The 116374-nt window shown below is 47.3% G+C and overlaps 1 protein-coding gene across 1 annotated transcript; it reads right to left on the bottom strand.

Annotated features, from left to right (window-relative positions):
• Positions 1-27431: 27431 nt before the first annotated feature.
• cdh11 (cadherin 11, type 2, OB-cadherin (osteoblast)) lies at positions 27432-89375 on the bottom strand. The gene is made up of 16 exons (XM_040178734.2): positions 88849-89375; positions 61833-61897; positions 47501-47880; positions 46676-46815; positions 45825-46119; positions 44376-44495; positions 42447-42614; positions 39783-39970; positions 35232-35345; positions 35008-35147; positions 34358-34494; positions 32788-32909; positions 32529-32646; positions 31032-31283; positions 30087-30238; positions 27432-29923 (listed from the first exon to the last, which is right to left on the bottom strand). The coding sequence occupies exons 3-16, from the start codon at positions 47640-47642 to the stop codon at positions 29564-29566; spliced, it is 2448 nt and encodes an 815-aa protein (XP_040034668.1). The 5' UTR covers positions 47643-47880; positions 61833-61897; positions 88849-89375; the 3' UTR covers positions 27432-29563.
• Positions 89376-116374: the final 26999 nt, after the last annotated feature.

Here is a 116374-nt window from a genome sequence, read left to right as displayed (position 1 = left end):
AATTGAGACACATTTTGCTTTCCATCTTTCTTTCTTAGGTGCTGAAAAACTCAAGGAAATTTGAACTAAAGCAGAATTAGTGGACTGAGCCATCAGAGTGACCCTTCGAGGCTTTTAGTGGACCATTGGCCCCATCCACTTCTCTAAAGCAGGTTTTAATACCCCCTCTATCCACCTATATCCATCTATCACTTTAGTCCCCTTCCTCTATGACCTCATGAGTCCACCTCTACTCGTCTATTACTCCATCCCCATTCAGCCTTTGACCTCAGTCCGTTTTCCCGTCCAAACATCCACGATGGAGTGGACAAAGCTTTGAATCTTAAGGATTACCTCTATGGATGTCCTCTACTTCCTTACTTTATTTCTCTCCCTCCATGCGTCCTTTACTCAACTTTTCCTCATACCGTTTGCTGTCTCTTTCTAGCGCCAGCTCATTTCCTCTATCCATCCCTCAGTGAGTAATCCCTCGGTTCATGGGGGGATTGTACGGCTGATGGAGAAGACTCAAAGACTTTTGTTTTCTCCCGGGAAGGTAATCTCTGCTGTGATGCCGTGAGGTTTTCTGTCCCTGTCCAACAATTTAGTCTGCAGGTTTATCGAGGGAAAAAAAGGCTCATTGGAGAGGAAAGGATTGAAGAATCATAAGGAGGATGAAAGTTTGGGAAACCGTCATTACACTCGATAGCGGTTTCTTTGCAGTTTACGTTGCAATTTTTACAAATTTAACCCGTAAGAATGCTAATTAGGAAAAAAACAATCCAGTTTGGAAAAGAATTTGGAAATGTGGACAAGCAGAAACTCATGTCTCCGACAATCTGTTTTTCTCTGGGATCAAAAGAGTTGAATTGAAGTATTGGTGTCCGAGCAGATACAAAAAAACACCCATATGAATATTTTACAGTGGCCTTTGGATCAGAGTTGAGTGAGTGTTTTGTAAACCAGCTCTGTGATAGTGTTTGATTTCAAATCATACCAGATTTGTTTTTAGTTTAGAGAATCCTTTTCAATTTGTTTTTACATTTACTCAATATTATCTATCCAAAGATAAGACAATAATTATTCATGCTGTGTGTGTGTGTTTTACATCGTACACTACCATGAACAAGTGAGCAGAAACAAATCAACACAACAAGCAGTAAGAGTTCCAGAACTTCTAAAACAATCTGAAGAAATTTAATTTAGGATTTTTACAGAAAACAATTGTGACTGAAAGGAGATAAGCGTCCGTGCTGACATTCAGCCTGTTTGTACGTCGAGCATTACAGCGAACACGCTCCATTTGTTCATTTCAGACAGCCTCTCGCTGCAGCTCTTTCTGGCTCCAGGCTCTTGACATTAAATAAGTCTGGTGTTGTGGAAGTGTTGGATATTCGCCCAGGGATATAAAAAGACCAGAACTTCGACAGATGAAAATTTAGGGTTGGTTCGGCCACTGCATGGCCTTTTACTTTATTCGGAATTTACTGCCAAGCAGATATTTTAGTGGATTGTGGATTTGACATTTCATCCTTTTTGGGCGTGAGAAGCAAAGAGTTTGGTGTTTTCCTTCTACAGGCGGGATTTACAGTGTGATATCTGAGTGAAGGACAGAGCTGTCAATCACCTGCTGTACATCCTCCTCCAAATGACGTGTGCCCAAACCAATACAGTATATAAAAGGTGGAGGTGGTCATGGTGGTTTGAGGACGGTCATGTATCAAGTATCCAGCTGGGCAATTTCATCAGATGAAAAAAAGTTAACATATTTAGGATGTGGGGTCAATAAAAGTGGTCAGCGTCAATGGTGATAGGAAAGGCCTCGTAAGTCCCAGTCACAAAGCCAAACAGAGGAGAGATCACAAAGATGAATAAGGAAGGAAACCAAAGACGGTGTCTCACGCCTCGTCATGCTTCTACCCACTGGAGAGGATTTTAATACACTTCTGGATAGGCCTCACACATCAGAACCGGATGTTGCCCCCTGGTTCACACCGATAACATTCAAGCCTTTCCAGTCAGGAAACTGCTTTCTTGTTTCACTTTTAGCTGGCTGGGATAGCAAAAAAACAACAACATTAATCTAACCAGCATCTAACACAACACACAACCAGCGGTGTGAAGGCAGCACAACAACTAATGACCAACCAAACTGATCGATTTGGAAATGTGGGGGGATGCTGTTAATGGATAAATGTTGCTTCTTTCTCCCTCACTTACACTTCCCTAAGCACAAATCCTTAGAACATTCATTAACACACACACACACACACACACACACACACACACACACACACACACACACACACACACACACACACACACACACACACACGTTTGTGACGTTAATCTTGCATATGCCGCCGGTGATCGATGGAGGTACGTGCTAATGGTTATAAATGCATTAGTACCAAGACCTAATCAGCAAAAGCACATACATTTATGCACATAGTTAAGCGCGCGCACACACACACACACACACACACGCACTCCCGCGTCTTATTGTAATCTAGTTCAGAGTGGGATATTCTTCTGCTTCAATTTCCTGTTTCATTTCATGACTAAGTCATGAGCCGCCATGTTTACAGACCTCTCCGTGCCAGTGCGCCGCCGATCGTGCAAGAAGGGGACCATTTGTCAAACGGAACAAAAGCTGATTCTTGTAGGCTACTCATTAAAATTTGGTTTTGGTCACAATTCATCAGCACAAATGGGAATGCGTGGAAAAAAGAATGGATGCACTCGAAATGCAAAATGAATCCGAGCAATGTTTCCTGTTGCAGAGCGTCCGAGGTCCCTCGCAGCGGCTAATGGTGCGTTCATGAAAGGAACGGCCTTAAACTGATACATGAGCTACTCGTGCTTTCATGCTTTTACTCTCGGGAAAACAAAGGGACATATTCATGTATGTTACTGCCTACTTACTGTAACATACATGGTTCATTTATTAATGTGTTTTTTGGGGTGGTATTTGATATATTTCATATTCTATTCCAGACTGGGACGCGTGTCGCTGCACAGCCTTGACGGTACTTGCTGCGCCCAGCGAGCTACTGGGGACCCTGACTTATTTTCTACCTCCACATAAGTGATGTGTCGGCCTTGAAAAGTCTCCCGTCTTCTCGGGAGACTGACGATAGCATCTGTAACGACTTAACGCTGCGATGATGGCATCTTTTCCCCCTACAATGATGAAATATTCCACTTTACGATGGAGGCATGTAACCTTCACATCATTTGTGCCCACTTTATGTCCATAGAAATCGTCCATAAATCCCCCCCAAAACGTGCTTGTTTGAGTGATAACGTGCAGATTCCAGTGGGCTCAGCAAATGGGAGAGTGTAATTCTCTTTAACGCTGTTTTTTTACTACACGCGTCACACGATTACATCTCGGCTCATAAAGACATGACCATCATGGTCTGAAAAACATCAGACATCCCACGGTAACGGCGTCTGTTCAGAGTGTAAGCCGTGAGTCTTTAACTCACCCCAGATTTAAATGATTAGTCCAATGTTTTCAAAATGTTCAAAAATCATCCAGGCTTTGCAGAAAATGAATGGTGTTTTCCTCCGCCGCAAAGCCGCATTTTTAATATCAGGCTTTTGTTTGCATGTGTAATGCCTTCTAAGCTCATTGTGGCAAAAATTTCAGATTAATTTCTGACTTAACGGCGGGCGGAGGGAGATAAAGAGGGGGGGGAGAGCGAGGGAGACAAAGCAGACGGGCATCATCAGAGTGTTGCTGTAGCTCGTGGCCGCTCGGGCTCGCGGCTCCGACAGCTCTCGTTATTGGTGGAGCAACAAACTCGGCCCTCTGCCAAAAACAAAAGGTCACCTTATACAACTTATGGCTGAGAAGGGCGAATAAGTTCCCCCCACAAGTACTGTGAAAATGTCACGGTATCAGTACCACTTCACAGTTAGAGCCACCTTTTGGACATTGTGGAAAAGAAGTGATTAGAACTGAAAATAAGTTGTCTTTTTTTTCTGATCTAATGTTCAATCCGACGTGGATTTGGACCAGCTGCTTTCCAAATGTTATCTTAACAGATCAAACGTGTGTAGCAGTATTGAACCGTTCAGGCATTCTACACATCTACACGTGCTGCAGAAGCACAAATTAATTTGTGAATTAAAAAATCATTTTGTCAGTACTCTGAAGCTCAGCCTCTCAACCTCTCATATTTGTACAATAACTCATAAGTGGTATGAATTGATCCTGGAATCATGTGTCATTCTACCACCACTGTGTGTTTTTATCTACACAACTTGTGATGTGAGCCTGTTGGAGTCTAATTTCTATAGTATGTGCACTTAAATAAGTCCCTTTGTTGTTTTTGTGTATGTTAGTGTAAATACACAAAAGTGCATTCATGCAAAACCTGCATTTGGTGTGTGTGTGTGTGTAAGAACGCAGCTGTAATGTGTTGCTGGTGGGGAGATTTAATCCTCTACCTCAGGCATTAATCTTGTTTATTACAAAGCACTGTACATAAATCACATTTACAATTACTCAAATAGGGTTTCTGTTTTTCAGGATGCTACTTAGCAGCTAATTATGATTCCTCCAATCATAAACAAACAGGAAGTTGCAGTCAGACTGCAAAGTAAAACTGCACCGTAAACTTTTAATGGAGCAATGTTCCTAATATTTGTGCCTCACATAAATTCTTTGGGTACGATGACACGTTGATGATTTGAAGTTGCAATTATTGGCGTATTAACACGCAATAGTTGATCCGTTGGTAAAGTTTATGGAGGTGTAGAAATGAAAAGAGCGGTTTTCTTGACCTTTAGTTAAACATTTGTCAAACCAAATAAACTGGGTAAGTCAACCAACCTTCTTCTACCAAAGCCATTTACTGACCTGCGTGATAATACAAATGGCAAACCGAACACACAGGGAATGAATACATGTAGTGTGTTTACTGGTGGCCGTGCAGAGAATATTGTGTTATCGAGGAACAAGCGCCACCTTCTTGTAACATGCAACGCTTTCCATGGGAGAATCTTAATGAGATGTGTTGAACTTTTATTCATTTGTTGTTTGTATTTCAACCAACCAAACACGCTCATTGTGATTTATCCTCCGTGTCGTACTAAGCTCAGCAGCCTCTGATCCGTCCCGAGCCAAACATGTTTCCACATAATAAGCAATGATCCCGTCTCGCATAACAACAATTCCCGCAGAGTTGATGGAACGCACAGCTCTCCTGCACACTGTTTCTTTAACATAAAGCCTTAATCTGGGGAAATGAATGTGCCTGATGGTGTACTGGGGAGCGGGATGCAGCAGCCCAGCAGTGACTGATGGAGTGGAGCCTCTCCGGTTGTTCAGCGTGACAGACTCTATCGTATTGTTTCCTTTCAGGATTTACACTCTTACGGTTAATGAAGGTATTTTTCAGTGATTAACTGCCATGTGTTTCCATTCAATATTCATTCAGTTTTCCACTTTCTAGTTGGAGGTCAAATCTGTTAATATCACCGTTAGTTATTGGCATGGGGGAGGAACGTTTTTACTTATTTTGGATTTGCATTTTTCGTGCCTCTATTTCTGGGGACAGGATGGTTTGTGCTGCAGTTTCTTTTGTTGTAAAGACGGTTAAAGAACATGCTGCTTTTGTAAGTGTTTTACCTTCATCCTCACCGATCTTCTTTTGGTAGAAAGGGCAGTGTTTAGCAAAAGGAGAGTGAATTATTGCCGGTAGAATGAAATTCTTTCCAATTATTTCTGTAAAAAGGCGTCACGTTGTTGGAGAAACGTCCGTTTAGTAAAACTGTAAAAATCAGAAGATCTTTTCCAACAGATACAGGAGCCTGTGGTGTTAGTCGATAGATGTTAATCGAGTGCCTTGAGCAGCAGGTGGATTTCAGAGTCCAGCAGAATGTTTTCGGTAACGCTACACGATTCCTCATCTTCCTCAGCCAGCGTACCTCCAGGAGCCCCCCAGGCCTTTTTTCTACTTCCCATCCTGTGCTCCCTCCACACCCTCGCTGCTGCCACAGATTGTTTTCCTGCTGCCATCCCATTTTCAACAACTTAATTCGAGTCAGTAAATGTCGGACATCTCTGGCCTGAACCCGCGAGAATCAGAAATACAGCCGATATACACGATCCGTCCTGATACCTCACATACACCAGGTATTCAGCTGGTTTGTCTCATTAAAAACTAAACACTGTCGTTTCCTGCTTTTAAACATACGCCGTTTTAAGGACAGATTTCAGTATTAACTTTTGGTCCCAATACTGAAGAGTTCTGTAACATGGTTGCCAAGCTTTTTAATCTGCGTGGAGTGTAGAGTCAAACAACACGTCCGCGGACCCTCCTCAAAGTTCTCAGCACTTGACATACTCTCACTCTCTCCCAGCCGACAGACGGCAGCTCGCGGGAGGTGGCACAGTTCAAAATCAACCCGTCAACGTGGGGAGGATTTTCAAGCTGGTATTCTGACAGAACCCCCCCCGTGAACAGACAAATTATCCTTCGTCCCCCCAGAGCATCATATCAATCTGAAGTTGCACTTGAATTATGCATTCATGGGAGTCTGATGTAAGAAGGTACGAGGACCACAATTCTAAGAAAATACACACCTGCTGTCTTAAGCTCACCTGCAAAACTCCGTTTGAATCCCTTCAGTCCAAGTAAAACATGTCATTGTTTTCTTGCTAAACTTTCTCTATTCCGATTAGCGTGTTCACATCATGTGGTCTGTGTTTATTTGCCTGTGCCTAATGTTTTATTTGACGTTGTGATATACGCAACACATGCATCACTACTGACAGAGCACACGCACACACACACACACACGCGCTACAGATGTCATGATGACGAGGCCAGATGTATGTCTCTGTTTGATGTTTCCTGGTTTGTCCAGATGGGACGGTGCTGGAAATGATCAAGAGACGAGACACCACAAGAGATGGGGGGGAATAAAGATTAAAAAAACAACCCGTGTGTGTAATCAGTCAGCGATATGTGCGACATGTGAGCAACATCTGTGTGTGTGTGTGTGTGTGTGTGTGTGTGAGAAAGAGGAAAACCCATCGCTTGGATTTATCATTTTTATACTTTTTAAAATGTTTCATTACTCGTTGTCAGTACAGGAAAGTTTGAAGGAGACAGAGACGGATGACAAAAAGGTTGTGAGTCAACTTCTTATGCGGAAAAAAGACCCAAGCGCTCTTACACGGGGGGGGTCTTAGGTTGTGACCTTTTGTTCACTTATTGGTTTGACGTAGACGGCCTCCTTTATGTCTCTTTTTGGACCTGGAACCAGACCTGACTGTGTGACCGTATGTTATTAAAATGCTAATCATTTAAGTGTTGCAGTAAAGATGCTCTTATGTCAGCGGGCTGGTCAGAGACCATCAACGTTGTAGTTCTGATGAAACATTAGCATTCCAAAGCGTCTCTGCTCACCTATCTCGATGATTGGTCGTCCTCGACCTTCTGCCGTCTGTAAGTAAAAGGCCCGGCTTTTAATTAACCCCGTTACCAGTGGAGGCTTTTAAAGGGGACACCAGAGGTATGAGGCACACCAACCGATGCTAATTAGCCTCATTAACAAGGGGGACCTTTTATATAACGCTGTATTGTTGCCTTGAATGAAAACCACATTACTGCAGATTTGACCCTTTATTTTCTTTTTAAGTAAGTAAGCTGTGACTTTATTCAACTTTCTTTCTTCTGTTTCATTAAGAATGACATGCATTCCTTTATAAAAGGCAGGATGTTGTTCCCAGCTAAAAAAGGTTAAAGTCTGTGCGAAGAGACAGAGCCGCCATTAAAAAGCAACTTGTGCTGCGGTCTTCCAGTGCTGAAGGGTGAGACTAACTTCTCAGAGGTTAAGTCCTCTGGTCGGGACTCATTGCATTAAGGCTCCCTCGGGTATCTGTGGCGACGTCGAGGTATATCCGCAAAATGTTTGATTTAATGATTCGGTGAAATTCAATGGTTGCCTCTTTTATGCACACGAGGCGCCGCGCTCCCTCCGTTCTGGGGACTCGGCGTGTCTTTGAATGTTCTGAGCCGAAGCATAAACCCCCAGACTGTCTGCCGCAGCGCTGCCTGGTCTCTCTCTACGTCTTAGAGGAGGGAGGACCAGGAGCCCTGGAAAACATCCTCTTTGGTGGGGGAGACAATGGCAGAAGGGAAGCTAGTGAGGAGGTGTGAGACGGGGAAAATAGAGATGTATTGAAATAGGAAACAGAGAGGATAGAGGTGTATGACGCCATTCTTGGAGAATAATGCTGGATTCTCCACAGAAAAATCAGAGTAAACTCACTTTTCAAATGAATACATGTATATAAAAAATGTTTTTACTGAAATAAAGACATATCTTTAGCACAGGGGGTTCAAGATGTTCCATCCAAGGGCTTTCTAAATATAGACCTGCCACATTCAAAGGAGCGGTGTGAGCAGCATCACGGCTACCTGTAACTGAGAAGCTGCATGCAACTAATGAGTTTTCAGATATTTGTGTTAAAACTCCCTTTGAAAGCAGATGGAATTAAAAGGTGCATGTTTGTATTGCTACATTATTAAGTCTCTGTCAGGAGAATGTGGCCTGTGGGCCTCTGCAGCACTAAAAGTTACGTCTTCACTTGCATTATATTGTATTATATATAACACTGTATTCAAACTTAACACATAATACCTAATAAAAAGAAAACTCAAAGGTTTTTTTGATATGTTTGCATGACACTGGGGTTTACAGAATAGCTTTCATATTTTAATACTTATTTCGCTCACGTGTAAAACAAATGCATCTAATCAGAGACTCGTGCCTGCCGAGGGCGTCGGAGGCGTCTGCGCTTTGCACCAGCGTAACCGCGGTGATATTGCAATGAGCGGTTCAGATTTACAGCCCGTGATTAGCTGATGAATGGAGAGCACAGTCGCAGAACTAAAAAGCCCCTCCAGCCGACTGGAAGAGTCGAGATAATCATACACGCTCAGCCATTTGATATCAATACAGTGGATGTGAATCCCCTCATCCGGAAAAACAAACAGAAATGATGAATCGAGGACGGAATTACCATTAGAGGCGCTAAATGTAAGAATTCTCTGAATAATTCAAGGTGCTTGTTCTTGGGCTGGAGGGGTCGGGGGGGGGGGGTAGCATCTCTGTGATTGAAGCCGTCTCCCAGTACTAGACACATCGCCCATGTACACCACCCCTGCTGACGCCGTGCCAGTAAACACTGATGACCTTTTTTGACTCATTCTTACGTCCTTGCGTCTTCTGATGAGTTGTGCTGAAATCCTGAAGTCAATCATAATAAAATGTTTAGTGTTGTGTATGGCTGCAGCTAAATTAAAAAAAAAAATCAATTAATCTGTTGATTATTTCTTTGATTAATTGATGAATTGGATAAAAAACAGCATTAAAAAGCTTTAATTTCAAACCCTTTTCTAAAACAGAACTGCAAATTCACATTGCAAAGATACTTCAGAAAGTCCACAAACAGGTTGCTCCTTGAACATAATAATAATTTATAAAAAATAAATACTAAAATTTTGTTTTAACGTCAGAACTTGTTCTCTATACTACACTCACATACGCACACACTCACAATCCCTCACACTCAGAAACACACGTGTTCACTTGAAGCTCCATCCATCCATCCATCCATTGTCAAACCGCTTCTCCTGCACACAGGGTCGCGGGGGGGCTGGAGTCCATCCCAGCCAACTTCGGGCGATAGACAGGGTTCACCCTGGATTGGTCGCCAGCCAATCGCAGGGCTACACAGAGACATACAGCCATTCACACTCACATTCACACATCTACGGGCAATTTAAAGTCACCAATCAACCTGATCCCCAGAGCATGTCTTTGGACTGTGGGAGGAAGCCGGAGAACCTGGAGAGAACCCACGCAGACACGGGGAGAACATGCAGACTCCACACAGAAAGGCCACTGGCCGGAATCGAACCCAGGACCTACTTGCTGTGAGGCAACAGTGCTAACCACCACGCCACCGTGACGCCCCACTTGAAGCTCATTCATTAAATTATTAATATCATTGTAGTGAAAGTTAATGTACACACCACATCGAAGTACAGCTAAAAAAATAACCTTGAGTGTTGGTTGTGAACTGAGTCTTTGCATCCGTCTTCATCCTGTGCAGGTAAATGTCTGCAGGGTAAACGTGAGTGCAGGTGCTTCCCCACTTCATTAAATAAACGTTTGGCTTTGTTTTATTGGCCATTCTGTAATCGGCTGTAAATGATTCACCATAATTATTCATAATATATACTCTCCATTATTCACTGGTTATTTGGCCCACTATATATTGTACGTTTTGAACGTATGTATACATTTTTTTTAGTTCAACTTTTAAAAGAAATTCATAGCCAGCGGAACTCCCTGAAAACATTTACATTCAAACCAATTATTTGAGGGCAGCACTTCCCACTCTTCTGCCTCCTCACTTCAGCACGACCTTTCTTCGCTTTTCGTTTTGTATTTTTTTCAGGGAGAGAAAAAAAAGGAGGTTCAGAAGAGCCAAGAAAAGCATCACTATTCCACGAGTTCACCCACATATGAAGAACAAAGGTATATGTTTTAATTAGCCAGCAATGACGACTGAAGGTAATATGTCCTAATTAGGCAGCAATCAACACAGAGCGGTAAATGATTAAAATAGCTATTTTTGACAATTGAAGGTGCTATATGTTTTAATTAGCCAGCAATGGAAGGCTAAGGGTATATGTTTTAATTAGCACCGTCTCCTGTGGCCTTAAGGGCTCGGGGCTTAAACATGAGGTAGAATGTTAATCAAACCTGCAGAAATGAGACTAATTGTTTTCATGCAGCAGTTCTCCCGGGTGGGGCAGAATTAATCCTTTTGGTAAGCTTCAGCAGTCAGCGTCAGGTACAACTAGCGCCGGTTGGCCTACTTTCATCTGCTCCCAGGTGACCAGCAGGCTTCGGCAGGTACACACGAACAAGCCTCCCATATGACTGCAGAGCATCCTGTTATGGATTTTCCCCGGAACCGAAACGCAGATCTGATACTTTCCCAAAATATCTCGATGAGTCCTCTCTCCACGCTGTCAGATACGCTTTTATTCTGAATAACTTAGATATAAATTAGATGTGTTGTGGAAGATTTTGCACAGACAATCAGTAAATAAGAATAAGGCGTCAAATACGTCTTTCTTTGTTTATTTTCTTGCAAGGGACAAAAGGTCACAAGAGCTACGTGCTCAGACGGCCAAGAACCTCCGTCCTCCCATAACAGGGCAGTTCTTCTGCCTACAGGTGGCCTCCAAACCACTTTGTTGTGTCTCTGCAGCCAGGAGCCTGGCATCTGATCAGTGTGAGACGCAGCTCCAGTCTTCTTCATGGCCACACCATCCCAGCATTTGCAATCTATAACCTTGTTCCTTCAATGAAACATTTTCCATGACGAATGTCAGCTGCCACAAACCCAGGATCTCATGCTTTTCCTTGAGTGAATATTTTATATATATTATCTTAACTAAAGCGTTACAGAATGTCTCAATGAAAGCGACTAGGTGACTACTAACTTTCTGTTGACTCCTGCGGACACAGACGATGGTGTCTCTGATCGCCACGCACTTTATAAAACCACCTCTCATCCCACTGCAATTCAGTTTGAGCGCCGTAGTGCGACCTGCAACAGTGAAGCCAATGAAACGTCGTTCACTCACAGCCACTTCAGGAACTGTAGACTTGTGTACATTGTCATACATGTCACAGGTTTATCCCAAAGTGAGCTCGTCTGAGAAGCATTCTCTCAAAGACGTGAAAGTGTAGTTGCGTAACTATTTGGCCTTTGTCGTCGTTTATCTGGATGGCAGAAGACGATAAGACGACACTCCACATCTCTACTTTTGTGATTTCATGGTCCCTTCACCTTCGTTCATCCCACTTAGTCGGTGCAGCACAAGCTGTGATATAAGACGTGGACCCGGGCAGAATATGGAGAGAAGTTCTGTTTGTTGATGTAGTTATTATTCACCAGTATGTTTGTGTGTGCGATGCGTTATTCCTCGCCTCAGTGAAAACATCTACTGTATATGATTGAATTATTAATGAAGTTACGATTGTTGTTCACACATAGCAGCACACAATACGTGCCCCGCTCAATAAGTCTTATGTTTCCTTATTTATACCACCGCTCTGTTGAGGCTGTCGCTTCCAGAACGCTCCGATATCCCTCCCAATGTGGAGGAACTATTGAATCCCTCTCTGCAACTTTCAGCAAGTAAAAGGTACAATTTGTGTGAACATGTTAATAACGTGTAATAAGTGTCAGCGGTCTGTCAAGCTGAGCATTATTTCTCATCTTAACGGCAGCAAAAGGGCAACCATGTGGTCTGTGATGAGAAGTTTCCATGTTTTAAATGTTGTGTGTCAGTTGAAACCACTGGCTGACTAAGGAGGTGGAATTAGGATAAGTTGGCGAGAGCACGCATAAACCAGAGTTCGGTCCTTTCACCCCAAATCCACCTCCCACGTTGAGACGAGCTGCATCTTACATCTTACATGCATCTATCAGGGAACCGCTCCGCTAAGACAGGAACCCACATCCCTGCATGCATACAAGGTCTGTCCGTCTGTCCGTGTCATTTGGATCAGACACTTGAGTCTCTAGCGTTCATTTGCAGGAACACGCGTGTCCCTCCGTCTGCTCGGCTGTGTGTGTGTGTGTGTGTGTGTGTGTGTGTGTGTGTGTGTGTGTGTGTGTGTGTGTGTGTGTGAGAAGAACAGCAGTCATTCTGCTGAAAACCAAGCAGAATGACTGCTTTTTAACAGGAGCAGCTTTGGGGTTTATGGTTCCATAGTCACACACACTCTTTATCTCCAATCCAGAAGCGGGTGAGTGAATATCACCTCCACTCAGCCATGTGGTGTGCTGTGGCTGAGGGAGAGAAAGCAGCGTCCGGACCGCCTGAACAGGTGAGGAAAGACGGACGGACGGACGGACAGAGACAGGGACACATAGAGGGAGACGGACAGAGAAGCTGTGGTGGACAGAGAGAGTGATGAAGAGAGAAAAAGGGTTTAAGGAAAATAGAGAGAAGGACTGGAGTCCGGTTCGTCTCTGCCCTCCATCACAAAAAGCAAATACCTTTTCTGATTGGATTTCTTTCAGCACCAGTGGCACGTGTGTGTGTGTATGTGTGTGTGTGTGTGTGTTTCTAGAGACCTTCATCCCCAAAGCATTCATGTCCCACCGCTATCTGCCGCGGCGTCCAGCTGGATTTGTTGTGTCTACTCGGACTAATAAAAGCGAGCCAGTAGAGTTCAGCTATATGAATAATGTAAAATAAAGCAAGGGCAGCTGGTGTGTGTGTGTGTGTGTGTGTGTGATTGAATGACATTTGACTAAAACTTGAATGGGTTTTCAGAAGGAAATGGTTTGGTACAGGTGTGGTCATCCTGATCCTCGGCATAGTTGGAGCTGAGGTTTGAGCCCAACATCCCAACATCTCCGTGAGCCCAAGAATCAAGCTGACGTGTTCATTAGGCCATTTCCACTCTTGACTGATCCACTGATTCTGTTGGACTCCATTCAAACCCCGTCCACAGATTTAGTTCCGGCGCTGTAGTTCAAGGCTCACAGTGAACGTCTCCGTGAGCTGTGACCTTCAGCGCCTCTGGTGTCTGTTTCTCCTGAAGCCCGCTGTTGACATCGCGCTCCGCTCACAAAGGTTAATGAGACCGGCCTGACGTTTTGTCTGTATACGATGCTTTAAACTCACTTGTGTTTCCTTTTTTTGTGCCTGTTCTAAATGTTACCGAATCATTACAGCCCGTTAACATCAAAGCCCCCCAACACACGTTCACAGTTAATTAACATCAATGTTCCCTGAAGAAATGCCAGGCAGCCTCGGCGCTGGCTGGACAATAAGCACATTATCACCACGCTTGTAGAGGACGGGGAGACGCTGAGGTGGAGGATGGCTTGCGCCGTCCCCGACCAATTCTCCTTTTATAACCTCTGTTTGTCTTTAAGACGAGTCCAAACCACCACAGCAGCTTCAATGGAAGCGGGCGAGAGCTGCTGCCCATGAAATATCGCTGTCAAAGACAAACTCTTTAGTGTCAACAGACAGCACTGCAAAATACTCTCATGATGGGAATACCAGCGCAGCTCGGGCTAATATTTTGGATAAAAGTTTGGAACCAGATGTCCATGTGTTCATTAGCCGCGGACACGGACTCCGATTAATGAGCGTGCTTGTGGTATTATCCGTGTCAGCCGACCCTGTTGCTCTGTTCAGGCTGCAATAGCTTCTCAATTATTCATGCTGCCCCGGCGCTCTACGGAGGATGCTGTCACACAGCCACTATGTGTCTTGATCTAATTAGCTGGAGGAAGAGAGAGAGAGCGGCATAGAGGGAGAAAGGGGGGTGAAAGAAGAAAGGAAGGAAATGTACAAAGGGAAGAAGCAGAAGTGTGCAAGAGGAGTTTTGCCTAGAAGCTTTGTAAACAACTCCTCAAACGGCGGTTGTTGTGGAGTTCTTCCTGAGTCGACGGAAGCGTCTCTGCGTGACTTCTGTGTTGTGTGTGTGTGTGTGTGTGTGTGTACACAATCAGCTTCTGTCTCATAAATAGTGTCTCTGTCAAATGAATGAAAATTCATCATTGTTATAAAAGCACACTTTTGTCTCGAGAACTCTGTTTTTAACTGATTAGCTGTGTAACTATAAAAGTAATTCATTGAGACCCTTGTTATTTTTTTGTACCAGATAATCTCATGCTGTTCATGACCCACTGTTTGGTTTTTAATTAGCTGATTTCCCCCCTTTTGATTAGTAACAGCCTTCACGCTTCTTTCCGTTCCTTACTTTCCTTCAATCACAACATGCCGATCAACTCGTGTTGTTTAGAGTCCAGTTGGACCTCTGTGGCTCTTTCCTGTGACGTTCTGTAGCCCGTTTACTCCTCAGCGACCCAAAAATCAATGGCGCTAAATGACATAACTGAAGAGCCACTGAAGGGGCGGTTGGAGGTGGACGGCAGGTTTGGTGGTACTGTGGCGCCGGCTGCTCTCACCCAGCGCTCCTACTGTGGCTGTGACAAATACTGCTCTGTAGTCTGAAGGTATCCGGATGATCCATCGGATCCGCTTCATTGGAAAGAGGAAAAACACCGACTCACAGCGCTCACACGGCGCAGGTCAGAGTCGCGATTGTTTTAAGCCGAACAGCGATCTCTTTGTAAACCTAACTAAGTAGTTTTATGACTAAAGTGTCCTGGGAAGACTGCAGTTCATTTTGAAAAGACAATATGCAAGTAATGGTTACTCTCTCTTATAGGAAAACACATGTGCTGAAAATACTTTATATAAGGAGTTGACTCTGCAGTGACATTTGCTTCACTTGGTAAAATTGTCACCATTCTACCTGAGAAACGTGTAACACAACTGTTATTGTGTCATTAGCACCTGCAGCCTTCTGTAGTTGGTGTGAATTAAGCGACACTATGACCCAACATCGTCCTGACTCTGGAAGACACAAGTGACACAAAATACTGTGTCACTAATAAAAATAAGGGGCAATTAGTGTCTAGGGAGTGCTGTAAAACAAAGGGAGGCTTGAATAAAGACAAAAAGGGTTATCAAAATGCACATGAGGTATTGCAGCGGTTACACTCCAAAAACAAAGCTGTCCTTTTATTCTTTCTTTTAATTAAAATCAGTCATCAGTAGTGTTGCGATCTCTGAATTCTGCATTTATTTGTGTCTAACCAGGGCTGTAGTGGACAGCTGCATTAGGCTCACTGATTATTCCTGTTCTATTGTATTCTATCATAAGCCGAGCCCCCGGCACCCTGCTGATAAATGAAGTGGCCAGTCAGGTTATGCTAATTGATGTCTCCTCTTTTTGCTTCCTTCCTCTTTCCTCCAAAGTTCAATTACACTCATCGACGGCCATCCATCACGGGAATGGAGCTGGCTGCGGGGCTAAATTAAATGTGCCAATTTCAATTAGCCAGCGTGAGGCAGTGCTGGGGGACAGAGGTGACTGTGGTGGAAATTGGTTAGCCGGGGGGCCGGGATTAGAAAAATAAGGCCTGTGTTGGGAGGGGTGTTAGTTCAGCCCTGGGGTCTTTTGGGAAGCAGAAGCGCCCCGACAACGCGGCTGTGTCGGAATGATTGCAGCTTCGCGATTGTTTCCCTCTGAAGACCAAAGGTTACTCACAGCAGAGCGAAGGCAGCCAGCTTCGTTTGGCCTGATTTATCCTTTTAAAGGTAGAACAATGGACGGTGAATAAGAACGACGTCACCCATTGGTTTGTAGACTGAGCTCTCAAGTTCCTCATTTTCATCGCCATCTTGTCCATCTTTGTTTTCTGCAACCATTGAACGAAAGGTCCTGTACTTGGACCGCGGAGGCGTAACCTCGTGGTAGCACAAGGCGCCGTGAAGCAAACCATGTTCTCTCTTGGTCCAAAGACGCTCAGGTTAAATGATTACTATACATTGCCTTTAAGTGTGTGTGTGTGTGTGTGTGTGTGTGTGTACCCCCCCCTGTCTCGAACAGGACAGGCGGATAAAGACAATCGAGCAATTGAAGACGGCCTTAAGATAGAGATTAAGACCATAAAGTCATATCATGTAAATCAAGTGGAAAGTAAGATCGCAACATCGGCTTCACTGTAATCACAGCTCCAGAAGATGAACACTCTACATGTAATCTGATCAAAAATAACAGTTCAAACATTTGAATCCACAGAAGCAGCGCTGTCAGCACTGCAAAAGGCTCCATGCAAAGCAATGTGATGGAGATAAAGAGGAAACAAACAAATGGTAAGAAACTATTTGGAAGAAGAGGTGAAGTCCAGACGGCAGGAAACCAAGCAGAGCCGACATAATAATACATTTTTGTAGTATATTTATAGTATATAGTATAGGCAGACGACCGTTAATCGAACGTCCCAACCCTCGCTGCAGGACGACAAACAGGAAATAGCCGCCCCACAAACTTGCCTCTTCGCTAACTATAGATATTCTGCTTGCAAACTGTTGCCGGGATGATTTGAGGAAGAAAAAAAAAAAGGAATACTAATTTACTTCAGCTTGTCATTTGTGGTTTAAGCGCATTTATTTTTTATTTAGGTTATTTAAGTGATTCAATGTTTCTTTGAATCCCTTTGATTAGGTGAGGTAACACTGAACTGAAATCCAACCCGGCTTCACGCAGCGTGTTTTAATAAGCCGGAGGCGTTTCTTTGTCAGCAGCTTGTTATTAAAGCTGCAGCAGCATGACGACAACAATCACAGCAGTTTCTTTGTGTTGCTGTTCAAGCGCCTCTCACATGATAACTAGGACTCTCTGGGCATCAGACAGGAACGGCTGATAAATAATCTCCTCTTTACTGAGGACCGGCAGGCGGCAGGGTGGAGGTGAAATAATAATTTCACCCTATTTTTTACTCTTCTCAGTATCCTCAGCAACGGACCTGGTTTTAGCCACAAACGCCTCCTCCCTCCCTCAGGCTGAGACTTTACAGACAAGCGATTTCAAACTTTTAAATGGTTTCTCCGTGACTTGTATATCCTCTAATTGTTATTCATAGCTCTGTCAGGAGAGGAGGAGGAGGAGGAGAGGGAGGAAGGAGACTGGGAAAAGGAGAGGGAGAACATGTGGAGGACAGCCGGTGGAGGAAAGGATGAAAGAATGGAGAAGAGGAGAGACAGAAGTGAACAGTTTCAGGTGGCTAAAGACTGCGCGGACCAACAGGAAGTAACAGTCCTCATGTTTTGGATTGTAAGAAAAGAAACCGAGTGTCGTGTAACCTAAACTAGATTAGTATTCATTGGAGGTGTTTGAATTCCTCCACTCAGCTGGTGGGTTCCGTTGTTCTTCAGACATGCTCACCAGCGTGTGGGGAGTCTTATTTTCTATTTGTCGTTGTGAAAACTCTGGAACAGGGAAATCCAACTTTCGGTGATTTATGCCACACAAACAGTTATAAGGATGCATGAATCCGAGAGCTCTCAAGGTGTTGTGGGGAATTAAACAATGTAAGCTGATCTGCATTCCCCAAAGGCCTCACTGAAGTGTTTGTATCTTAACAGCTCTGACAGAAATTATAACTCAACCTCAAACGGGGAGAAGGGATTTTTCATACGCATTTGAAAGACTTCACAAACACTGTACTTGTTTTTCATTTTTACAATGAATAAGTCCAACAGCCGAGGATGTTTCACCCTGTACAGATTTGTGATTACCGTTAGCTTTCCATTTCATTGATTCTAATTGAGAAAAAAGGCATTTGCACTCACATGAAACGAGATGTAGATGGCCAATAAGGCGCTGTTGTCATGGAAACGTGCCTAATTGAACATCATATCAAACTGCAGTGACGGCATCGCTCCGTGAGACCGGCACTGTTTAGCAGCGATACCTCGGTGTTCCTCCAGGGGGCATCGCCCAAAGTCAGCGCCACCGGCCTCATTACTTTTTAATGTCCACGTGACAATAAATAATTTGTGCAGTTTATGTGGAAAAAAACAACTTGAGTGTCATCATTTCTACTGTGGTACCTTTTAACACCACAACTTATGTATTAATGTGTTTAATATTTGATGTGTCCCTCCTGTGATTCAGCAAATGCAAAACAGGAGTGAACTTTAGTGGAATATTTGAATAAATGGGCCGACATGTTTAAAGACAAACTTTAATGGGATGCCTCATTCTAAACCCCCGTGAACCACAAATCACGAGCAAATGATTAATAACGTGTCATGCAAAGGGCAGTCCCGTGAGTTGTTGTGCTGCACATGGTTTTTAGTCATTGTGGAGTCTCATCGATCAATTAGCTTTGTCGTAACTGGAGTGAGTGTGTGCCTGAAGCTTCAATTATGTGCCTCGGTCTCACCTGTCAAACCCTCTAGAGACATCACCATTCGCTCCATTCATCTCTCCAGCTGAAGGGACATTTTTCTATCTCTTTCACTGCGTGGACAGTGTTGATTAGAAATGAGAGAAAAGCTTTTGGTGGTGAAGTGGAGCCTCTGCCAGCTCAACATGTGACTGTAAAGGAGTTGTCGAGTGCAGCGTATGACGAATTCATCCGAAGTGATTAAAAATACGTCAGGAAATGGTATCGTTTGTGAGGAGAGACTGAGATTAGTGAATAGTGACAGAAAATGTATTTGCATAATTCATTATTAAAGAGTCATCATTCTCAGTTCCACACATATTTGCTGTAATAAAAGTAATTATTTGATTATTCGGTATTGACTCAGCAGAAGCAAATTGTTCTCTGCCGGAGTTTTAAAAACCGATCCTAATAGAATGACTGTGAAAAGGAAATAGAGTGTAATTGTGACCTAATGTTTCTATTGAATGTTCTCTGTAAAAGCTGAGCATTTTACAGGAATGAAACCAAAAGTAGATATCAGTTGGATCTGATCGGTCCGTGTTTATCGCTTCATTTCTTCATCACATCATTTCCATCATCGGTGAATCCGATAACCAAGGAGCACATTCAGGGCTGGACTGGGTCCAACACCACCCACCACGGAGCGCCGCGGTGGCCCTCAGACGATACAACTCCTCCCTAAAAATGTCGAGCACAGTCGCTGGACGCCATGGATCCCAAAGCACTTGACAGAGTCCCGATCCCGCGTCGTCCCACTGGTCTTGACAGCGTTGTCGGGTATTGGACAGTGCAGCAACAGTTGCCTCTTTTGTGTAGCTTCTTTGCCGTGCTGTTGGTGTTGTGGCGTGCTGCTGTTTCCCTGGTTTACCATAAAAGCTCCAGTAAATTGTTTTACCATCTGGATCATTGGCTTAAATTACAAGACCAAAGTACCGGTCTGCCCTGGTGATACTAATAACCCTGGAGGGCGTCAGCCTGAGTTTATGTGCAACCGTTGGGAGGGAATCAACCACATTGTCTAGAGGTTAATTCAAAGTTATGGAGGCAGGCCCAAAGAATATGTTCACTTTTAAAGCATCAAGATGGAAAAAGTACAAACTGGTCACGGTGTGGGATTCAGAACAAAGGAGCAATGCTCAAGAAAAAATGCCAAAAAGTGGAAAATGGCCAATAATGATACAATTTCTTTATCGTCTACATGACTGGCTGGCTGGCTGGCTGCTTGTCACCCTGTTCTTTAATCGGTTTTGGGTCTAATTGTGAGTAATGACGCTATTGGCTGATATGGCCTGTGGCTCAGCCAGCCCCTCAGTGCCCACACTGCATATCCAACCCATCTGTGAGACACACACACACACACACACACACACACACACCATAACAACTATCTTGCCCACAAACACACGCACAGAGGGACCCGTACACAAATCACTGCAGCAATCTCTGTCTCTCACACACACACAGACACGCACACATTACACTTCGCAGTAACCGTCAGCTTTAGCACGTTGGCTAACCAGCAAAGAGGATTCATAGCACAGCGAATTAGCTTTAGAATTGCAATGAAAGATCAGTTCATTAAAAATCCATTAAATATGAGCGGGTTCAGTTGATACTAAATGGAAGAGGGGGGGGGATTAATACACACTGTCCCCTCTTATTTTCCTTCCCCATCTTTCCTTTTTTCCTTTCTTGGCGCTCGTACCATCCCATCTGTAATAGCTGTGATATCTTCCTTTGTGTCAGAATCAGTGTGCCGTGTCACCGTGGATGTGCAGACGTTTCCTTTCAGGAAAACGCTTATTTCGGGTCCCAGTTGTCGATCGGATCGCTTTCTGGCCGCCAAGTGGTCACGCTGCAGTGTTTTGTAGTGGGTTCAATCAGATAACAGACTTTTTTTTGTTTTGTTGGTCCAATCAGAGAGTTGTGAATCGGGCTAATCAAAACCCCATCAGAGGTCCAGTTGTTCCAGCCTGATGACAGATGTTTGTTGGTATGTCTGAGATGGAGTCTGGCTCCGGCCCCGTGTTTGTCGCATTGCACTGATTCACCAGGTGACACTGGCTGCAGACACGCACTGAATACAGCGTCAACACATTCTTATCACAATGCAAACCGGAATTCGTCTCCCACGTACGCTCTGTGAGAAATCCAATAACAATATGAGCAAAAAATAAAAGTGGTTGCGGACCTGTCACCTTAATGCATGCCTATATGATGGGATGATAGGAGCCGCAATGAAAGCAGAGCAGTAACTGCAGGCTAGACAACTGGCAGTTGTTTCCAGAGGAGAAAGAAAGGCAATTTGTCTGCTGTATTATGTGAGACTGGAGGAAGCGAGACAGCTTCTCTGCACACCTATTCTTATCTTTGTTCAGGCACCCGGGGAGACAATGAGGTCATAGCTCCGTTCAAAGTCTCAAGTTAAACCTCCCGCATACTGAGACAATTATACTCGGGAACATTCACACACGTCTGACGCATGGCAGCGCAAGGAAGCTACTCCGTAAATAAAGTCATTTTGGATCCTAGGATGTTATTTAAAAAGTTTCACCAGCGTCACACCTCTTTTGTCTCGTGAGGTGTTTCAACCTGAGAAAAGGAGATGAAATGGCAGAATCTTAATCTTAAACATTTGACAACCCAATGATGACGTCCACAGGAAGTGGTCATGCTGACCGCCGTTATACGGACTTTCCACAGTAGTATTCTAGGACTGAGTGGGAAGGATTCAAGCATCCAAAGAGAAACTACTGTCAACACAGATATGCCCATCAAAACTCCTAAAGCCTATTTCTAAAAGCACACATGACAAACAAAGATCAGAAGAAACACAAACATCAGCAACAAAAACAATGGCTGACATCTTAAAACATTCAACATGGGAAGCACATTTTGCATGAACCCTGACTGTGTGAGAACACCAGACTCCTCTTGTCCAATCAGAGGCCTGCTCTCTGCCAGAGGTTTGTGGACCACGATGGATCCAGGTCTCTGAAGATGTGGACTCCAGCGTCACAACCAGCCAGGGGCATGCTGGGTAGTGGAGTAGCCTCGGGTCTTAGCTGGGTTAGCTGAGCTAGTTCTGCACCGTTTGCATGAATCTCAACGAGCAGCCTGGATTATGGATTCTGACAAAGGGAACATTCCACTATTAGACAGTTTTGATGCTGGTTACATTTTAAATGACATATTAAAGATGTATAACTCGTCTTAATGGCTGACACAAAACCCTACATCCTTTGCCAACAAGCCAAAGCAGATATTTTTTGTTCCATCGGCTGTAAAAGGGTCTAATAAACTGATTATGAGATGAAATATTGCATTCCATTTAACTGTGTTATCACCAGGGCTCTTTAATCAAAGGCATTGTGGCTAAAAGTGTCTGTACACTCCAATCAAAGTGCTCGTTGGATGGTTGAACGGCGCCCGAACCCGTCCTCCCTCAGCCGCTCCGATAGTCATACACTCACAATCACAAGAGGAACCAGGCTGCTGTCCTCTTCTTTCTCTTCACTGCAGAGTGCTATGGACGCCCTCCAGGAGACACTGTCCAAGGGGACACTGTCCAGCACTCAAAGACGACGCCCGCCCCCCCTTACTCGCGGTGTGTCTGACCCGATGACGGGGATTATGGTCCCTCTTTGGACCAACGCGGACGTGTTTCGCCGGCTTGGACCGGTGGCTCGGGGGGGATCGGGGAACGAGAGATGGTGATTATGGAAATGAGCGAGCCCTCTTTCTGAAATATTGAACAGGCCACTGATTGCTTTTGCATAACCTTCACTCACAGAGACACCGGCTCGCTCTGTGTCGGCCCACCCCCCCCTCGCTGTCACCTAAACACACGCACTCGTGTGGCATTGTTGTTATTTTGTATAATTGCGTGGACTCAGCACTTCTGCCGTGTTAAAATATCTTCTCTCTCTCACCTCATAAGTTTTGCTCAGCATCAGGAAACCTAAATTCTACCACACAGACCTGCAGTTTGACTCAGAGGTCAGAGGTCAACTCCTCCCCATCAGAGATCATCCTGTCCCTTTGGTATTAGTATACTCATCATTGTCAGTTTAAGTGTGTATCCATAAACAGGGCTCTGTATCGGAGGCTGAAGCGACAAACTGACTTCTCACAATCATTTTTTGAAATTGTTCACAGAACGCAGTCACAACATTAAGAGGTGGACACAAGTAGACGGAAGGAGACTCAGACACTGAGCGGAGTTTCAGAAGTTCAGACTGTACGTTTAATCGGAAAACCTTTCGTAGAATATCCTCTGAGACGTTGAAATATCATGCGGTAAATATAGCAGGTAATGTACTCATGTACTGATGTACCCGGTCAAACACCTGTCGAACTACACTCACCTTGTACTGTTCACTCAACACATGCAATGCATTTTTATCTCCCTGTAACCGCACTACTCGGTGAAACTTATCGCCAAAAAATCCTTCTGCCAATAAGCTGGAATACCAGTTTGTCCTCGATCAATTGGGGACCAATTAAGTCTTCCCATGATACAACGTTGAGCGCCAACCCACATTTCCACACATAATCATCCAGCTGGTGGTTTCAAACCGTGCTCAGCTTTTATCTCAACTAATTGCCAACACAACCTTCAATTTATCTCAAATTGCACAACCCCCCAACCCTCGTCCCTTGTATGTTTTTATTTTTGACGTATTTCCTCGGGACATGCAGCAGGTGCACCACACAGCCCGAGCTGGCTGCCGTCGTCCGACAGAATATGAGCGGTCCAGTCGGTTAAACTAGCGAAGAAGCCGACTGAAAGCAACGTAAAGTCTTCTGTTCCTGCGACCAGCCACCGACCCCGATGACTGACAGCCGCACAAAGGATGCAACCGGCCCGCTGACGGAATAACTCGCTCCTTTCCACCGATTCAGGCAGCCTCTGACTGACGGCCGCGGGCTCCTGATGGCTGTCCATTGGAGGACGTGGCGCTGATCCAGAAACGCCTTCCTCGTGCGTGCACCTCGCCGGCTCTGAGACGCACGGCGGACGGGGTGAATAACTGCATTACTGACTGGCTGCCTGGCTGGTTAATTACCTTCCTGTCTGTCTGTTTGTTGCGCTACCCAAGGACATCCATCCAGCTCGTACACAAACTATTTCACAGTTACACACACGTCTCTCCTCTCCGGAGTGACAGCGGGAATATTTCCCTGTTTACTCGAGTGCCACTTTGTGATTAAAAACTAATCAGGTTTCAGGCAGGCCGGGATCCCCCTACACACTGACACAGAATGAACTGTAATCATCTTAACGGGGGAGTGAGGAGCGAGAGGCCGAGGGACGGGGGGGGGGAGGAGGGAAGTAAAACGCCGAGAAGGGAAGGTGAGGAGTCGGGTGGAAAATAGACAGATAAAGCGAGAGCGGCGTCGGATCCAGAGACAACTTGGGGGGAGGGGGAGGGGGAAGGGGGAGGGCGTGGGGGTTATGTGTGATACTGTAACACAACATTAGCGCCGGTGCCAAGGCCGCTTTGTCTGGTCAAGTCACAAAAGGTGACTCTTCCTGGAACAAGTCTTCTGTTTGTGTCCTGCTCCCTGCTGAAGATCCCTCTGCTGCTTCTCCAGTGGAGGGAAGAAAGGAACCACTTCAGATGACGTTGTTTTCCCGCTGAGTCGGGTGAACAAGGGCTGCTGCATGAGGAACAAAGCTGGACTCCACACACGATTATTACTCTGGGGAAGTGATTTGTCATATTATCGATTTATGTTTTTATTACACTTAATTCAGCCAGTGCAGTTATCCGCTGAGATAAAGATTAGATTTATTTTTTGTGTGACAGCATTGTCAGATTGTCTAGGAACACGAGAGAGAGAGGACTCGTACTATTAAATCCCAACCATAAGAAGTATCATTGATTTGTTATTCACAATAAAATAGTTTGAAGAATGAATAACTAAGTGTTCTTTAACACTTTTAGTTATGAACCAAACTTTATGTCGACAAATTCAATGTGTTCCCATTCAACAGTTTGTTGGATGTCTCGCGAAAAAGCTGCTTTTATTGTTTTTATTTAAGATTTCTGTTTTTTATTTGCATATCCCGCCAGATTAATACTGTGCGAGAGCTTTCGCCTTCACTATGAACTCTGGGAGGGTAACCTGGGGGCCGATGCGTCCCGTAGTTACCCAAACTAAAGTGCAAAATCACACCAAACCAAGACCTGGAAATGAACTACTCCAAAATGTATTTATTGCCAGGCTTTGCCTTTTGGTTTTACTCAGAAAGAAAGGATTTGTTTGCACATGATATGAATTTCTCTGTGATTTGTCTGAACAACAAACACACTGCAATAGAATAAAGAAACGGGCTGATCGGTCTGCCTACGAAAAACCTAAATATGCCACCCAATTTCTTCATGTAGACATTTCTCATGCACATATTAAGTAGCCAGAAACCCAACCGACTACTTTCCTGAGAAGGATGCATGAGAAACATGTGTGAGGAGGCACTTCTCATACATGTGAGATACAAGAAGGCTTCCTTCTGCCGACTTTAGGCAAAGGTAATGGCTCTTGAAATGGTGAAAACACCATGAACATAAATTGGATGTAAAGCTTCCATCTCGGCCTTTCTGACAAACGTTTAAAGTTCCACAGCCAGCAGCTTCCTGCTGACCTCCTGCTGACTGTTTGCTCCGATAACACGCTCCAGTTCCATCACATGGGGCCCGTTAGCTGTTGAGACGGTTTCCAGCCCTGCGCTATCGTCCTTGTCCCTGCATCTGTCCCTCCGTCTCCCAGCTGGAGATGCTCAGTGTGCATAAACAGGTGCAATAGTTCACCTCCACCCTCTTCTTCCTCCTTGCTTTGTCCTCTGCCTCTCGAGTCCTCGCCTCCTCCCGAACAGCCTCTCTACACTCCCTCCCTCTCCGCCTCTCGCCGGCACACACAGCGTTTGTCCTCCTTTTTTTTCTGCTATTGATTCCCCTTCGATTTCCTTCTGTCTTTCCCCCAGTGGGACACAGAAGAGAAAAGTTCAGTCAGGTGCAGAAGTTGACCTCTCCGCCCTCCTCCTCCCTCCACAGCCCCCATTCCCAGGGGCACCGCGGTTGGCACGAGGCTCACACATTTCCTCCTCCAGCCACCTTTCTGTTTTTCATTCGCGCTGCCTGTCTTTCCGTGGCGACAACGTTTTGCTCCTCATCTCTCTCAATTTTCTCTTTCCAATCAACTAGATCCATGCTGGATCTCACAGGCACTGGTCCGTAATACGAGAACTCTCTCCTTCGTTTTCTTTCCGTCCCATCTCAGACACAACCAACGCAAAAGGATGATTGGGAAGATTCAATCAAAACACTTTATCAGCCAACTTATTGATAATGAAACTATTTATCTCACCGAGTTCTAAGAGCACACAATGCTTTAGTTCACGTCATAGGGATCAGTCTTCTCTAGTACTCACATCCTCACCGCGACAATATAGTAAAATATCTGGACCAAACTGCAGATTTAAGGTATCGTTTTACTGCCCCGTCCTCTCACTTTGTTCTATATTCCCTTGTTCCTTTCACCTCCTCCTTTGTGCCTCCCCGCCGTCTCTTTCTCTCCCAAGCTTTTGTTGTGCCTCCAAAGGGCAGCCTGACCTTTCTCTGTGTTGCTCCCCTAGGAGTGACTGAATGAGATCTGTGTGTATGTGTGTGTGTGTGTGTGTGTGTGTGTTTGTATACTTTGAATTCATGCAATTCTCACTTGACGTTTCTTTTTGATGGGATGCAAAGAGAAACGGAAACGCGGTTTCAAAGGTGGTTTCGAAAATAATTTCTGAATATTTTTGCTGCGGTATCTCCCATAAGGAAGGGGACTGCAACACTGAGATGGACAGTGCGTGTCTTTTATATAAGGAAAAAACACACAACAACCTCCACTTCTGCCCCGTAAAGTCAACACAGAGGTGTTTTGAAAGTGAAGCCAATTCTCCACATGCATTCTCTGTAGCGCCCATCGGGGGGCGACTCCTTTGATTAAATAGAGAAAAGGACTTCTATGGATTTATTCCCTCAGTAAAAAGAGTTTATGGTCTCAATCTCAATACAGTATGATGTTCATTCAGTAAATAATGCTCCTTTTAGAGTAAAATACACCATAAAGCAGTAAATGCTTTAGGGCGGGGCTTAGGGTGATAGGCAGATCAAATCCCTAACGTGTCTGTAGGTTCACCGGAGATTACCAATGACATTCTCATTTCCTCCTATACTTACAAATAAAAAGTCAGAGGTCCCCAACCACCGGTCCGCGGGCCACTCGGTACCGGGCCGGAAAGAGGTTATTTCGTCGTGTTTATTCGCCACTCCTTTTAAAACGGTCTGCAAAATATTTTCTAATATTAATCCGGTCCATGAGGCAAGAAAGGTTGGGCATCCCTGATGCGATTGGTTACCCAGGTCCACAGGTGACAGACTGGTTTGCATTTTTCACCATTCATCATCATCAAGTTTTCTTAAGGTTTATTTTACTAATGTGCACGGATCCCAGGAACAAAACCTTTAAAACCATTTCAAATGTAAACTAAACAAAGTTTCAGCCCACAAATTCAATATAATTTTATAAAAAGAGCATTTATTTCAAAGTTTTTTTTCTTTTTTTTTTTGCTTCGGAGATTGAAGCACATAGTAAAGCAACATTACAATGTTCAGAAAATATAAGTGTGATGCTGTAACATTTTTTTTAATCGTATCTTCTTAACATGTTTCTGTTGTAATACTGGAATATTCTGCATGTATACTAAAATAAGAACTTTTAAAATTGTACAAATCGGTACCATAAAACTTGACAGAATAAAAACGAGGCGTTCTTTCGCTGCAACGAGATCGTTGTCCTCTTGAACAGGGAGAAAGACCCAAGTAACGCCTAAATAATGAAAACCCAAAATAAATGAAGGAAATAGGAAATGAGAGAGCTTGTATTCACTTAGGCACAAACCAGAGCTGATGTCTAACTTTAACTTTAAAGCTCTTAAAGAAATGGAAACCAAATGTAGCCTCTCCATGTTAAAGAAGGTAAAGTTAGCACAAAGCTGAACATGAATCTTTTCCTGTTTCTCTGCAGCTAAAGAAAGGACAATTATTGTCATAATAATGCTGATAATAATAATAATAATAAAAAAGCAACAATAATAATATAATAACATTAAAAAAGAGATTGTACAAGAAGCCACACGCTTTAAAAAGGATGTTGTGGTTTCTGCCGTGTGTGTGTGTGTGTGTGTGTGTGTGTGTTGTTTTCCGGTGTGCACGTTCTATGCTCAAACAACAGCGCGTGTTGATACAACAGGCGCCACTGCCCACATAGCCGGTGCTGGGGGGTCGGAGGGGGGGTGGGGGGGTGGAGAACACAGCGCACATTTCAGCCGACTTACGTGCACCGTGCCGGCCACAAGCCGCACCTCCTGTTTCCAGGGTGCAAGTTGGACCCTGAAAGTGATACGCCACACATCCGCACATCGCTCTGTACATACCTAACACGGACCATGGTTGGCTTTCTGAATATACTTTTACTAAAAAAAAAGAGAATGCACTGCGTTGCAAGAGTGTCCGTTAAGTTTAAGGCGATTTTTTTTAGAGCTCACAGGTTATTTTTTATTTTTCTTCTCGTTGTGATTGATCTTCATTGGTGGACTCTGGGTGAGGAAGTGATCATTCATTGGTGGACGCGGTATGGGCGGTGATTGTTGACCGTGGGGGTGCGGGGGCCAGTGGAGGGCAGATTTTCTCCTCACATCATTCTCTGAAGAATGAAAACAAAGAGTCATCCACAGTGTTTTTTTCTTCTTTTCTCCATTGAATCAATGTTCAATCCGTCGGGGTTAAACAAAAATAGTGTGTCTTTGTCACAGATGCTCTGTCCTGTGTGCGTGTAGCTACTGAAGCTAGCGGTCTCTATCCTTTTGTAATGATCACCCCTGGAGTTGTTGTTTTTTTATTATAAGGCCACCATACTGTGAAGATGCTGTGAGCGTCTTCAAAGTATCAACAATCCAGAGTCTGTCACGCTTTCTGAACCACAGTACCTGTCGAATTCTGCACACACAACAACGGCATTTGAAAAAGCATTTAGGGCGTATGTTCTTCTTCATTACCTTCTTATTCCGTTGATGGATCCCACACTAACCTCTTCTTTTAATTAGCTTGTATCTCCTGCTTTGTCTCTTACATACACCACAAAAAGGGCAGCCTAGAGGAATACTGCCCCCCCACCTTCCCCCCACCCCACACGTAGGAACCTGTTCAGGGAATTCAATCCCTCCCAGGAGCCATTGAGGAAGTACGTGAATCCAGTCCACAAAAGTACATAGAACTCCGAAAAACTAAACACTTAGCTCTAAGCAAGTCATTTGGATCACAAAAGCAACGTTTTTGTTCCCAACAATACTTTCAAACTGGTGACGTAATGGATCTCTCAGGCCTCCAACACTCAGGTCCGTAGAAAGAGAAAGGGAGACGTGGGGCAGGTGGGGAGCGAGACATTTGGGGGGAAGGAACTGGAAGCAGAGTCCAAGAGTTGGCGATGTGTTCATCAGCAAATCGTCCTGGACGAGCAGGGAGGAGCTGTTTACGTCCGTCGACTCGCTGGCGGGGTGGGGGGTAGCTTGTAACATTCGGGTAGCTCATGGAATCAATAAATCAGAAATTGGCGGGGCGGGGGCTTGGCGTCCACTCTGTAAGACCACTGTTAAGAGTCGTCTTCGTCATCGCCATCGTTCATGAAGCAGTCTTTGGTCCCGTACAGATCCGCCAGCTTCTTAAACCTCGGCCCCCAGCTCTGCAGATAGTCATAATCCAAGTCGGACTCCGTTGTGACGGACTCGAGGGAACTCAGCGACCCGGCCAACGAGCCCCGCCCTTCGTATCCGTAGATCTGAATGGAGTCGTAAGGGGGGGCCGTCGGGTCGCCGTCGGCCTCGGCGATCCGAGTCTTGATGAAGTCGTCCACGTCGACGCTGTTGGCCGCGGCGGGGCCGGGCCTGATGGAAAACTGCAGCTCCGGTTTGATGTCCTTTCTTGGCAGGAAGCCGTTGGCGCCATCTGGGTTCTGAACAACGAGACAGAGGGAGAGAAAAGTTAGCCGGGAATGAGCTGAAGATGATTTGTGTTGGCATATGAGGTGCGTCATGTCGACACATCGGTGAACAACAAGGCTGCCGCTGACTACAGCAGAAGAGATGCTCTCATTCCGCTTCGCCCCTGTTGCATACCTGAAGCGTGGCGATGTCGAAGGCCTCCGTGTCCTCCTCCCCGCCTCCTTCGTCATCGTACGTGATGATGTTCTCCCTGATGTCCTCCTCCTCAAACACAATGAGGGGCTCCTTCTTCTGACGCCTCAGCGCAACAAACAACACCACGATCGCTGTCGGGAGGAAAACACACAAATTACATCACAGTCCTCACGCGTTCTCGGTGAGGAACGGCGGAAAAGCCGGCATCAGATAATTAGCGTGCACTGTGGGGGGTATTCTAATTAGATCTCGGACAGTTTAATTAATATCAATACTGTTTTGCTGCACACACACGCGCCGTTTTAATTGTCAACACGTCGGACTTGTAAAGGGATTCCAGCTGTAGAGTACGATGGGTAGTTCCGGGAACAATGTGAGTACATTTCAGTAGAAAAGAAGAACGATAGCAGCTGGAATGTGGGCAGAGGAAGCAAACGAGACGCATTTAAAGACTTTCACTGTTTTTGAAAGTGCATTTTTCATATAACGAACAGAATCTGAGAAGGGCAGATGTGATGTACAAGTGACTCAGGGGCTGAACGCAGTGCAGGTCTGACTTTTTATCAGCAGTCCAGTTCTAATATGGACATTATCCAAGGTGGTTATTCTGACTCAGTCCCCCCTTTTTTAGTAAATATAGAGCGAGCATCAAATATAAAGAGGTGGACTTTCTACCCCTTCAATGGGCCAGTGGGAATAAACATTTTTTCATTATGTGCGACAAACACATCAGAAAAAGACAACAAAGCTTAAAACTGACATACGGGTCTCGTCCCCTAATAATCATTTTGCTTTAACCAAATCCAATCAAGCACCTCGGCGACGTTTGGAAACCATGTTCGATTCATCTGAGACAAGAATTTGCGCAGATCATTCAAGGTATTCCGGCGCCGGCAAAGATCCAGATCAGTTTCATGTGCCTACCGAGCAGAATGACGATGCACGCCAGGATGGCTATCAGCGCCCCGGTGCTGAGGCCGGGGGGCAGCACGTAGGGCTCCACGTTGCAGGAGAGGATGGTGTCTCTGCTGTCACAGGAACACACCCGGATGGTCAGCGTGTTGGTGCTGGTCATGGCCGGGACGCCGTTGTCGTTTATCTTGATGGGGAGGAAGTAAACGTCCTGGGTCAGGCGGCTGAATCCTTTCCGCAGCACGTAGACGCTGGCCGTGCTGTCTGCAGGGAGGTGTGGGTAAAGGGAGGAGAACATCAGAGCCCGGAGTCATTTCACGAAGTGTAGGAAAACGTTTATTCTGAGATGAGCTTCCTTCAGGAGCTGAAACAGACTTAACATTTACATGAAGTAAATTACAAAGCAATAAAAGTAAAATGTATAAATGCAAACTGCACTCAAGACGGAGCAACGTTAGGAAGGTACCTGAAAATTGCTGCATGAGGAGCAATTTTGAGCTATTAAATAAACACTTTTGGACGGACTTTGCCGAAGCCAAACTCCACCATCACCTCCTGCGTTTAATTCTTTCCCACAAACTTGAACCTTTACTGGAGCCTGGTCCTTAAACCTGAAAGCTGTTATCACTTTTACATCGGGAACTTCCTGCACATCCAACAGCAGCCGCACTCGGCCACGTTTTATCTCTCTGGCTTTCTATTTACCAAAAGAAGTCGGCGCTCCTGGTGATTATACTGAAATCTCACTTTTCGTCTCCTTTCGAATTTCCCCCAATTCTTGGTTTAGTGAAGCAAACCAATTACACAAATCTACGCGCACACACACAGTCCTGGAAAGGCTCACTGGTTTCCTATTGGGGGGAATGATGGTTGTACCTCCCACCACATTTCCTGCTGCATGACTAAGGTTTACTGTAGACAGCCACAATATTGATCCAAGACAACATTATTACTCTTAACATCCAAAGGAAAAAAGACCCAGATGAAGATGCAGCTGCAGCTGGTGACTTGCATCGTTTTTACTTTAGAAAAAGTCATTTTGGTAAGTTGTATTAGTTATTTCTGCTATCTAAACTCTATCTCTCAATAAGGTCCCTAACCTCGTCTTCCCAATCTACGTATAGTCTCCTACCACGTGTCTCCATTAATAGTCTTCTTCTGTGTGTCCTAGAACCTCTTCTCCATCTAGTCTTCATCTCTTAGTCACTCGGTCTCTCTCTCCCAGCACTGACAAAACATAATTAAATCACGTGGCCCCTGAAGATATTTCTACAGACGGACCGAGACCCCACTGCAATTAATACAGCCCGCACAACGCGTGTGTGTGTCTGTGTGTGCGATTGAGAGCACCTGCTGCTCTCTACAACGTAACCCTCCATCTGGTTACGCTTTGATCTGATGTGAGTGAAGGAGGGAGGGAGAGAGACGGCAGGTGAAGGAACCGTAAGATCTGCATCTAAAAAGGGTCAGAAAGGGAAAGAAAGCCAGGAGATGAATGACGTGGCCCACCTCTGTTGTCTTTGAGGGAGAAGTTGTGGTTGTGTGCGACCTCCGGGGCCAGGCTGAAGGTGAAGTGTTGCCGGTGAGCCATCTCGTCCTTGTCCACCGCGCTGACGGTTTCAATAACCTGACGCCAACACGCAGAGAGACACCGGTCAGGAAGGAAAAGACACTGATGTGCAATAGTGTGCGTGTGGGGGGGGGGGGGGGGTAACTAGCGCGTTGTTTTTTTCGCCGATGTTTGCGAAACACACACTGGCGTACGTACCCTCCCCGGCATCACCGTTTCACACATGAGGACTTCGTTGTTGGTGGCGAACTCCGGAGGGTTGTCATTCACGTCTTTCACTCTGATGTCAACGCGCACTTTGGTGTCTTGGTGGTGGCCTCCTGTACGCGCACACACACAAACACACACACACACACGTAGTTTAAGTCATCCGTATTCTGCAGCGTACTCAAGTCGTTGTTGGCGTTGTGATCCACGTGCACCAAACACGCAGCCAGCTGTGAATATCTGCAATGGCCACTCAACTGTTGCTTTGCGTTTTGCAGATTTGCAGCACATTATAAACATGTAGTAGCCATGATCACATCTCATCGCCTCTCGGTCAAAATATTCATCCAGAGAATTAGCAAAGAAAGTTTTCTTTTGTTTCAACACTGCACTACCTCTTATATTTGTAATTCTAGTCGCTCCGGCTTCCCTCTCTGCCCTGTCATTACCAGGCATTTATTTAGCCATCCAGGGCCTCTTAGCGGTTTGCAAGGGTCCTCGTTTCGTGGGCGGCGAGCCCGTTTCCATCTGGCCGTCTGGCGTCTAGCACGCCACAGGGAAACCACGCGGCGCTCTGGCAGCTCCAGCCCCGACCACAGAATACCAGGGCGGGCTTCTGTGGCTTGCTAGCTGCAGATGTTTAAAAAAAAAAAGGAAGAAAGAAAAGAAAATGGTGGGGTCGGAGCCGGAAGGGAGGGGGGGGGGGGCGGCGGAGGGCCTCTGAGTCGACTGGCGTTTCCCTCCGCTCGCCCCTCGCTGCTTGTGGTGGGAATGGAAAATGTTCCAGGGTGTGCCTCAACTTTGGTTTTTCAAAGCGTCACAGCGCCGCGGCCGCCTTGTTTACTCAGTAACAGTGATGTGGAGACACGAGAGAGGAGGACGTGGGCCTTCTGCTTCTCTCTCGTGTCTCCACATCACACAACCTTGTCAGAAGTTTGAATCCAAATCTTTTTGCCACAAGCGGGACATTCACTCAATAGCCAGATGATTTGTTTTCCGGCTACGTGAAGACAACACGCGACGCCATGTCGGCAAACCTCTTACACAATGCAGCAGTTACCTGCAATACCGGGGGGTGGAGGGGGGGTAACGCCTGGTTCCAATTGACTAACGTAGCACCGCCGAGCATCTGCAGAACGCTAATCCCTCCTGGATGATTCTGAATATATAATTCGTTCCCAAGGTTTTAAGCAGTTCTTCCCTGACATTCACAGCAAAAAAAAAAAGGAAAAATGCTAACTTTAGTCTTAGCCGGGGGGGGGGAAAGAAAAATTAAGGGCAGCAGCTTGAATCCACTTAAATGTTGTACACTTAAGATGTCGTGCAGTTTCCCCGGCGCCACAGAATGACAGGTTGGGCTGCGGATGCCTTCTTTCATTTCCCTCCTTTAGTCCGTCTTTAATTTTGCCTCCATCTTAGAGCGGAATCTATCTGGTTTAGCGTTTCAGTCACACACGTGTCCGTGGATCAGCAGCCGCCTCACCTCCAAGCCGTCCTGAAGGACGCGTACGTCTTGTGTGCGTGCGCGTGTGTGCGTGCGCGTGTGTGCGTGCGTTCCTACCTATCTCTGTGGCCGACACAGAGATGTTGTGCCAGTTCTGTGCCTCTCTGTCCAGCGGCCTGGTGGTGGTGATCATGCCGTCTTCCGGGTTCACTCTGAAGAACTGCTCTATGTCGGTGTACAGAGGGATCATGTACCTACACGGGGGGGTGGAGACAAACACGTTGTTACACGAGAGTCCCTAGTGGTTTTCCTGAGCTGGCCGCTGTAAGATGAAGTGTTACGAGAGGGGAACGTGGAGCTTTCAGGTGGATTGTTGTAGAGATAATTCAGTTACCAAAAAACAACAATTTAGCAAGCATCTATTTGTAGAGGCAACATCACTGCGTTTATAGGAGATAAATAAATAAAGTGATAAATAAAGCTACTAACTCGGTGTGTTTCTTCGTTGTTTTTATAATCCTTTTTTGCGTCGCTATTCTGTTGAAACCTCTTTTATCTGTCTTCTGCATGAAAATGTGTTGTGCAACGCCAAGTTTCTTCAAGTTATATTGTTTGTTCGCTCTAGCTGAAGGAATCTATTGCAATTGTTTGTTTTTGTTTTTTGGCAATTTTCCAATTTACACTGGTTGGAAAAATGTAAATTCCTCCACTGCAGCGAGCGTGACTCAGTGAGTGTGTCTGTGCGCGCGTTTGTGTTTCCTTGTTACCTGACGGGATTGTTGGCCACATCCGTGTCCTTGGCGTGGACTCGTCCCACCGCCGTTCCTTCAGGTGCGTTCTCCTCCACCTCAAACGTGTAGCTGGCGGCTACGAACACGGGAGGCTCATCTGCATCCTCCACTGATATCTGCAGACAAACACACACACAGTTAGAAGATGCCACACGCACGCTCACACAATGAAATCTGTCTGCTTTATTACACACGTGTACCTTTATTGTTGCTTCGTCCTTATACGGACCCCATGCAATGTATTGGGGGTCAATATACGGGTTGGATCCCTCCACCTTCAAAGTGTACGACCTTTTAGTCTCAAAGTCCACATGCTGGGAGAGAAAGAGACAACGAGTCATTTAATCAGTAACAAAGCGCACGGCTCTTTCATCAAACATCAGCTGTACACACGTTGGTAGTGCGTCATCTTTGTGCGGCGTCTGATCCCCATCGATCCAAAGTCCATTCAGAAAAGCAGCGCTTTAAAAGCCGTCTGCTTGTTGTTGTCTTGCAGACAGACTTGACACCGCCATGAGTCGCACAATTGAATGTGCGGCCCGGACGATACCGCTGAGCTGTGGTAGGGGGCGCTGTTGCCTCATGAATGAAAACGCTCACATTATCCCACCACTGCTGCTACACACCAACACAGTGACCTGACTGCAGGTATGAGATGTGTCATATGAGATAGGATCGCATATGACATCAGACGTTTTGGACCAAACTAAAATATTTGGTTGTTTCTATTAACGAAAACACTAAAAGTCTGTTTTTAATGAGGCCGGATGAGGTTGTGGAGTCTGGGAAATCACATGATTCAAGGGAGTAGTAAGTGTTTGGGTGTGGGGGATGAATTTCAAAACTTCAGTTAGTTGTTATTTTATTATTTTAAGTAGTTTTATATTTCTTAAGCCGTTTATTATCATGGTAAGGCAATTGATAATACGCTATCATTAAAAGTCTCCGTAAAAAAGCCAACGTAAAACCCCGAGGTTCAATTCAATGCACTCGCTTTGAACCAAGCTCCAGGTCACTTGCTCCGTACCACTGAGTTCTAACGGCTTTGATATTAAACCGACGCCAGTGTGTGCGTTGGGGTGCGCAGCTCGACTCCCCACGTCGCCGTCCTCTCGGCCCCCCCGTCTACGCACCTTCCTCTGTCTCCTCATTTCTTCTTCTGCGCCGAGCGCTCGCGGGGAAAAGTCAACAAATGCGTTGGCAGTCATTGTATGAAATTCCTAATACCAAAGGGAGGCTGTGCGCCATGATCACGAGGACTCGTGCGCCGCCAGCAGCACTCGGCCGCTCATCCGCCGCTCCGTCGTAGCCTTAATCACTCACTCTTATGGGTGTCATTGGCGTATTATGAACCCAGATAATAACCACTTTGCTCCCCTCCGCAACACTTTTTACTTCAGCCACTGTGACTGATGTTAAGCTGGCGAAGTCCCAGGAGCAGGTTGGTCTTTTCATCTTGCCATCGCTTAATGAAACCCCAGTGGGAGCAGAGCGGCTCATGAGCCCTGTGTGAAGGGTTGCAGGTTTTACGAGTCCCGACTCCGGCGGCAACCTCTGTTTCTGAGGAGTGAGGCCAAGGCTGAACTGTCTTAAACGTTCTTGTTTCTTACGGGACGTTGTGGTGAGACACCTTTTTGTTGTGAAAAAGGAGTCTGATGAGTAATTAACTCCCCTTGATTTCCCTCAGTAATCATTGTAAACCTGCGTTTATGGTCAAGTATTCTCCAGCACAGCAGGATGTTCATTGAGTAAATTATCGTCCATTGAGACTCAAAGTATTAAAGTATGCTTTAGGGCGGGGCTTACTGTGATTGACAGCTTGCCACCAGACAGGTGTCCAACGTCTCAGGAGTCCACAACCAAACATTATGGACGGAAGCTTCCACTTGAAAAGATCTAGCATCACAGAATGTCTCATCTTGTACTTTACGCGATACAAAGTTGTGAACTAGCCGAGCAGAGAGAAGAGGGCGAACGCCAGCAAACGCCAGCAACGCGACATCGGCGTTTCCCTTTGGTGGTCCGTGATCAAAGATGGCGGCCCCGTCTCCACCGTCCCCGGCTATTGCCTCTGCAAACGGACTCGCGGCAGCTCTGTCCTCTGATCCGTTTCCCCGTGACTCCACGCTGCGGGGACGCCGCCGCCTCCTCCGTCTCGATTGTTCCATCGCGTCCGTGTTTAGCGCGTCGATGACGGGTACCGCGCTCGTCGGTTTTGTGACCCAGTTCTTTCGTTTTCTTCGTCACGCTCCGTCTCTTTGCCTCTCTCTTCCGCTTCCATCTCGTAGAACTCTGCCTTCATTCTCCCCCCCTTTCCTCAGCAGTGTGAGATAATAATATTCACAATAAAGCCCCCCTCCACCCCCCTCCATCACCAACACACACATGCACACTCGCCTCCTTAATATTCTGTGGACTGCTTTCGTCAGGACACAGTTGAAAGAGAATAGCTGATTAAAGCTCATCCCCGTGTGTGTGTGTGTGTGTGTGTGTGTGTGTGTGTGTGAGAGAGAGAATAGAGATTAGTTAGGCTACTCCACACGCTGATTTGAAAGAGTGTGACTTTAACTGTGTAAGGTACCTTGAGGGGCTAAAGGTGTTAATTTCCCCCGAGAGTAATCATGACACACACACACACACACATTGAATCAGCGTCAGCCTATTAAGCATTCGTTCCAGGAGACACGTGGATCCATGTTGACGGATTGTTGTGTGATGGCTCCTGCCGTCAGTCATGGAACAATATTTCATCCGCTGCGCTCTCAACATCCACCGCCGCTACGGTGATGTTTTACAGCCACGCTGTGTCTGTGTGTGTGTGTGTGTGTGTGTGTGTGGCACCAGACTGATTTTACAAGGACTGTCCTGTTTCCTTTCAGTTATGGAGTTGATGTTCACACATGCACTTAATTTAAAGTTTTCCGTCAAGTCGCACGCACACACACACACACACACATCGTGCCCCACTTGAGTGTAATCAGCTGCTCTCATTTCATTGATTGGGCTGTCCTGCTTTGCTCATCAGTGCATTTAGTGAACTTGTAGTTGGATCCGTCTTTGAAAACCACACATTTAAACAATTCACAATGTGTGTTTTTCCAACCTTTTATCTGTAATAACCTGGGTTCTCCCAACTCTAACCTCAGTTTTTTACTTATCTAGGGATTAGTGCCTTGCTCCAGAGTCTGCACAGTGACGTCATTGCTGTCTGGACAAAGAATCACTCTAATGCACGTGCTGTAATTACATATTTGGATGCCAAGTCTGCTTTTCTTGGTCCGGATCAAACCCAGGCGAGCCAGGCGTTGCTCACTTTGGAGCATCTTCATCAACTTTCAAAATAACGTATGGGAGAATACGGACATGGGTCTCTGGGTGAACAATACTTTTTTTCCTGGCTCAACAGCAGCATTAAGTCAGTGACGACATAAACAGCATCACAGATGAGTCTGTGCATTGGTTGAAATCCCCACACTAAACTGCTTTGTCTGGAGAAAAAGTGCCAGCTCGACTACATTTCTGTGCCGGCAAATTGAAAAAGTGGACAATGACGCACGAACGGAAGCAGCCGCCTTTTCAGCTCAAAGTGCTGTTGACCTCGTCTCTAAGAGAAGCCATCGGGAAGTCTGGACTTTCCCGTTGGCTTTTTAACATTCAAATCTTTGTCTGCGGCTTTTTGCCGAACAAATGGAACCTGACTTTGTTTCCCAGGTTGGAGCACCCTCTGCATTTTGGTCCACCCTCCAGTCAAAATAGCTACAATCAATATCTGCGAAGGCAAAGACTGAGCTGTATTGATGAACCTACAGACCCTATGGCCGGTTTCTGCCGAGCCTCGGGTTTATGGAGCTTTACACCGAGTTCCAGCTCATTGTGTGACAGCAGCGGTTCTGATTTGGTTCAAACGGACACAACAACACGGTCGTGAACTTAGTGGGGCGTTTAGCAGCTAAAGATTCCGATTTTTCCATCAAGATATGTTGGAGATGAAGAACCACAGCTGAAAGAGGGGCCGTACGAGCGATGATGCTCCTCCTTATGGTACGTTCACACCGAACGTGCCGCGACTGTGTCGCGTCACCTCAAACGCTCTAAACGCGGCGTCCATTCGTGGTCAATTCGCCAAAAACGCCTGGTGCTGCGTGGGGAATATGTCAGAGGGACGAGCGCACATAATTAGGAGAAAACCCGGTCAATTTTCAAAATAAGTAGTACCAAACGGCCCACGGATCGGTGGTTGGGGACCACTGCTTTATACTACTTAATATTTAGTATCAGTGTGTCGTTTAACAATACCATTACCCTACACTTTATTGTACTATATCCAGTGCAGTGATCGGGTGCGAGATCTTTCCCGGACCGGTCGATAGCGATAGGAATGTTTCAACTTTCGCGTTTGGGCATTTGCTACGTTTAACGCAACCTTACCCAAAATCTCGTTGACTTCGCCGTGATCTCGACACGAGAAAAGCGCTGCTCAATCACAGATCTGCGTCCCTCCGGCGTCATCGTCTCTGCATAGACTTTGTATGTAATCTTGGGGCGCAAAACGCTGGCGACGCGTTCGGTATGTACCGACGCGGTACGCGGGTAACGTACCGTTACCCGCTCAGTGCTAAAATAAGCAACCCGTGGCTGACGACGATGTCCCGCCAAGTTGTTCAAGTTAAAGTTGCGTTCGCAGCTTCCTTCTTCCTCCCAAGTGGCTAAAAACATCACCCAATACGTCGCAGCTCTTGTCCTGTCCTCACCTTCTTCAGTTTGATAACAGCCTCTCTGGTCTCTGAGTCGGTGCTCAGCTCAAACATGCTCAGTCCGTCTCCGTCTATTAGGCGGTAGGACACCATCCCGTTGTCTCCAAGGTCGGGGTCTTTGGCCTTAAGGCGGCCCACCTCCTCTCCGGGCACCTTATCCTCTGATACGGACATGGAATACACACCTGAGGAGGAAAAAGTAAAGACTATTAAACATGCTCAGGCACCGATGTCTGTCCCGTTTCATGGTATTCGACCCTCTTTTAGGGTCTCTGGGTAATTCCTGGCTGGCGGCCACTGTGTTTACTATCTGAGGCAGGGGTCAGCGTCGGAGGGCAGGGAGGCATTCACGTGAACTATGCCATCTGTGCGGTGTGGCCCGGAGGATGTTAAAAGTGTCAGGTGGGTGTGCGTCTGAGGGAGCGGACACCTGGCTTGTGGATTCAGAGCAGGAGGACCATATGTCTTCTGTTTACCCCTCGTCCCTCCTGTACTCCCTCCCCGCTTCATCTCATCGGTCTCATTTTAACTGTGAAACCCCGTCTTACTATCCAGTGGAATCATCGCTTTACCGCGTTACCATGACGTCGCAGTCCGCATCATCAAATTCATTTGGGGTCGTTTAGCTTCTAATGGGCAGAGGGAGGAGACTCGCAGGACCCGCAATCCATAAAAGCCTTCCACCCTCACCTCAAATCCCTCCTCTCCAGCCTCTCGCTCCTACTCTCACTTGCCTCTGACTCTTTTCCAGGTCACCCTTGCCAAATCCCCCCGCCGCCCCCCTTCATCCTCACCTCTCCTTACCCTCTCCTTCCTGTTGTACATCCCTCCACCTCCTTTGCTTTGCCTCTTCTGGCTAGGAGCTAATTTCATCCGTGCCCCCCCCCCCTTTTCCTCCCTCTCTCCTCCCGTCGTTCCATTCTTGCTTTTCCTAAGGAGCTTAACTTCGATGGCTCCTGGCAGCCGAGTTAAACGCTGTGAGAGGACACACAGGCCGCCTGGCGTACCTGGCTCAGGCAGGACGCGAGTATTTCCTGTTTCCTCCCTAAAACCAATGTTCTCTCTCACCAGTTAGTTTGAGTCGGCAATCAGATGCTGTCATTGTTTCTGTGTATGTGTAATGATCGCTCTCACTTGTATTAGATCCAAGGAGCAGCTCCTCAAACCGGCAAAGTTTAGACGTAAACACTATAAAACACAATAATGATTTCCCTGGACTGTAATAACGCCTTATATTACTTTTAATTTCATAATGGAGACTCTTGAGTTTAGGAAAACATACGAACTCCTCCACATAATGTGAACCATTTATAATTCTTTCTCAAAACAAGCTTTTCATGTATACATTTTTAAAACATTATTGAGAGTTGCATATGAATGTCTTTACATTTAGCTCAGATACTAAACCCATTGTTGTTCTTATTTGGTTCTGCATTAAATGGTTCTGCAAAAGCAATCCCAACACAGTGGAGGTAAATGATATGCGCAAATACAATCCTGTATTTATATCAAAGGAGAAATGATCTCTCTCAGCTCCAGACGTCTGCTATCGTTGTGCTTTGTTCTTTGTTCTCGTGTCAAAAGAAGGCCGAGAGACGTCCATATTCCACACAACCGTCTCCGTCACGTCGGCCTCATGAAGACTGAGGAGCAAATTGTTGTTTGCCTCTGTTTATTCTGCCGTGATTGATTTCTCCCTCCTGATAATGAGGTGAGTGGGAGAGGAAGTCCGTGTGAGACGGAGGGCTCGGGCCTCGCGGTTGAAGGAGAAACGGCTTCAATGGAACGCCGTCAACCGGCCCGCTTTAAACTGTCATTGTCTTCTCTCCTCTGTTTTATTTGTGTTTTTTGTTTCTTCAACTTGCTTATCTGATTCCCCCCCTCTCCCTCCCTCCCTCTCTCTCACTCAGCCCAACTACTAAATAAGTAATCGCTGTCCTCATTCACACCATCTGGGAGGCCTTTCTCGCAGGTGTTGGTACCGCTTCCACGCTTTTGTTATAGCTAAGGTAGCGACATCCTCACCATATTGCTATTTGATGTGCTGTCTTGTATCACAGATGTAAACTGCCAGCGATGCTGATATTTAGAAGTAATGCAAAGAGGCACTTTGTAAACACTTATTGCTGATAATGAGGCTATGACTCCTCCGTTATGTCCTTTTGCTATTGTTTTGTCCTGAGAACCCATTATTACCGACTCTTCTCAACACGCTCGGTTCTCCATTGTTCTGTGAGTGCATCTTTATTATTAGAACTATTATTATAAAGACTGAGGTGCTGTCTTGGAGTCACTGTGCGGCTTCGCTGTTGGCTTCAACCAGCTATCGGTTCTCCGGGCAGAAGCAGATCTCCGCCTTGCTGCATCGGGCCGGGTGTCTAAAGGGAATCTGCTCCTTGGAAGAACTGCCCCCTCTGTCCACAGGGGGCGCCAGAACCAACACTAAAGTAAATAACATTTAATGCTTCATTCCTTGGCTTGACTTCCCCAGCTTCTAGCTAGCTAGCGAGCGACATCTTTTTTGGGTCACACACACACACGCACTTCTGTTTACACACACATGGACTGACGAGGCCCACACGCATGTGCAGAGCAGAGCGAGACTAAAGAAGCTGCGGTGGGCGGAGGCGCCGGCAGACATCTCCTAAAGTCTGTACTCACTCTGCGGGAACTTTGGCGGGTTATCGTTGACGTCCGTGAGGGTGATTTTAACCTGGGTGGTTCCTGACAGCCCCCCCATGTGACCGCCCATGTCTTTGGCCTGGATGACCACGTCGTACTCCTGGCGCGCTTCCCGGTCCATGTTGGGCAGGGCAGTGCGGATGATACCTGATGGGACAGAGTTTTACCGTCAGATGACAGTTATACACAGTATAATACAGGTGCATGGCTTTTTACTGACTGCTATACTGACTGTTTGTTTGACAGTCCACTGTGTGAGTTTGCCTTCAGCATCCTGTACTAATATAATAATAGGGGTGGGAATCTCTTGGCACCTCACGATTCAATTCAGATTCAGAGGTCAACGATTCGATTCTAAACCGATTATCGATTCTAAACTGATAAAACAATTATCGATGCATCTCAATTTTCTAAATTTTCTCAAATCTGAGTTTGCTACTTTATTTGATAATTAAAGGAAATCAACAGATGAATTACCTTCTCATTTTTTATAAGAGAAAAAAAAATCTTTGTCACAAATGATTTTCTATCAACAATGCAAGAACCAATGCAGCTTGCATTTCAGCACAATATGGAAGTAGCCTACGTAAAAAAAATATTAAACAGATTCATTTTTCCTTTAAATGAAGAAAAAGCTGCTCTTAGTCTCAGACCGGTCCGTATTTGTAAAATACCGGAAAAAAGTCCAAATCTGTGAATATCTTGCCAACTTTCAATACGGATCGACTTTTTGGAAAATCAAAATAATGAGGTAAGATATGCGCAGGCTCCTCCATAGTTTGGTAAAGTTGGCAAGATATTCAGATTCAGACTGACGGACCGGTCTGCGAGCTGGACGCATTGCTCTTAATGTGCCGGTAACGATGGTAAATGATGGTTGTAGCTGGTTGTCATCTACGGTCCACTACGGTTACCGAAGCAGGGCGTTTATTTTTTGACAACGTTTGACAATGAGCGCGAGACAGACTTTTAAAAAAAAATGTATTCAGATTATTAACTATTCTGAATCGAGACCGAATCGTTCTAGAGAGAATCGAGAAAAATCGAAAAATCTACAAATAAACTTGATTTTTAAAGACCTCTTTGACATAGAAAAGTATATCATACTTTTGTATTGTACTTTTGTACTTGTACCGTCCCCTTCCGTCCCTCATTCTTCCCTGACATGCTTAACTGCAGTGTCTGGGAGTTGAAGCTTTCTACTGTCATATTAGTCTGTGTGTGTGCGTGTGTGACAGCATGCAAAGCTGATAATCTCCAAACCAATTAGAAATGTGAGCTATGGATTTGAGCCAGTCAAATACCCAACACCGGTTTGATTAGCCAGATTTTCTCCGCCCAAATCGCTCACTTTCTCGCTGTGCCTCCAGCACTCTTTCCCCTAACTGACTCTCTCTGAGCCCATTTGTCTCTCACTCGCTCTATTATATCCATTTTCACCCCGCTGACCCATCAATGCTCCACCTCTGCCCTGACCTCTCTGCTTGCAACCAATTTCTTCTATTAATGCAAGCCCAAAAATTGGCCCAGGGCTCCGGTTCACGGTTGAGGGATTCCCAACCATATCATTTTTTTATTTATATTTTTTTGTTGTTTTATCGCATTTTTGTTGCAATGACTTAATACTACGATTAGGTCACTGCACACAATTACAGCTTTAAAAAAGGAGGTGTACAATTATCAAAACCGAACAACATGAATCATTATTGGATTATGGACTGCGGCTTTTTATGACTTGCCATAACATTTTTTTGCAACCAATGAACGGAAGTGACCATATTCTGACTGCGAAAGGCTGACTTTATGGTATAAACACTATGTACTTGACTCAAAATGGACCATACTTGACTAAATGAACACCATGTTGTTCTCTGTGGACCCGGGGCAGGGTTCTGTCCTCATGCTCACCTGTCTGGGACTCCACGGAGAAGTACGGCTGCCCCTGCAGGATGCTGTACACCAGCCTGGCGCTGTTTCCATAGGTGGGGTCATCGGCATCTGTAGCGGTCACCTGCACCACCGACGTACCTTCGGGACAGACGTGACGGACAGGTCAGGAGATGTCTCTCAGACTCTGGATTTAGAAAACTTTTTTTTAAAGCCCACTTACGACTTCCTGTAAATTAATTTTCACTGGACTTTGACAATTTTTTTGACAACAATTTTTCCCCCCAAAATGTGACAACTCATGAAAGGAACTCAGCCAACAATAGTAAAGACAAATAATGAGGCAGATCAGCTACAGATGGACGTGTGTCATGGCCTCCTATAAGCAACGGAAGTAACACCACCACATGCAGGTCAAGTTTTGAATTTTGATGACATTTGTCCTAGTTCTTGGACCTGGTCCTGCCCCACGGGTCTCCACTGTGTTGGCGGCCCATCCAACCCATCTTGAAACACGGATTTTTTTCCCCTGCTGCATGATGTTTCCAAAAACCAATTCATGTTACATAACTCAATCTCAATATTTACCTAAATGTTCATTATGGGTTTTGCCTTAATAATCGAGTGTCTAACCCAGTGTTTTGTTTGTTCCCGAGACTACTTAAAGACTTTTCATTTTCACATTTGCTGTTTTGATGTCTTCAGCTGTGAGAACGTCACGATCCAACTCCATACAAAATTTATGGGGAATATAAGTGTAAGCAACTTCCACTCAACCCTGGTCTCATTGGCTACTTTAAGTGCTCTGGGTAAATGACCAGGAATGAGACTTCCTCCTGTTCTAGTTCTGACATTCCATGAGGGAACATGGACCTAGTTTGTAAATTTACAGCTTTTATTTCTGTTTCACTACCCCGGTTAGGGATGATGAGGCAATCCTCCCTGCCAGACTTCTGTATTCAAGGTTCAGCTCAACAGAAATCATTCACAATGTCCTTTTCACAAGCTCCTTATTTCGATGTCCAATCCATTGAGAGAAAGGATTTCTCCGGCTTTCAGAAAGCTCCGCTCCACTGCCGGTGTGGATCATTTAAGGTCAAACTCGAGGGGTTGAATACCCCGACCACATCCCCTTTGGAAGGAAAATCTATCGAGATGAATAGCTTGGAGTAAGGAGACTCTAAGGAGATGGCCAATGCCAACCGTGTGCTAAATATTTCCTTGCTCCTTGTGTAGTGAAAGACAAGGTTAATAAGTGAACACCCTTTTTATGGGACTTCTCCGTCACACGTACTGGGGACAGGCTACATAATAATACTAATGTATGTTAAATGCTCTTCAGCAAACACACAATGAACATGCATTTACCTCCTAAACTGCTTTTCGCTACACTATTGTTAGACCACAGTATTTGATATCTAGATTGTATGAACCTCCTGTACAAACCCCTTTTCTTGTTTTACTACTCACCAACATTGGACATCTCAGGCACCCTGGCATAGTAGGGCCCGTGTAGAAACTCTGGGGGATTGTCGTTGATGTCTTGAACTTTCACTATGAACTCTGACGGAGGCTCCAGAGGCTTGTTGGTGTCTCTGTCCACGGCCTGGGCCGTCAACGTGTACTGGGCCTGCTCCTCGCGGTCCAGGGTCTTTGTGGCGTGGATGTTGCCCGTTTTGTCGTCAATGACAAAGATTGTTCCCGCACCTTCGCCGGACAGGATGTACTTGATGTTGCCGACGCCAGAGTCGACGTCCGAGTGGAGCTGAAGTAGGGGAGGGGGAGGAGGAAGGTGAGATACAAACGGAGACATATGCAAAGGACGTGTGTCTGTGGTGCTGACAAAATCCGTATTTTAGATGTTAGATGAACTTGAAGATGGCGGGCGGGCGAGTGGATGACAGGCGATCACTAATAAGTAAGACATTTAAAACGATGTCACTCCGGAAAATAGAAGAATTACCCAGCGTTCAATTAATGTCTCGTTCTTCCTTCACAACCCTTATAGGATGAAATATGGCGCATTGTAAACATCATTTGTGGTTTGTTATGAAAGCAGTCTGAGGGATGCTGTTGTTGTGGAGGAGCACCACCAATCATCTTCACCTTGAATGTCTTTCGCTCTCCCTCTTGACGAATGGGAGAAGCAGGTTTAAATCTTAAGGGAGTTTGTGATTTGTTGTGGCCCCACCCTGATGGTGTATATGTTGGGTAATGAGGCCACAAGTTAAACAGCAATTGTTATTTAGTTATTAATCATGTTCCACTCAAGAGAGGCTGATCCAAGAACACTTTATTTACTTGTGCTTTGATTTACTCACCCTGCCCACCAGAACTGGGTCAGGCCCAGTGTACTCCTCAATGACGAAGAACTGATTCCAGACCCACCCTCGTTTGGACCTGTGGAGAACCTGCCCCTCCTTGCCAGTCCTCTGTCTGTGTCTGTGCAGCGACAAGTGACCTACAGGCACAAAAGCAACTCCATTTACCAAAGACGTTATCACCACAACTGGTTTTCTGACCGTATTGTCCATTGATTAAATACAAAGTGGGAGGACATTTGGAGTTATGGGTCATCTGATTAAAGAGCTTGTGGGTGGCTTTTGTATTTCTTTTCTCTAAGCAACACACTTAACCTCTGTTGCAGTGCAGATGCTCGGTGGCTAGCTGGAGCGGCTGTGGTTTTACCGAGCAGCTGCCATGTTTGAACATCTGTAACTGAAGGGTACCTCGAAGGAACAAATTAATCACAAACTAAGTCTTTGCTATAAGTGAAAAATTACGTGAATAAAAAAAAAAAAGAAGGAAAAATGTAAATACAAATGCAATCAAGATGCATCAAAAACGTAATTATACAAACCGTCTTGGGAGATGTTTAGAGTACAGGAAGACGTTGTTGACAAGACGATGTTAATGTTAATGTAAGGGGGAGACACATTTTAATTCACTGGAGGAATATATTTACTTCACAGCTTTGATGGTAACCTGAACAATATTAATATCTGCAGTACAAAGCGACTCATGGTCACGAGGGAGCGACCATTGTCATCTCTGCATCGACGGAGGGAAGTCTGCAGAACAGTTCCTGATGCCAGGAAGTGCGTTAAAGCCAAACAAAGCAGGAGCCGTGGGTCCCTCGGTCCTACCTGGGTGCCTGTGTCTGTGGACCCTCTGATCCAAGGACTCGCTTCCTCTCCGGGTCCCCAGTGCAACGCCACAAAGCGCCGAAATCCCCACCAACACCAGGAAGGCCCTTAGCGGCCCGAGGCCGTGCCGTTTCATCGCCATGTTGCCCGAGCAACCGTGCGCTTCACTCCGCCCCCTGCTGTGTGGTTCCTCCCAGTGGAGCTCTGCTCCCACTGATGCGATAACTGGTTTCTGCTACCGAAATGTTGTTGACGAACTTCGCTAGTTCATCAGCCGAGGAGGGGCCTGTCGATTGCGGATGCTCATCACCAACTTTTCCCGTTATTGCCTTTTTTCTTTTCACAGTTGGTTGACTCCCACACTCCTCTGATCACAGGGCCTATAAGGGACAGAAAAAACTGCTTATGAGCGATGCAAAAGAACAAATAGACATTCAGTTACATGAAGCATTTCCCAGGCGAATAGATCCATTTTTAATAAGTGATGCATTCACCACTGACTGCAGAAACAACAAACATTTTGCTGATACTCCGGTCTGTTATAAAGGCTAACGTTAATTGGCTGCAGTTGGAGATGTGACTTCATAAATAGTTGTGTTGATTAGGACATTCTGCTAATTACGCAGACAATGCTGTCTGTAAAGCCATTAGCTTTAATTCAATTAGACACTGACTGATTCGGTGTGGGAGGTGCGGCGCATGAGAAGCTCCACGTTGCTGTTTAGCTCTATTTACAGCCCCCTTCAGTAATGTCACGCAAACAGGAAAACGTATGAAAGTCATTAAAGGCAGATTTTAGTATCCTGACTATCTGTTGCACAGCCCGACTCCTCCTGACCTCTGAAGCAAGAAAACAAGTGTTCCTTACAAGAAACTACAGATTATCGTCAATGAAATGCGCAAAGTGCCATTTTGATGAAGTGTCTTGGCATATGAGCGGGTTCTAGCCGAACGGATTGAGTGATTCAGCATTTCTCCACCAGGCACGCTTAGTTCCTCCTTTGGATACGATCCTTAAAAACCATCCCATAGGAGTTTTTACACAGCAAACTTTTAACTAGCAATGTTTACTAGTAATGCAATGTCGCAGTCTAACTATGTCATGCCACGCTCACCTTGGCAATAAAAAAGTGTTTTCATAATAGGTCCGACAAAACGGTTATTCTGTTGTACCGAGGCAATTTTAGAGTGTACATGATTACACTTCATTAAGGTAATGAAGTCACTTAATTGACCCACACATATCCCACAGGTGTCTCATTTCCTGGCCCAGTGGTTCAACTATATCATTCGCACACAGAGCATCTCCAAGGAACCTCCAGTCAGACTCTGTAACCAGCTGCAGATCCTGCATGTTACATTCCCCATAGCGTCTCTCAATGAAGAGACAAGCGATGCCAACACCGCCGAAGTAGACTTCAAAACATTTGCACCACAGCCGACAGGATTCCAAACGCCTCTTGAATACGCGCGAGACGCAGACAAACAAATCCTTTTACAACGGTGACAAATTAGTTTTTCTAGCTGTAGCTGTGAGAATCTTTTCTGTACCCTGAATCGCTGCGGTTTCTGTCTCGAACATGTGAATAAGGGTTGTGTAGGCAAACGGGTGCATTTAATATTCAATAGCTCCGTAAATGAGAAAATCCCCTCAGGGCTCATTGGCTCCTGTTGACCACACGAGCAGCCAACCAGGAAGTGTTGACGGTTAATCCCTCACCAGCTCATCATCTGGCTAATTATCCTCCAGAGTTGTGATTGATGTGCGTGCGTGTGTGTTTGTGTGAGTCTAATATCTGTATGCATGAGGCTAAAAGTTGTTTGGGGCGTATGTGGTAACGGAGAGAAAGAAATGAAAGAACAATAACGAAGCAGAGGCCCTTTGAGTTGAGGACTTTTCTAACATGTTGCGTCCCCCAGCTCTGGTGTTGGTTGCTACATGTGTTTGGGTGCGTGCAGTGTGTCTTGATTACACATGAGCCACACCTGGGTTGGCGCTACAAGGGCTTCCCGGACCGCTCTCGGGGGCCACACAGATCCTTGAGAGTCTGCACAACGGTGCTTGCGGCTGCCAAGATCGCCGTCCACCCGTCCACCCGGCAGTGAAAACGCTCCGCATTTGTATTTTGTTTTAGTTTGTTGTTAAAATACCTTTAATATTTATTATTATTTATTTATTATTTATTGTTTTGACACAAGCCAGTTTGTGCGCGTCTCGCCTTTATGTTAAGTGTGGTGTCCGGCGGCTCGTCCGGCATCAATAGTTTTGAGTAAATCGGACTAAAGTGTAAAATTGCGGAACTTCTGAAAGCTACAACATTTTGGTGAGTATTCTGGTGGACAATCATGGTTGTCTGTTCGTTTGTTGAGGCGATGTTTATTTTATTTTTGGTGGATGTCTCAGGAGGGGGCAGAGTAAGCCACTGAAGATACGTAGGTATCTAGAATTTGGTTTTGTGAACAGCTAGTGAGAGTAGTTGGACAACATTCTGCCTCTTTGCATCTGCCACGTGTATTCTTGGAAGTTGTCACTCGAAGGTACAATTCATTTGTCCGTTCGAACAGACAACGTGAGAAAAATCCCCAAAACAATTATAAAGCGGGTGTGCACTGACACCTGCTCCGCTCAATCTGTTAACACGCTTAAAACTGTCAAGAGTCAAATTAAGCCACGGTTTTTATTTAACAAGTAAAAAATACTGTCTGAAATAAATTGCCTTCACTAATATCCTGAAACCCTGTCACCCGTCCTGTTACTGGTCTGAGACTGTCGCGTCAAACAACAACGGTAATGGCGCTGATTGGTTGCGGAGTGACAGCTCAGGAATACAGGCGTGACTTTAAACATATCGTGACAGGCGTGACCTGTCAAATTATAGTGGGAAGAAATAAAAAAAAGCAATTACTTTTGTTGTTTTTGATAAAATGCTGTAAATATCTCAACAGTCCAATTTCCTCCATTGTACTCAATGGAGAGTCTTGTTTAACGGAATCCAAATGTAGTTTCTGTCTCTGATATTCTTTCTTTTGCTCCTCCTTTTAAGGCGTAGCTCTACGGAAAGAGGGAGAGAGAGAAGGCAACCCAGAAACCGTGATAATGACTCCCAGGGCAGGACAGACCGTTGGCCAGACCACTTCCTCTGTCTGAATACGACTCAGGAGTCACATTAGGAGTGTGTGTGTGTGTGTGTGTGTGTGTGTGTGTGTGTGTGTGTGTCACATGTGTCAGAACAGTAGAGCTGGAAAGAAATGCAGCGCGACAAGCCCCACGGGCCGAAATATTCTCCTTAACTGACCAACCCAACCACATTCTTACATTTCTTCATGAACTATGACATTTGAGTACGTCTCTGTGTTAATGACCTACATGCAGTGTTTCCACCAAACACACAATGCTGGAAACAGACACCCAGCGTTTAGCTCACACCGCGAAACCTGAAGCTTAATGGCCTTTCACTAGTGTACACCACTACCTCTTCTACCCCTGTAAGAGGTAAGGTGACAGGAAGGACGGAGTCAGAGTTAAATGGTGACATGTGTGGATTTCGTCGGGGGAATCAGTCATTTTCTGACGTACCCTGAAGGTTTGGAAGTGGAATCAGCCCTATAATCTCCTCTGTGCTTCTCGCACTGCTTCCCTTTGAACCGAAAAGCCGTGAGAAACCAACAGCCAAACAGTCGGCCTTCTTTAACAGGATGTGTGTCTGCGGACAAGATGAATGCGTTTCTTCTCTTCGTGGCGCTCGGCCTCACGCTAAGCCTCTTCACTCGGAGGAGCTGCAATAACAGTGATTATCTCCGGAACCGAAACGAAGCGCAGAGCGCCGGCACGTCGGCGCGCCCCACGGACTGCGGATGGATGGCCATTTCTAAAGTCTCTGGTTTTAGTGCCATTTAGTTTTTTTTTTTTTTTTTGGGGGGGGGGGGGGGGTACGTGTCTGTTTCCCGAGGCTTCATTTGCACAATCAGGATTTATTTGATAGAACGTTGTGGTTTTATTTTTCCTCACTTAAAAGCTCGGATCCGTAACCCGAGCGTGTCGTGGGCAGTTAGTTTGACTTTGATAGATGCAAGTGGTTCATTAAATTGTTCAGGACAGGTGTGATCCAGCAGGCTGATGAGCTTTTCCTCAGTGGCGTTGTCTCCAGCCGAGGCGGATGAGCAGCTTGTGTCTTGGCTGAGTTAGTGTTAAAAATTTGTAATGCCGATACCAATTTAGTGTTTTGGTGCTAAACCGACGTCGTGATGGCTTTTTTCAGGCATTTCTCTGCGACGTGTCTTTTGCACACAGTTCTCACAACTACATCCTTTCAAAAATAATTTTCAGGTCAAAATGAGAGTTCAATGAACAGAATAAAACAATTTGGATTATCGTTAGAACCACTGTGGTGCCTTTGCCTCCTCCAAAGACCCTGCCTGGAGATGAACTCCGGACCAGGTGCAGAGGATCGGGTGTGGAGATGTTCGGAGTTGCCCTTTCACTCGCACAGCGCGCAGCAGGAAGTGGTCGGATGAATTCTCCCCTCCTGGACATGTCCTGTCAGTTCGTAGAGGAGCTCCATTGCCGCTTCCTAATCAGGTCATCAACAATCGAGGGTCTGGTCAGTTTGAGCGTTTGCCCTCACAGACCGAAGTCTCTCCACCTGGACATCTATCTGTGAGTCTCGTATAAATGGCCCTCTTCCATCATCCTGGGATTTTTTTCTATTTTTCTGCACCAGCTTTATAATAGAAGTTCCATCAAGACATTCAGCGAACAATGTCTGGCTCTATCCACTCATGGGCTCCACTCGACACTGAAGAGACTTTGTTCAGGGGGCCGGCACGGTGAAGTCTGTGGTTCAACTGATTTGGACATTTGCCTTTGCACATGCAGCTCCTCTGGGAATTGTTTGGGTGATTTCAGGGTGGCAGTGAATGTGTGAAAACGGCCTTTGTGGACTTTTGAACCGTTACACAACAACGAAGGCTTTCTCTCAGCTTTCTATCACCTCTAGTCTCTGAACCTTTCTATCATTTCTAGTCCACGTTGGTGGATCTGTCTGGTCTTCACCTCACTTCTGCCTTCGCTCTCAACCCCTGCATTAAAATACCTTCAGGAAAATGGCTAGAAACCAGAGAAGGTAGACGTGAAAGCTACTCCCCCTCCCCCGCCCTGAATCATTCCGTCTCTTTTTTTCTCTCCAGGGCTACGTGGTAATAAAGGTGATTGATTGATGTACGAATGTGATAGATATCTGCGATGCAGCTTCCTGCTGCTTGTCACTGCGTATGTACCTGCCTGTGTGTGTCTCTTCATGCCTCTCCTCCTCCCACCTCTCCACATATTGTGTGTTTCAGGGATGATTCCACAAACAGCCTTTGTCTGGACAATGTGCACAAGAGGATGATACATACGTTTGGGAATTAAAGGTGAAACGAGGAGAGCGACGGGTGCATTTGTTGTGAAATTCTCTCACGCAGCTTATGTCCTGTTCACATCGGACAAGGCCCGACACCAGGACGCTGTTGGTTCTCAAATACCGCGTGAATTACCGAATACTTCTTACGGCCGGTGTGACAGAAGGCGTGTATTTTGTCATCACGAGGTTAAAAGGTCATCTGTGTCGTAATCTATTCAACCAGAGCAGTTTACAGTAAATCCACCGCTGTGGGTTTAGGAGACGCAGCGAAGGACACCTAACAAACATGCAGCCAATCGGCTGTTGCCAGTGAATATAAAGCTGTAACCATCTCACACACACAAGGTCCTCCAGCCACCGGACCTTTTCCTAACCCTGAACACTATTTGAACCAGATGTTTGTGCCGGCATGAGGAAAAAGGGGGCCATGGGAGGTTTAAAATGCTGTAGAAATTCCGTCCTACCCTCCAAATACAAATCCTACAGATACTCTGCTGTAGATGCAAAGCTGTGAACTGGGAGGTGTTTTTCCTGTGGTTCTGTCAAGCAACATTTTCTGTATGGGGGAATTTAAAAAGAGCTGAACGATGGATGAAACAAGCAAGAGAATAGATGGAGGAGGAGAGAAGGACGACCAACACAAGCGAAGACTTAAGAGGCGTCATGTTTCCGTCCAACAGCTGTCAACATGATTTGACCCGAACATTTGAGACAGTAGAAGCCAATGCTTTATATTCTTCAGTGGGGGGGGATATCTTCTATATATCTCACACTACATAATTGAGGCTGAATAAGTAGCTATCTGTCGGGTTAGTTTTTGTGGGAAAACCCAGTGCAACAGATTGAGGAGCTGCAAAGACATAGAGGGACTTTATAAATATAACGACACGGGAGGACAAATGGACACAGAGAGGGAGTATTAAAGTTCACTTCGGGTGTCTCCTTTCGGTGGCCGGCTCTTTGCGGTCCGTTAAAAGCTTAAAAAAACAGAGCAATGCTGAAAACAGACACCCAGCGTTTAGCTCACACCGCGAAACCTGAGGCTTAATTGCCTTTCAATTAGAGGAACTAATAGGCGTGTGCGTGTGCGTGTGTGTGTGTGTGTGTGTGTGTGTATGGGGGGGATGAAGTGATTACGAAGAAAGCTACAAAGCTTTCTCAGCATTCGTGAAAATAGGTATTAATGAGCGGCTAGCAGCTCGACACACGCGCACACATGCACGGTTTGTGTGTCTTGGGTGCTTCATGAATTTGTGAGTGAATGTGTGAGGCTGCAGATTCCTGTTCAGCCATTAGTGAAATCCAAGTGCTAATTACCACCCACAAGACCCCACGTCTGCTGTTTTCACAAGCGCACTCACACACTCGCATGCGGGTTCTTCATGTGTTATTATCTCTAATCAACTTCACTCAAACATCATTTGTGTCTTTTTACCAAATGAAGGACTGGATGGTCCAATGGCCTGTTATTGTTCAACATTTAAAGAAAAATATGTACTTTATGTAGTTTATAATATATCATATATTATAGTAAGTTATATACAATTAAATAAAACAGCAGAGCAGTTCATAATGATTTCTCAAAACTCAAAATAATAGGTAGTACCAGTACTTAGAGAAATAATATTAACACCTCCTTGGACCTCCAACACTTGCTTGCATTGGTGTGTTTGGGGGGTCTAATTCTGTTTAAAGGACTCTGTCATAAAATAAACTGTTTACGTTTATCTACATGTTTTTAGAACATTTGTGTTTTGCTCATTTTCATTAGAGAATCACACTAATCAGTATGGAAATAATATGCAATTTTTGGGGAATTAAGTACAATCAGAACAATTCGTTCTGCTAATGAGGCAGAGATGGATTTTTTTTCAAACCGTTTGACAAATACGTCTTGTGCCTTTTTAATATTGTTGGACCAGTATTTGTTCACTGTCCCGGTCCCATCTCTAAAGACGGCTGCCTCATTATTTCACATCTTTGCAACATAAACCCACTATTTGAGCCAGCGGGTATTGACTTTGCGTGGTTAAACTATGTTTCTGGGTGAAATATTTGTCCTGATTTGTCTTTTTTTAATTCGGGAGAAAATCCCCTGAGCTGAGAACAAGTTGATGACCAAACCAATCAGCTCTTTGTTCCTCCAAACGAGCGGCCAAAATAGACCGTGAAACAACGGGCGGGTTGATGAGCCGCCGTTAAGCTGGAGGCCAAACAATGTAGCTCCAATTAGAAAGCAGACCACTTCTCATTGGCTGTCGGCTTGTGCGGGAATGCCCTCTCCCTCCACTTTAAGCCCGTGACTGCTACGCCCTTCGCTCCGGATAATTGGAACGACAAACTCAAACGTTCTCCATTAATTATGACGAGCAATCTCCATAATGCCGTGCACTAGAATTAAGCGTTTGGAAATTAAGAAATGTTGTGTGAAGGCCTCGGAATTGACTTGAATGGGAACCTTTTATAATGTGGTGTTGAAGGGTGTCCTTAATTAAGCAGCGCTTTAATTAGTCCTCTGTCCTTCCCTTTGTCCCTTTCTGTTGTTCACATTGTCGGTTTTTGCTTCCTGTCCTTCTCCTGGCTTCACAGTCCAGTCGGATCCATGTTGGCACCTATAGCTTAGCATTACAGCGTCAGAGTGACACTATATACCGGCAGAGGCGTTTGGAACAAAACTTGAGAATGGAAAAAACATGGGGGTCATCTGCTGGGTTTCAGGGTTCACCGGGGGAGGGGGGGAGGGAGGGAGATAAAGGGACGGATTGGGTTGGATGGAGGACACGCCTAGACCAACACGAGGGGGGAATCGTTTTCAAAACGAGGGGGAGGGACGCCGCTCATCATGAGAAAAGAGTGGCACACCAGTTCCTGGAAAAGAAATTGGGGGGGTGGAAAAGAAAGCAAAACCTGAGACTTTCCTTGTAGCTCATTCTCTCTCACTCCATCTCTTTGTGTGTGTGGTTTTGGTCTATAGCCCCTAAGGGAGGGCGAGAAATGGAGCGAGGGGGGCAGGAAACGGCGTCTGGAACTGTTTTTAGGCTAAAGGAAAAATAAAATACTTTGGATTCTTGAAGACTCGGGGAGCGGGGACGAACGACCACAAAGAGATGAAGAAGAGAGAGAGAGAGGCCACATAACCACGGAAAGAAAAACTCCTTCTACTCCTGCAATAAAGTGTGTGAGGTCGCTGTGAGTGCACCGCGGCCGGATCTTATGCAGACTGTTATAAAGACGGTTGTCTTTACATTCAAGTTGTGAGGATCTGCAGAATATCAGCACTAGTCAAATGCAGAAGATGTGAAACTAGAGCTGCTAGAACTGGAGTGAAGGGAAGACGTGGAGAGAAGGGGGAGAGGAGAGAGTCAGAGTGAGATTTGGCTTTAAAACCTGTTCCACACCACAGCTGTGGAACTGTTTATTCTGTGTGCAGTGCGTGAGCGTACCGCTTGGCACTGCGGTCCACACGCATGCAGGACGAGAGGAACCAACCTGAGCTGAATGCTTAACAGCAAAGCACACCCGGCTACACTGAGGGATTCATCTATTTCACAGTAGATGCTAAAAAGTAATTCTTCAGCTCAAAATGAGACCTTTGTATCCTCGGATGGGGTGCAGGTCGTCTTCACCGGGTTCCTACGGTGGCCCAGAAGGGACAAACCAAACACTGGCTCGACAGCCTTTCGCAGAGCTTAAAGCATGAAGTCTAACTTGTCTGCTCCCTCCCGCCCCCACACCGTTTCTTCTGTAAAACCACTCCGGCTGACTTCTCAAATGACACCAACTCACCCTCGTTCTGTCGTTATCTTTTATTTCCACGCGCCGGCTGTGAAAACTGTTTAATTGCTTGGCTGCGAATGCGCCATCAGCCGATCAGCGGGAAGCCTGTTCGTCGTATTAGCGTAGCTCGTTAAACCGGCCACAACAATGAGGAGGGCCGCTGCGTGTTTGTCGGATGGAGAAGACGCAGGTAAAAACGATTTGAAGTCCACTGCAATGAGGCCAAATTACGAGGAGACAAAGAGCGGTACGGCGTTGACCGAGAAGTGACAGGGAGGGATTTGTGTCCAGCTAGGTTAGCCATGTGTGTTCAAGCTTTAGCGAGCTCAGCGAGTCGGTTCCAACATGATGAATAGAGACTAAAGATATTAGAATATGGAACAGAGAGAGATATCAAAGGGGCGCTGAGAGGATAGGAGGTGGAACCCCCCCCCCTCCCATTCTTTCCCATAGAGAAATGAGAGAGTTAATCCTCGGGGGCTTACATTTGTTTCTTCTCCCCGTGTCTCTGTGGATTTCACTATCTCTGCTTTCTGACGTTCTCTCTGCTCCCTCCTGATTTTGCCCCGTTCTCCTTCTTTTCTTCTGCCGTCTGTTTACCGCCATCTTTTGCATCTCTTCATTCCGTCTCCTCCTCTTGTTGAATTCTCCCCTCCACCCCTGTGATTCCTTGCAGGCTTTATGGGTTTAGGATGCATGCTAATCTCAGCGCAAACACATTCATCTGCCCATTCTCTCTCTCTCTCTTTCCTTTTTGTTACTCGGCAGGGCTGAGAGCTGTGTGATGATGCTTATTGGATATTAACGTTTGATTTGCGCACACGGAGCGGAGCGAAACGCAAAGACAGCGGCGGGGAAAGCCGAGGAGAGCCGAGCCGCACGAGACTGAGCAGAAAATCTGAATTCGGAGCACAGCGCCGCGTATAAAGGCCAACGCACAGTGGAGCGGAATCCAAATGAAATCCATCTAAGGCCGACGCGCAGGCACCAGGGGGAAAAAGTCTCATCTGATCTTTGAGAGTCTGTGAGAAAAAGGCGAGCGAGATCAATCCACCGCTGAACCATTTAAAAGAGACTAAAGTGATTATTTTGTCTCATTATTGCAATTGCCTTACTTACTAAAAAACAAACATCAAGATGCTTTTGTTCAGCCCGAAAATATTGCATTTTCCATCCTATCCATTCATCCATCCCATTTAACCCACGCCTTATTATCTATGTTTGAAACACAGAGTGGGTCACTAATGTTCTGCCTCCACATCCAGCGCCTCACCTTCTTTTTTTTTACCGGTTTTATGAGTTCACAGAATCAAAGGACAGACGAGCTTCCCAAGGTCCCGAATTGCCTCGTGGTGTTTGCCAAACTAAGCCGGTCCGTCTGGTATCTTCATTTCTCTGACCGCAGCAAGTAGGAAAAGTTTGAGGCAGCAGCTAATCACTGCAGCAAAAAGTGGATTAATATAGATTTTTTCTTTATTACTTTAAATCATCACAAACCCACCAAGTTATTAAACAGAACGTGTTAAATGCTATGGCATTTCAACATTCCTGGCTATAGAAGTTCATATTTTTGGCTGCCATTTGAATTCTCCAATCTCTGAAGATGCAAAGGGCACAAAAAAAATAAAAACAGTCAGTGATATTCAGTTTGAGTTTAAATGCGTTGCCGGTCTGTCACAGGGACGATTTAGGACAAGTGAAACTGCAATTATTACATTTTTTCTGCGTCCGTCCACACACCAGTTGAAGCTGAAATGCTGAGTGATCCTCCAGAGGTGGTGGAGAGGTGGTGGAGGAGGATGTTTCATGGACGCCTGCCATGTAGCCCCTTGACATATTATTCTCTCCACCGCCCGTCTGCAGAGCGTAAGCCCGTTTTGTCACTCTAAAGTGGCCACACAATCGACAGGTAATAATGCAACCCTGATCAATCACTCTCCAGCGCTGCAGCTTCACAATCGATAGAGCGCGAGCACCAGGCCCCGCCTCCCGGTGTCCCAGGGAGACGCCGTCGGGTGATGGATGCCGCTCGGTTATGGAAAAAGAAGCTAAATCCAATTGATTTATGGACGGATCAATCATGACCAAGCAAATGTTTTTTTTCAAATGTTTTTTTTGTTTTTGAACTCCCGACATGTACGTTTATTAACTTCCAGCTTACCTTGAACAACCTTGAATCTGTTTTTCTCTTACGGACCACTGGTACTGTCCCAACTGGCCGTGGCAGCACTTTGTGAGTGAGACTCTGCGGTGTCCATGTGTATGTACATATCTGTACATGGGTCACTGCGGCTGGCCTGATCTCATAGTGATTGGAGTTGTGTTTATCAGCGTGATTTGAATTGGTTCGTTTTTGCTGCTGTTTTCTCCTTATTAGTACTTCAATACTTTTATTTTGAAGGAGTAGTATCGTGAAATGTTGGATCTTCATGCTAGGCTCCAGCTCCTCCTCTCCCCCGTTTGCTCCCCTCCCCACATTATTATTTAATTTTTTATATCTGGCTCTTAATCAGTCAGACCGCTGCCTAATCGATGCTGGTGGAGGGCATTGAAACTCCCTCCGTGTGTTTGTGTAAATCCCTGGAAAAGGAATCCAGCACCTTATCTGTCCTCCCAGACACCCGTCAGTGTCACATGTTTAAAGATGGATGAGCCTGATGTTAACGACTGGAGGAAGGAGGTGATGTGTCCACTTGGTGCTTTGCTGCTGACGTCTCAACAGGCTCCGTTCACGTGACCTCACACGTTCTTCTTCTAAAAAATGTATTTCAAATTAAAAAAATGTTTCACCTGGGGGGGGGGGCAGTTATAATGGGAGGGGAAACTGCATCGTTACGAATGAATACCTTTTCTAATCACATCCGCTGCCAGATTCTAGTTTTCCAAACGCACCGGCGATGAGGCACAAATGCCAAAACGAGCAATCGTGACCTGATTCCCCCGCCCCCCACACACACACACACACACACACACCGTAAATCATATAATTAGCAGATGAGAAAAACAACTTTCTTTTATTTTTGTCGGTACAAGCCTTTGGCAGAAGCCCACTGCGGTTTCAGGGGACTTCATGGAATCGTTTCGCTGCTGATAAACTCAATCTGCGACGATGCTGACGTCGGCACCGCGTTCACCGCGTGCACGTAAACACGTGCCAAGTCAGAACACGGGTCGCTTTGAACGTGCCGGATGCCGGATCTGAAAAACGAAGCCAGAGCACGCAGCCAGCGACGGGAGCGTGAACGAACTGTAACACGGAGTGTGCAGCTAAAGATGAGATGACTTCCCCCGGCCTCAGGCCTCTGGCTCAGGTAGAGAAGTCTGGAACTCAATTTGTAGGCAACACCCCCCACCCCCTCACCCCCCCCCCCCCCCCCCATATGAGGAAACTGCTACAGGCGAGAGAAAGGATGCTTGACCAGATGTCCCGTGCTGCGTGAGAGAGAGAGACTGGTATAGAAATAACTGATGCATGCACATACAGAGCAAAAGGCACCAATCTCAGAGGGGGGGTTTGACCTGAGACGGCTCCAGATAACCACTTTTGTTCTGTCTCTATCTCGTTTTGCACACACACACCTATTATGGGATGTTTGCTCAGATCCCCGGTTTGGAGGTCAAAAGGTTAAACATCCAATCAGCCCGCGGCGTCGCTAAACCCCTTTTTTGAAACCAAGATTCACAGGAAGTTACAGGCAAAATCAATAGAAGTCAACGGGGACACTTTCTATAGGAGGCCCAGAGAATAATCCTGAGGGGGGGTTTAAGTCCTTATGTGCGACTGGAAGGACAACATCTAAGCTTCTAATATTCATACTTGCCTGTTATTTAATATCTAAGTGTTACGATTGCAGCACTGATGTTGGCTGACGTGTATTTTTAAATATAATTTATAGGAATGCCAACACTTTGATCAGGCCACCAGACATGCAATATACCATACATAACATATATATATATATATATATATATATATATATATATATGCAGTGCATCCGGAAAGTATTCACAGCGCTTCACTTTTTCCACATTTTGTTAGGTTACAGCCTTATTCCAAAATGGATTAAATTCATTATGTTCCTCATCATTCTACACACAACAACCCATAACGACAATGTGAAAACTGTTTTTTGCAGATTTTTGTAAATCTGTTAAAAATAAAGAACGAAAGCATAACATTGCTTGTATTGAGTATTGATAAGTTTGATATGTATATATATATATATTTTTTTTTCCACTGATGTCTCTTGTTGTTGCTCTTTCCCACCGTGGGACTAACGAAGGATTATTTTATCTTTATCTCATCTCGTCCTTTTTATGCTACATAAAGTGTTGTACTCCTCTCCTTTCGAGGATGTTGACATTAATACGTTTCATCATAGTCTTTATTTTTACCGCTTTAAGTATTCATGGAATCAACTCTTCAGACCTAAACATTCTACAGTTTCTGTGGTTCCCGTCCAACCTACTGTCTCTTAGTCTCTGCACCTATTTGTCTTTCTCCAGCTCGCAGTTCGAGGATTAGAATATTGTGTTCTGAAATGGGCTCGTCAGCCTGCCGGCCCCCGATAACCACGTTCAGGATCGATTAGATCTGCCCTTAATCTATTCAACTCTTTCAGGGAAATAAAAAAAGAGAAAAGGGAAAATGCTGCGTACGGGAGATGTGAGGTGCGCGATACGGTGCCGGGGAACACGGACCCAGGGGGCAAACGCCTTGTAAGCCGCATTTCCAGGCACTCAAGATTGTATTAAATATGCATTTTTACAAGTCGTCTTTAACACGCCGCTGTAGGCCAATACAAGCTAAACAATTTTGTATTAAGCATGAAGGATAGAGATCATTAGAGAGAGCGAGATGCACACAAACACACACACACGATTATGTAACGAAAGAGGCGGAATGAAAGAATTGGAATAAAGCGCTCTGTGTGCTTTCACCCATCGCTCCGCCGCTGAAACAGAATGCTAAACAGGCGAGTGGAGCCCGATGCGTCGCTGCCCGTCGCAGGAGGTTTGATTCCAGCCACCAGGGGACGAGACAGAGCGCCGGTTCAACCCCCGACTGGTCCGGCCCGCAGGACGCCGAACCTCAGGCGGTTCCAACGTGGGTTTTACTCACATCGTAGGAAATACAAAGCGTGGGAACTCACCTTTAGCTCATTACTGGCGTCGGGTACGTTGAGGTTTTCTCCTCTGCACGGCGACACAGACCAGCCTGAGAGAGAAACGGATGTAAGATGAATCACATGAAAGAACAAGCATTTATCCAACGGCATTATGGGGATGATGTTCAAGTATCTCACTGTCTGGGGGCTTGTCTACGTCGTAACATTAGGGGCACAAGTGACAGTAAACAAAAACAGGGGAATAAAACGTGTTTGGCTTGTCGATGAGATTTTAAATCCATGCACAGCTGTCAGATATTCTCTACGTCGAACGTCCACGTTTATAAGGAATGTTTCTGAGCCATTAAGTGACTTCATGAACAGAGACAAACACCTCGTTGGATTCTCAACAAGTGTTGGCTTTTCCCTCTGAAATCCATCGCCTGCTGCACTGTAGTAAAGCTGACTAAAATATCTATAATTCATGTGTTGCCTGAGCCGGTGCTGTACGGGATGTACAGTAGAGCGGCCCGCGGGCCGTTCGTGCTCGTTAGGACTCGAGCCGAGTGCACGGACCGCAGGCTCCACGTTAGCGGCGCTCTGACGCCGTTGTCTCGATTCATTACAGCTTACGTCCCGCGAACAGCAGCAGAGAATCTCATTGACTGTCTTCAGAGGTGATGTCTGGTTTGGACACATGCCATGTGCACACGCTGTATGAATCCAATACGTTAGCATGTGATGGAGCGCGCAATATGAAACTAAATCCGCCAAAACTGCAAGTGTGATTTATGCCTTTGCGCAGCACTACCGGGCCATTGTAATAACAAATTATTACAGAGACAGAACTCTATGTTGAGATGAATGACAGTGTGTCTCCATCGTCCTGTATGGCAGGAACGTCACTACGTTAACTCAACGTGGGCTCCGAGCAAAGCTTCAAAAAAGGATGTCAACCTCTTTTCTTCCAGTTGTTTTATTGTCTGGCAGACTGAGAAAAGACGCCGGTCGGAATGTGGCATTCGACCTCTGCTCTCACCTCCATGGTTTTCATGTGTCAGGATACATAGCGTGTTCCTGCTGACATGGCAACACGGAGGCCCTTCAGAGCACCGGACTGTGTCTCTCCCCCCGTATGAGACCGCGCGCCGAATCTGAGCCTTAATGAAAGCGGCTGCTATTACAGCGAGTTTGCGTCGCCGCCGCGATGGCGACCCGTTGTTGTCATGCACTGCAGCTCGGTCAGGAGACGCACAGCGTCCACTCGTGTTGTGCATGCAGTCTCTCTTCACAAAACCCCCCCCAACCCAATCAACGTTTGGACCAACGACACGTCCCACCCCATACGGAGCCACTGCTTTGCGTGATTCCACTGCCGCCACAGTTCACCTGAGGTGTGCTGTGGGCGGGGGGACGAGCAGGACCTGCTCCATCAGTAACTACCAGTGAGAAGCCCTTGAGCGAGCTACTTAACCCCGCCCACGTCCCGGCGGAGCGGCCTCAGAGCCTGCGGGGGCCCGCTGAGTGGTTGCACGCAGCAGCTCCCATGCGCCGCCGAAAAGGAACGTTTCTCCATCTGTGAGAGCATTCAGCGGGTAAACGTGGGTCTGACATGGTAATGTGTCGCTAGCAGCCCCCCCCCCCCCCCCATCCTTTAATTACGTGGGTTTGATGGTGCTTGAGTGAAGAGATGAGAGGATGAAATGGATATTTCATGACGCCGTAATGCCTGAAAATCAAAAGGCCCGGAACTGCCTTCATGTGCGTGCAGCATTTCTTTTATCACACACGGACGCAGCCTGCGTTAAGGACCACCCCCCCACCCCCAACCACACACACACACACACACACTTTATAACAGCAGCCTAACATCAGAGGAGAAGAAACTCAACATTTCTCTCTTCGAAAGTGTTCAACTTTGTTACATCAACACATGTTGAACGAACGATGCCGTGTGGTTTTCATCGTGTTTTTCCTGGACGTAATGCTCGTGGATGCTCACTGTGCCGATGCACAATCAACCAGACCTTTTCACCATGCGACTGCAAACCACGGAGGGGTTACGAGAGCGTCGGCTCCGGCGTGAAATGCGAATAAAGGCGTATCGATCGGGAGCCAGCGGCTCGGCTGCGTAACTGTTTGCGCGTCCAGGAGGTGATAACATTGTGTATTGATTTGATTTTTGATGAATGGCATTCATACCCGAGGAGCGACGGATCTGGCGTTCGGTTTTTGCCGATAAATAACAATCACAATGCGAATGTTTCAGAGCTGATGTGCGTTCTGTTGTCGCTTAGTTTATCTACCCGTCATTGCAGAAGATAATCTGAAACAAACTTTCTCTCCCTCACACACAGACACACACACACATGCATACGTGCACACACCTCTCATGTGCATGTACTGTAAATAGACAGCTTGTGATGCAGCCGTTGGCGAGTGTCATTAGCTAAAAGGTCTGAAGCTGGAGTGAGACCAGAATAATTATTCTGATTAAAGTCCTCTCGCTGGGCTCAATCCAAGCACATTACACTCTCCCAGATTAAAATCTGGTGTTCAATCTAGTTTCTAAATCGAGATGCGGACTTTACCCCGTGATGGCGGCCAACTGGAAGCTGGACGAGCTGAAGAGAAGCCGGTGGCGAGCATGGTTTTTCCGGGTGTGGCTGGAGAGGATTAGTCTGGTGTCATTTATTAATCCTGTATCTCTAAACAAAGAAGCTTGTATTTGCAGTTCTGTGTGATATACTTATACGCTAAGTTAGAAGCCTTTTAAATGGTAGTAAAGTTGATTCTGTGGTATCTGAGCACCAGGGTCCCTTTAGAAAACCTCTCATTCTACGCCCCCCCCCCCCCCCCCCCCCTCCAGCACTGCGTCCTGGGTCTCCAGCAGCTCTTTGGCACTAGCCTGACCCTTTTCTAGCCGAAACCAGTTGTCCTCGGTGGAGTTATTTATTTCACACTGCTGCCGGTCATCTGACTGTTCAGCCGTGGACCTTTTCATGGGTAAAGGCCCTGAAGTCACCCTCCACCCACAGACAATCACAGAGCCATTTCGACCTCTGCAGACATTCTGATGGAAGCTTCGTTGGAGGCGCTTGTCCTTCAGGACTGTCCTGACATGTTCCTCTCCGGCACTAACGGACCGTTGCAACATTCATCCCTCCTTTGTAGGCAAAGGGCCTCCAGAAAGATGAGCTACTGACATCGAATCCATGCCGAAACACCTCTCCTATGGAATCATCTCTGAATGGGTTTGTTTTTTTGGCAGAAAGTGACGACACGTATGAACGTGAACGCGAGCCCGTAACGGCGAGCGTGTGTTCGTGGGTTTGATGCTCTCAGTACGACTTCGGTGAAATGATGCAAGCAGAATGTGATCGTGGCTTTGAGGATCAGCGCAGTGGGTGCAGCTGGCAGCCACACACACACACACACACACACACACACACACACACACACACACACACACACAGGCACACACGCATCCATGTATTGGCTGGCGGGGGCTGGTGGATCCCAGCTGTGTCAGTGTTATTCATGCGCCAGTGTGCATTCACAGGTGCACAAACGCACAAACATTTCAGTGTGCGAGTTTTTACAAGCTGCTGAAAGGTTAGCGCGCACGGGTCCCTGCACGCCGCCACGTTGGCCAGCATCGTGGGAAAAAAACAAACAGGGGCAAATCCAGCAGTGGAGTGACGGGTCAGCAGTTCTGAGACCGGTCTGCATCCGGCACCGGCGCGTTTACCTGCGCGACTCTGATCTGCTCTCTTTGAACTTATTTTTAGTGCACTGTGCCTTTCATACATTTTATCTTGAGGCAAGCGTTCTCCTCCCCCTCCTCCGCTCTGACTCATTGCCGAGTCTAAAATAAAACGCTGCTCAGGAGATGCAGGTGGAAGTGGCGGGCAGTTATTTTACCGAGGATTGGCTGGTAACAGACGCTTCTCCTGCAGCTGCTGAGTATTCTTCCACTTCCTCACCTGAAGACACAAGCCCAGCGTGTGTCAGAGCCTCTGAAACCGCGCTGTGTGCTCAGAAGGTGGTTTGAGAGATGGAAGTCCGTATGATTTGTGTTCTCCATCTCCAGTTGGGAGCAATTTCTTGTCTTGCTTGTGACTGGACTAGTTTTGTGCATACATTTTTATATTTGAGAAAGGAATCAAGTATTTTCCCTTTGGTCTGCAAAGTGCTGGTGTTGCTGACGAGTCCACTTTCTTTTGTTTAGCAGATATTCAATTTAGCGAGTGATGGGAAAGTAGAACCTCTGAATAATGTCGCGTCCGCTACGCGATCGACTGATTCTTGTGTCTTTCCGTCAGCTAAACGCCCATGAACACAAATAGGTTCATCTAAATGCACTTTGCAGCCGTGGCCACTTGAGCGGCCGGCGCCATCGCTGATTGTGCAGAATGTGTGAAGAGCTGGCGTGGGCGGGCGGGAGGTCACCGTCTGACCCGCTAATGCCTTTTAAAGCAGATTTAGATCTGATCAGCCACAGAAAGGTGGCCAGCCCCCCGGTACTCGGTTACACAGGCTCGACTATTCTAGTCCCTTTACTTCCCTTTATTGTGTTTCTAGATTAAAGAGAGGAAAAAGGCAATGCAGTGACCGACTATCCACGGCTCTTCACCAGCGAAGCGCGAGTCACAGTTGGATTGTGTGATTTCCCAGTAGGACACCACATCGTCCTCCGCTGGTTTAATGCTTGTGTAGCGATGGAGGAGGATCCCTCCCTGGCCGTGTTCAATGCACCCTGGTGGATAACGACACGGGGAGACCACCGACGGCGTGGGCGAACCCAGTGTGACAAAGTGCAACATCTGGAGCTGCGAGGCAGACGATTCTACACACACACACACACACACACACACACACACACACACACACACACACACACAACCAGGGCACACCAACTACTCATGAAGCCAACATCAAAACAGATAATGACGTGACTGAGGAAAAACCATATATTCTAGTTGACATGTTGACTTCCAGAGACGGAGAAAAACGAGCAGGAGTCGCTTATGTGTCAGGGAGGTGGGGAGGCAGGGAGGGGGGAGGCAGGGAGGGGGGAGGGGGAGCGCGAGGGGAGAGATGGATGACGGATAGAGAGAATGAAATGTGCTCTTTACATATTCAGTTCCACTCGGCTGCCCCGTGTGTGTGTGTGTGTGTGTGTGTGTGTGTGTGTGTGTGTGTGTGTGTGTGTGTGTGTGTGTGCGCGTGTGCGTGCGTGTGCGCAGACACACGCATTTATTACTCGCCGCACTTGTCAATGATTTTCATTTAGATAGTCTGTTATTGTATGACACGCTCTCTTACTCATGAAACAGCTGACACACACACACACGTATGAATAAATAATGATCTCTCGCTACGTCGACGCCAGCTCTGCAGTGTGATTTTACTCAAAGTCCGTCTGGAGCGCAGTCAGCTGAGCTGTGAGTGAAAACCCAGTCAGATCACAATGTGGCGGCGAGTGACACGCATGCCAGTGACACGCCTTCCAGTGACACGCATCCCAGTGAAACGCATGCCAGTGACACGCATGCCAGTGACACGCCTTCCAGTGACACGCATCCCAGTGAAACGCATGCCAGTGACACGCATGCCAGTGACACGCCTTCCAGTGACACGCCTTCCAGTGACACGCATCCCGGTGACACGCATGCCAGTGACACGCCTTCCAGTGACACGCATCCCAGTGAAACGCATGCCAGTGAAACGCATGCCAGTGACACGCCTTCCAGTGACACGCATGCCAGTGACACGCATCCCAGTGAAACGCATGCCAGTGAAACGCATGCCAGTGACACGCCTTCCAGTGACACGCATGCCAGTGACACGCATCCCGGTGACACGCATGCCAGTGACACGCATGCCAGTGACACGCCTTCCAGTGACACGCCTTCCAGTGACACGCCTTCCAGTGAAACGCATGCCAGTGACACGCATGCCGGTGACACGCATGCCGGTGACACGCATGCCGGTGACACGCATGCCGGTGACACGCATGCCGGTGACACGCATCCCGGTGACACGCATCCCGGTGACACGCATCCCGGTGACACGCATGCCAGTGACACGCATCCCAGTGACACGCATCCCAGTGACACGCATCCCAGTGACACGCATGCCAGTGACACGCATGCCAGTGACACGCATCCCGGTGACACGCATCCCCGTGACACGCATGCCAGTGACACGCCTGCCGGTGACACGCATCCCGGTGACACGCATCCCCGTGACACGCATGCCAGTGACACGCATGCCGGTGACACAGAGACGAGGTCCACGCGTTACATATTTAAGGGGAAATCGCTGGAATCTAAAATGTGAATCTTTGACGTTCTCCGGGTGGAGAGTCCTTCAGCTGGAGGCCGCAGCGCACTGAGACGGACACACGGCTCTAACACGCATTTGAAAGACATCAGCTTTTGGCAGCCAAGACCTGAAGTATGGGGCCATTTGCATTGGCTAGTTTCTCAAAACTCCGATGAATAATGAAAATATGAGATAAAAGCTTTATCGCATTAATATGAATCTTAAGTGTTAACGGTTCTTGTGCCGTCTTCACTCGCTGGCTGTGAGTGGAAAAGATATTTGATATCATTAATGCAACAGTTTTTAAATATTTACGCACTTGGGGTTGCTGTCTCTATTTTTTAAATGTCAAAATGTGGCAGCCGAAAAGCTGATGATTGGTGAACGATAAAAGTTCTTTCCAGGAGACGCCGATGGTTCCTGGTCGCTTCTGGATCCATTCTATAAGTTATTAAAACCCGTCCCACTGTCTATTCCCAAACCTGATCAAAGTTTAGCTGCACCCCGTCCCTCGAACAAAGGCCGGCTGTGCCGCCACTAATTAATGAGTCCAGGCGGGACGCCGCTCGCTCCGACGGATCACCGCGTCCAGCCGCTCTCGTGGTAAAAGAGCAAAAGATGATTGAAAACCCCCAAAAAGGAGGAATTCAGGAGGCTGGATGAGCGATGGTACACGTATTAGCACGGGGTGACATTTCCATCACCACCTCATCGATCACCCCGGGGACGAGTCAGGTGTGTGTGGAAATACCTCTCCAATGCACACACAAATCCTCCAGATTCTTATGAATTTTCCATTTATTTATTAAACTAGAATCTCCCCATGATTTACTTCTGATGTGCTGTTTTGTATTATTTCCTTTGCGCACTTAATTGCAGCGTTTCCACTAATGTGACGCAGACTTCCGGGAGGATGCAGCGAGACGACTGAGCAGCAGAAACGTCCCCAAACCAGCTGACTGCGCACTCTCCCCTTGACTTACATCCTCCAGAGGAGCGGCAGGTAGAGGACGCCTCTCCGGCCTCCTCTCGGTCCGTCTCTTGGTATTCCGCCGCTCTCTCGCGGCTCAGACTCTCTTATCTAAATCTCCATTCTGACGGAGAGAGAGAGAGAGAGATAATACAGGTCACTCTCCAATGACAGCCCCTAACAGGCATCTGGGGAGAAGAGGAGGAGGAGGAGGAGAGAAACAGTGTGTGGATTTGCGCTCTAAGCTGAGAGGACACACAGACTTAGACGTCTGAGAGTTACTGTACAGCGAATCATTCTCTGAGCGCCGGAGTTGTTGTCGAAATCCGCTGGAAGCCAGCAGCACGATGAATCGGCAAAAAAAAAGTGGTGGGAAGCTAAAGCCACATTAACTCTCATCGACGTGTACTTTTTGAGATCTTTTTGTCAATTTGTTGTCACACAGTCGTCCAGGCTGCAGAATAACAAACGACATTCTTTTAATAAATTGGATTCTACCTTGTTTCTGTCAGTCAGATTATAGCGCACAGCTTTCATACTTTTATCTTTATTGAGAATAAACAGAAGCCCCTGATCTGAGCTGACCGTCAACATATAACAGCAATCACAATCATAGTTTGCCTGACAATTATCTTCAATCCGGTTGCTGCTGAAAATGTGAAAGAAAACGGGCTCTAGTGTTGATTGAGATCACGACAAATGGGAGGGTTTCTGTTTACACCAAACATACACAGTCGGTCCTGTGGCTTATGCATGAGTTGTGTATCTGCACACACACACACACACACACACACACACACACACAAACGCATGGAATAGAGGCCATGCAAAGCACAGCGTTTAATATTCTGAGTCGGTAACATTCTCTGCCACCTTTAATCTCCTCTTCTGATTTTCTACTTGAAGGCAGGCTGATATAGATTGGGACTGATACTGAACCACACACACACACACACACACACACACACACACACACACACACACACACACACACACACACGGCTATTTTTGAGTTGTGTTCATCCCTAATCTGGAGCAGCAGTAGAATCGAGCCCATTAGATACGAGGATGTCTGTTTTATCGTCCAGCTCCAGCTGCAGTTTCCTGGATGTTCATTCATCTCTCGATTGCTCCCCGTCTCCTCTCGACCTCTTTACCCGTCCTCCTTCAAACCGCTTCGAGGCGTTCCTGCTTCCTCGCGCTGCTCCGGCTCCCGTGGCGCAGCGGGACAGGGGTCGCGCCGCTTCCTCCGGGACGGGACAAATCAATGAAAATGAAGAATAGAGACAGCAACCAGCCAATGGCAGCGAGTCGCCGGCGTCTACGTGAAGGTGGTAAAATGCAGCCATCAGAGGCGAAAAAGCAGACGTTCACTGTGGAACAGAACTATAAACCCGGAAGACACATGCACCACTGTTACTTTTATTAGCTCTGAATTGATCCACACTCTCCGTTTTCAGGTCTGTGAACCTGTTATATATTTAGCCCCCGTCTCTCTGCACACCTCCACATCTCTCTTCCCCCTCGTGGTGCTATCGCAGGCGCTCAGCTGGAGGCTCCCTCCCTCTCTGTGATCAGATAGCCCGCGCAGCTTCAGTCAGCGCTGCTGTCCCGGCTAAATGAGTTTTAAAAGCCTATTGAGTTTCTGTGCCCGAGCTCCTCTAGCTGTGCCTTATATACAGTAGGTAATACAATGTGGTGTGTGTGTGTGTGTAACGCGATGCAGTCTTTTTAATTTGGGAAAGGAGGCACAGTCAGCAGGTAGAGGTCGTGACCTCTGCCTGAGGACAGTGTGTAACGTGAAATTGATTTCAAGGTAAAGCGTGAGGCTGGTGGAGCTTTTGCTGCTGCTCTTGTTGTGTTGTGTGTGTTTGTGTACATGCAGCGGAAAGAAAAGGCTATTCTCCATCACGGTGCCTCCGAATATCAGCTCAGCTCGTGGGACAATCAACGGGATGCCAAACGTGGCCCTTGTTTTACCCGTTAATGCCGAGAGCTCAAGTGAAAACAGTCGGTCAGTTGGCTGTCAGAATTAGCTTTTGATTGGACTGTAAATCCAGACTGGGGGGGGGGCAACGCAACCGGATTGATTCTTTCCAGCGGTCGACTTGACTCATGGGTTGTTTTTCTTTTGAGGCCACAGACGAAGTGGCCTTCTTGTTGGCAGTAATGACTCTGAGAATCCGAGGCGGCAGTAACTGGATCAATAGAAAATAAGCCTCGGCCCCATCAATTAGACGCCTAACTGCTGGAGAATCTCCGTCGCTTCGCCACCTGGTTGCTAAACGGCCGTTGTTGTTGTTGTTGTCATACATTCTGCCGCTGGCCAGTTTTACTTTATTATTCACATGTGTGAGTGTTCCCTGTGGTTGTCGCGCTACACGTCTCCCTGCGTGGATGCCTGCGTGACTCCGCCCCCCCGCGCGGTGACACAGCAGCTCCGTGTAAATCAGGGGCCACGTTGACAATTTAAAGCCGCGCGTCTCGATCCGGCACATTAGCCGGTTGAGTGTGAAAAACGCACAGTGGTGCTTTATGTCATTAAGTCGCCGACGGGGACTTTTCTTTCTCTTTTATTGGGGACATTGATTAAGCTCATTATGCTCTTTAATGCAAAGAATAAACACGGTGGGTTTTTACTGGACAGGTCAAAATATATATATATTTGATCGTTTTTCCTCTCTTCTGTTATTTATTTTTCTCATCATTGTGTTTTCCCTGCGTCGAACTAGCCTCAACACACAATCACACACACACAAACAAGCCGGCACTCAAACACTAGGGCGGCACTATAAATGGTTTATGTCACAATCTTTGTCAAGCACTCTCACCTCACATCATAGTATCACACACACACACACACACACACACACACACACACACACACACACTCACTCCCTCAAGCATCGGCCACGGAATTGAAAAGCCACTTCTGAAAATAATAATGGCGCTGTGGCAGCCCTGCAGCATGTATGTGCATTCGTGTGTGTGTGCATGCATTGCTGCAGTCTTCGATGCAGCTTTGCATGCAGATCTCTGAATGGTTTTCATCGAAGGAATTTGACCCACTTGCAAAGGCTTCTCCGTTGTGTGTGTGTGTGTGTCTGCGACGTTGTGCGCCGTGATTTGCATCTACATGTAACTCTCTAACGAGGCCGCCAGCGGTCTCCATGTTTTCCCGTGAGGATTTCACATACGGTGAAGTTAACGTACATCTTTTAGTAATCATGGTACCCAGAAGGACGGCGGTGACCTCTGTGAGCGGCGCTCTAGTGGCCGGAGCCGCTGTGCACTCACCGCTGATGAAGCCGTGACAGTAAGTCACGTAAGACGCAGGAAGACACAGGAAAATAAAGAGGAGCTTAGAGGTGCAGTAGCTTAGGATTGTCTTTTATCTGCCATTATTCAGATGCATCATTTAGTCCAGATTTAAAGATCAAGAGAAGAGGAGGGAGGGGGGAGATGAATAACCCATCTGCCATTTCTATGTCATCTCATCGACAGCTACTACTCTGGAGGGGCGCTGGGTGCGTCTCGGCCTGCGAGGCCAGCATGACAACATGAAGCAGTTTTAAGTGTTCTGTGAAATGGAATATCAGAGGCTCTTTGGTGCCTTTGATGGACGAGACATTAGCCGACTACAGCGGTATAATCGGGGGAGGCCAGCAGGGTTTAAGAGTCGGCGGCGGCCTGCAGGATCCTCGATGGCTCGCGTGGATCCACCGCCCTTTAAACGGAGCCCGTCCAGTGATCGATCGAGGGTTGAAGTGTTGGAGGTTGATGAGAAACACGACCAGAGGTCGAACCAATCTTAGCGGGGCGCTCAAAGCTCCTTTGAGGTAAAAACGTGTTCAGGCATTTTCAAGGTGTACGGCGAGATTAGAGCTCAGATTTATTTGTGTCAGTCCTTCTAATTTAGTTTAAGACGCTTTAGTTCTACATTAATGGTCAAGAATATAATGCTTAGGAATGCATTAACTCCGTGTTCCCCCATTTTATCTGACAATCTGATCTATTGAAACAATCCACTGTTTATAGGTGACCTTTCAAAGCCCATTAATTCTCATGCTGTAAGAGTAAAGAGAAGCCAACCAAATCATTTAGTTTGGGTAAGATTTCTCCTCCTGTACACCAGTATTTTAAAGTCATCACAGTGTTTGGTTATGGTGTAATAAGCCGAACCCAAAGGAACCGCTATGAAAACTGTGATGAGTTGAATGTAAGTCAATGTGAAGTAGTTCCAGCTCTCATACGATGGACGACTGGTCTCTTGAGACCTGATGTCTCCGTCTTCTACCGACCCCACACAATTCGGTGGGGAAACCAAACCATTGGTTAAACCCCCCCCCATTATATATCAACAACACATTATATGTACCTCTGTGTGTCTGAGCTCATGATCAACCGGTTTCCCACATTGTGAAGAAGGTAGAAATAGAAATACAGAATCCGTGAGAGGAAAGAGACACAAAGGTGCTTCTCAATGACAAAGCATCAACAGATGTTCTCCTCTCAATGTGACTCCAATGTCCCAGGTTCCTCGCAGCCCCCCCGCCGCTCGCTTTGTGCTCGCTCGCACTGCGGCTGTGATTCGCTCTGAAGGCGCGTGAGGAACGAGGCTACTGTGTGTGCCGCCGCCGCCGCCGCCGCACTTCCCCGACACACAAAGACGAAGGCCCAGGCGTCGTTACCTGCGAGCACGAGCGCGTATGATGACATCCATGTGCAACAACGGCCAATCAGAACCCCGTCAGGGCTCTGTGGGTCCGCCCGCGCTGCTGCTCTAATATACGCCTGTGAAACTTGAAAACGGAGTCGTGTCTGCAGCTCAAAGTCTCTCACACTGAAATAGTGATCGGGTGTGTCAACACAATTCTTGGGTCGATTTCCATACGACTAAAAGGAACTCGGTTACACGTCAAGAGGAACATAAATTGAACTGTACTACGATGAGCGAACAAAACAAGACAAAAGCACCTGTCAGGGTTGGTCAACAAAGTGCTAAGTCAGGTTTTGTAAATGGTTCAAATGAACACAAGTGAAATGTATTTACTTGTGTTAGAGACATTGTGTCCCTTCGGCACGCGGGGTAAACAAACGCGGGATCTGAATAGGCAGAAAAGCCCCTTGGTGCTTGCACACGCGTTCCCGGGCCCTCAGAAAGCCGCCTGTCTGGCTTCCTCTCTGACATCTGGGAGGTTAAAGTTGAAAGGGTGAAAGGTTTGAGCTGCTATTCACCGCTCAACAGGAACAAACAACACACACAAAACAGTAAAGATGCCAAAAAAGAGCGTCCATTTACTTCACACCCCTTTACTGTCGTCGTGTGTGTTCCCTTACCTCCTACTGTGTCCCCCAGTGGGTCCACACACACACAGCATCACACGTCGTGTCCCTTTTACAGCCCGTGACTGGTGGGATGTAAATGAGGTGCAGGGCCTGTCTGTCCGTCTGTCTCACTCCACAGTGTCTCCTGAAATGATTGCCAACCGCAGTTTCCGTAACGATAGCCCCCCCCACCAGGACCACCCAGACGGGTCCTTGCTAACAGGATGCACACGTATGTTCAGGAGCCTCACCATCATGTTATGACACATTATCATGTCCGCGATGTTAAGTGCTTCTGTCTTCAGTTGTTTCTGTTTGGATTCACATCGTTGGTCACGTGTTAACTGCGAATGTAGTGTTGCTAAACCGACGCTTGATGCCAGAACACGTCGTGACACATTAAGCGCACAGTTTGCTCATCTCCAGAAAGCAACGACAGGCAAATAGAAATCATTTTCATCTCTGTGACTACGACGGGTGATAAAGCTGGGGGGAGTGCATAATTCAATAATGCACGGGTGATGACTTCAAACCGGTCCATTCCGTTAACTATCCAATGATGTTCTCGTCAAGTTGAACTGGAGGTTATTCGCCCACAAAGTTCCTGTGTTTACTTCAGACCTCGAAGGAGCCAATGAGCACACGGATGCCATTTGAGCCCGTCAGGCCGGATGGAGCCAGACCGCTCCTCATTAGCTCGCCTGCGCTTCTGGAAAGCTCTGGTAGCTGCATTGGAGCCTCTGGTTGGCCGAAATCCGAAATATCTGACTTCTGGCTCTGTGACCTTTCTACTGGAAACAAGGACGCTGCCCAAGTGTTTCTTTAGTACATACGCAGGCTCAGCATTTACAGGTGAGCACTTGAGACGAATGCAAATGTCAAAATGACTGAGGACTTCCGCTACGAAGGAACCAAACGCTGCTCCTTCTGCTCTCTGACTTTCAATGTCTCTTTTGGTAAAAAAGTCATGTGGTTCTTCCTTTAGCGAGGCCTCTCGCCGAGGCCCTCGCATCAGAAGCGCATCGATCGGCGAATGGAAAGGTCGCGCCGCGTTGCTGCACTTTCCCCCGAGCGCACGGGGGGTTTAGTGGAGAGGTGACATGTGGACAAAGACAAAGAGGAGGCGAGTGAGAGGAAAATAAAAGCAAGGGAACGTATGAAATCTGAGACACAGTCCTCCGGACACGGAGGCTCCGGGGCCACGGGGCCACTGCACAACTAAGAGTCCGAGGAGACGAAACAACGCGTCTGCAGCCAAAGAAAGAAAGGTGTAGACCCCCACCCAACCCCCACCCAAGTAGCGTGTGAGCCGTCGGACTAGGTTTGTCTAACAGAGCTATTCGCAGCTAGGAAAGAAGGAATGAAGCAAAAAGGAGAACAAGGAAGGGAGTTTCCATTCCTTCTTCTCCTTTTTGCTTCATTTCTTCTTTCTATTCTTTATCTTCCCCATTTTGGATCTTTCCTTCCTAATTTGGCTCCATCTTTACTCCTCTTTCCTCACTCAGTTTAACCTGCTAAATGCTGACTGATCATCAAACAAGCAGCACCAACCAAAGCTACACTATTCTGTCCTCATAATGTGTCTTCGGAGACGATCACGACTCATTCCGCTCTCCACTTGTGCCACTGATGTGTCTCATCGGGGACCAATAAAGCGCTTCACCCCCCCAACAGCACTCGTCTTATCTCTCTCTCTCCCGCTCCGTCACGTCCACGTCTTACAGCGACGTCTCTCATCTAGGAATTTTGTTACCACGTTCTGCTGCTGTAGCACACAGACGCACACAGACGCACACAGACGGTGTTGCCGGCAGGTCGGAGACTCCGCGTGGTGGATGGCGAACGGGCTGCGAGCGCCCGTCCAACCCTCACCGCCTGTTTACAGACACCCGCCTTAAAGGCAGCAGAGGGAAGCAGGTGACTGTGTGCGCGTCATTTAATGTAACGTGTGCGAGCGCGTCGAGGACACGCCAGTGACCCAAATTGTACACGACTGTCTCCCTGTCATGTCTGTCCGTCCGCTTATCCTCCTGCCGTCCCTCCGTCCGTTTGTGTCTGTGCCTCCGGGCCTCCATCTTGTATTGTTCTGGACGGATAACGAGAGAGGAGAGGCCTACTGAATCACACACACACACACACACACACACACACACACAGAGACAGACAATCAGATGGTTCTCCGGATGAAAGGGTCATTGTGGAGCACAGCTACGAATCCTGGCAGCACTCAGCACTCGACGGCTAAAACACACACACACACACACACACACACACACACACACACACCCCAAAATTCCTGTCGGACAAAACGCTCCTTGTCTTAAAACTGCGAGTCAGACCCGTCCAAACACACACACACACACATGAAGGTGGATTACCCTCATTTACAAATGTATGGCTTTGTGACCGAGACATTAGCAGAACTAGAGGAGCAACCAATGAATTATTCAGGGGCCTTAAGGGTTAAAACAGGCGGAAAATATGCTCGTTAGGATTTCAAAGAGCAGACGGAATAGCCTCTTTAGGACGAAGAGGAGGAAGTGGGGGGGGGGGGGGGGGGCAGTTGTTGGAACTTTCCATTATTCAGGTTTTAAATCTGAACGATTTCTTCATCAATCAAAGTATTCTTTTCAAAATGTGCACACGTTTAAACCGTTAAAGAGAAAGCAGAAGAAGAATATCCCCCCCCCCAATGTTTAGACAATATGTTGCTGACGAAACAACATGAATTATTCAGAGTTCTTGTTAAAAGGGCTTTTAAAAATAATAATAAAGGACAAGACTAATTAAAAAAAAAAAAACGCTTATTCTTCAATGTTATGGAAAAAGTATTGAAATAAAGTCCCATAAATAAGTCAATGGCTCATTGAGAGTATGTCTCTCAGCATCTGAGGACACTATTCACCTATCGGAGAGGAAATGAGCTGCATGCTCCGTCGCCTCCAGGAGACGGGTGGAGGAACACCACGCGCCCTCCGCATCAAAAAAAAGTGATTACATGACTCGCTGGCCTTGCAGAGCGAGGTAAATCAATCAAAAAGAAATAAATAAAGACCCCCCCCCCCCTCCCCCATCCCCTCCATCTGTCCTCCCCCATCCCCTCCATCCACCTCTCCCCGTTTAGCTTCTTTTTCTTCTTGCTCAAACCTTCGATCCCTCCTGGTGCAGCCGGCCGTAGATAAGTGAGTGTGGCTGGTTGCTGTGTCTTTGTGCATCACTGCTTTAGACTAACAACCCCCCCCCCACACACACACACACACACACAGAGAAAAACGCACAAATTGGAAAGATTAAATAATTTTTGGAGAGGCATACCAGATGTTCCAAGCTTCACATTCATCCAGCAACATCCTCTTCATTTTCCTCCCTTGTCTCCTTCCCTCCCCCGTTTCCTCACTCATCGGGCCTTTTATTCATTTTCTCCTTTCTGTAGAACCTCCTCTCTTCCCTCTTCCATCCTTTTATCAATCTGCCATTGGTGTTTTAAAACCTTCTTTCTATTTGGTCTTCATTGTGACGCTTGCATCCTCCACTTCTTCCTCCCTTTACTGTCGATGCTTTTCTATGTTCTCAAGCTCTGGAGCCCGTTGGCTAAAAACACTAGCTTTTATTTTGCTATTGAAAGCATATTCACATTCAATTATTTCTTAATAGTTGTGGGTGTGACAGATTTCGTTGCGTTTTGTGATCTCCATCCTTCCTGCTGCAGTTTCCACTCCTTCGTGTTAATACTGTTCTATATATCTATCATTCATCTTCTTTCTGGATCTAAATGACTCAACAAATCTTTTTCACATCATTTATTTCTGGCTTGCTTTGATTTCATGTCCTTTTTTATTAACCATCTGCATACCCATTCACACACCCTCCTACTCTTTTTATCTCATATCCTCTTTGTGCATCATTTCTTGCTTTCCTTTCCTTCATACAACCCCCCCCCCCCCCCCCCCCCCCCCCTGTCATTCTCTCTAGGAGTCCTATTGATTCTCTAGTGGGGCCTCTCTCAGCTGTCAGCAGGAGATGAGATCCTCAGATGTTCCCCCACCACGATAAGCAAATTATACGTCTCCCACATAACTCATGCACACAAATAAATCAATGGAAAACAGATGTGAGACAGAGAAATGATCAGGAAATGGAGAAGGAAGGGGGGGGGGGGGTTGCACATTTATTCATTTTTTTACTTCTTGGTTTTCTAAGCGGAGGTTCTGCTTTATGATGGCACCCGTCCATTACATCACCTACATTTTTCATGCCATTTAAATCCCTTCGTGGTGCTTTATGACAGTGACTTCAGCAGAAGCAATATTTTATTTATTATGTCTATTATATCAGTTCAAGTTGGAAAAATAAATAAATCGGCACTAGTTTTGTCTCATCTGATCTCACTTGGGTGTCCTTGCATTTCCAGTGCAACTCCCTCTAACCTCCAACGTTTGAATCCTCCACACTTTCTTCTTCCGTCCAGCCAAATCTGCTGCTCCATCTACCCCAGGTACCCTCCCCAAACCCCCCCCCCCCACACCCACAGCCAACCTCTGCCCATTCATCCAGGTATCGATCGAGCTGTCCATGATATGCCACGTTGATTGACAGCTGCTAATTGGCTTAATCCCACCCCCGGGGGGCATGTTGGCTGTGTGGCTGATCTGGAAACAGCTGTCCTATTGTCCCAACAGCTGACACCGTGACCCTCGGGGAGCCGGTGAGGGGGACAGAAGGAGATATTGAGACGGAGAGACGGCATCTTATTTTCAGTGGAACAACATGGACACACAGTATCAAGTTAAGTTTCCTCCTCGTTGGCGCTCCACGCGAATGCCTGAGTGCACGTTGCGGCATCAAGCTCTTGTGCAGATGTTTACTGTATTTTTGGCTGCTAAGCAGATTGGAAAGGAAGCACACGGTGCGTTTTTTTCTGGGACGTGGCGTCCGACTCGTCAAAGTAGGAGGAGGGGCTACTGAGGGGGAGACATATGTCAGAGTCCCACAGACGGAGACCTCTGCACCACCAACAGCGGGTTTTCATCAAGTGCTTTGACAGACGCATCTGGCTCTGAGGTCAGCGCCTCTTTCGCCCGCAGTATATCCGTGCATCAGCAGCCGCGCGCCCAGTCAAGAGTGTCCTTGAGCGAGACAGCGAGTCGCCGAGGTTGAGCTAGAAAGAGGGAGGACGATAGAGAGGGGGAGAAAGAGAGAGACAGACGGTCACCCAGGAGACGAAGGAAGTAGACCCAGATTAGCTTTGCTCTATTGAGGAGGCAAGGGGCAGAACACAAGGTCTGGGTGGACGCCGCTAAGCCTTTAAAGACCCCCCTTCAGCCTGGGATGTACCCCCCTCCCCCCCCTCGCCCCATCCATTTATCCAGCAAGTGACACACACCGTTTACATTCGCACACTAGCCCACGGAGACCTTACTGAACATAAAGGCAGGCCGATGAAGTCATTAAGTGGCTTTACAGCTTCATTTTAATTTAATTAGTTTTACGTATAATGATGTGCAATGATTACAAAGCAACATGTGCATTGTGCAACGCTTCATTCCTTTGAGTAAAGGACCCCTGGATTGCGCATATGTTCAATGTTGGACAGCTTGACACGGGATGAAGTGTATATTTGAGGGATTAAAACAATAAAGACAATTGACTCGTCCGTGTGCTTGTACAGAGAGCGATAGTGTGCTTGGATTAGTCCAATACACCAATACAACACACACCACCAGTAGATGCCTAAAGGGCCTCAGCATGGTATTGATCCATATATGGATCTCGCTGTGTTTAGCCTGTAAATAATATCGACGATTTTAATCAAAAGTCTTAACAACCTTTGACCTCAGCAATGAATCTCAAGAAGCAACCGTTGTTCTCGTTTTCTTTTCTCCGAGGGTTGATGACTAGTTTGGAAATGAGCTGATGAATGACTCCCGGTCAGTGGAGGGGAACAGGGGGGGGGGGGCAATTGATCAGCAATGCTGCGGATCATTACACCTCCCGTGCATGTGTAATGATCCCAGTTATCTCTCAAAATCGCCCCCCTCACCCGAAGAGCCCCAACGAGCGTTTGAGTCAATGACAGACTGGAGGACACTGGGGTCATTGTGCCGAAACATCTCATTTCCCTCCCCGCTCCACGGATACCTCATAAGAACCCCCCTCTTTCAGCCCCACTCGGTTGTTGAAGCCAGACGCCCCCCCCTCCCTCCCTCCTTCCCTTCCTTCTTCCTCCAGGTTGACACAGAGAGCCCTTTGTTGTCCCGAGCTGCAATCACATACCTCAATGAGTTCGCACTGTTGCCCCTCAAGCTTCCCTCCGACCAAGGAGCCACGTGCCAAACCTGAGGTTCATCCAGCAGCTCGTGTGGATGCACCTCCGCTTCCCCCCGAACCGATGCATGTCGGTTCACGGACGAGCACCTGGAAAAAGCCACGCGACCGCTTCTCCTCTTTTTTTTTTCTTTTTTTTTTTACATTCGATTAAACATGCTTGAAATTTGGAGGTCCGTTGGATCTGTGAGTGCCTGCAGCACGGAACGACACAATGGCATGAAATGTACACGGCGCGGTTGAGGGATAATGTATCTGGAGCCGTTCCTGCCCACTCAGTGCAAGTCGCTTGGAATAAGTGCACCAGACAAAAACAGTATCTGAAGGGTGAACGCCAATGGAAATCCTCACAAACGAGAGGCGTTTTTCTCGCCTCCAAATGTCACCGGGATGCTTCTTTGATATGTATTTCTTTTCATCTGGGGAGTGAAACCTGATGACACGCAGCTCTTATTGCTCTAATCTGCTCGTGCAGATATTTGCATTGCTTCGCTGAATAAAATATCAGCGCGCTGCGCGAATAAAACGTCACGACTGTTTTCCTGTTAGGAAAGAAAAGGTCAGAACAGCTGTCTAGAGCCGCGGCGCTGTAGGCCTGCTCTACACACACAAACGCACACCGCTTGTGCTGTGATTACAACTTTTAAGGACTGATCCACACTGTGCCCCGCTCCCCCCATCCCTCCACCCTAAACTCCACCTAAAGCTTCATGGAACTAAAGAACAGCTAAAACGTTGTCTGCTCTTTCCAGCTCTTTCTCTGGTTGTGGAAACATCTGGTTCAGATGAATATAAGCGCACAAGGCGACACGCATGCAAACACACGCACACACACACACACAGCTGCAGACCCTTGAGTGAACTCAGAGTCTCACCTTACGGCGACAGTGACACAAGCAGAAAGACGGCCTGAAGCTACCTCTGTCCGTTGCTCTGGTGATGCTCAGGTGCACATACACACATTTACGCTCGTGCACGCACACACATACGCACTACACGTCGACCTTGCATGCTCAGCTTTAGCACCAGTGTGTGAAAACACATTTGGGGGCACATTGGAGTGACACACAGACACACACACGGTGACCTTGTTTGTTCAACCTTGTCAGTAGAATATAAACAGTGTTGCAGTGTTGGTGACACTCGCTTTCATAACAGCAAAATAAAAAATAAACAGGCTGGCGACAAATTTGATGTCACTCCACATAAAACACAGAGAACACGTATGTTGTGTGAAAGTAGCTCCAAGCAGCTGCTGCTTTAGTCAATTAGCGGATTAAACGTCAACACCCTCGCTAGTCGTCACCAGAAATACGCCTCAGTTCTTAAAAGTCTTTAATGTCGCCTGGATCTCTCGGCCCTGAGCAGCGCACCAAGCCGGCTTACTAGCTAGCTGTGCTATGCTACGCTATGCTACGGACTAAAGCTAGCGATCCTGTAAATATAGTGTGGGTTGGTTATTGTCATGATAAATGATCCAACGTGCACTCTGTCACATCCCTTTATTGGACAATGAAAGAAGCTTCGTGGCATATTGGGCTTTAAAAGCAACATCTACTCGTCTCGCTGTAGAGAACCAGAGCGGCTTCATTAGGACAATAACAATTAGACCCGTTGGGCGTCTCACTGGGAAAGGTCGGCGCTTTCAACCCAACGAGACGGTGACGGCCGGAGAAAAAGGCGAGCAGGGAGGTTTAGTATTTAGGAGAGAGCCGATGATGCGTGACAAAAAGAGGGAGGCTTCTTTATGTCGTGGTCAACGTTTACAGACAAGCGCCAATAAGTGAAATGATTACTGCTCAATGGAGAGGCGGCGGGCGCATTCGATCACATTACACCAGTGAGAGTCTCACAGTCAATGAAGCACGGCCACGGAGGGAGAGCGAACAGGGGGAAGGACGCTGAGGGGGAGGAAGGACGCTGAGGGGGAGTGCGGGGGCCGGCGAGCGAGAGGAAAAGGAAAATCAAGGAACGCATACAGGGAAAGCAACGGAGGGAGGCCGCCGTTATTATGGTAAAGAGGTCAACCTTGCACTAAAGCTCGGTCATGGAGAAAGGAAAACATGGTGCGTGTGTGTGTGTGTGTGTGCGTGTGTGTGTGAGCCTTATCTCCATTTCTCTCCTGCGTGTGCACATTGGTCATTTGCCACAGAAGTGTGCACGCCTGTATGTGTGTTGAGGACAAAGACGGCGGTTACATAACAGGCGCAGTGGGAGGAGCTTATAGTAAACTATAAATATGTCCTGGGATTTTGGTTAAATTGAGAAAACGTTAAATTGAGTCACGATGCCAGAAAGCTGCGCCGGCGTGCACACACACACACACACACACACACACACACACACACACACACACACACACACACACACACACACACACACACACACACACACACACACACACACACACAGAGAAACGCGAGTGTGTGTGTTTGTGTGTAACTAAGGAGCCTCGTCTCATGTTCGATCAGGTAAATCTCATTTGCTTTAAACGCATATGAATTGTGGGTAAAAAAAAATCCCATTATCTATCTAACGCCCACAAACACAGAATGAATGGGAGCCCCCCCCCACACCCACACACTCAGAATGTCAAACCGAGCTTGCCGCCAGCAGACAGAAGTTTTTTGCCGTTTTTGTGAGATTTCTCAAAAATAACGCGACCGCCAAAATGACTTTGACGCTAAATTGGCGCAAAATGTTCTCGGCCTCCAAAAAAACACCCAAAGCCACTTAAAGAAGCCGCTGGCTGGAGACTCTGCGTCTCTCACAATGGGGAGCTAAATAAATAATGTGGTTAGACAGAAAAGCGGAGACAGTAAACAGCCATTTATTTCCAGCGCCTTACCAGCAGGCGCCAGACATTTATTATTATTATTATTTTGTAGTTTTCTGCTTCTTGTCTCCCTGGGTAACTTCACTTCCTGCCTTGTCCTGTCTTCCCCTGTGATTGTCTGATTGGTTCCACCTGTGTCCAATCACCTGCACCTCCCTGGTGTATTTAAGCCGTGTGTGTCTCCTGTCACTGGTCATTGTCGATTGTCCTGGATGTTCCTCGTTCCTGCCTCCCGTTTTTTCCCCTGGTTCCTGTGTGCGTTTTTGCCCCTTGGCCTTTTTGACTTTGGTATATTGACTATTAAAGTCTTTTTGTTTTGAAAGTCTGCGTGTGAGTCCTGCCTTCCCCGTAACCCTGACACATCTGTGTGAACCTGCTGTTATTCAGATGAGTGTGTGTGTGTGTGTCTGTGCACGTGGCAGGTTGATCAGCTTCAGTTTCTTTCATAAAATATATAATACATTATGTTCACAGGTGGTTCAGAAATCAAACACTCACGTGGAATGCACACACATAAAACACACACACACACACACTCTTGGTTGTTCGCGACTGTGCAAAAGAGTTCACCTTTACAAATGTGTTCCATCAGCAAAATTAACTGGCTATAATCAACATAACCAAGTTAAATATGGTAATCGACAACACAAGTACACACCCTAATCTGTGTGTGTGTGTGTGTGTGTGTGTGCGTTGTCCACACAGCGGCAGGCTTAGCGGAGTTAAAAGATGGAGGAAGATGGAAGGGTGGGGGTGAGAGAGGGAGAGATGGATTGGAAGAGTTGAGTTGATGTAAAATAATCATTCAAAGAGCATTTTGAGGACGTCGCTTTAAGCTCTGTGAGGTTGTGATGGATGTGCTTTGTGTTCTCTCTATACATCTCCTGCACGGAATGACTGAATGAGACATCTCATGAATCAATAATCATATAAAATGGGATGAGAGGGGGGGGGGGTGACCACATCACTGGTGGCTCACACACACACACACACACAGAGTTAATTATTATGGGGAATAATGAGAAGCACGACTCATTAAATCTCTCCTTGACCCGTGAGCAGACACCGGCCTTCTTCTTCACTGACTCTACTGAGCAACCAGAGTCTGTCGGAGCGGAAGCTTCTCCACCGTCAATTATTAATTGTTTTTAAAACAGAAGCACCTCTGAAAATCCAGCGACCGTAATTTGGAGCGATTTAACAGACGAGGAGAGGAAAGGCTCCTGAGTCTGGTACGTGAGAGGAAGTCTGACCTTCTCTCCTGCAGAACGCCGCCACAGCGCAGACAACAAGCAACAAGCTTCTCCTGCTCCCGTGTGACCGCCGTCATGAGACCAGAAAACCGTCTGACTGCCACAGGAAACACGCCACACTGGATCACGCGCGCACACGCCAGTCTACACTGCACACTGCCGTGCGCTTGTAGAAGGTAAAGGTACCGCACAGACACACACACACACACACTCACCAGCGGTGCTCAGATCAATATGGCCGTCCATCTGCTGTAATCAATTGTCATTCCGATCGGATCGACGGCGCCGCGCTCACATCATCGAGGGTCCAATCCACGGAATTGCTCGTTAGTCCTAAATTGGCATCGACCCGAGCTCCTCCTCCTCGTGGTCTCCAGGCGGCCCGCGCCGCTCCCCTCTGAGCGTGGGTATGTGTGGGGCCGGAGGTCAAAGGTCAGGCTAACCGAAGAGCAGTAAAAGAACCGGCGTTCACGTCGGCGAGCTGAGGCGTGACCCCCCCGCGGGCGGCTTCGAGATGAACGGCGAGCTGCATCGAGTCCCAGGAATGTGGAGCGCAGGCGGACTAAGTGAATCCACATGAGCCCCGAGAGAGAGAGAGTCCGCGTAAACCACAGAGGACCACCTGCGCCCCACAAGCAGCAGAAGACCCCCCTCAATCGACGCAAACAAATGAGCCACTGTCCTTCTGTCTCCCAGGTGGGCAAGTTAAGACATTAGAGGTCAGAAACCGGAACAACCGACTCCGTCATTTAATCTATCTGAGGCCGGAGATTAGAGATATAATCCCATCAGGCCGCCGTGGGATACGTAGAATCAGCGTGTCATCTACCTCTGAGCAGGAGACACGCGCACACGGACGTGAAATCAATGAGTCACAGGGAAGTTTAGGAAAAACCGGCAAGCAAGTAAGACGCGTAACGCGGACACGAGCAACAACGGCGCTAACGTGGCTTCCAGCTAGCGACGAGCTTTAAAGAGCCGTCCTCTCCCATTACACTTCATTGTGTAACACGCGTCGCGTTACATTCATTCATTGTGTTACATTCATTGTGTTACATTCATTCATGGTGTTACATTCATTCGCGAACACGGGCAGCAACGAAAGAAGAAGAAAGAACACCCCCCCCCCCCCCCCCCCAGAGGTAACAGAAGCCTCATAGTGGACATGCTTCTCCAAACAGGGTGTGTGTGTGTGTGTGTGTGTGTGTGTGTGTGTGTGTGTGTGTGTGTGTGTGTGTGTGTGTGTGTGTGTGTGTGTGTGCAGATTGAATCTTGCCTCCGTGGAAAGACTAACTACCTCTCCATCTCTCTGACAGACAGACAGAGGGATAAAAGCCAGAGAGGTGGGGGAGGTGGGGGAGGTGGGGGGGGTTTGGAAAGGATTAGAAAGCAGAAGACGGAGCAGAGCGGCTGCAGCGAAGCCCAACAGCTCCCTCTGTCGTCACCCAGAGACGGTCTGCTCCTTCTCGTCCTCTTCACCCGTCTGTCCATCCCCGTCCCTCCCCATGTCCCTCCCTCCTTTCACGGCTCCAAAGGAACAAGCCGGCGATGCCACGGTCTGTGAGAACGTAGCAGCTGGCAGCTAATTAAATCTAACGATTACAGTGTAATAAATAAATCCCTGTGTCTCGCTGGCTCCCTGCTGCGCCACGTCAGTTCCTTTAAAACTCAGCCCACTTGGCCACAGATCTTTGTTTTCACTCTTCACCAAAGTGGAGAAGTCTCCTCGGCTCGCGGGCCGGTGGGATCTAGAAAAGCGCCTCCCAACAGCCACCCTCTCGTGGTTCTGACTGTGAGGAGCAGAACCCTTTTAGAAGTTCTGAAGGCGAGCACAGCTGACCTGGAATCACCGTGTGTGTGTGTGTGTGTGTGTGTGTGTGTGTGTGTGTGTGTCCCTGGCCTGGTTGTGTCTCTTCACTTGTTTAATTGTATCCCGTCTCCTCTGCCAGCTGCTGATACCTTGGCTATTGGCTGAACATCAGTGAAATATCTGATACCCCCCCCCCCCCCCCCCGCCCCGCTTTCATCTGTCATCCAAGCCCCCCTGTAAATACCACAATGAGGTATCCGTACAAGAGGACGGCTGGATACAGGGGAAGTGAAGAAGAAGAAGAAGAGGAGGAGGAGGACTTTGACTCGGTGGCTCCCAAAGGGCGGGATGGAATACGGCGTAACCCCCCCCCCCCCCCCCCCCCCTCACCCCCCCTTCTCTCTCTCCTCCAACCGAATGACAGAAATACTGTTGCTCGGAGAACTAATTAGTGAGTCACGCAAACGTGCTGGGGAACAAATTAGTTCTTCTTTGGTGCTATTTACCAACAAAAAGAAGGAGCCCTTTGAGGGGGGAGAACATTCTCTTCTTCTGATGTGTCTTCTGAGTGGCCACTGAACCACAACGAACACTCGTACTACCAAAGGGAAGTTTATTTTCCTCTGCCATGTCTCTGCTCTGTAAGCTAATTAGCAAAATGCAGCTCAGTGCCGACAGATCAGAAACATGCAGCGTTTCACCTGAGGTTCCTACTCAGGACCTCACATTTCCTCCCCCATAACCAACCGGAGCTGCTACGTCAGCATGGTTGAAATATGTATATATTTTTAAATACACAATGGAAAAAGCAGCCCCCCCCCCCCCCTCAGTAAGAAAAACACTGTTGAATAAAATACAATAACCGCAAATTATTCACTCGGTGGCTCCCACAAGACTGAGGGGGTTTAGAGGCAGGCGTGAGGGGTGGGAGAAGGAGCAGAGAGGAGCGTGGGAGAGACATTAAATGCAGAGGAGGTGGGTGGGGGGAGTGGGGGGGGGTTCAGAGCAACAGGGTGTGAGAGACGGCGGGAGAGAGGTGAGGAGAGGGAGAGGCGGGGGAGATATTATTGCCTGCTTGAGAGCAGCAATCTTGAGTTGTGCCGTGAATACCAACAGGGTGCACAGCCCTCCAGTCAACGCCTCCCCCCTCTCCCCCCTCTCCCCGTCTCTCCCCGTCTCTCCCCCTCTGCTCCCCCGTTGAAGACTGCTCACATTTAACACCTATATATCTAACTTACTCCCCCTGTGAAAAAGAATGCCTCGGCGGCAGCGCAATAGTCCATACACCCGCATCCTGCGAAGGGACCGAGGGGAGGTGATGTGGCCCCGCAGCGGCGACGGGACCAGACGCGCGGCCCCGATTCAGCGCACAAATGCGCCGGAGCGACGTGTTCGGGGTTTTTTTTGTGCAGTTTCAGGGCTGCTGGCGCGGCTCTCCAGTCCGCTGAGGCGACGTCAAGACTGCCGAGAACAGGAGCCGCTCCTCGGAGGCGTAAAACGAGCAAACACTAAACGGGACGCGGCCGGACCGACGCAGATGCAGCCGTCGCTCCAAGAAGTAACCACTCGTGGTTTTCTGTGGAAACGTGGTCACGAAAGCGATGCTGTTATTTTGACTTGAATGCTGCGATCTGACAGAGACGCGCACACGCACGCGCACGCAGAGCCGGACGGGGATCCAAAGAAAAGTTGTGCGTCGCCGTAACGCGGAGACAACGGGAGAGGCACCGAGGCGGCGGAGGGAGGGAGGGAGGGAGAAGAGGGAGAGAAAGACCACTGAGGTTAGTCTCTACGTGGCCAGACACACGCACACGAAGGCACGCACACGCGACAAAACAAAAGATAGATAGATACTGTGCTGGAAGAAGAAAGGAAATCAGTCAAAGCTTTGTTTTTGTGACAAATGGTGAGCGGAGAAAAGTCTGCGCGGCTTCAGCCAGCAGCGCAATGATTGCGCCGCGCACCGTCTCCGTCGCCAATGCGCAAAGGCTCTGCGGGCTTCTCCTGTCTGATTACGCATTTGCAGACAAATAAGGGGGTCCGACATCCTCTCACAGTGGCCGTTTTATAGACATACGGTGTGTGTGTGTGTGTGTGTGTGTGTGTGTGTGTGAGCCCACTATCTCCCCAGCATCCCGGGAACCGGAACACTTCACTCCGGTAAAAGCCTCTGCGCCGCAGAAAGCGGAGTCCTTTAACTCGGTCCTTACCTTGGAAGTGAGACACTCCGCGCGCACTCCGCCTCTCCAAGGAAATCCCCCCGATACATGCAAGCCAGCCGAAAACGGTCACTTCTCTCAACAAGTACGGCTTCTGTCATCGGATGTCCACCATCCACCGATGGAAACCCAGCTGTGTTTCTGGTTGCTTGGAGAAGACGAGGGCACCACGAAGAAAAACCAAACCCCAAATGTTCTTTCTGGAGCGCAGGGGCAAAATAAAGAAGCAGAAGAAGAAGAAGAAAAAAAAGAAGCAGGGCTCAAAGATGATGAAAAAAGAAATGACAGCAGCGCGTCTCGATTCCGAGATTGAAGTGACGAAGAGGAGAGGGGATGGTGGTGAGAGAGCTGGTGGAGCTGGTGGAGCTGGTGGGGAAAGAGGGAAATCACCGGAGCATCCCTCCCTCCTTCGGGTATCAAAATCCGTTCCCGTCAGAGCCGTTTATCCGTCCTCTCTCCAAGAGCTTCGGGAGCGGTGTGAGGGGAACAGAACGAGCGCGCAGCAGCAACGGGAGAGGGGGAGGGATGGGGGAGGCGGAGGGAGGGACACGGAGGGACGTTGCGGCCGATGGAGGGCGTTGGAAACTACAGTAATTTATCTTCTGCCTGCATATTCCGGGCTTGTTATAGTAATAATATAACGTTTTGTCTTATGGGTGGTATTTAAATGTTGCATCCTGGGACTGTGAGGATACGGAATATGAATAATATCATGTGAAATTAGATATTTTAATAATCACTTTATTGGCAAGATTTTTTTCCTGATGGTTGTTAAAAAAAAAAAAAAAAACTTCTGCTGAGTAAGTTGTTTTTTTTATGTAATAGAGAATTTTGGTTATTTGTATTGAAGCTGTGATGCTGCTCATTGCTTCAGACCGAGAGGCTGCAGCACAACGAGCCCTGCGCGCGCGCGTGTTTTGGGGGCGGTAGTGAATGCAACAGTTGCTCTTTCGTCATTGGCTGAGAGCAGTGTCCAACCGCTGCTACAGCAGGTTTAGAATCTCACAGGCAGCCAATGAGAGGAGAGGAGGGGCCTGTGGAGGGCGGAGCAACTCGGGCATCACTCAGTGACTCTCTCCATCTCGTAATAGTGTTAAATAGTCACACTCATGGGGGCATTCGTGAAGTTATTAAAGCGTTGGCACCTTAAACTCTTCTGACTCATAATCCAATGTTTTCACGGAAAAAACCTAGAAATGTCAAAACGAGCAGTGAGCGTCAGTAATGAGCACGTTAGCACCGGTTAGCGGTTCAGCTCTACATTGTGGGGCCATGATGGAGCCAGGTGTCATGATGGGGTCTTAACAGTCTCCGCCCTCACGGAGCTGGGTCGATTGTACGTCTTTTGTCATCCGTCTGATCTTCAGCGACTTGACGGACATGCAGCAGGTCGGTGGTCCTGAGTTAGCTCCTAGCTACGATAGCTTCCTGAGTCTGCCTGTGTGTATGTGTGTGAACAATAACTGGGACCACAACAACAACAACGCAGCAGCGTCCGGTGTCTCTAAGCAGACCTTTTATTAGCGTCTGTCTTTTTGTAAAGCTGATACGGAGCTCATGAGCCAGAGATACTGCAGGCAGGAGCTTTGTTTTACACAAGACGGTAATATTACCTTGGATGCAGAATGACATTATTAGGTTAAGACAAAGGACAGCTTGTCAACAAGATCTATTTTCTGCAGCCGCCTTTTTGCTCACACGCTTTATTTCTGTGTGTCGTAAACAAGTGTACACAAATGTATTTGAAATTCTCATAACCAAACTCCTCATATCTTTTTTCTTTTACATTTTATGCCGAAGCGAGAGGCAACGACGCAACGCTGAGAAGTAAAGGAGACAATTAGTTCTGTATCTCTTCCTCTTCTTCAAAGACTCGCAGCTCCGCGGCTTGTAAAGCTCGTACGTGCTCACCTTTCCCTCAGGTGATGAACCAGGATAAAACCGCTCTAGTAAATGTTTACGTCTCCAATTCGACGACCTCGGTTATTTCTCTCCCGGCGAGGTTTTTGTGTTTGTTGCTTTTTAAGTAATGTGTCATCAGTGGAGGTCTTCGTATGTGAGGTGATAGCTGGACTATATGTGGCCCCAGTACAGCAGGGTCCGTTATGCACCGGTTCAGCTTCTGTAGTTGTACTCTTCGGTAATGTGACACACAGTTTGTCACTTTGACCCCCCCCCCCCCACCATGCGCGCGCGCACACACACACACACACACACACACACACACTATTGTATTACACTGCCTGAAGCTCCTGAACCTCTTGGACTAAATCTCTGACTTTTCACGTCTACAGTTACTGCAGAAATAATCCTGATTGTAATATTCCTGAAGAGGTTTGCCGCCTGGTGTACTGTGGGACCGGTCGTTAGAACTCCAAAAGCTGAGGCCCTCTGGCCTCCTGCACCCCAAGGCGCCTTCGCCCTGTCACGGATCATGCTCTGTAAAGTGGGTCTCTCGCAGTTTGACATGTGTTTGTGCTGACTGGCTAGTTGTCGACACGCCACAGAACGTATAGACTGAGTCCCGTGAGGTGAGCATCTCTGAGGAGACGCCCTTCACAGCATCACGTAACCGTGTGCGTGTGTGCGTGTGTGTGTGTGCGTGTGTGCTTGAGGCTGATTCAGTAAGTAACTACATGTTTTAAAGCCACATTTGACTGTTACCATCTCACCAGAAACACAAACACATGCTGGATGTGCAGCAACGCTCTGATTTATATTCCGACGGCGTATCTTTTTTTTTTTTACTCATTAGTCGATATAAATGTAAATTGCATATGTTTGGTTTGGAAACGGCTTTGTAACTTATTAAGCTTCAGGATCAAACTGCGGAGCTATTTTTCCATCTGCCAATTAACGTTCCTGTTAAAAAGCCGAGTGCATTTTTTCCTCGTTATCACCCGAGAGTGGTCTGCAAAGAGATACCAATAAGTCACTCGGCCCTCTTTGGTCTTTAGGTCTTTGTAAAAAAAAAAAAAAAACTTAATTTGATAAGTTGGGTGAGTTTTTTACCACGTTAACATAAAAGATCAGCGAGTAAAGTAACTTGAGTTCCACTAAAAAATGAATAATTACATCCAACAATTAAGCAAAGACTGTTGATGGCATGATGCTACTAGAAATGGTTGTTATTGGTTACAACGAACTTTGGAAAAAGCACAGTCGCTTCCCTTTGACGAATGTTTGCAACGAGAAGCATCTTCTGTGACAATAAGACAGTTGAATGAAGATCTTTTGTGAAGATGAGACATTCAAGTCAAGATTTGTTCTGATGAGGCATTTGCATAACAGCTTCTTTTCTACTTTTATAATAAAAACTGACTCTACAAATAAAACAGACAATATTCTTGTTCCAAATTGCTTCTTATTTGTGGATAAAGTCCCCGTTCCCCCCCCCCCCCCCCCCTCACATTCACTCGCTGGCCTACAAATGTCCTTTTACATACATGTGAATATCAAAGGTATAAAATGCATACTAGCACTGCCCCCCCCCCGTTTATCACACCCACTTCAATTCAATTTGGGACTGTCGGCACGGTAACTGAGCTGGGGGGGGGGGCGGGTAAAGGGGATGTCTTAAGAGGGAAGGGGCGGGGCTTGATTTGGAGAGGGACGGCCGGGGAACCATCCATCCAGGTTCTATACCTGTTTATTCATAATTAATGACATCAGAGAGGCTGGAGAAATGATCCGGACGGACACAAGGATGGAGGGGGGGGTTCTGTTTAGGCGTAGCAACACAGCGCCAAGGAGTGAGTTGCTGAGGCGAAGCTAGAGAATTAAAGAGAGAGAGAGAGAGATCTGGAGGTGGAGAGAGGGAGAACAGAGAGCGGCCTTGTGTACGAGTTAGCGGCGCGGAGCAGAGCTGCATAGCAATCACTTGTTTTCCATCTTTAAATCAGCCAGACAATGCTAAGCAGCAGCCCGCCTCCCACTTTCTACACTCGTTTAATCAGAGTACTCCTCGCTGTGCAGCGGCACAAGGCCAGCACGAAGCGTCCGACCCGCCCGACGTGTCCGTCAGAACCCAGGGAGACGTGGCTGTAAGAGTCAGATGTCATTTCTCCCCCATTTTGCTTCTGACCATCAGAGGCGTGTCGTGCACGTGACAGACCGTGTCGCTCCGGCGGCGGCGATGAGGCTCTAAATATTGACTGTTTCACGGCATCAGAAGTCCTCTACCTCTTTCATTCTGTTCATTAGAAAACTCCATGTGTCACACTGCGGATGAGGAATGAGTCGGGGGGCTTTTTGTTTCTGGCCTTCCAACGATCCCTCACCAGGATGACTTCGTTTTGTCACTGAAACCGACGTCCAACTTGTTTTCATGCTGCAGCGCTTGAGAAAGTCTTCTAACAAACCTCACTTTAACAACTTTTAACCGTTTATTTTATTACCAATGGGGATCCCAACACATTTCCCCAAACCAGATGCAAATGTTTTGCAGAATCGATTGAATCACAGCAAGTGAAGCTTCCTGCTGATACTTCTCACCAGAACAGACACAGATGATTCTTCTATTTATTTAACATTAAACGGAATGATTCATATCGTAATAAAAAACCTTAAAGAAAAGAATGCTGAGCCGGACCCCCCCTCGGCGTGGAGCGCAAGCTCGCCGTTGCTCACCAGGACGGCAAACCCCCCCCCCTCGCCGTGCGCTGCGACAATGTGCTGTCCAGGCGCTCCGCTGACAGCGCGACTCGCCCCGATAAGAGCAGGTCGGGATTTATGAATCCCGCCATCACAAAGACAGAGAGACGCTCGGCCGCCATCAATAAATAAACACCCCCCTCCCCCGAACTCCCCACGGGGGTCACAGCGCTCCGTCAGTCCAGGGGGGTAAATGTGTGTTTGGCTTGTCGGTGGGGGGGCGACACCATTTTGTTTGTGTTGCGATTTCAGATCCCTTTTCAAAACAGCGCAGCTAATTAAAAGATTTAATCCCTTCACACCTGTAAGCACACACACACACACACACACACACACACGCCGTGCAATTATTGTTACTGCTTTGGTGTGTGAGGGGCGACGGGGGGGTTGAACCAAATACAATTCCATTGTTGCAAACATGAATTAGAGCAACAACCTGATGTTGCTTCAAGCTGGTTGGTGTGAATTTTATTATCGGCAGCGACTTCTTTTGTTTTATGGCCGAATATCCTTCAACTACGTTGGAAAGCTTCCTGCTTCTCCCTGTGTGTGTGTGTGTGTGTGTGTGTGTGTGTGTGTGTGTGTGTTGCCTGCTAACGTGTGAAAACCACTCCTGTTTTCTTTAGCTGTAACACCCCCCGCTGAGCCCAGGCCGAGTAACACACACAGACACACACACACACACACACACACACACACACACTCTTGTGCTTTTCCCTGCATGTCCTCACTCAGCAGGGCTCCTCTCTTTATCCTCCTGCTGTCATTATCTTGTCCCTCAGCGATGACGAGGACGCGTGAGTGTGTTTGTGCCCGTGTGCTGGAGACGGTGATGAAGGAAAGTGAGAGTAAACACCGGCGGCGTGATCCCTCCTCCCGCTAACCTCCATCGGCGCCGCTCCTCTCCTGCACGCCGTCTCTTCATCAACACTCACTGATGTTTTAACTTGTAACACAAGTCGCCGGCCGCGGAGTGACTCAAAGCTACACGAGTGGTAGTTGTTCTCGGTCCACACACACACACACACACACACACACACCTTCACCGCAGCCTGGCGAGCAAATCTAACACCAACCGCCAAGCAGACTGACCTAAAAGTGAAAGATAAGGAACAGAGAAGATGGATCACATTCAACCCGGCGACCCCTCCAGTCGCCCTCCCTGCTTTCCCCTCCCGTCTCACGTGTTGGTGATGTGAGTGGTTTTACTTTGGTGGTTGTGGTGGGACGAGCAGCAGACACGCGTCTCCCGTGTGGAAACGCCATCAGCTCAACTAAAAATACTTTATTTGTTATTCACCTTAAGCAACCTAAACCAGTCGACCTTTGGAATGAAAGTGCTTTTTAGTCACTTACAGGAAGAAGCCATGTGAGAAAGTGTTTTTTTTTTTTTTTCAAACCGGCTCTCATGTGTTTCCGATTGTGCCGGCGCTTCCCGCCTCACCCAGCGAGGTCACGCGTGCAAACCGCAACGCAGTTCACCGCTGCTCCGATTCCGATGGCTCGCAGCGGGGCGTCCAGAACGCAGCGTGAACGCGGCCGGAGAGGAAGCTGCGTCGCATGTCACCAGCGGGGAACAACTGCGCATGTAAATGTCGCTTCTAGCGGTGGACGTGGTGTGTGTGTGTGTGTGTGTGTGTGTGTGTGTGTGTGTGTGTGTGTGTGTGCGTGTGTGTGTATCCGCTCCGGAGCGGCGCTGAGGAATTCTCAGGAACAAACCCTGTGGTTTGGTTTATTCTTTAATTAGAGAAATGCTCCCGTTGCCATAGCGACGAGTAATAAACGAGGTGATCATTCAGACACTCTCAGGTTCACAACTAGAGCAACAAACAGCAAGACGCTGGCAAATTGTACTCACGCACACACATGCAGATTGACTTATTAGGAACAACAAACAGCGAGACGCCTCAGGGTCAAAATCCACATTAATGTCAGGAGGAGCAGGAATGTAACAAGCAACAGTCAAGAGAGCAAACAAAAAACGCTTTAATATCCTTTTAGTTAAAAGGATCACAAGATCATGGATGTTCCGCGTCTATTTACTGTGTCAGTGTGTGTTTTATAACTGATGGAGGTGGAATCCAGGGGAAGGGGGTTGTTCTCACCGATCAGGACTATTGTCAATCCAAGAGGCATCCGGGGGAAAGATTTTTCAAAGGCGGAGAAACCATCAAAAGACCAAATAAAGAAGTTCCCTTCTAAAAGATGCCTTTGGTTGATCATCGATCCGAGTCCCTGCCGTCATTCGGCCTGCATGGACTCGGATCAGAACATTTACAGGGAAGCATTTGTTGCCGATGGAACTCTTCATTCCCGAGCTCCTCTAAACAGAGTTTGATTAAATGTGCATCAAATGAGAAATACAAGAAAGTAATAATTCAGAATCTTTGACCTTAACACTGAGCTGTTGTAGATCTGTGGGTCTGAAATAATCAAAATATCTTTGAATATATCTCATGCAATAAATATATATATAATTATATATATTTTTATATTTAATTATATATATATATATTTTAATTGTCTCCTTTACTTCTAATATATATAATTATTTGCTATATATAGCAAATAAATAAAATATGCTTTTATTTTGTGGTGCATATTTTGCAACTTCCAACACTATTTAATTTCTCAAAATTAAACAGTAAATAAGTTCCCAGTGACTCGTGTGACTGTCGAGTCCTGTCGACGATACGCGTGCAGAGATGGAAACCGTTCAGGGAAGATCTGTTCGCAGTCTTTAAGTCAACGGCCCCGAGGCCCAACAAGGCCGCCGCTCCCACCGGGACGCCGCTAATTGGCACTTTTAGACGACGAGCCGTTGCGCTGACCTCGGCGGCGCTGCGTTCCCGAGGGTCGCGCAGCCCAGCTGACGGCGTCCGATCCCTCGCGCGTTGCCGCCCACCATTTGTCTTCAGGTGATCAGTGATCTATTATGGACTCGCTTTTAATAACAGAGTTGCCGCCGTGTGTTTATGGTTTCCCGCTCACATTGGATACGTTCATTCCCTCCGGGTGACAATTAGCTCACAACGAGGCGCTCGTGTTCGGGGCTCAGGGGACAATTAGCGAGCAGTGATTTAGCGATTTGTCATGTTTGTAACACAATAGCACAACACAACCACCCACTGTGGAATTGCTTGAGTTATGAGGCTGCCATGCACATACTCTCTCTCTCTCAGCGTGCATGCATACGTATGTGTGCATTTGGGCGTATAATGCATCTTATATCAGCTGGGCGCCGTTTTGCGTGAACACACCTGTGCCTCCGTTGTGCTTGTTGGACTGAGCCTCAGGTAAAATGCCGTTGTGTGTGTGTGTGTTACTGGCGTTTCATGCTTTGATTTTAATGGAGCTTTCTTAGCAAACCTGATAATTGACCCGTTGCACAAAAGATGATGTTAAAACAACAGAACATTTATCTTGATTGACATAATTCAAGAGCCACGGAGCTTCTCGCAGTAAGCACACGGTACGAGACGTGATGGCCAACACTGAAACTTCCCGCGACATCGTGGCTTTCCGCCTCCCAGAACGTTTTTTAACATTCGACTCAGAAAAGGGTCGATCAGGAACAGAACGTCCCTTCGGCTGGTGTACAGCGTCCCGCAGACGCCAGCTGGAGCGCCGTCCACCCGAGAGACATCTCACCTCCCGCTCCACCGTCCAACTCTCTGTATGTATGTGTGTGTGTGTGTGTCCCCCACCCCCCGTCCTCCCTGTACCGTCTCCAACTGTCCAACCATTTAGTGGCCCCTGACTCTCGCTCGCTCCGTTTGGCTTCAACCCCATCGCTCTCTTCCTGGTGATGGATGGTTCGGGGCGAGGGCCAGAGACTTCAGCTGGACAGAAAACAACCGTCTCTCTCTCTCTCAGACTCACACTGACAGATTGGCCCTTGGGTGGTCCTGTGTGTGTGTGTGTGTGTGTGTCTGTGTGCGCGCGGGGCTACTTATCTGAGTGATTGACAGCTCTGGCACCGAGCCGCCTCAGATGTGAACCACACTCACAGGCCGGCTCACTCACGCGGCGCTTTGACAAGCATCTATGTGAATGACATTAGCGCCTGTAAGTAGACGCTAAGTGCTCCGATCCTTCAGGAAGTTGAACCGACAACGTTGCATTTGAGGAGATAAAGTGTGGAACTTAATTCCCCATCATGGTTCCCATGCTCCTGGCAAATCTGGGAAACGGCAGAACCCACAGTTTCTAGTCATGGGAAATAACAGCGAAATAGTCAGTGGTGCTGGAAAGAGCCGGTCCACCAATCGGAGCTCCTCAAAACAGATCACATCGCGTGAAAGGGAGTGATGTTCAGGGTCATGTCAGCCCGTTAGTGACATGCGTGTGTATTTGTATAGGATTGTGTCACGTGATTACAATCCTTGCATACTCTCATTTTCTGTCTGTCCCTTTTATATTCATGGCGTCCGTTATGCTGCCTATGTAAGACACACACACACACACACACACACACACACACCTGCTGAGGGTCTCTGGAATCCATTTGGTCAGTCTGACACGTCTTCTAACACATCAGAGCTGTGAGCCGATTGAATCCTCAGCAGAACTCTCATCAGACTTCCTCTGAATTATTTCCGTATCCAACCCTTCATGCTTTTTTTGCACCGCACTGATGATTTATGCGATATTAGAAAACATGTTATCTATCCTCAGAGCACAACGCTCATGTTCTCCATCCTGTATACTGTTATTGTGTTTGTATTGGCAAACACAGCCAATATTGTTTAATGAAAAAAAGAACAAGATCGCATCCCTGAGACCAAGCCAACCAATTATTTTCAGGTCTAAAGTTCATTTGAACACAACTGCACATTCTCCAAAAATATTTTTTGTCAGTTTGCAAATTGTCTCAATATAATCGTCTGCTGGCTCTGCAAATATGTAAAAAAGTCTTCATTGTGATTTGCCGTTTATGCCCCTCCAGCAGCACAACGACCCTCTGAACACGGCGAGTCCGAACATGAGAGACGAGTCCACCTGCGACCTACAGCATCACGACCAACGCCATGTCGGGTGATGAGCGAGGTTCTCGCTGCCATCGGCTACCCAGCGCGCACCCGCCGGCTGCTGACCTCTCCTCCGCGTACCTGAGCTTTCCACTTCAGGTGCAAAAGTCAAAACTTCCTCACTGTCAATTCTGACAGAAGTAAAAGAGAGGAAGAAACTCTCCATTGAAGATTACCGAAGTGAAATTGATAGTTTTCGATTGCGAGTTATTACATGCAAAGCGTACCCTCGCTGTGAACGCACCATCCTGACTTGACGAGCTCCCGCAGAACCTGCGGGGACGCTGGGCTCGAAGGCGTCCTCGTCCACAAAGACCTGCGTGTCGTTGCTCATAGTTCTCAACGTAAAGCCCGAGTCGTTAGTTCAAGGTGATCCTGCAGCACGGTGCTGGTCGACCTACACTGTGTTTCAGGGGGGATTTAGAGTCAAGGAGAAGTTGAGTCTATTCAGGAGTAGCGCTGGATTTACAGACACATCGCTGTGGGAGTAACAGGGTGTGTGTGTGTGAGGGGGGGGTTGGTTTTTCAAATGTCAAATCCACAGAGATTAACAAGCAGTAGTGAGGGAGGACAGAACCCCCCCCCCCCTCCAACATCCTCTCTTAAGGGGGACGGTCTTTCTCCTCCCTCCTTCTTCTTCTTTTCACGCTCTTAACATCCTTCCCCGTCCCTCGTGAGCATGCACACATTCTGCTGTCATTCCTCTCTCGCATATTTTAATACCCAGACTGTGTGGGGAGCTGTTGAAAGAGGAAGAGGAAGAAAAAAAGAAAAGGAATCTCTCCTGCATACATTTAGAAAGCACGGCAAACATGCTCTCTCATTGTTATGCATTAAAGGTCTGAGCACGGCAGAGTAGCTGGGCTTTTTTTATGCAGACTTCTAATCGATTGAGAGGGACAACCAAACCGGGCCGGCGTGAAGCTCCACCAGGAACAAAAGCAGCATGTTCGTGGGAGCTGTGCTTCTCTGACAGGACGTCCATGGGGATGAAGGTGTAGCAGAGCAGGAGAAGTACCGAAGAAGCTGGATTCAAACCACCAAACCATCTGGTGCTTCGATGGAGGCCGGATGGGAACTCAAATTCCCTCAAAGCTAACCGCTAACTTGAGCTAGCTCTCTTTGTTCTACTGGTTGTTCACAATGTAGGATTATCATTGATGTTACTACCAGGAAAAGCACAGTCACATTTTGGGAACTTTGGCCTCGCTGCATCATCGCCACAAATCTGTCTTTTCAGTGCACATGGAAGCGTGGAGCAGTAAGAGTTTAAATAAATTGTTTGATTCTGTTAACTTTTTTTTAATTCTACAGAATTAAAGGTTTTACAGGACGTCCTAAAAAGAAATCTGGAAAGTCCTTTGAGGTCTAGTCATAAACCCTGCTAAAGGTTTCAGTCGTCTTGGGCCTCGGTTTCCTGTTACTTTGCCGTAGATGTTTTCATCAAATTGGCTTCACTGACAAACAGAGAGCCAGGAGAGATTATTTTCGACGAGGCATGATTAGGGCGGCTATATGAGGCGCGCTAACGGGAAATAGGAGCCAACAGTCGGCCTCGAGGGCCTCAGAGCTGCCCTGGCATTACGCCCCACGCTTGGCATTCTGTGTACTCACAGGAAGAGACCTCTGAAAAGCAGGAGCTCAGTTACAAAGACCACGAGATGATGGGCGAGAGGACCCCCCCCCCCCATCGTCATTCCACCTTAGCTCGGTCTGTGAGCGCTGAACGGGATTAGAGGAATTGACTGTCTGGTTGGTATCAAACGGTACCTGTGACACACACATGTGGGGAGCCTCTTTCCTCAATGACCCAAGGAGACAGAGTGCAAGTGTGTGAGTGTGATTCATTCATAATTCAGGTTAAAATGTCTATTTGGTGAATAAATATCAATACTTGCTGTGGTCGGTGCTGATCTTCCTGTAAAGTGCTTTCAGCGTTGTTTTCTAACTAAGTGTTTTAAAAGCCGAACCAAGAAAGGGAGTCTAGTGAGACGGAAGTGAGGCACCGGGAGGAAGAATGTTGGTCGTGACACTGGGCGGGACGACAACTACGGCAAGCGTTTTGGGGTTTCATGATGTGATTCTGCCAAGTTTTTTAAAGCTGCATTCTCTGCAGTGACCAGCAGGGGGCGACTCCTCTGGTCCCATAGAAGTCTATGAGAAAATGGCTCTACTTCTCTTAATGTATTCCTTCAGTAAACATTATAAACACGAGTTCATGGTCTCAGTCTCTAGTTTCAAGTCTTCTTCAACACAGCGTGATGTTCATTTAGTAAATGATTGTCCATTTAGAGTCAAACAGACCACGAAGCAGCTATTCTATTTAGGGCGGGACTTCGTGTGACTGACATGTCTCTACCAGAGACGTCTTTATGTCCACCTCTTGGATACATTCTTTGGGTGGGATCTGTCCGCCGCCTGCTCTCCCCTCGCTCCTCGTCTCCTCTGAGATCTGGCGACGTGATTGGAGCGTTCTCGATGGGGGCGGACCTCGACTGATTTCTGGGTCACCGACGTCGGTGCGTCGCCTGTTGCTGTTCTCACTTGTATTGGGAGCCGAATGTGGCAGTGAGCTCCTCCGTGAGTGATTCTCTACTCTCCATCTAATGCACACAAGCGTTTCTCTCTATGGATTATGGTGCCCGGTGCATGGAGCCACACCTTATGTATCAATGCATTATGGGTTGCACTCTTTATACACTTTAGATCCATTTTATTCATATGTATTATTCATGCATATACATATCACTCAGATATATTATTAGTAAAGTTACATACATTGTATGGTAGGAATACTAGTAAAATATCTCTAACTAACCTCAGGGCAGAATATTTTGTCCACATAAATTAACGTTCTATATTTAGCAGTGTTTCCTCATCCGTCTCTTGACAGGTTTAACATTGAAAGATGGTGACAATAATCTAACACACACGCGCAAACACACAGACACACACACACGTGCACACTGTGGATTCAGCAGTCCTACAACATCTGCAGCCGTCTTGCTATGACTCTCGCTCTGTCTCTGTCAGAACACTCCGCCCCCCCACTACACACACACACACACACACTCAATATGCATGCACATGTGCATAGAAATGGATGCATATCAACACACACACACACACACACACGGCTGGAGAGTTCTCCAGAGACGTGAGCGGCGGCTTTTAGAGAAAAGATACGACACAGATGGGGGACGGATGTACGACGGCCCGTGTGTGTTTGTAGTGAACAGTCACAGTCAAGTGACAAATCAAGCTGCACCAACACACACACACACACACACAGGAAGAGGACAGACAGTCCTCCCTTCTGTGTGTGTGTGTGTGCTGTGAGAACATCTCTGCTCATCCGTCTCTGGCTAACTAGCGCTGTTAACATCACATTCAGACTTTATTGCTGCTAATAAAACTATGAGTGCCATAAATATTTGATTCTTTGTCCTGTCACACGTTCTTTAATGGAGTGGCTGCATGTTTTATCGGTGTAAATACATGTTCCACAGGAGCAAAGTGCTTTTAACACATTTGATTTGACGGCCTCTCATTGTCTCCCGAGTTGAGACAAACACAAAGGACGAGAGGGGAGTCACACTTCAGCTCTCACCCCGGTTCCTCTCAATTCCTCCTCACGCTCGACATCGATGTTTGACCCGCAAAGTTAATAGTGTGCTTTAAATGAACAGTCCCGCACTAATTAGCCTGCTGGCCTGCTTCCCTCGGTTCACATCCTGCAGAAGTCACAGCGCTGACGGGAGGCATCAAAGCAGCATCTCCACGGAAGCGATGAGAAGAGGCCGATCCAGGCGCCTGATCACAGACCGGCCTGATGTCAGACGAGATGTGACCGACGGCGGGTTTGGTGTTCAGCCGCGCATCTCTAAAGCGATTACCTCGTTACGAGCGCAGACAGCCGTGGCCGCAGGCTGGATCTCTCGGGTCGCCACTGTCGTAACTCAGGACCGCCTGGGGGGGAGCTTTATTAATGTGGGCAGGAACGTACACTTTGACTTAAAGAAGAACTGATTAGAACCACATCGCTGGCCAGACCTCAAAAACACTTGATGTCCATTTTACACATGTGGGATACAATAAATCAACCAGAGGTGACATTTATTTTATGGCTAATGTTATGATTTCCTGTTTTTATTTATTTACTAACATATTTTAAACCTAAACAAGGACCATAACAAGAACATATATTTAAAAGTGATTGATTCTCTCCAGTAGGTTCCATCTTTTATAGGCCTTAAGCCTAGTTTATGCTTCTGCGTTTTCAGAGAGACACAAGACGCAGACGCGTGTCCCTTGCGTGTCCCTTGCGTGCCTTTTCAAATACAGGACAAATGTGTCCTTGATGAAAAGCAGCAGTGTGGATGCACGGGGCAATAAAGTCTATGGTAAATAAATAAAGCAACTAGCGACTTCCACACACAAAGACGTGACTCTCCAGGTCGTCTTCGACAAAACACGTGACTCCACCTGTTGTTCTGGAGGTGAATCTCTCTGCAACACACGCAGGACTTTACAACCAGGAAGTGAAACCAGTGCGTCGACACGTAAAGACGCAGACGCAGAATCATGCGCCAGCCTTTGATAAACGCAATGCCTGCTGGGAAACGTGACATTCATGGTTACAAATTCATTTACAGGCCAATGACGACCAAGTGGCTCTTTTATGGAGAATCTGGACATGAGAGCCACCACAACATCACCAGTAATTAAATCGACCCTTGACATTTTGCAAACTCTCTTCCTTCACAAAGCGGATATGATTAATACATTTTTGTGGTGGAGCGAGATGATTAAGAGTTAAACTGAAGCCTTCAGCTTTGGTTCTCCGTTGATTTAAATACAGCATCTAAGTTGGATTCTGCACATGGAAGGATGTTCAACTGACCATCTAGGAGACGTTTCACCGCTTTATTATAATCAGCCAAGATGAATGTATTCCTCACTTTTTTATGCATTCAGAGCCACACGACGCGGCCGACCAGAGCTCTGTGGTCATAGAGGTTCTACGTCCTGAACAAGGGCTGAACATGGAGATTAAATGAAGCAAAACGGCTGAGGATACACTCAGCATTCCACCGATGTGCAAGATATAAATAAACTGAAAGAAATTCAATAACTCAATAAGTCGTGTGACCCGCTTGGAGTCTGAATTAAGTCTTTAGCTTAATTAAGGATGTCACGATACCAGAAATGTCCATGCTAATGACATTAGCATGGACGCTGTGATTACTTTACTCGTCGAATGGTTCACGCTAGAGATACTTGTCAAAGTGGAGTAATTCCAGGAGTGAAGAGGTTTCCCATCTCGGACAAAAAGCCTAATAAGCAAAACCCCAAACAAGCATGAATGCAATGTTAACGGTGCCTCGGAGTGTGTTACAGCAGAAGCACGAGTAATAAAATGTGCTTTGCACAGCAGGTACAGAAGATAAAGCCGTATATAGAAAGATGCAGTCCACCGGCCCGAGTTCTACTTCTACTAAAGGAGCCTTTCCTTTAAAAACGCAAAGAAATCCGAGGCTTTGACACGCGGGTCGACCCTCCAGAGAGACGGGGTTGACTCTCCCCCCTCGCAGAGTAATCTGATTACCTGTCTGACTGTACAACCTTTGTATTGCTGAGGACGATCAGCTTCCAGCGAGATGAAACTGTAAGTGAAGTGATTCGAAAGTGTTTGTTTGTTTCCTTGCAGAGTGTGAAATGATCCGTCATTGTTGTTGTGGTTGTAAACCCACTACAGCACATTAGCACTGCGCCTGGAGCACATGCAATGGCGCCCTGCAGGACCGGCGCCCAACGATGGGAAACCTGTCGCTAGCTGGAGCGCAGACATCACATTCCACCTACAGCGGACCGGGTCACGCCGGCTGCAACCGCCGAGTCAATCACCTTCACTTCTGATCAATTCACGGATCAAAACGGCTCTTTCGTGGCTGGAGCCACAAACCGCTGGATCGAGGGAACTTTCCGGACCCTAACCTGCCCTGCGTCCTCTCTGCCTTCTCGTCCTGTCAATCAATCAGTTATCCAATCAGTGTGCTCGTGTGCGTGACGCACGTCCCAACAAAGCCACCGCAGGAACAGCGGCGTCGGCACCCGCAGGGCACCGAGCACAACGAGGGGCACACCGCCATCATAGCGCGTGTGTGTTATTCTGGGTGTTGTGCGTTGTCTTTTTATCAACGCTTTCTGCCTCCCCGAGGGCGGCGGTTGCGGCGAGGATAATTTGGCATTCATTAAAGCTGCCTCCCGTGACCCCTTGACCCCGTCACGGCCTCCCTGAGAGCCGTCCGTGTCCTCCAAATGATGCATGACGGCCGTCAGCGGTCACAACCTCGGCCACGCTCACCTGTGCAGGAGGGAAATGAGGACAGCTGTGGCCGTCTCATTTGGCACGAATTACCAGCTCCTCTCAGGCCGCCTCACAGCTCTGATTTTGTGGAAAAGTCTCTCAAAGTCGTGGGGGGTGGAGGAAGAGAAGAGGGGCGGGAACGCTGGTTCTACATTCAGTCACACTGAAAGGAAAAGACGCTAGTTGTCTTTTCGGCTGAATGACGGCGGGACAATGTCAAGCAAAGAAGAGGCCTTTGTTCAGCTGATGTTTGTCGTCCAGGATGCAACAATGTTTTGGTTTTAGTAGCAGCGTGCACACCTTAAAGCAGGGGTCTCAAACTCAAATCAGCTGCGGGCCAGATGCAGCCCACTTCAACCGAACGCGGGCCAGACTAGCGTCCGAGCGGCATGGTCGACAATAACACAACTTAACACTCACTTTCAAAAGCAGTCATTGAACCCCACCCTGGGGGATCGGTCCGAATGAGACTACAACACTAGTCCTCCTTTAACTCAGCGGGGGAGACCTAAGGTCATGTGACCGTGGAATTCCTTTATAGCCAAACGTGAAGTTACGTGAATCGAAGCTGCGTAGTGATGGACGGAGACGCTCGTCGGTGACGTCAGATGCTTCATGTGTTGTTAGTGTGAGTCGTAAAGGAAAACTTTATTAAACGAGCGATGCTAACGGTTAGTCACATGATCACCTGCGCGAAAGAGAGCAGGAAACTGAATTTCACCCTCCTGCTCTCTGCACCTCGGCCGACACACACGACCCGCCCCCCATGTCAGTCACATGCATGCCACGTTCACTGGACAAGCACACAGTAGGAAACCAGAACATCATAACGTGTCCCACACAGCAGCTGACAGTGGGGTTACAGTATAAAACTTGCGGGCCGCACTAACATTACTCTTTCATATTAAGGATGGGGCCACAAAATATCGGCCCGAGGGCCGCAATTGGCCCGCGGGCCGCGAGTTTGAGACCCCTGCCTTAAAGGGAATAATAGAACACATAGAACGTTGTCAGCGAGCGCTGGTTAGGAACCACCAGGCGTAACGGAGACCCAACTCCGATGCACTTTACCCAGACGCGGAAAACTTCTCAACCTCGCTGACTTTATCCAAAGTATTTGTACAGTAATGCTGCCTGATTGTGCAGCCGCTCCACTAATTAGACCTGTAACCTTACTGCAGTCATTACGACCACAACCCCCCCCCCCACAGAGCTGCACACTCTCTGCGGTCTAGACCTCCGCTTTCTCTCAACCCCCCTCACGGTTCCTCCAGACCCATCTTCTGTGAATCACCACGATGGAGTCTGATGTGCCGAACCCGCCGGCAGCGGCCCCCAATCCGCTCAGTCCACCTGAAGCTGTGTGAAAAGGAGCTTTGGGGGATTTCAGTGTTTCCCCTTTCAGACCTGCAGCATATCGAGCGTAGACTCCAACACGACTCCCGGGACCACGAGGGGAAGCGGAGAACGCTTTATGTAAACGTGTAGACAAAACAACTCGCACAAACTAATCGGGAAGCTGCTGTTGGGTTCTTTACATGGTTCCTGCACAGTTTTGTTCACGATACACAGAAACAATTGACACGTACTTGGAATAGATTGACACCTGGTGTGAAACCTGTTTGTAAGCTGGGGGATGTAGCTTAGCATCAACGTTAGCATGAAGCTAAAGGACATGAGGCTCCAGCGTAAACCCTTCCTACGCATTGCCGATGAACGACTGGCGGGAGGTCGGGAGGTTAATGGTTTCAGCTCGGATGTGAATGTTTTCACAAAGGTGCCCGCCTCCTTGTTCGGTGTTACCGAAGTTAATTACATGTCTATATTTCTATTTCTGTCTATAATGTGGCTCAAACGGAATGAAATGACTGATTGTTCGGGGCTTTAAGGGACGGACGTCATAATTACACTCGATGTTATGAAGTTACTCATGTTGACAGTGATGTCCTTCTGTGACTTTCTGCCCTCCTCCCATGTGATGAAGTTAAAATTGGGACAAGATTACCTTCTCAGTGCCTTCCAGTGTTCACATGCAATGATTCCATTACTCCATTACTCACACACAGGAGAGGATCCGTTCATACAGACTGCGTCCTGTGTCCTTCCACACGGGAGCGTCTTTAAATAGCTGTGGGACCGCTCTGTCCCGTGGGGACGAACGGACACACAGCCGAGCACATCACATGCTTTATTTATAGACAGACGTGCTGCTAAACAATTATTTAGTGGCTCGAAGAAGGTAAAACCTGCTTCAAAATCATTACAAATGAATAATATTTAACCCTCGCTTTAATAACTCAGTGTTTCCCTGCACGGCCCCCCTCAGGCATTTAGGAGTTTTCTTGCTATTTGGGGGAATTCATCAAACTGTAAATCCTGAAAGAGTAATTTGCTTTCACGTTGCGTGAAATCTGCAGTATTACTCAAAGGAGTTGGAACAGAAGCATTAAACATACTGTCAGTTTTCTTGTGTATTGACTGAATGCTGCTGATGATTTCATTCATATTTCACCTTCACTAAATTGCTTTAATGAATATTAAACAGATTGTTATTATGTTTCACCAACTCTAATTATGGAATAAACATAAGCTGATTCTTTTAGCTGTTTTATAATCGACACCATTTTGAGATGTCGGCTGACACACTTTGATGTGATGAACACTGTGAATCTTCACCCTGATGTTCTCAATCCAAACCCCTTATTTTTAAGTGTTGTTGTATGTAAAGTCACAAAAGAAAAGAAGCATTTAAAAAGCTTCTAGAAAAGACGCACCTGGAACCAAAAGCGCTCATCCAGCTTGTAACAGAATTAACTACCAGAAGTAGAATATAGGGACATTTTTGAGACACCATGGAACTTGATAAACAGTTTCCTGGTTAAAATATGGAAAGATGATTCCAATCATCTCTAGATCAACATCAGGCGTGTGAGTGACACCTGTCAATCCGCCATCTTTCAGTGCGCTGACCCCAGCTCAGGTGCACGAGTCTGTACGTGTCCTCCACGCTGATCTATACCTCAAGCCTTATTCCAGTGACTAGACACAGCCGATAAATCCTGCTTAAACTTTGTCCTTCGTCTTTTCACAGAGAGACAGGGTGCATGATGGACTGTGTCTCTCTCCGCCACACAGTCCTCCATCCTCTCCCCCCCCCGTTTACCTCGTCTCCCCCCTTTCGCCATGCATCACTTGGCGACTCATCTCTCTCCCTCCCCCTCCCCCCTCCCCATCGTCGGGTTGGTAACGCCGTATGGTGCGTTTCTTAATGCCGGTATTCACGTTGGGACGCATCAACGTACCTTTAACGGTGACGGTAACCGCCTCGGGTCGAGAGACGCCGCGCTGCTTCCATGGGCTCAAAGGTTACCAACCCAAGCGTGAAGTGAAGCCTCCGCGGTGTGACGGCCTAAATAAAGCAACAGGAAGCCCCACGGTCCCCTGGTAAAGAACAGCGATTGAGTTGTAAGCCCAACTGATTAATATATTAACATTAGTTCACAACATTATTTAACAGCTGAAAACTGTTAAATATAACTGCTAATCATTTCTCCTAAATTAACACCAACAAGGTGACTCATTTCACCGCTACAATGTTGTCTCTCTGTCTTTATGTCCCTTCTTTCCCACCATCTCGTCCCGGCTATTTTCTCTCCTTTTTGTCTCCTTCGCTATTTAGCGAGCAGACACGACAAAACAAACTGTGGTCCAGCCGAGCCCGTGACGGAGAGTCGGTGTCTGTGTAACAAATGACACACTGTCAACACCAGGAAATGGCTTAGCTGGACGTGTGTGTGTGTGTGTGTGTGTGTGTTTGGGGAAATAGTCTGGCACGCTTGATTAGGCTTCAGCCGGTCAGCCAGCCGCTACACGTCTGGCAAAGTTCTGACCTTTTAGGGCCACGAGAGAGAGAGGATGGGGGGGGGAGAGAGAGAGGATGGGGGGAGAGAGAGAGAGAGCGAGCTGATCCGATCCAGTGGGCCGGTACCCTTCGCTGGCTTTGTATCTCCTGTTTGGGATTTTTAGTGCGACAGCCTCTTCTCTTCGCCGAGCCAGACGCAATGTCTGACCTCTGAACCGCGCCGGCGCTGAGGGGGAATGGACACCGGCATCAATCCCAAAAGCCAGAGATGAAAGATACTCCGGTCCGAGGTGGTGATGCCGGCCCGAAGGCCGCTCACACAAACGGAACGACTACCGTTGTAATACTTGCATTGCTCAGGATCCTCATTTGCCCCAAAGTGCTTCACATGCAGCTTCCTGCAGCTTCCTGTGTGTGTTTTTTCTTTCTCTCTCTTTTTTTTTTTCTCGGTTCATCATAAATATCAAATGCAGCCGTCGGAAATGTAAAACGCCACCACAAGAAGCCGTCGCCAAAGAGGGTGAGAGGAGGAGAGCGGCTGATTGAAAACAAGAGGGAGGAGAACAAACCTCAACCGCCGTTAATTCTTTGAATTATTCAGCGGACTCTAAAGCCGGAGGACCACTTGAGCTCATCTCCTCCTCCCTGTGTGTGTGTGTGTGTGTGTGTGAGTGTGTGTGTGTGTGTGTGTGTGTGTGTGTGTGTGTGTGTGTGAGAGAGAAGCTCTCTGGCCCGCATTGCATCCGGTAACACAAACAGACGCACACCGAGCGGCAGCGTGCCATCCGGGTGTTTATTAGTCACCTCCCATCGATCAGCTGGCGGCGCCCCTTACGTCCCCCATCCGTCTCCGTCCCCTCCGCCGCTCCGCCGCTGCGTTTCTTGGACGCTGACGCGGGTTTCGGTTCCACGTCTGTCAGCCCAGCGAGCGCGTGGCTCAATTTCCCTACAGGCGCTTCCTGCTCGGCCAATATTCACCGTCTCCGCGCGCACGTCTTCCCGCCGGAGCAACAAGTGAAGGACGCCAGCGCTCAATGTGCATCCACAAATCCTTTCATCAGAATGTGCGACGTGCGTTTGGGCAAACAGGACGGAGCATTTGATGGTGGTTCATCCCGTCTGAAGCTGTTAACGCAACTGAAGCCCTAAAGAGTCCGGAGTGCGAGAGAAGAGTTGCAGCCCAACTGATGTTTCCAACCTGCAGACGACATCAGACCGGCAACCACCTGTCGGGCGCCCCGTCACTCGCACGCGGCTTTTTTTTTAAGGCTCAAACTAGTTTTAATGAGCCGTTTCAGGATGCTTCCGGGACGCGGCTAATGTTTCGATCCGAAGCAACTCCGATGGGGATGGTGATGGACGGCACGGTGCTCGAGGCGGGCTTTTATTACCCGCTCATAGACCGACACTCAACCACTTAGCAACAACATGGGCTCCCTTCAGTCAGGCTCACAACGTCATTCTTGCGTCTCTGATCTTTTTATGCTTGTTTAAAAAGACGACGTTTCCGCCCCGCTTCCTCTCAGCGAGACGGTGTACGTGGCCACCGTGATCCTCTTTACACATTCCCCATCACCTATTTCTGCACAGCCGGCTCCTCGCCGGGGTCCTGTTCCGTCTTGACGTTGTCCTCCAGCTTCAAATGGACCCTCCTCCTGAGATGAGGAGTGGCGCAAGCACATGAATAATTTGTATCTAATATCCCGTCTCCTCTCAGCAACATAAACATGCTTCTCCTCAGCGCATCACCTCCTCTCATCTGCTATCCTCTGCATCTCCTCTCATTGATATTCCTCCTTGACTTCCCTAAACAGGCTCCGAGGGGGAATGGAAGTGGTTTATCTCTGGTCCATTATGCTCAGTGGATCGGGTCAAAGGACGCCATGATTAATTGAAAAGGCTTTTGTGTTTTACGTGTGTTGTGGCGTTTAAATATTACATTCATCACTCCTCTAGCAGGCGCCAGCGTTTGTGTATGTTGATGCATTGCACGCATCAAATTTCAGCTCCGCTACAAATAGCCGTGTTTGAAGAAGCGGGAGGAGAGGATTATACCGCAGGTCAGATTTGAACACCACTGGATGCACATTGAATGTGTCAGAATCTGCCGGTCTGCTGAACCGACACATGCTGTTCTCCAGAGAGTAGACTGTTTCCATAGCATCCTCGAGGAGGACGTGTTGAACACGCTGCAGAACACTCAGCAGGTTGTGTGTGTGTGTGTGTGTGTGTGTGTGTGTGTGTGTGTGTGTGTGTGTGTGAGATCAAGCTAATAAACTAACGATGCATTAGAATCCAGGTTCAAGCTCCTCCGGTGGGCATCACGTTGTTGGAGCCTCGGAAATGCTCGAGGGCAAAGTCGCCCCCAAGAAATATAATTCTGCCCCCGATAAAACGAGGAGAGGGGCAAAAAATGCCCCCATAACTTCCTGTAATAATTTAGTTGACCTGTCAAAGTTGTGTTTTGTTCTTTGCTTTTACAGAAGCACGGAGTAATCTGCTCGATAACAGACAGGCAGCTGTGGCGGCGTTCTGCAGATCGATCAGGCTGTTTGACATGAGGAGCGACAAAGAAACACGCAAAGAAACAAATGGACTCAAAGTGTGGAAATACATCACATAAGTGCACAGTGAGGCCTGTGTTCTGTAGCATAGAGGCTGTCCTAAACAGCTGAATTCATCTAAAACTGCACAGGTTTTGGGTGAAGATCAGTTGTTGGAGCCGGTTGTAAGATGAAAGCAAGCTGTCAATCAAAATGTAGCCCCGCCCTAAAGCACACACGTCAGTAAAACTCTGATTGTCATATCAAACAAACACAAAAGCCACCACAACAGATTGGATATAAAGTATTTGGATATTAAGTATAACAATACTAGACCGTGCACCAGTTTATAACTTAATATTTAGTTGCTAGGCGCACAAATGCATTTTAAACGCATTTACAAAACTCTGACGAAGTTCTGACTGATGTTGTTGCGCTGCCTTCACTGCCGTCTCTGAATAGCTGCACCGTGACCTTTGACCTCCCTGTGGGCGGGCTCAACACCTCTAAAACGCACCCAAGGGAGAAGATGGCTGTGGAGAGCGGGTGTCCTTTGGCACCATTATTATCATCATTAGTAGTAGTATTATTATTGGAGGCGAGCTTAAGCTGAAGTGGATCCTTCCTCATCATCGAATCATCCTGCTCCTCATCCAGTCTTTAGACTTCATGTCCTCTTTTATAGAGGTTCTTACTGTTTGGGGAAGATGTTGTAAAAAGAGTACAATCAGCCTTTCCACCATCTACTTGCTGCTCCGGGGCTCGTGTGTGTTGCATTGAAACCTCCATCATTGATCTATTTGTTGTTAGTTGTGGATATTTGAACACTGGTGGAACAGATCTTTATTCTCCATCACCTCCGTCTCACTTCTCCCCTCCTCAAATCCAGCCCCATCAACAGTGATGCTCAAATAATATGAGCCTGCAGAACGCACTTGTTGGGTTTATTAAATCCAACACTGAATTCAATCTCGGCCCCAACAGCAGTGAAAACGCACGGGCCGATTGCAGTTATTTCATCTGAAGGACATTGCGATGGAGGCGGGAGGGCTGGAGATGCACTCCCATCGGCTGATGGGTGGAGGACGCTGAGCGCATGCGGCAGAGGAGGAAAGGAGGCGAGGAGAAAGCTTTTTGCAACCTGCCACCAGGGACATCACAGTTTTTCTGCTCGCAGGGCTTTTACTCGTTAGGAGGAGCAGCTTTGTGTGCGTGTGTGTGAGTGTTTGTGGACGCAGCGCGGCCTCGACATGTCAGCATCAGGGCACGCCGCCCCCCCGCCCCCCAGCTTCGGTCTTCCTTCCTCCGATGTTGTTCTGGTACCTTTTCCTTCCCTCCTTCCGCCCTGAAACCCCTGGTCCGAAGCACAGCCGGGCGGACTCTTCTCGTAGCGGTGCCGTTAGCTCCGTGTCCTCGGCCGATTCACCGGAGTGTCTCTGACGGGCCGAACGCTCCCAGAAAAGCCGCGCTGTCAGTAATGGATAAAGTAACGTGCGGAGAGGAGTGCGACGGAGAGGATGGAGTAAATAAAAGCGCTCAGACGAACGCTTCAATAATAAGTGTGCTCAGCGATGGAGATGAAAGGCAGCTTTTAGTTTAACACGTCAGGCAGAAGAAACTTTAAACCAGAGAATAATCTCCACTCGCTTTGTTTGTCAGGGAACAGTTTTAATATTTTTTGCGACGACGAATATCTTTTGGAGAGCCGGTAAAGTTTTCCAGGGACGTCGTCTCGTCCCTCGCTGAGGACAGTGTGTTCATCAAAAACGATACTCCAATCTACGGTCCGTCTTTGGCTGTTAAATGATCCCCCCCGTCACCCCCTATCGGCACATGGTCAGCTATGTCATCACCGCCATGTGTTTGTTTTCTTTCAATACCCCCCCCCCCCCCCCCCCCCCCCCCCCACACACACACACACACACACACACACACACACACACACACATCCTTTCACATGCATTTGACCTTTAACGTTCAGTATCTATGATTCATGAATCATTTGTGTCCTGAGACGAGGTGGGTGGAATGAGGCGACCTCATCTCTCTCTCTCTCTCTCTCTCTCTGTGTCTCTCTCTCTGTGTCTCTCTCTCTGTGTCTCTCTCTGTGTGTCTCTCTCTCTCTTTCTCTCTCTCTCTCTGTGTCTCTCTCTGTGTGTCTCTCTCTCTCTCTCTCTCTCTCTGTGTCTCTCTCTGTGTGTCTCTCTCTCTCTCTGTGTCTCTCTCTCTCTCTCTCTCTCTCTGTGTCTCTCTCTGTGTGTCTCTCTCTCTCTCTCTCTCTCTCTGTGTCTCTCTCTGTGTGTCTCTCTCTCTCTCTCTCTCCACATCGATAGAGAGACATTAATAATTGGTAGAGTGCAAGAAACAAAGAACGTGGCTGCACATAGAAAAGGTGCACGTTGACTCCATCAGGGTGGGAATGGATTCTTCTCTGCATTGTCAGTTTGAAATGTGATCGTTTCTTTATCTGTTTACACAGAATTACCTGTTTCTACAAATGTCGTCATCTTTTTTTCTTCTTTTTTTTTTTCAAGTTGTGACATTTTATTAAAAAAAATCTTAAACTGCCGCCGATATTCCCGCAGCTCCACTTCCTAAAATAACATTTCATGTCAGAGACTTTTTGCAATCTAACCTTCTGTGGCTTAAAATGTGTAAACACGTCCTGCACACAATCAAACAGCTTAACGAGAAACCGCTTCAGAGAGAAAGGTCACCTGCGTACAACAGGTTTGTTTACGAGAGATATGCCAACTATTTATTTGATGATTTTTTTATTTTCATATTCACTTTTGAAAAAAAGATTCATACTTTCGTTCCTGAAAGAAATGTGACAGAAAATAATTGCGCAATTTTGCAGATTTTCCGACCATCTCCAGGTTCTTTGTAGCCTGTCGGCCATTTCTCTTCACTAACAACTTTAAATAGAAAACCAGGGTGATAAGATTGGAGGGTGGAGGAAGGGGGGGTGCGGGGGGGGGGGGGGGGTGAAGAGAAAGGAAATTAAAGTTGTGACTTTTGTCGTCTTGATTCTAATCAAGTTAGAGGAGCAAACGAGAGTAAAGGATCAGAAACACCTCAGCGTGTAGAAACAGCTCAATTAAAGACATTTGATAATTCTAGCAGATCAAAGGCGAGAAGTTACGAACCGCCGCCGTTAAGAGGCGAGAGAGCGGGATGTCAGACCGGGGGGGGGGCGGGTTAAGGAGGGAGATGACACCAGCGTGGGGGGACTGAAGAGACGGAGGAAAGATGGAGGCAGCAGACGAGTCGGAGAAAAACGCTGGTTTGAAGGCTGTGAAATGGAAAGAACTTCACAAAAAGTGCCAGCGAGCCGGAGTGGAGCTTCATGCATTATCAGCCCCTTTGCAACGAGGAAACGGACCAACGGCCAGCGTCGGAAATATCATTTTGCCCCCGATATCACGAGGAGGGGGGGCAAAAAATGCCCCCTTTCATATTAATTTAGTCACGTTGTCAAAAACATCGTAGCTTTTATGACCCGGTCCAGTTTCCAAAGAAGGTTTGGGATTCTCCCCTTGACAGATGTTGCACGTGCGGGAAAAATCAAACGTCCTCAAAGATAAAGAGGAGCGCTTAATGACGCCTGTGAGAGCAAATCCAATCTCAGTCTCTGGTTCTGAAGAAAAGATCCAGCACCTTCTCTCCTCCACCAATCTAAGACGTGACACCAGTAACCCGCTACCGTAGTTTAACCTCCTCTTCTGTGTGGAGCACGGTGTCATACATGGTGTCATACATGTTTCATCCTCAGCGGTGTGGAGGTCGGTTGGTGGAGGGAAGCGCGTAACACGTTGATCTTCATCACTGCCGAACACTGGCGTTCAAATGAATCCTCAATTCAGTTCCAACCCCTGCAGGCTTTTCTGCCAGACTTTTATTCCCCTTATCCAGGTTTTTTTTGGGAGTAATTTAATTGGTATCACTGTCAGCTAGAATCCCCCCTCTGGACCTGCAGCCCCCCCCCCAGGGCCACAGCATCATGGTCTCCCCAGGCTGAGGCGTTCCTTCCTGGGCGACAGGCGGCCTGATGTGGGGCCCTTCGTCCAGAGCCTCTGGTACGTCTGATCAATAGGATGCACACAGACACACACACACACACACACACACACTGCATAAACAGTGAGTTACAATGAATAAAAGTACACACAGCTGCACCGGCACTCTGGCATGTGCACATGGACACACAATCACAAAGAAAACAACACAAGAAGACGTGCACTCTATGTGTGTGTGTGTGTGTGTGTGTGTGTGTGTGTGTGTGTGTCTCCGTGCACACCGGCATTGCGGCCCACGAGGACATGCTGAGGCCTCCGTGATCCGTCTTCATAGCGGCAGCATCTGCTCGGGTCCCCGTCTGCCCGGGCGATGTATGAGTGGGTGGTAATTGCAGCACACAACACCATCACAGTGACATTAACACATGATGGGGATGAAGTGAAGTCCAATACTGCTGTACCAACGTTATTGCCCCACACTCTCTCTTTCCGAGGCGTCGATGGTCGTGTCCCCGTCCCCCCCACCGCTATTGTTTTTGTCTTCATTGGTTTTGCTGCCAGATGAATGCAGTCAGCCGGATTGCTTCTTTCATGGACCACTTGCATGATAACTATCACCATCATCCAGACTGTCAACAGCTTTTTCAAGATTATTTTCATGGCTTCTCTGCAGCGTGAAAGTGCCGCAGAGCCGGTATGATATCAACGGAGCTGTTTGCGGAGCCCGAGGACTCAGAGAGGTCTGATAGGTTGCATGAAGAACGGTGTGACGCTGCAGAAGGAGAAGACTTGCTCACACAGGAGTAATGAGCACTAATGGCCTTCGCACAACCTCTGGGGGGTTAGAACAAACTAAAGCAACTAGGGGCATCCGGCATGAGGCCGCGCGTGGTAGAGGTCATTCCACGCCCCCGTGTACGTAGAGGTCATTCCACGCCCCCGTGTACCTAGAGGTCATTCCACGCCCCCGTGTACGTAGAGGTCATTCCACGCCCCCGTGTACCTAGAGGTCATTCCACGCCCCCGTGTACGTAGAGGTC

This window comes from Gasterosteus aculeatus, chromosome 6 (assembly GCF_964276395.1).
Source record: "Gasterosteus aculeatus chromosome 6, fGasAcu3.hap1.1, whole genome shotgun sequence".
Classification (NCBI taxonomy): Eukaryota; Metazoa; Chordata; class Actinopteri; order Perciformes; family Gasterosteidae; genus Gasterosteus; species Gasterosteus aculeatus.
This window is presented reverse-complemented; position numbering and strand designations above follow the sequence as displayed.

Bases quoted from the DNA above. Each gene is read 5' to 3' on its own strand.
- cdh11 (XM_040178734.2), bottom strand. From the start codon at position 47,642: ATGGCGATGAAACGGCACGGCCTCGGGCCGCTAAGGGCCTTCCTGGTG. The intron at 35,346-39,782 runs GTGAGGACAGGA...TTTCTCTCCCAG, and splicing joins CTGTTATCAAACTGAAGAAG to CATGTGGACTTTGAGACTAA. The intron at 34,495-35,007 runs GTAACAAGGAAA...CCCCCCGTGTAG, and splicing joins GTGGCCAACAATCCCGTCAG to GTACATGATCCCTCTGTACA.